The sequence below is a fragment of the Quercus robur genome, chromosome 1 (genome assembly GCF_932294415.1).
Source record: "Quercus robur chromosome 1, dhQueRobu3.1, whole genome shotgun sequence".
Classification (NCBI taxonomy): Eukaryota; Viridiplantae; Streptophyta; class Magnoliopsida; order Fagales; family Fagaceae; genus Quercus; species Quercus robur.
Window position 1 is genome coordinate 15,582,882 of NC_065534.1, and position 144,179 is coordinate 15,727,060.

Consider the following 144,179-nt stretch of genomic DNA (forward strand, 5'->3'; position numbering starts at 1 on the left):
TTTGCAACCAAAAAAAATAAAAAAGTTTAACCAAACCAAACCAGTATTATGCACATATAATTTATATATATAAAACTCTAATAACCTAACTCTCTCATTCTTTCCTCCCACTCTATTCTAATACAACCGAACATATATTTGGCATATTGAATTAACTAGTTTTTTTTTCTTTTTAAATAAAAAAATCCAAATTTATTTTGCAAAAGCCCAAAAAATTGTAAGCCCAACAATGGAACCCCAAGACTGAAACTCTGAATCAGATTGACTAGGATCGATTGGAACTAGACTGATTGAGATTGGACACTTATTCGGATAGGTTTAGTCAAGGCTTTTATGGGATCAAACGGATTGGTTTGGTCTTAAGAAATGCAAAAATTAGACTAGACAGACCATTACTCCCTTATTTTTAACTGACATTTATTAAGTGTGCATTTGGATTGACATGAAAAATTAAAATTATTTCACTATTTAGCTTATTTTTCTACTATTTATGGCCCTATTGCATTTTTTTGGCTCTATTCATGGACCCCACTGTACTATTTCAACTAACTTTTATTTTTATTTACAGTACTTTCAGCAATAATTTTTCAATTTCAGCAAAATAAATGATATCCAAACACACCCTAATTTAAGAAATAACAAAACCAAGAAAGAGAGAGAAAGGGTGCTAATTTTAATAATTTTATTTACTCCGGTTTTGCAACTAATGTGTAATAACTAATAATTCTTCTCTTCTTTCTCATCTTTTATATTTTAGTTACATATTTTTCAACTACATTATACATTACAACCTTCATTTTCCTTTATATTTAATTAAAAATACTCATTATAATTTTTTTTTGTCTTAAGAATTGAGAAAGAGGAAAGAGAAATAAAGTTCCAGGAAAATTTGTTTTCTTGGTTTAAGACATTACACATGAACCTTACGTTGTTGCCCTCAAATTGCTTACTATGTACCTACAACTCTATCTTAGGAATGTAGTGTGGGCAAATGATATGTCTCACAATGAGGGCAAAGGTGTTGGTAGAGATCAAGGGTGATGATATGAGTTGCAATTAGTGCAAAGACATAGATAGTGTTGAAGGGAGAGAGAGAATATTTTAAAATTTTAGGAAAATAAAATTTTACGATAAAATTCAACTACAAATTTGGCTATATCAATTATATCGCTCTTGCATTTTTAAACATTAAAATTTCCCATTGTCTTTACATCCACCAAAAAAATAAAAAATACCCTTATCACGGTAACAAAGAGTTAAGATCGAATTATGATTGCAAAGATAGGGAAAGGTTATCCACATTAAAGCAACTACTGTTTTTGATCAACCTAAAATTCATTTTTGTCTTTTGAAACATCCCATTAATTTTTTTTTCTTTAAAAGAGTTTCAACCTAAGGCGTCTGCTCCTGATGAGCGCTCTTTATCATCAGATTAAGACACTAATCAGTTTTTGGTGTAAGCAGAAATGTAGCTCAAATGGTAGAGTATGAGAAGGTTTACCCAAGGAACATCTCATTAATTTTGATTGAACTAATTTAAAATATGTTGACACATTTATGTGGGTAATTCTATCCGTTTGATACTGTAAATGCACTTCCAAATTGCATAAATAATTATCATTAGGAATAGATACTATATGTTGGAACTCTCTTTAAAAAAAAAAAAATTGCATAAAGAACTAAATTGAAGCTACATTTTTTTAGTAAATAATTAAAACCTAAATATTTTTAATACGGAGGCAATTATACTTCCTTTATTATGGTTGTACTAATGTGTAGTCTCATGCACATGTACATCTACAGTTAAAAAAAATTACAATTATATAGTTCAAATTATACATATGGGAGGGGTAAGATCCAAGTACGGAATAAGGCTCATGGGATGGAAGGGCCCATCCATGCTTAAGTTCTAACCCAACACACGGATGAGAATCCGGGGAAGAAGGATGAGGAGACCAACTCCCCGAGGAGTGAGCCTACCTCGAGAAGCATTAAGTAGGCCACTTGCACCAAATGACAAAATACCGAGGAAAACAGTAGAGACGTGCAAGTAAAGAAGAAAGGAAATATCAAAGTAAAGTAGCCGTCACCTCCGCATTTAATGCATTGCACCAACTTAGTTGGCCGCACTGATGAATGAATGACCCCTGAACAGTAATCTCATAGCCCACAGCACACTTGACCACCTCCAGCAAAGCCCTGATGGGACAAGCATCCAAACTAAGGCCTTTGGCTATACAAGTGGAAGGGTAGGATGCAATTTGATTGACTATATAAGGAAAGGAAACCCCTCCAAATGGGGGGACAAATAATTAAAAGATATAGATAAATTGTGCAGTATAATCCTGTATTTGAGACTTTAAACTTTTTATGAACATTTGCTCATCGAATAGACCTCGAGGTAGCGTTAATCCCAGATTTAGTTTCCCTTTTTTATGATTCATTCAGCTTTTTCTTCACTAACCTAGAAATTGGATCATAAAAGCGTATTAAAGTTGACCTTGGAAGCTTATACTCAAACAAATTAATTGCATAGGGTCTTCTAACCGTAGCTCCATTATTCTAAGTGGGCTTAGCCTTTTTTGGGCTAGTACAATACATTTTTTTGAGAAGATGTTCAAATTATATATGCTATTAGCTTACATTTTTTTATAAACCATACATTTCTAAAATATGTAATAGTTTCTCATTATTTACACTAGTGCATAATCTGTGCATATGCACGTTTCAATTAAAAATTATAAGTACACACATATATGGATTCAACTTATACTCTCTCTCTCTCTCTTTTATTTTAATTTATTTTGGATATACACATGAGTTTACTTTTTTTTTTATTGAGTTTTTTGATATTTTATTTATATTAGACTCTTCGTTTTTTGTATCTCATTAACTCACCTAAAACAAAAATTTTAAAAACTTAAATAGGACACGTGGAGCAAAATTAGACAATAATTGAAATCTAATTTAGAACCTAATTAGATTTTTTTTTTTTTTTTTTTTTTAGTTTTGCCTATATATATATATATATTGGAGACTTAGAGTCGCTTTTTTCTTGTTTCCATGCTAATAAGATTAGAAACAAATGATTTTATATTTACAAATTATTAATATGACAAGTTTTTACTAATTTGCATATGACCCACAACACAAATCTTTGTGGTCCAATTGATAAGTTGATATCACTTATCAAAGTCAAAGGCTCAGAGGCATGTAATTATTTCTATTTTGTACACCTTGTTCTTCACAATTCAATGATTGTTTTCCAACTCAAATATTTTATTTATTTAAATTTTTGATAGGAACTCACATTTATTTTGGTATTGCAACAATTGCAAGTTGGCCATAAATAATAAACAAGCTATCCTCAAATAAAATAAAATACTACTCCTTAAGGAGCAGTGGGTGGAGCACACGTGACCAAAAAACACATATTAATTTAACCTCACAGCACAAACACATCACACATCACATCACATAAGTGGGGTTCAACATGAATCTGCAATAGGCCAATCAATAGCTTCCAATTCCATCCCATTCTATAATGAGTTTCGAAAACACAGTTAACGCATTTCCCGCCCTTGGAGAGATAAAACGAATCTTTGCATAGAAAAACAAGATTAAGAAGAAAAAAAATAGTATGGTTTTACTTTATGATCATCAATTTGTCTCATATATATATTTATTTATTTATTTATTTTAATAAAATAACTACAATTTAAAATGAAAATACAAAAAGATAGACACTTGTACTACAGTTGGTAGTAGTAGAACACTTGTGGAATTTTATTTCAAAATCAAGTAATAGAAACTATAGGTATCAAAAAAAAAAAAAAGTAACAGAAAGATTTGAATTTATAACAACTATTATGAAACTCTATAAATTCAAATGCAATTGATCTATTTGAAAAATACATATTTAGATAATATATTAATATAGCATACAAAAGCAACTTATTTTGATAATATTAGCTTAGGAAATTAGAATTTAGAAGTGATAATCGTTCTTTCAAAAAAAAGAAAAAAAAAGAAAAAGAAAAGTTGGTAAACAATGAAATCAGCGCAAAGAAAAAAATGAAGACTAGTAGAAATACAATTCACCAAAAATATAGGACCTCCAAGTGGAAAACGAAAACCTCGCATTCCAAAAGAGACAAAACGTCATCTCCCAGGGCTACTTTCGGCAATGCGAAAATTACAGGTGTGCTCTCTCTCTCTCTCTCTTTCGCATTCCCCGAGTCCTCTTTCAATTTCACCAAGAAAGCCAAGCCGTACAGTCTCTTCCAATATCCCCAATCTCTCTCTCTCTTTTCTCACGAACCCTAATCTTTTTCTTCAAGAATATTCAATCCCTTCAATCCAGGCTACAGGTTTGTTCTTTAATTCAATCTTTTTCCAATTCAAGATTCTTGTATTTGTTTCTTGCTCTCCTCTATATTATTGAATTCCTCAAGTTTTTAAATTTTTTTTGAAAAATCAGATTTGAATCGATCTTTGTGTGTGTGTGTGTGTATGGCGAACGGTACGGATTCGGAGGAGTTCGTGTTGTTATCTCGGGTTCGGTCGGGTCACAAGCGCGAGTTCGCCTTCGCAATGAAGGCGCAATCAGAGATCTGCGGGTCCTTGGGTCGGACCCGGTCCAGGAAGACCCGGAATGAGGCTGTGGCGACCAATAGAAGCAAGAAATTGAAGAAGTCGGATCCGAATGACGCCGAAAACGACGAGCTTATGGATCAGAAGGCGAAGGATTTGGGAGATTTGGGCGATACGATGAGCGAGGAGGAAGCGAAAAGCGACGTGGTGGACCTAACGAGCGACGACGAGCCGAAGGGCCACGTTGGAGAATCGGAATTGGTCGGAGAAGGGGTTTCCAAGGAGGACACGTCGATGCCAGTTTTCGACGAGGAATTGAAGGGTGGAGTGGTTGAAATGGTTCAGAATCCTGTGAAAGAAGAGGAATTAGTGTGTGAAAGCAAGCCGAATATGAATGAAGAAGAGATGAAGGCGGAACCGGGAGTCGAGAAAACGAATGAGGATTTGGTTAAGGATGAGAAGATTGAGGGGGTTTTGATCAATGAAGATGTCAAACCGAAGAATGTGGTTTTAGAGACGCCTTCAAGGAGGTTTACTCGTTCGGCATTGAAGCCGAGGCAAGAGGAGAAGAGTACTGTGAAAGAGAGTGGTAAGAAAGTGGTTGCAAATGTTGATGATGGAGTAGCTAGTTCGTCCGGTATGGTTACCACGACTCCAGCTGGTATGAGAATGTTGAAATCTAAGAAGTTTCCATCCAAGTTGAAGGATTTACTCGAGATGGGTATTCTTGAGGGAATGCCAGTTAAGTATGTCCGGGGTGTCAAGGTATTAATTTTATCATTGCTTGTTTATGTGTGTGTATGAGTTAAGTGATTTTGGGTATGAAGTATTGGCTATGTGTCTTTTTGTATTGCAGGTTAGAGTAGCTGGAGAAACTGGGCTGAAAGGTGTGATTAAAGGTTCTGGGATATTGTGTTACTGTGCCAAATGCAAAGGGGTTGAAGTGAGTGTTTTGGTTATTATTTTCAAGTATGGTTTTTTGAGGACCCATTAATGTTGTTGTTCTTATGAATCATTGTGTGCTTTATTTTTATGTTGAATGTAGGTTCTTACACCCACCGTGTTTGAGCTGCATGCTGGCAGTGCAAATAAACGTCCACCGGAGTATATTTACCTGGAGAACGGGAATACTCTTCGTGATGTCATGAATGCATGCCTAAATGCTTCGTTGGACACGTTGGACGAGTTTGTCCGAAGTGCTATTGGTTGCACTGCTTTAAAGAAATCGTCCATCTGTTTGAATTGCAGAGGTTGCTTTTTCATGCCTTTGATAGGATATAGTGTTCATCTGCATGCGTGTGTTTTCCTGGAAAAAAAATGTAATGTTTTGGATGTTTAATGGATTGCAGAGCCTATTCCTAAATCTTACAATGGGAAGTCAATGCTGCTATGTGAATCATGTGTGGATTTGAAAAAGTCTCAAGTCACCCTAGCTCAAACAATTGATACCATCAATAGGTATGCATTGCTGCCATTGCACTTATATTGTTTTAGACCTTTCTGGCACTGCTGAGTTGACATTGTTTATAACATGGCTAGAGCTTGTTAGATTTGATTATCTTAAACTATAGAATTCATCATGAACATTGTGTGTTACAATTTAACACAATAAATTGACATACTTATTATTTAGTATTATAGATATAAAATTGTTAGTACACATTCCTGAGGTGAAATTAGTGTTTAGCAATTTCCAGATACATGTACACTAGGAACCTTCTGGAAGTCTTCAATCAGGAAAGATGGTGTTCAGACATGATGCTTAGGGGGCCTATTATGGAGTTGCCATTTCTTTGGTAAATTATAAGTTTCATTGTAGTGGTGATGAGATAGGTAATGAGTTTAAATGCATTACCTTATTTTTAAGACTTCTTAAATTATGAACTTTTAGGGGTTCAATGAATTGCTCGTCTTTCAAATTTCCCTGCTAATTATGGACTTTCCTTTATTAGTTTGTTGTTAATGGCTGTTAATGCTAGTAGATGGGGAGTATGATAAAGAAACAGAAATAGCTCTTATAAAAAAAATGAAGAAACACAAATAGGCTATATTATCAGGAAGGTGCTTTAGAGGCAAGCTTAAACTTACTAGGTAAGTTTATGATGCTACTTTGTTGTGCCCTGCAAGACCTAATCCGAGTCTAGGATTTTATACTTTGCCTTCATCATGGTTTTAAAACTTAGCATTTTTTATACAGTTAGACTCACATTATATGATTAAATAAGGTAGCTGTAGGTAGATTAGAATGGTGACACATAGATTGTGTTTATATTGGTGTTTATTTTCTTATTATAAGACATGGGTGACTGTTACTTGCTTGTGGCGTATAAAATTATTGTTGTACCAATAGTTTTAGGATATGATCAAATGAGGTTGTTGTAGGCTGCTATAATGCTTTTTTTTTTTTTTTTTTTTTTTTTTTTTCATTCCTAGATTTTCTTACCCTTTTAAATTTAGATTGTATTATAGGCACAATTTTTGTACACCTGCTGATTACTTGAATTTTCCCTCCCACATTCTTCAATAAAGTATCATCACTATAATAAAAAGCAACATTTTTCTTTTATTGATTTATTTTATGAACTCTGATATTTAAAAATTGATTTTTTTTTTTTGAATTATTTCAGATCACCAAAACCAGTTTTGGTTCCAAAGTCTTCTGAAAATGTTTCAAAGTCATCTGAAAATGTTTCAAAGTCATTTGACAATGTTTCAAAGTCATTTGACAATGTTTCAAAGTGTAACTCATCTCGAAGTAAGAGCCAGGGAAGAATTACTAGAAAGTAAGTATCTTTCTAATTTATTATTCTGTTCAATTTGATACATGTCGAGTAATTTGCTGTTTTGTAGTGATTCCAATTAGAAAATGTTAAACATTGTCCTTTTCTTCTTATTCTTTTGAAAGGGATCTACGCTTGCATAAGTTGGTTTTTGAAGAAGATGTTCTGCCAGATGGGACAGAAGTGGCATATTATTCTCGTGGACAGGTTGTAGCAATGAATAGAATATCAACGAACCACATATATATACACACACACGTACACATACATAAATTTATTAGATTTCTTTTCTGAGTAGTGATTTGTTGGCAGAAATTGTTGGTCGGTTACAAAAAGGGAAATGGAATCTATTGTACTTGCTGCAACTCTGAGGTAAATTGGTTTCTTCTGATTATCATGTATGCCAGAAATGTTCTCTTTCTTTTGGAATCTTTTCTGAGCGGTTATATGTTCTATTGAATATTGTGCGTGCCAGAGATTAATCTTATTGGCATATTTTGAACAGGTCAGCCCCTCACAGTTTGAAGCTCATGCTGGTTGGGCATCACGTCGCAAGCCGTGAGTATTTGTTCTACTCATTTGTGTGGTTGAGGTCAAATCATGTGGTTTTGTCTCCTCAGTGGTCCTGTAGTTGGTGTATATCTGAGTCCAAATCAATTGTTTCCTTATTTGCCAATTGACATGATTCTGCAAGACTTCCGTGGGCTGGGTCCATGCATGTTTTGGAGACAGGGATTTTTAGAAATTGACAAGGAATAAGCTGTATTAGTTTTCTTTATTTATTTATTTATTATATCTTCATTTGACTGGTGCTTGTTTGTTTGGCAGTTACCTACACATTTACACATCTAATGGAGTGTCTCTGCATGAATTGTCTATATCGCTTTCAAAAGATCGGAAATTCTCTACCCATGAAAATGATGATCTCTGCACCATCTGTGCGGATGGAGGGGATCTCCTGTGCTGTGATGGATGCCCGCGGGCCTTTCACATAGGTGAGATTGGAACCTTTTACCTGGTAGTAAAGATCCAATTTCTCATACATTATAGTTGTGCTGAAATTCCTATGGATTATATTGAGAGAGAGAGAGAGAGAGAGAGATGTGCGTATTGTGTTTTGAGTTGCAGATATAGATTTCTGTAACTTATTTGTTGCCTAATTCTTTGGAAAAAAAAATTGTGAAACCGTGGACATCATAATTTAGCACCTATATATGTATATATATATGTGTGTGTGTGTATAAGGTTCGCGTTCTTGAGTTTCTTGTAACTGTTTGTGTGAATGGCCAATCTCTCTTATTTATTAATCACTGTTTAGCATGCACAATTTGGAATAATTGTGGTTCTTCTTCCTCCAATCCGCTTGAGTTGCATTTGTGATGTTGGTTAATTTGGCTAATTGCAGAGTGCGTCCCTCTACCAAGAATTCCGAGTGGTACTTGGTACTGTAGGTATTGCCAGAACGTGTTCCAGAAAGAAAAATTTGTGGAGCGTAATGCTAATGCTGTAGCTGCTGGAAGGGTTGCTGGAGTTGATCCTATAGAACAGATAACCATGCGATGCATTCGTATTGTCAAAACTCCAGAGGTTGACTTTGGTGGATGCGCATTATGCAGGTTCTTTTTTCACTGTTCCTGCTATAAGAAGTTTCTATATTAGATGCTTCAGTATTTTCTTCTGCCTTTAATTTCTTTGCATGCATGAATCCCGGAAAAATAATGGTGCAGTACATATAGTATGAAATTTTAGATATACCTGATGAGATATACCTGATGATTTAATGGCATATCAGCAATCTGTAAGTGAAACTTGAAGGGCCTTCAATGATTACTCATCTGTTTTTGTTGATTGACTAATTTCTTGTGATTTAATCGAGACCAGATTTGTTTGTTGTTGTGTGTAATGATGAGGCGTTTTTCTTCTACCCATTTTTTGGGAAATGATTTTAAACTTAAGGTTAATTTCTTCTGCCTTCCCTGTACTTGGTAAAAAATACACAGCACTTGTACTTCTGAAAATTATTCATACTAGCAGTGTGCCTGTGTGATGCACAGATTAATTAAAATTCATATGTAAAGTAAGGAAATATCCCAAATATTGGTAGAGTCAAACTATGAATTAATTAAGACAAATGAAAAATTATTTATTTTTTAAAATCAAACTAAAATTTATGGTAGATGATATAATAATGTAAAATAAAATAATGAAATTTAATTTCTTTTAAGAATTTCCAAACTTTTTATAATAGAATTTAAATTGAACTAGTTGGAATGTGGGTAATGGAGTTTATTTAGAGTAGAGTTAGCTTAGTAAAAGTGTTTTATCTAGAGTTGAATTAGCTTAATAATGTTAATGTATTTACGTGCGATGTGGACTCTTATTATTCAGTGCAATAAGGAGAGGGGTACATTATCACAACTATGGCTTCTATGACCTAACCTTGTTATGTAGTATATGATTTGCATTATTCTTGTCTAGTTTTCTGGTTAATTGCAATAAACTAAATGGAAAAGCCAATATCATATAACCAGCAAACTAGCCAAGAGTATTTCACTGTGAATAAGAAAAGAGGTTGTAGACTACGGTACTCACGAAAATTTAAATCAGATAGGAAGATCCAAAATATCAAGTAAAGTGGATGGACTACTTCCATCTGACAGTGAATAAGAAAAGAGAGTTTGGACGAAGGACAACTTGATTCTATCGATTGAAATCTCTTGAACCTCAAATGCCTTCTATTTCCTTCACTCCAAATAGTCCACATGAGATAGAATGGCATCACATTCCAAGATCTTATCCTAAACAACACAGGTTTTCTTCAGTTACATTTTGAGCAAAGCAGACACTGGTTTAGGCATAACCCATCTCATACCAATGCGTTAAACAGTAAATTCCAAACTTTTTAGCCACAAAGCATTGAAATAGCTGATGGTTTGTAGACTCTCCATTTCTTTTACGCATAAAACATCAAACCTCAATAACCCTCTTCCATTTTGTAAGATTATTAATTGTAAGAAATTTCCCTTAAGTTGCAATCCAAAAAATAAAATAAAAATGCAACCTTCTAGGTGCTTTTACCATCCAAATAGCCTTTCAAGGGAGACATAAATTGATGACCTCTCTTAAAGACTCATAATAAGATCGGACTTTAAAATTACCATTTCAAAAAAACTTCCAACACGTTTTATCATCTACTCCAACATTTTTCTTGATAGAGCAGAGTAAATAAAAAAGTGTTAGGTGATTACAACCCTCAGTCTTGAACCTCTTTCACGAAGATAGGATTCCAATGTTCCATATTGTCTGCTAGCTCTATATACTCATTCATAGTAGATTTATTTGCAGCAAGCATAAATAGCTATGGAAATAAGGCCTTCAGTTGTTGATCAGCACACTATATATCATTCCAAAAACCGACTCTTCTAGCATTATAGATGTGCGTTTTTTGTTAATGAGTGAGAGTGCCAACCAGCTGTATTGCTTTTCCAAACTCCCCCTTCATGCTTACTGCTTGCTGAATTCGATGTCTAACTCCCCATTCTTCCCTATATTTGATTGCCACAAGCTATTTCACAATGAGGAACCTCTTTTTAAGTTTTTTATTTTTTATTTTTATAGAAGATAAAGGTAAATTAGTCAATTTACATTTTCTATTGATGGATTTCTTTGACATGGATTGAAGTGCTAATTTACCTGTTAACTTTATATATATGGAGTTAATCATTGTTCATTTAGCATTATCATCATCAAACTTACACCTTCAACTTAACAACTTTTGATATGTTTGATTGGATTCTTGCAGAGGCCATGATTTCAGCAAAAGTTTTGGTCCTCGCACGGTTATTTTCTGTGACCAGGTATCTTATTTTCAGATCATGTCTGGACTTGTCAAGTCTTAGTTTTGAAGTGCTTTTGCATTTATAGTTTGTTTATTTACATCGCTAATATTGTGCACTCTTCCGTCAGTGTGAAAGGGAATATCATGTTGGCTGTTTGAAGGATAACAATATGGAGAATCTTGAGGTGTGAATTTTTATTAGTCAAGATTTGCAGCTTATTGTGACCATAATTACTTATTTAATATTTGCAAATGTTGACATTACTTTTCCACCAGGAACTGCCAAAAGGGAAGTGGTTCTGTTGCATAGAGTGCAACAAGATTCATTCTGCTTTAGAAAATTTGGTTGTTGAAGGAGAACAGATGCTTCCAGACTCACTTCTGAATGCTATAAGGATGAAGCATGAAGAGAAAGGTTCAGACAGTGATGCTAATTTTGATATAAGATGGAGGGTTCTTAATTGGAAATTGGTTTCTTCTGATGAAACTAGACAGTTGCTATCTAAGGCTGTATCCATTTTCCATGTGAGTAATAATGTGTATATATATATATATATATATATATTTGTGATTTTTTTCCATTACTTAAAAAAATTTGTGAGGTTCTATTATAGTACGCATCTGGTAGATCAAATTGTTACATCTTTTGTTGTGTGGGGTACAACATATGCAAATTCTCACATAATATTAATGCATTGGTCATGCCTCATTTGCTTTTAGCTTTTGTAATGCATGTTGATATTTTGTCTTGACTTGAGGGGAAAGATTTTGCTTTAAAGTACTTATCGGGTTTTTTTTGGACACGCTCTAGGAACGTTTTGATCCTATAGTTGATTCCGCTTCAGGTCGTGACTTTATTCCATCAATGATATATGGGTGAGCATTAATATTCTCCCTCTTCAACACGTGTGTGTGTTTATTTATTCTACCTTCTTGCTTTCTTTCTTTTTTTTTATATAACACCCAATTGAATCTAATATTAAATGGTTTTGCAGAAGGAATATCCGTGGCCAAGACTTTGGGGGGGTTTACTGTGCTGTACTAACAGTCAAGTAAGAATCATGTCTCCCAAGTGTTTTACTAGATAATTTTGTAGAGCAGAAATATTGTTCTGATAATTATTCCTTATTATGCAGCAAATCAGTTGTGTCAGCTGGAATGTTTCGTATATTTGGGCAGGAAGTGGCGGAGCTTCCTTTAGTAGCAACAGATACTGATTATCAAGGACAGGTAATTTTAATCTACTGCTGGGATGATTTTTTTTCTTTGGACGGTGGAACCTATTCTGACTTGATGAACATTGTTTTGGTAGGGTTACTTCCAGTCCTTGTTTTCTTGCATTGAGAGGCTGCTTAGCTCTTTAAATGTGAGAAACCTTGTGCTACCAGCTGCTGATGAAGCAGAATCAATATGGACAAATAAATTTGGTTTTAATAAAGTAACCCAAGATGAGGTGCGTGTTTTTTCCCATGTTCTGTTTTGGAGCATAACAAATGTAGGATTGAGTTTGATGTGTTCATTTTTCATGTTGCAGCTCAACAAGTTCAAGAAACATTACCATACTGTTATATTCCAAGGGACATCAGTGCTGCAGAAGTCAGTCCCTGAATTTGCTGAATTATTGGTATGAAGGTGTTGGATTGTCTGGATTTTTTTTTTTTTTTTTGGTGAAATGGAGAAGGCATTATTTTGCGGAGGCTTTTCCTTTAAGATGTATAGGATCTTTTTGTCTTTTGGTGTACAGAAAAGTAGACATTACACCTCTATTTACAAGCTGATATATTTTTTGTAGCACAGATATGAGAGGAGAGATCTTAGTCAGTGGAAATTGTAGAAAACTAGAGCAGGTTGTTGGGAACTTGCAAAATTTTGAAATGTGAAGTGTTCTAACTGTTGGTTTTGGCAATGAACTTCAGAAATTTTCCATTTCAGATTTGGGCTTGCAATAGTATACAAATATGGAGAAGAAAACAAGGCTGCTTGTCCTTGAATGCTTATGTAAATTATATATGTCTTGGGTTAACTTGTACTATAATCCATTTGGTTGCAGTAGTGTTATTTCTCACCATCCTAACACCCACCTTCCCAAGAAAAATCCCCAAGGAAAACACTGCTCAGCCATTATCTCAATCTGATGAAGACTTTCTAGTTAAGCATCATTTTATGAGAACCACCAGTTTCTCGACCAGTAACCGGAATTCTATCAGGCAAACCCATCTATTGGTCTTTGGCGTAGGTGTGGTTTGAACTTTAGAATTCTTATTTAATAATTAGAGATTTTATCAGTTAAGTTAACGAGAATATATGTATTATTAAAGTTAATTACTTTTTAATAAAAGTTTCACTTTAGTATAAAACGATATTTTTTTATAAAATGCATCTTTTTGCGCAAGGGATGGAGGAGCTCACTAAATCGATTTTTATGGAATGCATCTTTTTGCACTTGGGATGGATGAACTTACTATATCAATTCGTGGAAATCTTTTGGTCTAGGATTTCTGCATATGATATTTGTTTAGTTGATGAAATGAAACTAGAAGCGAAGTTAATGCCAAGTTGGAAACTTGGAGAGAAGCTATAGAATTAAAGACTGATTAAGTTGGACTAAAATAGATTAATAGAGTACATAGAATATAAGTTTAGTAAAAGTAGAAATAAAAACTAAAGGGTGATAATTCAAAAAAAATACCAAAGGTTGATAAGACTTGATGACCAAGGGATGCTAAAGAGTAAAAGCTCTTGATATTTTGGATCAATAATTCATAAAAATGGAAATATTGGAAAGGATGTGAATCATTGGATTAGAGTAAGGTGGATGAAATGGAGATGTACATCAAAAGTATTATATGATCATAAAATGCCTATAATGTGAGAATTGAGTAGTATAATTATATATATATACTTATAGAAAATTTTACATTTCTTTTAAAAATAAAAAATATTAGCTTAATCAAACAGGATCCAAGACAGCATAAAACTTGGTGACAAAAGCTGTGGGATAAACTTTTTTATTTTAAATTTTAAAAAAACAAAAAGTTCTTGTTACCGTTGAGAAAGCTCAAAGCAGTTTCGGAAGCAAATTCTAGACCCATTGATCAATCAGCAAAAGCTTAAAAGCGGGAAAAATTGAAAAAAATTTGAAATTCAAAACTCACGAGAAAGCCGTTTAACTTAATTTCCAAATATAAAAATATTCCACTAATAATAACTCAAATTATAGGAAAGCAAATTTACATTGTGCTCCCCCACTCCCCTTTGTTTACATTGAAATACCCTTTTCACCGCATTTCTCTCTCTCTCTCTCTCTCTAACCCTCTTTTGCGCTCCTCTGTCTCTCACTCACTCTCTCTAAGGTTATACTCTTCTCTTTATCCTTCGATTTCCGAAAATTTTGAATCGATTTTCATTACCAATATTTGAACTGTTAAAATCGTGTCAATTTCTTCACAGATCGGAAATCCTCAGTGATCTAATCGTCGCGAAAAGCTTCAGTGAGCGAGAAAAATGGGTCAGATCCAGTACTCCGATAAGTACTTCGATGACACTTACGAGTATCGGTAACCACCATATCTTACTCTCTCTCTTTTATTTTATTTAAATAATTTTAATGAAAATTTGTTTTTGGTGAAAGAGTGTGTGTTTTTCTAATCTGTGATCGTCCGTACAGTCATGTGGTGCTGCCTCCTGAAGTGGCCAAATTGCTTCCCAAGAATCGTCTTCTCTCTGAAGTAAGCAATTTAGGGTTTTCATAATTTTCAGCGCTTTTTTTATTTTTATTTTTATTTATTTTTTTAAATTACTCGAAACGTTTCGTTTTGATTTGTTTTGTTGCGTTAATGATAAAGTAGAATCGGCACTGGAAATTTGATCCTGAGATATTTAAAACGTTTTTTTTTTTTCTGTGCGTTTGTATAAACTGTTGTGAATCAGTGTATTGAGTTTAAAATGAGCGTTTGTAAATGAGAAGTAGTTGTTGGATTTTAAAAATGCGCTTTACTAGTTTTACTAGAGTGGATTAAATATTTGGTTTTAGTTGTTTCAGATTGGTTGAAAAAAAAAGGGTTTTAATTTTTGGAATTTAATTAATCTGGTTTAGTTCTTATTTAAAGTACTAAATAAGCATGGACGATAAGGTTCTAGTTGTGTAATAGTTGCTACACTTGGGTTGATGAACAAATACAAGGGTGTGAAACTTTGACCTTATTTTCTCTGCTATTTGATTTATCAAGTACTGAACGCGAATAGATTTTCAGTTTGTCTATCCCTAAAACTGAATGTATCAATATGCTCTTCCAATGACTTTATGATGGACTTTTATCGATTTTTTTTTCTCATATTAGTTATTGCAAATCAAGACTATTGGTTTTCTTGTTTTCCTTTAGTTAGAGAACCATAAATATTAAAAATATTATGTAAATAGCTGAAGGTGAGAATCTGGGTTAAAATCCCCCCTTGCTGTGTATTGTGAAGAACGAAAACGAAATGCAAATGTTGTTTATTTTTAGAGGGCTTATTTTGTGTTTTGTTTTTATTTTTTGACATTACTTTCAGAACGAGTGGCGTGCAATTGGGGTTCAGCAGAGCCGTGGATGGGTCCACTATGCAATTCACCGTCCCGAGCCACACATCATGCTCTTCAGGAGGCCTCTGAACTATCAGCAGCAGCAGGAGAATCAGGCCCAGCAGAACATGCTTGCCAAGTGATCTTTTTCACTTAGTTCGCTTTTAATCTCTAGAAGTGAAATGAATGGTTTGTAGGGTTTCTGTTTGGATAAAAGAAAAATAGTTTGGATGTTTGGAACTTGGCTATGTAATGTTAATTCTCCTGTTTGGGGAATTTTATACTTGTCTTTGGTACTGCATAGAGATATGTTAGTTTTACCTCTGGTGTACTGTGCTTTACCTAAGGTGTTCTTTTGGATGTGGATTTTAGCTTTTAATGGTGGATTTCGATTGATGGTGTTGCTTTTATGGTTCTGTTTTTCCTGTGGTACTGGTTTTTCTGTTGTTAGCGATCACAAAAGTAGGATAATGTTTGTGTGTTCTCACTGTTTTTGCATTTTTTATTTTATTTAATCTCTAAATAATGGATTAATTTATGGTCCTAATTGTGTAAAGGATGCTTGTTCCTGAATTGACATTCAAGATTTTGGACAATAATTAATAGAGAAAATTGTGGTGGTTGGCAGGCCCTTTTTCTTGTATTACTAATTATTTTCTACATTATTTTTTTGAAAGTACTAAGGAAAACTATGGTGCAGCTGGGCATCACATGGAAGTTGTTCCATTCCTTTTTATTTCTAAATATGATTTAGACTCACTATTGAAATAATAATCTAGTGTCTTGTCCGAAAAATTGAGAGAAAAAAAGAAAAGGAAAAGAAGAGGAGCAATTCTTGACTCTGTCCAAACTCTAAGATTTTCTAATCTGCTACTAAACAGACATTCTAGAAGAGCATATTACCTGCAACAGGTTAGTATGGATTTTGGGGTCCATAACTGGTTATGGATTTTGGGTTTGGCTATGGGAGAGGAGAAAGTTTAGTTTGTGAGGTTGGTTTGGACGCATTGCAGGGATTGTATATTCACCCTTTGTGGGTGATATGCTCCCAGTTGGTGCATAGTGTGAACAAAAATTTCTGAAAATTGCTAAATGTATTACAAGTTTTATTACATAAGTCAATGATGTGGAAATGAATGTGATTGGTGGGAGATTTAACTACCTTCTAAATGAAAATTTGAAATTTTTTTTTTTGGGTAACTGGTGACACTCTAATATGTAAGTGTAGTAAAATTTGTAATGGTCTTAGCATTACTTAAAATTTCCAATAAACCATGTTGAAATGATATGTTGTAATTGTTACAATTTATGAAATCATTTAAGTGTGTTTATTACATAGTTCATTAAAGAACAAAGTTGGTCTCCCATTCAATAGGTAGCGATTTATAAAACTATTCATGAAATAAGCCACATAACGCATTAAAAAGATCATGTGACTAAAACTAGACATGGATGATATTTCAAATCAATAATATTAGCAATATTTGGATTTTGGAAGACCAATTTTCATCATAATCACCAAACATCATTAAATATAATGTAAGTATCATCTCAAAAAAAAAGAAAAAAAGAAAAAAAAAAAGGGAACTGACCAAATAAAACCTTTGCATCAAAGGGATTACTAGAATAAAATTGTTTCAAAAAATCATTATATAACCCTAGCAAAACAACATCAACACACTTGCAGTCTCCACGGTTGATTGACATAAACAACCTTGACAATCTAATCTAGTGATCAATCCCACATCAAGAACACAAATAATTGAAAAAATTTGCTAAATAGCATATGTGGGGGACTAAAACTAGCCTGTGGTGAGGCCCACGGATTGGAAGCATAATCTCTATCACAATCTATTTATAAGTGAGCAATAGGGAAAAAAAACTCCACAATGGGAAACTCAAACAGTTGATTTCCTTAATAACATATTTTTCAGATCAAGTTATAGTATTACAATAGGGAATCCTATTGTTCCCGTGGTATTACACACTCTAACTTTCTTAGACAGCACATGTTTTTGATTTCTCTCTCTATTTTTCCTCCTTACAATCCCCTTTTTCTTGCCTCTCTTCCCCTTTTTATAAGCACATCTCTTGCTCTTATCTTTACAACTATCATGTTATAAGCTACACAATCAGAGATATTTTTCCTTACTTTATCGGTTCCCTCCCTTGCCTTATCTTGGAAATCTGAATTTTTGGGGGTGTTGGTACTGTTCAGGCTGTCTTATATGCATTAAATGTGGCAAATGTTAGACGAGAATCCCTTCATTAATGCAGAGGTAAAAATCTTCAATCTTCTTGTGCGTTCTGGAAGTTTCTCGTGGTTCTAAGCATCTTCTAGAAGACATACATGGATTATCCATGCACCATACCTCGGGTAAGTTAACTTCTTACCTTTTCCATGGGAACTGATTTCCCATGTCGCTCTTCTCTTCCGAAATAATCGGGATGATCCAACTCCCCTTGTTTCACAGTTTATTACCCTCTGAGCCTTCCTCCCAATATACAGGCCAGGTCCAATTCGTTCCCCATGACCCAATTACTTTTTGGGCTTAAGGCCCGGGTGGGGACTCTTCCACTCCCCACATAATAATTTTAAGAAAAATTTGCTAAATAGCACATGACCAAACTTATTTACTTATGTAGCAATTTGTTTGACATATTATTTGTCAAACTCAAGCTCCAAGCATTATGTTTGATCAAAAAAATAATGTGTACAAGTTAGACGTGACTTCACATTGAGTTTGGAGGTCAAAGGACTACCACTTGGAAAAAAATTTATTATATATAAATTTTAAAAATTTTAAGATTTTTATCTTTAAACAAAATTTGTGACCACCCTAAATTCTTTTAGGCCCAATATAATTACACTTTGGACAAAGTTTGTCAACAAACTTAATTGTAGACAAATGCTACAACTTCACTTAATAATTTTTTTATTGGGTGTGAATTTTGACAAATATTATATATCTTATTATATTTTTTATACTTGCAAAATTTCAAGAAAATCAAATATTAATAGCTATGTCCTCAGTCAAATGTTTGAATTTTGAGTTTTTATAGTCTAAAATTATACATAAAAAATATGTTTATGGATTGAATAGTAAACAACACTTGATTGACATGAAATTTGACAGGTGTTTTAAGAACATAATGAACATGCAATTTAGTGGTTATATTTTCAAAATATGTAGCCATGTAAATTTGTTTAGTGAGAATTGTAACCTTAGGCTGCTACATAGTTTGTAGCCAACATTTGTTCTTAAACTTTGGTCCCTCAACAATATATTAGGTCCTTACAAACAAAAGAAAAAACTCAAGAAAATTTGTATTTAACTAAAATTTTGAAAGAAATGTAGTTTGGTGTATTGATATTAAGACTATCATACAAATATTTTAAAAAAATAAAATTCATAGAAGAAAATTGTAAAACTTTTACGTATTTGTGTTTTTTTTTCTTGTCAATATATGAAATTCTATTTTTATTAGATTTTAAATAATTTAAATTTTTTAATAACAACATTAAATTTTTTTTTTTGAAACCGCCACTAATAAAAGTATAAATAACATGTAAAGCATCATTCTATTAACTCGGGAACAACTTTCATAAATGGTTAAAAATTTTCTTAAAAAAAAAAAAAACATAAATGGTTAAATTTGAACTCCTTGATTTCCTTTTTTTTTTTTTTTTAATAGTAAACCAGAAAATATTATCATTTCAAATCATATAATTCTAAAAAAAAAAAAAAAAAAAACATTATTATTACCATTCTTTTTTAAGTAATCAAATTACCGAACAATGGGCCGTGAGACCCGTCCGATTCAGAGCCCACCGTGAACCAGTGATGCCTCTAGCAAGCCTGGGGCGTGAGTCTGTGACAACTTTTTTTTTCCAATTTATTTTTGTAAAATTAACGATTTTGTTTTGTTTTTTTTTTAATTCTTCCCCTGTCGGCCAATCCGAGTCAGAAACAGAAGTACCCAAAAAAAAAAAAAAAAAAAAAAAAAAAAGCTCATACGAGGTAAGTTGTAATTTGATGATTCAATATGCTCTCCACTTTACTCTTCTTCTTCTTAGGGTTTGTTAGATTTCTTCATTTCCCAATTAATGATTATGATGATGGAAGACACGATTCACTATAATTAATGTTTGTTCAGGATTTTAGGCCGACCCATTTTCTTAACCTCGTTTTAAACATTGATTAGAAAGATTAAGGTTTGTAAATTTGAAACTACTTTTGGTGATTGTTTCAGCAGACCACTTTGAAGCAAAAACAAAGTCTTTTTTTTTCGCCAACTTATTGTTGTAATTGTAAATTTGGTCTAATATTTTGATGGAGTTGTAAATTTGTAATTGTTGTGAAGAGGGGAGTAATTCATTTTCATGAACTTATTTCTTGGATGGTTATAATCTGTGATGTTTTTAGGAATTTTTTTTTTTTTTTTTTTTTGATTCACATGGTATGTTGAAATGTAGACGAATACTAGGATCATTTATTTAGCTCGTATAGTTTAAACAACCATATGTTATAGCTATGCTTAGATCTTTTTATCATTTTGATTGTATATTAGTCTTCTTGCAGTAATGTGATCTTGGTTATGTTTGTTTTGTCTTTAGATTAGATGGGTTTTCTATTGTGTATGTATTTGTTTTTGCTAAGAACTATACAATTAGTGTGTTGTTTTGGAACGATTGAGATCTCGTTAGGCATTCTGGTGCTATGAATCGAAGCAACTGAATGCCATTATTAGGAATGTCTTAAGTTTTTCCCGTCTTCTCAGCCTATGGATTTGGTTGTGATCGTATTTTGAATGCTAACATTTATATACATGTTTATTCCTCAGAAGTTAAAATCTTGAAAGGTGTGTTGTTTGTGGGTTGCATTTTAGAGAGGAGCCAATAAGCAATAACTTATATGTTATATATTATGCCTTTTCTAGCAATTATATGCGATCTAATTTAAGACCTAATTATGTTTATCTGTTGCATTATTTTGTTCTTATTTAATTGTTTGTAACTTTGATTAGTGGTTACATTAGTTGGTAGATGATTTTGGTCATTCATTCTCTCCACAGATTACTGGCTGTAGGTTAATTGGCAATATTGAATCAAGTTTAAAAACATTTGATTGTGTGTGTTTCTCTGGCATATGCAGGCATGGTATTTAGATAAATTGTTCTAAAATAACTTATCAGTGATATTTTCTTGTCCGTTTTTTCAGGTCATACTTTAATTTGCTTTGGTGGCCTCAATGACAAAAGCACGCAATGCCATTGTTGCTACTGGTTTAGTAGTTTTTACAGCTGCAGGCTTGGCATTTCCCTTTTACATGGGGTATGTAAATTTATCTCTATGATGTGTATTCTGCAGATGGTTGTATTTGATTGCAAGAGTTAGAATAACATGGTTTGTATTATCCAGGTCCTCAAGAAAGCCTGTTATTGACTCAACAAAGCCACTGCCACCACAGGCAACTTTCCGAGGGCCTTACATAAATACTGGGTCACGTGACGTTGGACCTGACCATCGAACTTACCCAAAGAATTGATTAATTTTGTGAAGGACCTTCTCTTGGTGTACGTAAACTATGTGCTCATTTATGTGTATTTTGTGTGAATTGATCTTTTTGAATCAGTTAGGCTTTCAGACTGATGTTCATGTTTGGATTCTGGAGTCTGCTTGATATAACAGTTAAATGAGTGGGCTTAAGATTTATTCTCATGACCCAGCATTCTATTTGAACATGCACGGACTGGGATTATGAGATATCCTTTTGCCTTGGGACTGAGAGGTGAAAAGTGACAAGACCATCACAGATTTTACTGCTTCAGTTAGACACAAAATAAATTCCAATGAATCTTATTCATAATTCTTCTAAAGAGGGATAAATACAAGTCTGAGCACTCAATTTTGTAATGTTGCTCTGTCTTCCTGCTAGAAAGAAAAGTTGGGCTTCTGGTGTATAAATAAATATCTGTCTTATGTGTGATTTAATCACCATAGTTAGCAGCATATGCACTCTCTCGCTCTCTCTGTATGTGTGTGTGTGTGTGTGTGTGTGTGGGGCTGTGAAATTGAGACTAACTTGGAAAACTGAAGGGAATTATGTAAACAGTTCATCAATGGTTTCTAGTGGATATTTTTACTTAACCTGTGGGAATGAGGATAACAATCTAATCATACAAATTTAGCAAATCTAAAAGTCGGTTGGGACGTGACTTTCTCAAATGGGTTATTCTTATTAAAATTATTTCAATTCTGCCTCCATATAGTATGTACGACTTTTTGCCATACCTGAACTTTGGTACCCTCGGGTTTTGATTAAATTATGTTCTATGAACCTTGATTTTGTGGCATGCAACACTCTGAAGTCTAGAGAATGCTACAAATCAAAATGGTTTTTGTTTTTGCTAAAGCTCCCAATCGAAGTTGGTTTTGTTTCTGATGTCAAGGGGAGCACTGAGCACACTATTTGGTTTGGTCCATGGTTGGTGTTGTAGTTGAGCTCTCCGTGGACATTGGGTTCCATTAGCCCCTAGTCAAATTTGTGTGTGGAGTTTAGTTTCTTTATAGCAAGGGTCTGTTCGGGATCCACTTATTTTGTTGAAATTGAATTTTTTTTGCTAATAGTACTGTAGATAAAGGTAAAAATTAGTTAAAATAGTATAGTGAAACTCATGAATAGTACTAAAAAGTGCAATGGGCTTATTTTTAGTACTATTCACAGGTCTCACTGCATTTTTTGGTACTATTCATGAATCTCATTGTACTATTTCTACAGTACTTTTAACAAAAAAATTTCAATTTCAGCAAAATAAGTGGATCTCAAATAGACCCTAAGTGTGCGTTTGGCTCCAAATTAAAAAGTCATCTTATTTTACTATTAAGATTATTTTTGCTATTATTTATGGGTCCCATGTATTTTTTGGTACTATTTATGGGTCTTATTGTATTATTTCAATTAACTTTTACTTTTATTTACAATATTTTCAGTAAAAAGTTTTCAATTTTAGCAAAATAAGCGGATTCTAAAGGTTTGAATTGAATTAACCTTTAAATTTAATTTCTCAGCGGCCCCACGATGCAAATCACCATTTGAGATGGTGTTGAGAACTGAGAAGGTAGAAAAATGCTGTCCATTAGGCTAAAGTTTGGCTTGAAGACAATCGTGGAGTTGACTGTTGAAATGCCACATTTTTAAGCACAGGACAGTATGAAATTGCTTTTAAGTTAGCCAAGAGATAGCTTGCTCTAGTACCAATGATATGTCAAACATGGAATTGGCTACAAGCCAATCTTGGCCAAGAATCCGATATTCAATTTTGTTCTCTCTCGTTTTTTCTTTGGTACATAACATAGATTTTCCATCCTTCCTCGATAAAATCGACAAAATTCTACCAGCTAATTAAACTTACTTATCACGCTAACTTAATTTGTCATTTACTTGATCTTCCTGCTCCTTTCTAGTCTCTCGGTCCCTCAAAATTGTGGACGTGGATATTTCTGCCAAAACCAATTTCTCAATTCTCTCTCACAATAGCACCATCCTACCTATACTTGCAAAGACTATTTAACTACTCTATAAGAAAATTGGCCCTTTTTTGTAATTTGTGCTCCACACGACTTTCCCTCCCGGTATTACCGTTAAGCTGGTGGTTCATGCTGTGGCCACGTGTTACTAACTATTGAGATTAATCAACGGAGAAACAAACAAGCCAAAACCAGAGAAGAAAATCTTAACACTCAAAAAAAAACATTCCACAATGTGAAATGTGTGAGGTGATGATATCAGTTCTCAGTTCTCACAAACAAAACTCACTTTCACTTCCAGTTCTGGAAAGTAAAGAGCCGCAAGCAGACACAGCCCACAGTTACACAGCCATTTCAAACTTGCACGCAAGGCTCTAGACCCCCCTAGAGAAGAAGCAAACCAACCGTCTCTCTCTCTCTCTCGTTAAAGCTTTAAGAAAAAGCATCCTTGGAATGAACTAGTGCTAATAGACACAACCCAATAATGGCACTGCTACTCTCAACCTCTGCTTCAGCTACAATTGTTGCAGTATCATCACCTTCACCAACCAATAAAGCACTAAAGACCCTTCCTTTTGTATCCACCAATACCCCACGACTCAACTTTTCAAGAAAATCACAAAATAGTAGAGCCACACATCTTTCTCTTCTACGTGTTGCTACTCCAACTACCCCACCACTAACCACACCAGCGGATCAGAATCCAGAAGATGTACAAGATTATGGAGTTGAGGATGAGGATGGTGAGGAAAGCTCATCTTCCAAGTTCTCTTGGAGGGATCACTGGTACCCAGTTTCTTTGATTGAAGATTTGGACCCTCAGCTCCCAACCCCATTTCAGCTTCTGGGTCGAGATATCGTGCTCTGGTTTGACAATTCTTCCAGTCAATGGGTCGCTTTTGATGACAAATGCCCCCACCGTCTCGCCCCCTTATCTGTAACTTTCTCACACCCTTCTTTTCATGCCCCAATTCTTGTGCTAATTGTACTTATCCTCTGTTTCCTTGCTAAGAAAATGGAAAAGGAAAGTTAACAAAAAAAAACAAAAAACAAAAACAAAAGATAGGGACTTTTTGAAGCTCACCCTTTATTGGGTTTTGGATGTTGATAATTGAGAACATTTTTTACTTAAGATATATGTTGTTAGTGTCTCACAAGTTCAGAACTTTATTATTTCTGTTGTTTTGGTTTCTATAGGAAATCTTGCTTTTTCCGGTCTGGAAGTAATAGAATATTTTAAAATCAATACAAGGATTTCTTTAATTCTTCTGAATTGTCTACAACTGAGTGAGGAATTTGATTCTTGGAGGGTTGTCATGATCCTGATTAGTTAACATGGTTTGTAGGAAGGGCGGATTGATGAAGCTGGCAACTTGCAGTGTTCTTACCATGGTTGGTCATTTGATGGATGTGGATCTTGTGTTAAGATTCCTCAGGCTTCATCTGAAGGTCCTGAAGCTCGTGCTCTTCGGTCCCCGAGAGCATGCGCTACCAGGTTTCCCACAATGCAGTCTCAAGGTCTGCTCTTCGTTTGGCCGGATGAGAATGGCTGGGAAAGAGCTCGTGCTACCAAGCCTCCCATGTAATTGATGAGTTGATTCACTTTATATCTATAATTGTTTATAATTTTTTTATGCTGATTTAATCATTGAAGTTAATGATAGGGGGCCATAATGAAATGTGTACACGTTGTGGGATGCAATTCATTGCAATGTAATAAATAATTTAATAAAAAACTTGTGATGTTTTATAGGCTGCCTGATGACTTTGATAAACCTGAGTTTTCATCGGTGACAATTCAGCGTGATCTGTTCTATGGCTATGATACCCTCATGGAGAATGTCTCTGATCCTTCCCACATTGATTTTGCTCATCACAAGGTATATAGTTGAACCTGTTAACAATCAATTTTTAGTTCAATAAACTACTAGTTGGTAGCTTTGTGTATAAATCAGTTATTAATTTATGTAGCTTGGGAAATGTTAGATTGCAATTTTTCCTTGTGAAATGAAATGTTGTATGTGTATTGCCAACAGCTTTGTTATTTTTTCAGTAGCTGACTAAGGTGATACATATTTTCTCAAATAGTATAAACAATAATATTTAACAAGCTGTTGCTGTTGGGGAAAAAAAGTATTGATGAATGTATTGGGACAGAAACACACTGTACTTTTTTCAAGCTTGAAGCTTACAACGAAATTGGCTTAGTGTTTTTAACTGTCTGTGACTTCTCCTGGGAAGTCCATAATGTGGAACCCCTGAATCAAGAAAAAAATGACAAATGGTGATTCTCATCCTGCATATTTGCTTTTGATGAGCTAACCAGTTTCTTATTTATGAAAACCTCAACCATGAAACAAATGTAACAGCTTGACTGGATTTAAAAGGGTGGTTATGGTTGAGGATCAACCAATTTCTTATTTCTGAAACCTCTGAATCTGTATATATGTTGCCTTGTTGCTTTTGTTACTAGATCACTCTTTTTTGAACATTCGGTTCATGAGTTTTTAGAAATACAAGCACTTAGTTAGCCATGTAGTTTACTGGAATATTGTAGTGTTAGATAAGGAATAATGTTAAATGTTTACACTAGTTATAATAGTAAATGTTTTCGTTCTTCACCTTTCTTTCTTTTTTCACTTGGTAAATTTACTCACTGTCACACACCCAAGTGGAGTCAGACACCCTGTCATTACCCACCACCTCAAACTTATGGGTGGAGATTCCATTTGGCCCAAAGACCATTTGATAAATGGATAACTTTTCACATTGCTTATAAGATTAATCAACCTACAGGTTACAGGAAGGAGAGATAGAGCCAAGCCTTTGCCTTTCAAGTTAGAGTCTCGTGGTCCTTGGGGTTTTGCTGGAGCAAATGATGGGAACCCACAGATCAGTTCCAAGTTTATTGCACCATGCTATTATATTAATAAGTAAGTTCATCACTCCCACTTAAGTAGTTAAAGCAGCATACATCTTGGATGTGACTACATACATCTTACATTTAGTTTATTACTTATATTATTTATTGGTGGCATGATACAAATGAAATCCCATGTCTAAGATTCTGGTTTCTGATTGCTCAGGATTAGCACAGCTTCTTAGTTGCAGTGTATGTGTTTTAAGCATTGCTAACACACATATTTGAGAAAAGAATATGTGAGGCTTAAGCAACAAGGCTCCCTTCGACACATTAATTTCAATACCTCAAGACTATCCATAGAGGCATCCTTTTAAAGTTTGAGATAAATATGTTTCTTAGATGCATTTAGGACCATTAATGACCATTGTGACCTGTAGGCTACATAGAAGGAGATAGCCAGGGAGTTGATTTTAGATCCTGTGTAAAGTGTCATGAGGCTATTAAAATTTGAGATAATTATGTTTCTTAGACACATTTAGGACCTAAAAGGCTACACAATAGCAGATAGCCATTGAGTTGATCTTAGGCCTTGTGTAAGACATCAAGAGACTAGGTGGCCAAGGAAACTGGCACCTTCAGTTTGAGATCCAGATAAGATGCAGTTCAGGCATTCCTTTACTCTGTTGTTTATCCCTGCATTCATAACCCTGTGAAAAGTCTATCTAGAGAACTATGTATTTCTGATACCTTTTCAAGTTAAAAGCTATGACATAGTGTCTTGTCTTATTAAAATCAGTTCCCCAGGGTACAGTTTCCTTGCCCTAGATGCTAGAGGTTTTTTATTTTTTATTTTTTTATTATTATTATTTTTTTTAAGCACATATCTGAATCTGAATCATATTTGCAATGACTGTTTACAGAATAGAAATAGACACAAAGCTTCCAATTGTTGGTGATCAAAAATGGATAATATGGATTTGTTCCTTCAATGTGCCAATGGCACCTGGGAAGACTCGATCTATTGTTTGTAGTGCTCGAAACTTCTTCCAGTTCACAATGCCTGGTCGTGCCTGGTGGCAAGTAAGAACTCTTTGATCATTTTTCTTATGTGAATTATAATTTGATTGCAAGAACATGGGTGTCCCGATCATTTTATTCTTTTAGTTATGTTCTGACTATAGTTTGTAATTTGTCCTCTAAATTATTATACTTGCTTCTTCTTGATTCAGTAAACTTGTGTTGTCTAATCATATCCGTTGTGAAAAGTATCAAACCCGGTCTGATCTTGTATTACAGTTGTTTCGTGTGGTATGATGATTTCCTCTTAATCCTTTTTTTTTTAAAAATAAAATTAAATGACAAGATGTGTCTGACATCATCAGGGAAAAGACACAAATTAAAGGCTGCACTACCAAATTTTGAAGCTTAAGTTGATATATTCATCTTTAACTCTGTCTAAGATGCTGACAATGGATAATATTTATTATAATATGAAAAGGGTGCTGAAATTCAGCTCAAGTCCTTTATAACTAATGATTTCAGAAAGTATAAAAATCTTGGATGCATAGGAATTTACTACTCAAATGACATTTTCTCTCATAGCTGGGATCAAGATGATTGGAACTTTGGAAGATTAAATCAAAAGTGAAAAAAAGAAAAAGAAAAAAGAATAGAATAGAATAGAAGAGTCAATGAAGCACCACTGTGAATCTCAGTTTTAGATGAATCATATCTCATGTTGTGAATGTAGTTAATTATATTGAATTTATGGAAAGAGGAAGAGAAAAATACAGCAAATAATCACAGAGGGAACGCAAGATTTATGTGGTTTGGTGTTAGGCCGATGTCCACCAGCAGCATCGAGGAGAAAGTTGTACCAACAAAGTAGGGAGATTACCATAGTGGCACAGATTTTCACAAAACCCAAACCCCAAATATACCCAAAGAGTTCTCTCTCAATTTACAAAGTCCATGGTTGGAGAGTTTTACAAGGGTTAGCTACCTGAATAGGTATACAACACCAAAGTCAGCATAAACCTCACCAAGAAACGTGTTGATATAAAAAAGTTTTAGATCTGAAACATAGCCAGAGTCAGCTATGTGTTAACTGAAAAATAATTGGTTTTCAACCTAGTGTGGTATGAATGCAATCTACGTCAACATCCAACCATTGAGGTTTTTGTGAAGCTAATTTGTCTAAAGTCTCATCCTTCCCATTTACATCTTAGACCGCATAAAAGCATGGATAGAGGGAGGCAATGGTTTGTGGAGATTAGCTTCTGAGCAGACGCTCAAATTAACTACTGGGGAATCTTATTTAAGGGTGGAAGCTGGAGGGATGGGGCAAGGCGACATTCCTCATCTCTTACATGCTGATGATGCATTGATTTATTGTGGGGCCATAGATGCTCAACTTAAGATTAAAAGGGGCATTATTACTGGTTTGAAGCTTTTTTAGTGATTGGATTGATATTGGAAGAGAGTGGTCCAGGTCAGGAGGTGGGAATGTGGTGTCAACTTTGGTCTGAGGAGTCAATGCTAGGAGAGTGCAGTTTGACATGAATGACTGAAAGGGTGGAAGGCTCAATATTCACTATTTTGACTTAAATTATCTTGCCTCTCATGTCCTCTTCAGAATTAGCTACCGCGGGGGGGGTGGGTTGTGGAAATTAAATTATCAAGTGTGAATTACCGCTAACGGATTAATTTCTTTATTTCTTCAGCATTGGTTTATATACGGAACCTCAGGTGAAATATTGTGTGGTTTTCTTGAATTCTAGCTTTCTGATTGCCTCCTAAGAGTGGAAGTCAAAATGTTGCGGTTGTTTCTTGAAAAGGATGTACATGATTTCAAATATTCATGGTTACGAGATACTAATAGATGTATGGAGTCCTTATTTTCTCCATGGTCACCTGTTTCTTTTTTATGTTTGGTTGCGGCATGAAATCAGCTGTAATTAGTGTGGACCTGTGTGCTATACATATGGGGTCATATATGTGATTATATTTATAGAATTAACACACACCCACATGCACATGAGAGGAACTAAAGCATGCTCTTCTCACTTTTCTTTCATCCCCTTTTTTCTGATTGTTTATCTACTTCAAGTTATTCATTTATGTTCCTTTGATACCCTTAAAGTGAGTGTGTATATCAATAGCTGAATCTTTTCCATTTTAAGGAAATGATTATATATCCTTATAACTTGAATTACTCTCATGTATGTTGTGTTAGGTGGTTCCTAGATGGCATGAGCATTGGACTTCAAATAAGGTATATGATGGGGACATGATTGTCCTTCAGGGTCAAGAGAAGGTCTTTCTTTCAAAGACATTGGAGGGTTCTGCTGATGTTAATAAGCAGTATACAAATATCACATTTACACCCACCCAAGCAGATCGCTTTGTCTTGGCATTTCGAAATTGGCTGCGGAGGCATGGCAACAGCCAACCTGAGTGGTTTGGCACGAGCAACCAACTACCTCTGCCCTCAACAGTTTTATCAAAACGTCAGGTGTGGAAATAGTCATTTACATTTCACCAGCTCCTACTTCCCCCCCATCCCCACCCCCCCCCCCCCCCCCCCCCCCAAAAAAAAAAAATCACATTCTAGAAACAAGAATAAAATAATCCAATAAATACTCGTCTTAAATACAATGTAGATGATGACTGACCAGTTTTTTCCTTTAAGCTATTAAGAAATGTTGATATAATTATTTAATCATAATTCTAATTACCATTGGTCCCAAAAGTTTAAATTATAAGGAAATGGTGAATTAATTTAATAATAGTTCTAAGTTTCTAACAATAAATATGCTATTTAGTTGTTAAGATGAGTGTAAAATCTTAGAATTTTCCCTTTTTAATTAGATGCTAGGAATAATAAAATGGAAATTTTTTTGAAAGTATATATTATAATTTCATACACACACAAACACATATATGTATATGTATACATTAGATGTTTTAAAATGCCTCTTACTTCTTTTAATACGTCCCACGGGCATATTGATGTTGTTACTGATTTTTTCAGTTTTCTATTGTCATTGTGTTCTGTAGATGTTGGATAGATTTGAGCAGCACACTCTTAAATGTTCATCATGTAAAGAAGCATATACAGCATTCCAGGCATTGCAGAAGTTTTTGATTGGTGCAACAGTTGTTTGCAGTGCAACGGCTGGGATTCCTTCAGAAATTAATTTGCGGATTTTCTTGGCTGGGATTGCGCTTCTTAGTGCTGGCTTGGCTTTTGCTTTGCATGAGCTACAGAAAAATTTTGTGTTCGTTGATTATGTACATGCTGATATTGATTAGACTAAAACTGTCAAAACGTATAGGCACTAAAAACTACCTTCAAATCAATCTTTATCCAGATATATAGAATTTAGACCAATTATATGAAAGTTGTACAGAGTTCACATTAAATTTTTTTTTTTTTTTTGAATAAACAGTAATACTTATTAGAATACACACTTATTAAAATACATACGAAAATAGTAATAATAGTGTTTTAAATCGGGTTTATAATACATTACATAACCAGAGTACAACTACAAAAGGGCTTAACTTTTGTAGTTCACATTTAAATTTTTGTTGTGGAGATTGTGGAGTTCTATGTTGAACCTCACAGAGAGTTATAGACTTCTGAACTGTTCACGACAAATGAATGAATGATAAGATAACCAAGCGTTATGAGATTTGAAGGTAAGTAATGAATACAAGTGAATTGGGCTTTACATCAGCCAGGAAGGATCAGTGATGAAATAAATACTATAGCTAATCAAGACTTGTTTTTTTTTTTTTTTTTTTTTCTCTCGATAAAACAAAAAACTCAAATTTTTTTTTTTGGGAAATCCAGTCAAACCATTCTTATTAAATCAGCATATGCAATCTGTCATGGTTAACAAATGGAGATACATTCACAGGCATGTTCTCAATCCAAACAACAGGCGAAAACAAAACTTGAGTTTTTTGCTAACTTAACAGCAACTCTATTACAATCTCTAGGGACATGAGAGAAAAAAAAAAAAAAATAAGGCTGAAGCGCCGAGGCTATAGTCTATAGTTAATGTGATTTCATACTATTATTTACCAGGCTATAGTCGAATATATATATATATATATATTGCGAGAGCATTGAACCAGGCATGGGATCGATAATATTGTAGGAAAGTAGCTTAGTGCGTCAAAATCCCAACAAACAAAGGTACAATGACACGATTAGCTCACTAAATTTATATAATTAGACTCTTGGCCTGCCGATCTAGGTGAAGCATACAAAGAAATTGTACTAAAGTATTACAATAGTCACTGAATTCTGAAATCCTTGACCCTTTAGAAGAACCCAAAAAAAAAAAAAGCATAGCCACAAGCCTTTCGCAACCAGGCTTGAAGAGAGACAAATGAGAGGTTTTTAAATATAGGATTTTAAGGTGATCAATGTAATAGATAAAATTCTAGGGGAAGCATCCATGTATTTTATTAAAGAGAAATGATATGTTCACAACATTTTCACAAATTCACGCGATAAGTGAAAGAATATAATATAATTATTTTATAAGAATATAATGTAAAATTTTTAAGTTAAATAGTGCATGTGTTATTTAAGAATTAAGAGTATTTTCTATTTTAAATTTTTTTATGTAATAGAACATACAATGTGTTTTGCCTTCAACAACAATACATATACATATATATATATATATATATATATGAAAAATGTAATCTAATAACAAGATTTAAATTACATAATTATAATATCTTTTATTTCAATGGAGAAACTATTATTAAAATAATTTTTTTTTTAATTTACCATAATTGGTGGACTAATTTGAACATATCCAAGAATATTAAATATATATATATATATATATATATATATATATGCATCCCCATTCCATGGAACACTTGCAACATATTACATTAAGTTTAAATTATTATATAAGTTTGAAATTGTAGCATTTTTTTTCTTTCCAAATATAAGTGTAATGTCTATATTATTGACACTTGAATTTTAATATAATGTTGTTAATATTTATCATTTTTAATTCTTTTTTAGGAATCCATATATTTAATTTCTAATACCTATTTTATTTGTATTTTTTAGCTCAATACTAAAAAAGGTTGGCCAAAATAGAATAAAATTTCATACATTACAACCCAAAAATTAAGAAAAAAGAAATGAATTTTTTAGTCAAAAATTGTAAAGTTAAGCTATAAAAAGAATCAAATTAAGACCTAATTAGTAAAAAATTGACAGAATATGTCTGAAGCAGATCGAATAGACCAAAATGAACCAAATTTACCCGAATAGATATTAGTGGACCGAAATGGACTGAATTTGACAGAAAGAACCTAATGGACCAAATTTAACCGAAATGTACCTAACTGGACCGAATTTAAAAGAAGTGACCAAAATAGACCGAATTGAACCGACTAGACCAAGTTAAACCGAAATGGACCAAAATTGATTAAACTGGACTGAAATAGATCAAAATGCTAAATTTTAGATTTTAGATATTATATAGATATAGATGTTTGTGAAGCCAATGAATATGTTAAGAATTGGATTGTCATCAAGAGTGTGTAATGAAAATTTAGTCATAATCTTCGGCTTACTATTAATACGTGAGAGAGAGAGAATGAGTGGGCTATAATTCTGCTTGCATTCCTTTTGACCATTCAGCTTACATAAATAATAAATTAACAAAGATATAGGTTCACCTCTTCACAACAATTCCTAATTTTAAGCAACTAACTCTTATCTAGCTAATTTAAGTTCCAAAGCAACGATATCATTATTTGAAACAAGCCCAAAAGTAATCTTCGGCACTTTATTCTTATCAATCCAATCCTCATTAAAGTCTTATCACTTGCCAAGTTCTACTCCTTGACCTGCCAGATTGTCAAAAATAAAAAATAAAAAATAAATAGTATACTCCTTAGTCCTTAACCTGCCTGCTCCTTGCTTCTGTTTGTTGTCTGTCCTTTTCTCAGTCACAGCAGAATATTTAAAGCAGAATATTTAAAGCATTTTTAAAAAATTGAGAGCCTCCAGCCTTGAATATTAGGATAATTTCTAATTAAACTAGTTTCATTAATGGTTTAGATTAAAAATTATAAATCTAAATGTGCATTGGGTGGATTAACTCAACTCGACCCGTAATCCGATTGACTGAACTCATTTCTTACCTATTTAAGATGACCCTTTTGACACAAACCTGATTATCCCGACCCAACCCATTTGTCACATAATAGCATTCTTTGTAGTGCACACTCCAGCACCTACCCCCATCCCCACTATCTACCTATCTTAATTTTAATTTTAACCTAATTTTGAGCCAACACGATTAGGTTGAATCAAAATTTATCCACAAGCCCAACTCATTGTGTGGTTTAGGCCCAATGAATGTGTATAAGCATAGTTAGAATTGGGAATCGGGTCGTACGATCCTATTAGGTTAAAAAAACTAGAATCGTGAAATTTTCAGGATCACACATAGGATCGGTGGGATTGTATAGGATCGGACCGATACTACGATCTTAAACTATCCTACTAAAAACCCAAATTTGATTGGGGTTGGCTTAAAAAAACAAATGATCAATCAAGCTGTTGGATAGAGACGACCTAATAGGCCCTAAACAATGTTGAAGTGTAAAAAATGTGAACTAAAACTATATTTAAAAGTAAAAAATAAAAAAATAGGAACCTCAAGAAATGGATGATGATGACGATGATTATGATGGTGGCTATGATGAGAATTTTAGAGTGGATGATCAAATCTTCACTCCACTGTTATTTCCATTGTGCTTTTGGATTTTATATTATAGTTAGCAAGTTGTCATTTGTAAACTCATTTTAAAATTTGAAATTGGAACTTGGAACTTTAAAAAACATTTTCCAACTGTGGTGATACTTGATAGTTATTTTGGCACTTGGTTACTAGTTAAATATTTGGTGAACTTTTTGGATATATTGTGTAAAAATTTAAGTATTTTTGTTTGCTTAGCATAAGCCGCAACAATTGATGGTATAGAAATGACATCATATTGATGCAAATATTTGTTTTTTAATGGATAAATTCATAAGTTGTGTGATTAGTCAACATACAAAGTCCCTATTAATGTGTTTTTTAGTTTTTATTTCCCCAAAAAAGTAGGATGTTATGTTCCACAATCCGATCTTACAATCCACTGGTCTTCCACAATCCTACGTAGGATCCAAACTTCCTTGTATATAAATGAAATTGCAATAGAGTTTAAGACACCAAAAATACAGAACTTTATTCTAATCAATCCAATCCACATTAAAGTCTTATCACTTGCCAAAACTTACTCCTTAGACTTGCTAGATTATAATAAAAAAAATGCTCCTTGACTTGCATGCTCCTTGCTTTTGTTTATTGTTTGTTATGACTACTCCCTTGTGTTAATAGTTAATCCTTGTCTCAAACTCTCAATCACAACATAATATTTAAAGCATTTTCAAAAATTTGAGAGCCTCCAACCCTTAATATTAGGGTAATTTCTAATTAAAATAGATCTATTTATGGTTTACATTAAAATTTACAAATTTAAAGATGCATTGGGTATATTGACTTGATCTGACCCGTAAACTGATTGACCAGACCCGTTTCTAACTCATCTAATTAAGATGACTCATTTTTACGAAACCCAATTGACCCAATCTGACCTTTTGTCACATAATAGCATTCTTTGTGGTGCACTAAAGGTTTGTGGCTCAAACCCCACCACCTACCCATAATCCCCATTATCCACCTATCTCAATTTTAATTTAAACCTAATTTTGACCCAGCACAATTGGGTTGAATTAAAATTGGAGAAAATTTCTCTGCAATCTAAATTGAAGGAAGTCTCTCCAAATTGTGACGTGTCAATATCAGAGAGTGACACTTGTCCCACTCCACTAAAACTCAAAATCAATATATAACTCCCGTTAACTCAAACGTTAGGCACTTTTCCACATTTTTTTTATTAAAAAAATAATTAATTATTTCTCACCACCGTCACCTAAACTATCAGTCCTTTCTCTCTCTCCTTCAACGCAAATCGGTTCCCCATCTCTTTGTTTTGTTCCAGAAATACCCAAAGTAAATAAAAAAACTCAGCAAACCCCATCACCCACCGGTCCACCACTACATCGCCGACGACACTAGCAAGAGGTGGCCAACACCTTCGTTGCTGCCATTCACGGCTAACCTTTGCCTTTGACAAACCCATCTTTCTTTCACTCCATCCCTCTCAAAACCCACCCAACACCACAAAAAACGCAGCAAACCCCATCTCTCCACCAGTCCTATTCATCTCCCTTCTACCCAGTCACGACCTACTTATCGCCTCAACGAACTCATCTCCCTTCTACCCACCACCAATTTCACCCAAAAATAATTACCCAAATCGAACTTTTGGTTAAAACAACAATCCCATCAATTTTAAGCAAAACCATCAATACCATTTTGAAAATAAATGAGATTATTGTAGGTTGATATGAGTAGTCATAACAAATCCTTATTAATCCTTCAACGTAAAGATGAAAATGGTGGTGGGTGGGTGGGTTTGAGAGGAATGAAATGGAAGAGAGATGGGTTTGTCGGAGGCGGTGGTTGGTCGTGAATGGCAACGGTGAAGGCTTTGGCCACCTCTTGCTAGTGTTCCAATTAAAGGTAGGTGGTGGACCAGTGGGGCGTTGGGGTTTGCTGGGTTTTTGTGTGGTGGTGGGTGGGTTTTGAGAGGGATGAAGTGGAAGAGAGATAGGTTTGTCAGAGGTAGAGGTTAGCCGTGAATGGCAGCGATGAAAGTGTCGGTCAACTCTTGCTAGTGTCGTCGGCGATGTAGTGGTGGACTGATGGTGGTGAACGTAGGTGGTGGACCAGTGGGGTGATGGGGTTTGCTGAGTTTATTTATTTATTTTGGGTATGGGTGGAATGGTGGAGAGGGGTGGATGGGTGGGATCGTCGTAGACAAGAGACAAATCGGGGGGACCGGCGGAGGTAGCATTGGTTGGGGTTGAAAACGATCGAATATAGGGAGAAGGGTCTGGAACAAAATAGAGAAATGGGGAACCGATTTGCGTTGAAGGAGAGAGAGAGAGAAAGGACTAATAGTTTAGGTCATGGTGGTGTGAAATAATTAATTATTTTTTTAATAAAAAAATATGGAAAAGTGCCTGAGTTAACGGGAGTTATCTCTTGAGTTTGAGTTTTAGTGGAGTTGGACAGGTGTCATTCTCTGATATTGACACGTCACAGTTTGGAGAGACTTTCTCCAATTCAGATTGCAGAGAAACTTTCTCCATTAAAATTTACCCTCAGCGTATCTCATTTTGTGGTCTAGGACCAAGTGTACAAGTGAAATTGTAATAGAATTTAAGACACCAAATGTACAGAGCTCGTCCTATTTCATAGCCGTAATCTTTTAACATTGAGCTATGTACACCTTATAAGATTTTATCAGTTTTTTTTTTTTCTTTTTATAAACACAAGAGCTTAGAATTTGGTGGGATTAGGTCCGGTGTATACATACCCTATTGATTAATTAGGATGCTTTTCTAGGCAACATGTTTTAGATTTCCAGAGGCAATCCTATAATGAAAAAAAAAAATCCCTATATATATATATGTGAATTTTTTTCCGTAGGGGACTCGAATGCTTTCTCCCTAAGCTTTTTGATTGATCTTATTTTATGGGTCCTTACAATTCTACCCATAAATATTTTAATATACATTTTAAAATTGATTTTAAGTTTTATTCTATAAATAAATATCATAATTATCAAATGAATCTCATATTTATATACCAAATATATTTTTAAAAAAATTAATATTTTTTTTGAAATAAAATCATATTTTATTAAAATGCTAGGGTTGATGAATAGTAATATAAAAACCCAACCCGTGCAAGGCCAAGTATATATAAGCTCCCAAGTCCCAACCTAATTACACAACCCACTATCAACATCTGTCCACACTTCTTGCAGTTGTGAAGAACGAAGATGGCCAAGTTCTCTGCTTCCTTTTACAGTTTTACTTGCTCATGGTCTTGGTGTTCATCTCAGGTTTGTTCAAATTAACTTCTAGCAGACATGCTAAATTATTTTAGATTTAGAATGCGTGGATGTGGCTTGACTGTTCGTTAGTATAGGACTTTCCACTTTAAGCTCTCAACCCCATGCACATTGCAACTTAACACAAATGTATGCTTGCATCAGGGGAAGAATATATTAAATATATCACTTCTTAATTAACAGTTTAATTCTTTAGAACAAATATAGATGCTTGTGGAGTGTGGGAGGTAAGGGTCAGGGTTCAAGTCTTTAAGAAAGAGCTTCATTTACATATATACTTAGATTAGGTTAGAGTAGAAATTCTATCTTGTAAAAAAAAAAAAAAAATTTATCATGGTATCAAAACTAGAGGTCCAATTTAAGCTTAAGAGATTCATATACAAAGCTAATAGATTCTTTATTCTTTATTTACAAGACAATATGCCGCCTTAATTTGATTTTGCTGGTGTATGTATGTATGTATGCAGTAGAAACAATGATTCCAAAGGCGAGCGCATGTCAACTAGCTGTGACAGGTGGTGGTTGTCCTGATCCTGAAAAATGTCGAGAAACATGCCTTCCTTGTTACCGGGGTATCGGGCATATAACCACGTTCTGTCGCCCTGCCGGTGGAGGAATTCCATTTGATGAATGTGTTTGTGATTTCACAGAGGGTGCCCGTTGCGACCCAGCTTTTGGACCACCTTGTCCCAAGCCTCCTTCTCCTTCTAACTATTTCAATCTAACTAAAGTGTAAACACATCCATAGAGGGTGGATGTTCTAGTTTCTTTGTGCCAATAATAACAAGTTAGCAGTGAACATGCCTAACTTGTGTAAAAGTATTAAAGTAAAACATTCATAAAGGGTGAATGTTCTTTATATCAATAATAACAAGCAGGACTTGTGTTTGCAATATATATAATGTGTCGTTTCTTTGGCAAAGAATAGCCATAAAATTTTCGTTTTTTGGTTTTCTTTTTTACCTTAGGGATTTTTTTTCCTGTTTACTTTAGTGAGACAGAAAAATAACTTTGAAAGCAACTGATAAGAAGTGGGGTTTTTTTTTAATGAGCAAAAAGAAGTGGCTTTTGAAAGTTTTGGGAAGAGGTAAATTAAAGGAAAGCTTGGAATTATTCCAGACTTCTAGTTTTCGTACTTTTAATGACTTTCACTTTATTATGATCATGCTTAAAAGTATGATTTTATATACTTATATTCATAATATAATATTCAAAAAAGAATTTTCCTTGAAATTCTTTGCCAGCTATAACCATTTATTGGAATTTTCCTAATGCAAACCTTTTGAAAATTAAAGTTTCCTTTTCAATTATGTTTTCCCTCCATTAAACCTTGTTTCAGTTATTTTTTCCTAATGCAAAGCTTTTGAAATTAAAGTTTCCTTTTTAGTTATGTTTTCCTCCATTAAGCCTTGTTTCTAAATTTGAATCCCATTTTAAATTTGGTCATCAATGATGACAAATTAGGAATTTTGCAACATAAAAGTCAAACTTAAATTCACTAATATATTTTAAGATTTTTTTTTTTTTTTTAAGAGAGTTTCAACTTATGGTTGATGATGATTGTTTTTTATCATTAAATTAAGACATCAATATGTTTTTAGTGTAAACGGGGATTGAACCTCAGATCTCTTATTCAACTATCAGAGATTTTAACAATTGAGTTAACTGGAATCCACTTCTAAAAATTTAGATGAAAGAACTTAGAGAGGTTAGCCGTAAAGGATATATGGCTAAGACTTCTAATGGACTAGTGAATAGTGATGGCTTTGGTAAGTTGGGTGTGAGTTGGTTGTGGCCATTTTAGTTCATTGTTTTGTGGTTGGGTCTTTCTGCTATTTTGTGTTTAAAATTTAAAACTTAAAAACAAAGAGGATCCGAGGCAGAAAATGATGCTGTCACATGGCAGCATGCATTGGACCCGAAATTTCACAGTTAAAAAAAGATAAAATTTAAACCGAAATAGGGATGTAATTGTATATGATAATTCTAGCTTTTTTTTTTTTTTTTTTTTTTTTTGCTTTCACCGAATTTTCTTTTTTTGAAATTTTCCTAATGCAAATTTGTCATTTTGAAAAGTGAAGTTTCCTTTTGAGTCATGTCTTCATGTGTGACACATCTAATTTAGTCAAATTATCATCTAATTAAGTTTCATTTTGAATTATGGACATAATTTATGGAGCTCAAAATAACATGCGCTCAATTGCAAATCAATCTCAATTGCTTGTATGATACATGTATATTTGTTGGAGACAATAGTGGGATTTGGCTAGCTATATATATATAGAGAGAGAGAGAGAGAGAGAGAAAGCCTATTCTGTTTAATTCATTTTATTTAATGAAAATTTAACTATTACCATAAACGTTTAATTTATTTTGACTATTCTTAGAAATCAATTATAGAAAGTATCCAATATATAATATTAAAAAATATATAGCATATTCTATTGATTTCATTTTATTTAATGAAAATTTAACTATTACCATAAATGTCTAATTTATTTTGACTATTCCTAAGAATCAATTATAGAAAGTATCTTAAAATTTATCTTTGTTTTGTTCTTAGTTGATTTTTTTTTTCAGTGACAGGAACGAGAAGAGGACAAAAAAAAGAAGCCTGCCCGAGACCAACCCAAAACCCTACCCAAATATGGGCCAAAATCTTCAGGTTGGGTCGGGTTCCCCTGGAAATTTCGGGTCAGGTTGTAGGTGGCTGGAAACCGACCCGAACCGACAAAAACTCAGCCCTACCAAAAAAACAAAAAAAAAAAATTTTAGAGAGTTTCAACCTATGGCGTTCGCTCCTAATGATAACTCTTTATCATTAGACTAAAACACCAATCAATTTTTTGGTGTAGGCGGAAATTGAACCCTAGATCTCTTATATAACCATCAGAGACTTGGTAAAGATACTTCCTAAGTAAAAAGGCTAGTAAAGAAACTAATTAATATGAGATATACACAATTACATATAACATACTTGTATTGTAAGACTTTTACTTACCTAGAGTTACATCCTTAATCCAAAAAACAAACTTTCATATTCACACATCACCTAGCAGTTGCTTGTTTCTCAAAAAATATAAAATAACAATAATAAAACAATCATACACCTTTGTGTGTGCATTTCTCAAAAAAAAAAAAAAAACAAAAAAAACAAAAAACAAAAAACAAAAAGCAACTGTATATTGTGCTTAGAATTCTTCTAATTTCTGTTTTTATTTTTGAGCATAGAGTTGAGACATAAAATTGGGCATGTTAATACAAGTTACAAATTACCTTTAGCATAATTGAGAGCACCACCCCCAAAACAATCTTTTATGAGATTGAGCTTCTTAGTGCTGCCTTGGCTTTTGCCTTGCATGAACTACAGAAAAATTGTGTGCTTGTTGATTATGTACAGGCTGAATGAAATTGATTAGAGAGTTATAGATGTTGGAACTTGTTCATGAAAAATGATAACCAAGCGTTATGAGATTTGAAGGTAACTAATGAATACTAGTGAATTGCGCTTATCCTTCTGCCAGGATCAGTGAAGAAGTAAAATAGTACAGCTAATAATAAAAAAAACAAGCAATCTAGTTCTTAATTAAGAAGAGATTAATTGGTTTCGTTCTTGATAAAACAAAAACTCAAAATATTGGTTCTTCTAAGTTAATGTGATTTCATACTATTATTCACCCGGCTATAGTAATATATATATATATATATATATTCCGAGAGCTTTGAACACCCACATCAGCCAAAAGAGAATACACATATTCCAAGAGTTTTTTTTGCTCATGACCAGGCCCCAGGGCCACCATGCATGGGATGAACGACGTTGTTAGAACCATGGTTTTAAAAATTGATATGGTCAATGAATCGTTTTTTATCTCGATTCCCATTTTTTCCAGTTCTTACCGATTTTGACGGGTTTTAGGAATGTATTTTTATTTTTATTAGTTTTACGTAATAAAACATATAATATTTTTTGTATTCAACACCAATACATAGTTATACATATTTATCAATGTATGTGTGTGTGTTTAGTAAACATATTTAAATTACATAATTATAATATTAAAATGACTTTTTTTAAATATTCCATAATCAGTTGACTAATTTGAACATATCCAAGAATTAAAAAAAAAAAAAAAATATATATATATATATATATAGAGAGAGAGAGAGAGAGAGAGAGAGAGAGAGAGAGAGAGAGGTTCAAGTTACACTTGGAGTAACTCTAAGTAATGTAATCCAATCGTTGAATTACATGTTCTATATATTCTTAACATGCATGCCAAATTTCATGCCAATTAGATGTAATTTATCATTCAATTCATAAATTAATCTTTTATGCATTATTTTAAATTACAAAAACTTGAAATAAACAATTGATTGATGATATGGCTATTGATCTTCAATCACTTTGAAATTTTGCAAACATAGAGAATATATGAAGATAATGTAATCTAATAGTGGATTTGTCAAAATTTGTATCCAATTAAAACTATTGGTTGGTGTAACTCTAAGCAATGTTACATCACTTAATAACTTATTATTAAATTCATATTTTGAAAATCCAACCGTTGAATTATATATTCTATATATTCTTAACATGCATGCCAAATTTCACGCCAATCAGATGTAATTTACCATTCAATTCATAAACTAATATTTTATACATTATCTCAAACTACAAAAACTTGAAATAAACAATTGATTGATGACATAGTTATTGATCTTTGATCACTTTAAAATTTTGCAAGTATAAAGAATATACAAAGATAATGTAATCTAACGGTGGATTTGTCAATAACTTATTATTGAATTCATATTTTGAAAATTCAACCGTTGAATTACATGTTCTATATGTTCTTAACATGCATGCCAAATATATGTGCACCATCATTCCATAGAACACTTGTAACATATTAAATTAAAGTTTAAATTATTATATAAATTTACAATTGTAGCATTTTTTTTCCTTTCCAAATATAAGTACAATGTCTATATTATTGAAACTTGAATTTTAAAGTAATCTTGTAAATATTTATCATATTTATTGTTTTTTTAGGACCCATATATCTAATTTGTAATGCCTACTTAATTTGTATTTTTTAACCCAAAACTAAAGATTTTGGCCCAAATAGAATAAAATTTCATACATTTCAACCCAAAAATTAAGAAAAAGAAATGAATTTTTGTGGTCTAGGCCCTATGCATGTATATATGTGCAATTGCAATAGAATTTAAGACACCAAAAATACAGAAAGTGTGCTACTTCAAAGCTTGGATTTTTTCCAATATTGAGATATGTACATTGTAGGGGTTTCAATTCATGTGGGTGTGATGTGTTGAGATATGAGTATTCGGTTAAATAACTAAACCCAAACACGGCCCATATTTAATAATCATGTCATAACCTTTCTACCCTAACACAACCCGTTAATGAAGTGAGTTAACACGACATGACCCACTTGAGAAGCTTAATAAACAAATCATGTTGGGTTGACACAAATGTGACTCAAATACAACCCATTTAACCTGCATTGTTTTAAATTATATACAAACCCATAGTATCAAAATACTTATTAAGCATGCAATTTGAAAGTTAATAATAACATCAAATACTTAAATCCTATCATCGTCCAAAAGTTCAAAATAACATAAAATTACTTCAAAAATATTCAATCCATAATGTAGTATCATCCACCTAGAAAGAAGTTCTTAATAAAAATGATACATCCTTGACAAAGTCCATACATTTATATTTTGTAAAAGTCTTTGCAATTACTCACCTTTCTTTTTAATTTTAAAAAACAAGTAGATATAAAAGTTATTTGACAAATCTAAAATAAAATGAATATTTATTTGTTATATGAGTTAAGTGGGTCATTCCATCTTAACACGAATAAATTAGCTTCTCCAACAAGTCAATTGTAGGTCAACCCGCTTTTGACATGTTTCTTATCGTACTGTTCTCGAGTTGACTTAATTATGACCCAAACCTGCTAAGATTCAACCCTTACTTGTAAAATCTTGTATTGTGTTCGCTAGTCGTGTCAAACATTAAAACCTCTAATTAAACATTTTATAAGAGTATGTCTATTCCTTTTTTTTTTTTTTCTTTTTTCTTTTTTCTTTTTTTAACTCAAGAGTTTGGAATTTGGTGGGGTTAGGTAATGTGTTTACATACCTGATTGAGTAGGATGCTTTTTTCGTCAACATGTTTTAGATTTCCAAGGGCAATCCCATAAGGAAACTTTTGATTGATCTCATTATATCGTATCATTTAAACTTGAGTCTTCACAAATTTACACATAAATATTATAATATTCATTATTAAATTGATTTTAAATTTTATTCTACATATAATCAAAATAAATTTCTATAAGCAAGTATCATAATTATCTAATCTCGTATTTACACACCAAAAAAAAAAAAAAAAAAAAACCTTTCTTGAGATAAAATCATATTTTATTAAAGATAGAAAAACTTTTTCTTGTTTAGTGTTTTCTTTAGGGCACGTTTAGTAGACTGTAATAAACACTATAATGTAATAGATATTATTATGACATAATTATTCGGTTGTTTGGTTATGTTTTTATTATAATGAATAGTTATTCCTTATGAATAGCTATTCTTTAAAATGAGGAATAACTATTCCTTATCAAAAGTACTAAATATCTATTCCTTCATCTTATGTAATAATTTTTTTTTTAATTTCCTAAAAAGCCATTAGTTGCCACATCTTCAAAAAGAAAGAAAATAAATTTTCCTTGTTGTTAATTATTAGCTCTATTTTGAACACCCTAAAATAAGTGTATTTTAGAAAATTTGAGTTAAAAATGATTTAATTACACATTTTTTTATATTCTACTAAATTATGTATATATATTCAAGATTCTATTTCTAAATAGTCACCAAACTAATGAATAGTAATATTTATTACATTCCTACTTAATGTATTCCTTGTAATACTTATTCCTATTCCCATGTAATAATCATTACAGTGTATCAAACCTGCCCTTAGTAAGACAGAAATATAGCTTTGAATGTAACCAATCCAAAAAAAAAATTGGCATAGATACTTCCTAAGGGTACATTTGGTACACTGTAATGATTATTACATGGGAATAAGAATAAGTATTACAAGGAATACATTAAGTTGGAATGTAATAAGTATTACTATTCATTAGTTTGGTGACCATTTAGGAATAGAATCTTGAATGTGCATCCACAATTTAGTAGAATATAAAAAGAATGTGTAATTAAATCATTTTAAAGTCAAATTTACTAAAATACACTTATTCTAGGGTGTTCAAAATAGAGCTAATAATTAACAACAATGAAAATTTATTTTCTTTCCTTTTGAAGATGTGGCAATTAATGGCTTTTTAGGAAATTTAAAAAAAAAGTTATTACATAAGGTGAAGGAATAAATATTCAGTACTTTTGATAAGGAATAGTTATTCCTCATTTTGAAGAATAATTATTCATAAGGAATAACTATCCATTGTAATAAAAATATAACCAAATAGTCGAATAGTTATGCCATAGGAATATCTATTACATTACAGTGTCTATTACAGTCTACCAAACGTGCCCTAAGTAAAAAACTAAAAATGTTATTAAAGAAACTAATCTAATTTACTATAGTCGTTTCTCCTTCTAAGAAAAGAAGCTTCTTTTTCTCTTAGACTGTAGAACTAGTCGTTTCCTTCTTGTAAGGTTATTTAGTCCCTCAAGTAACACTATTGCTTGTAGGTTTGTTGGGAATCCTTTCTAGGGCTGTGGGAAACACTATTTGTTTGAATCCTTTTTGAGAAAAATGGATACTCTTACAAAATGTTGGGAGAATATGTCCTTGAAGGATAGAGAGGGTGGAGAATTTCAATTTGATAAGACAACGGAACTGCCAAACTGCACTATTGCAGCAAAATTCCTTACTAAATGGATGTTGAATACTGAGGCTATCATTAGAACCTTCAATCCTATTTGGAGGCCACATATTACTATTTGTGTTCAATAATGAAGAAGAAGTTGAGAAAATTTTCGAAGGGGAACCATGGAGTTTTGACAAACACCTGGTGTTGATTCAGTGCTATGATCATACCATACATGCTAAGGAGCTAGTCTTTGATCAAGTTTCTATGTGGGTACAAGTCCATGATATCCCAATCAAATTTTTGAGCAGGGAGATTATGGAGAAACCATGCGAAGCTGTGGGAGAGGTAAAGAGGGATGTGAGTCAAATGGACGTTGAAAGGGGTGAAATCATGAGAATTAGGGTTCGGGTAAACACAAACCTACCACTATGTCGTGGAAGGGTTTTCACATAGAAAAATGGATCGAAGGGATGGGTTTCTTTCAAATACGAACGCCTACCTAACGTGTGTTACTGGTGTGGCTACTTGAATCATTTTGATAAGGATTGTGAACGCTGGATACAAAGCAACGGATCCTTAGAACAGAAAGACCAAGAATACGGTTCGTGGCTACGTGCATCCCTATTACCCATGCACAAAAACTCAGTGATCGTAGTACTAGGGTATTATGAGACAACAAGAAAGGAACTTGAGACTACCGGCGGGAAGCAAGAGAGATCGGGGTTGAAAACAGCGGCAGTAGCGACGCATGGCAAAACCCAGGGAGGAGAAATTAATGAGTTTCAATTTCAAAACATAAAGTCATAGGAAAAAACAATTACGACTGATATTGAAATTAATAAGGGAATGAAAGCCAACTTGGTCGTGCATGCAATCAAGGGGGAAACCGTGAATCATGGGGAGTATTTTATGGAGAAAATAAATGAGATTGATCGGGAGTTAAGCAAATTTGATTTGGAAAAGGATTCTCATTATGGAAGAGCTGTTACTGCTGAAATACTAATTGATCCTGAGGGTATGGTAGATGAGTTGGCAAAAACGAAAGAAACTGAGCAACTTGCAATAGAGGCACGTGAGCTGTTAAGTGAGCACACGCTTAAGGCAAGTGCTAATCACGTGCCAATTACTCAAACAAACCCTAATTTTGGAACTGATGGGGGTGCCACGAACTATGCACCAACGTGGAAAAGAATTCCATGGCCAAAACACTCTGAACTCCATGAAAGCTTCTCACCACCAACACTGAAACGCTCAAGCTTAGACATTGATGATCATGAGTTACCGAAGAAGAAGAAGCAGGTTTCACATGATGATCGGAAAACCACTATTTCATTGGCGGAGGCTGATATTCAGCCCTGCCAGTAACAATGAATCTCCTATGTCGGAACTGTCGTGGGCTTGGGAACCCACAGACAGAACAAGAGCTTGGAGATATGATTCGGGCACAAGATCCCTTAGTCGTGTTCCTAGCCGAAACATGGCTCGATAAAGCAAGGCTAGAAGCAATCAAGGTGCGATATAAATTTGGAGGTATGATTGAAGTATCATGGGACAATAGAGGAGGAGGAGTGGCTGTTTTTTGGAAGGCAGAATGCGACTTTACAGTTGATACATATTCCCTTAATCACATTGATGCTATTGTGAATAAGGGGAAGGAAGAAGAGTGGAGGTTTACAGGATTCTACGGCGAGCCAGATACTAATCTTCGTTATGAATCGTGGGATAAGCTGAGAAGATTGAAAAACAAATATTCGATCCCGTGGGTATGTGCGGGGGACTTCAACGAAATTACCAAGGCGCATGAGAAACTTGGAGGAAGGCCAAGACCGGTCAAACAAATGGAAGCATTTAGAGAGGTGTTGGATGAATGTGATTTCAAAGACCTGGGATTTGTAGGGAGTAAATATACTTGGTGGAGCGGAATGGAGGGAATAATACAATATGGGAAAGGCTGGATAGAGCAGTGGCTACTACGGATTGGATTGAACTTTTCTCGGCTACAAAAGTTGTTCACTTGGAGTGTGGGTCATCCGATCATAAACCCATAATTATTCTGCCTAAAGGTATTACAAAGAGACGGAAGAAGCCTTGGAGATTTGAGCAGATGTAGCTAGAGGATCCGAGGTGTAGAGAGATTGTTGTTTCGGCTTGGGGCAGATTCTTTTTAGGAGGTCCAATGGATCAAGTGGAAGGAAAAATTCAGGAGTGCCAACAAAAGCTTAGTTATTGGAGTCGGCATAACTTTGGGAACATTACCAGGTCCTTGAAAGAAAAAAAGGAGCAACTGAGAAAAGCTGAAGAGTTAGCAATCAGGGGAGGGTCGAAGGATAGGGTGTGCAAATTGAAATAGGAGATTAATGGACTATTGATCAAAGAGGAGAAAATGTGGAAGCAAAGATCAAGGGCTTTGTGGCTGCATGAGGGAGACCAAAATACATGATTCTTCCATAATCGTGCTTCACACAGGTATGGGAGGAATCGGATTGATGAGCTGCAAAATGTTGAGGGAGAGGTGTGCTCAGATGAAGAGGAGAGTGCTCAGATTTTAATTAATCATTATCAAGAGCTATTCCATTCGGCCAACCCAGCAAATATTGAACAGGTTCTTGCAACAATTCCAACTGTAATCGCCTCGGACCTAAACAACATGCTAATGGCGGAATTTATGAGGGAAGAGGTTGATGAAGCTTTGAAGCAAATGGATCCTTTAAAAGCACCGAGACCAGATGGACTACCTCCACTTTTCTTCCAGAAATTCTGGCCGACTATTGGAGAGGATGTATCACAAGCGGTCCTTACTTGTCTAAATTCAGGTTCTATCCCATCCACTATAAATTGCACCTTTACAACTCTTATTCCAAAAGTTAAGAATCCAGTTAGAGTTTCAGATTTTCACCCCATTGCTCTTTGTAATATTATTTACAAATCGATGTCTAAAGTTATTGCAAACAGACTTAAAAAAGTTTTACCTTACATTATTTCTGAATCACAAAGTGCGTTTCAATCAAATAAAGTTATTTCAGATAATATATTGGTGGCCTTTAAGATGCTACATCAGATGAAGACTCAGAAATCAAAAAAGGTAGACTTTATGACCCTCAAGCTGGATATGAGCAAGGCATATGACAGAGTTGAATGGAGGTTCTTGACAGAGGTTATGAGAAAGATTGGCTTTTGTGAATCCTAGATAGCCATTATCTATGAATGTGTTAGCACAGTCTCCTATTCTATCTTGGTTAATGGTGAGCCAAAAGGAAACATCTATCCTACACGGGGAATCAGACAAAGGGATCCTCTCTCCCCATACCTCTTTTTATTGTGCTCAAAAGGATTGAATAGAATGCTTCAGCAGGTTGCAACAAATAAATCCATAAATGGGTATTCATTATGTAAAAATGGACCTCGAATTACTCACCTTTTTTTTGCAGATGACAGTTTGCTATTTTGCTGAGCAAGAATGGAAGATTTACAAGTCATCCAACACATTCTATCTGTGTATGAGCAAGCTTCGAGACAAACTGTTTTTTAGCAAAGCTGTAGCAGAAGACAAGAAAAGAGAAATTCTAAATTTCCTAGGTGTGCCGGAGATTAAAGAGTATGAAAAATACCTAGGTTTGCCAGCAATGGTGGGAAGGAAAAAAAAGGCGAACCTAAATTACATCAAGGAAAGAGTGTGGAGTAAATTACAAGGATGGAAGGAGAAGCTCTTATCTCAAGCCAAAAGAGAGGTGCTGCTTAAAGCGGTAGTTCAAGCTATTCCAACCTTTGCCATGAGTTGTTTCAAGTTGCCGGTGGGGCTTTGCAAGGACATTGAGATGCAAATCAAAAAATTTTGGTGGGGTGAGCGTGGTGGGCAAAGAAAAATTCATTGGAAAAATTAGGAAACTCTATGCAAGCCAAAGTCCGATGGCGAAATGGGATTCAAAGATTTGGTAAAGTTCAATGAAGCAATGTTGGCAAAACAAGTGTGGCAGTTGTTAACAGATAGAACATCTTTGTTCTATAAGGTGTTTAGTGCCAAGTATTTTCCATCAGGTTCAATCTTTGATGCAAAGAATGCCAAGGGCTCCTATGCTTGGCAAAGTATCCTCAAAGCAAGAACGGTGGTGGAAAAAGGGATGATTTGGAGATGGCAATAGAATCAGGGTATTCTATGACAACTGGATCCCAAGTGCTTTTCCTTTGAAGGCAGCAGCTAGAACTCAGGAGTTCATAGACGATAGCATGGTCTCCAGCCTCATAGATAATGATACAGGAGAGTGGAATGGGCAGATGATTGATCACCTAATTTCACCTTTTTTGGTGCAAAGAATAAAGGCTATACCACTGTGTAAGAGAAGGCAAGAGGACTGTATAGTGTGGCCACGAAGCAGAGATGGGAATTATACGGTGAAAACAGGCTACCAGCTACTTGGCGAAATTGAAAATAGAGAAGTTGCATCGGGTTCCAGCCAGGCAACGCAGAGACAGTTCTGGAATAGCTTGTGGAAATTAAATATTCCAAACAAGATAGAAAAAATTTTGCTGGCGTGCTTGCACCGAGTCACTACCAACAGCAAAGAACCTATACCGCAGAAAAATACTGGACTCCGCCTTATGCTCCTTATGTGGTAAGTCAGATGAGACAATGATGCATGCTCTATGGGAATGCGAAAAGATTCAGACTAGCTGGGGAGCTGATTTCAACAAGCTACGACAGTTGCCCCACAGGCCCACCACAGTCACGGACCTGATCTGCAGAATTGGTCACGAAGGAAGAAGTGTGGAACTCGCCGTGGTGCTAGCATGGTTTATCTGGTGTAGGAGGAATAAGTGCCACTTTAGTGAGCCTAACCTTCCAACAGATAAGCTCCTCAAGGCTGCTTCAAAATTGCTAGCTGAATTCCAGATCAAAAAAATAGTATGGACTATCATATCATAGTCCCAATCAATCTCAAATGCACAAAATTCCACAAAAGCTAAATTTCATTTCTAGAACAGAGAATTACAGAAAAACCCTACCAAATCTAACTCCAAACACAGAGAAGCCAGACTATACATCACAAAAAAACAAAAATTACAACCCCTAAATTCAAAAACACCCAAACAAGCCCTAAGAGCTTGTAAACTTCGTAACAGCCTTAGTGCCCTCAGAAACAGCGTGCTTCGCGAGTTCCCCAGGAAGAACGAGACGAACAGCAGTCTGAATCTCGCGAGAAGTTATGGTGGGCTTCTTGTTGTATCGCGCGAGACGAGACGCTTCCTGTGCAAGCTTCTCGAAAATGTCGTTGATGAAGCTGTTCATGATTCCCATGGCTTTGCTCGAGATTCCGATATCTGGGTGCACTTGCTTCAGCACTTTGAAGATGTAGATCTTGTAAGTCTCGACGCTCTTCTTCGACCGCTTCTTCTTCTTCTCCGACGAGTCCTTGGGCAGCTTCTTCTCCGCTCGTGGCTTCTTCTCCGCTGGCGCTTTCTCGGCTTTCTTCTCCTCCGCTGGCTTCTTCTCCGCCGGCTTCTTCTCTGCCTTTGGTGCCATTGCTATTCAAAGCTTCGAACACTGAAACTGAATTTGATTTGAGAACTTGAGAGTGATTGTTTTGATAAAACTGTGAAGAGAATAGTGTGGGTTGTGTTATGTTTATATACAGAGTGGAGTTGGATTGTGATTGGTTGGTTTCGTGAGGTGCGGATCGATGACGTGGAGTGTTTGGTCTTCGTTCGTTGTTAATGGACGGTGAGGATTGGTTTTGGGATAACCTAGGTGACCCGCGGTTTTCTTAAATTAAATTTTTTTTTTTTTTGTGTTTCTTTGAATTTTCGAGTTTTTTAGCGGATGTTCGAGATTCGCGGGTTGGTTTGGGAGCGCGCTGGTCGAAAATTTGAAGTGTTTCGTTTTTTCAAATTTTAAATAGAAAATGTTAAAATTACTGTAAGTTTTAATGTTTTGCTGTACAAAGTTTACAAATTGAAGTGTCAATGTACGGATATATTTTAAGATTCAACCACTTTGTTTTCAAAAAAAAAAAAGTTTCAACCACCTTATAATTGAATTTTAAATTGTCTCTTCTTAATTAATAATGAATCAATTTGCAAGATGAATGTAGAAAAATTTATAGTACCTAATGCAATACTCTTTTAAAATATATTTTGATTAAATTTAATACGTGTTAAATAAAATCTTATTTTTACACTAATAATGCAATATGCTATAGGCTATAGCCACAAACTTTTTATTGTTCTAAATTTTTATTGGTTTTCATTATCTATATTACTTTTTACTTACCAATAATTACTAATTACATTCAAGGGTGGCTCCACTTAGAGTCCAAGTGGTTCATATAAACCCCTTGGACTAACCCAAAATAAAATTATATATATATTGTAGGAGTGTGGTTTTATGGAACCCAAGGTAGAGCCAGAAATTTATTTTTGGGAGGACCATATATAATTTTTTTTTTTTAAATGAAATGTAAAATAATAATGTACAATACTTTATAACTCAATATGTGCTATAAACAAAAGTGTATTTAATTAAAATTAAACAATCACGAGACAAGATTAACAAAACGATTTAACATCTTTAATCAACTATGAAATGTTAATATAGTAGTATATACTATATATTTTAATCAACTAATCAAGTACATTTATAATATATAATACCATTGGGTATATAATGTATTGATTATTATAATAATAAATAATATATTATAAGGAATATAAAAAAGAAAGCAAATAAAAAGTAAAGTAAAAATCAAAACAAAGCAAATGCAAAGTACTAGGGAAAGAGTTAAAAACAAGGGGTCAACCGGTCAACTAGGAGCATAGAGCACTACACAGTCAGGGGATGAGAGGCCCACAGAGGTGAAAATAGCCAAATACCATGTTTTGGCAAAATTTGTGGCAAATTAGCACCATTTCAGAAATATTTAGCAATCTATCACTTTTTTAATACTCAAGTTTCACAAAATCGAGTTATAAATAGTACTCGAGTTCAGTGAACTCGAGTTCCTAGTGAGTTGCTAGCGTGGCATTGCTGACTTGGAATTTGTGTGATTAAAAAAATAATGTGATACTCAATATTATTGAAATTGAGTTTCTTTATAGTACTCAAGCTTCATACAGTCGAGTACCTTATTTTTCTTTTCTTTTCTTCCTTTTCTACTTTTTGTTTCTGTTGGAATGACTTGAATAGACAAACTTAGTGGCTTGACATTAGCCAACAAACCATTAAATGGCTTGCATGCCCATGTCAGGAAGATGCATGATATTCAAGAAGTTTCATACGTGAAGAAATGCAAGAGCTTGCATTAAATGTTCTTCATGAATTGTCAAAGAAGATGGCCAAAAACAACACCTGACATGCAAACCAAATTCATGCTTCTTTTCTTTTGGCCAACATGGATGAGACTTTGGCCATAAATGCTTGCCATTTTCTTTGACTTGACAAGTTTCATGAAAGTGCCGAAGCTTTGGAGAAAAAGGAAAAAAAACCAAGGTACTCGACTGTATGAAGCTCGAGTACCATAAAGAAACTCAATTTCAAGTAATATCGAGTATCACATCATTTTTTTAATTACACAAATTCTAGGTCAGTAGTGCCACTCTAGCGACTCACTAGGAACTCGAGTTCATTGAACTCGTGTACTATTTAGAACTCAATTTTGTGAAATTCAAGTACTATAAATGTGGTAGATTGCTAAATATTTCCGAAACAATGCTAGTTTGCCACAAATTTTGCCAAAACGTGGTATTTGGCTATTTTGGCCGGCCTACGGAAGCTTCAATCTTTCACCTTTTCTTGTCTAGTTTAGTCACATAGTACAAAACTATTACATTTTATATTGTAAACAAACTACAGCAACAGTGGAAGGGAAAAGAAAAAAAAGAAAGAAAAAGAAGGCAAATGCCAAGTCGCCAACGGAGAGAGAGAGAGAGAGAGAGAGAGAGAGAGAGAGTCACCTATGTGAGACAAGATGTTTCTGCAATTGTATGGGGGACTTGGTGGTATAACACATCTACAAAACTTATGACTTTTCAATTTTTATACTGTTGTGGTGCAAGTAAGCCCTAGATGTGTTGGGATGAAAATTAGAAATTTTTTTCCCTTTTATTTGTTGAGGTAATTGTTACAATACCTATGTGTTCATTTTAAAGATGTTGAAGGTTTAATTATTGTAATTTGTTGACATATGTATATATGGATTGTATTTTATTTAAATGAAAATTATGTTTATTTCTAGACTTTCTTAAATATGTATATTATCAAACATGGGGGGTCAAAATGATAAGGTTATTTAAAAATTTTCAAATTATTTAGGATATTTCCAAAAAAAAAAATTAATTTCTTTCAAAATTTGGGTGGTGGGGGGGGGGGGGGGCTTAAGTGGCTTTGCTACTGCCGAGCCCAAGTAATATTGAGCCATGGATAAAGATAAGCCCACTAAAGCTTGGCCCTCTTTAAGAGTGAGCCACCTTAGAAGAATCAAACCTCAAACTACAGACTAAGCTTAGGGCTACCCATGATCTGAGGATGATCTAACCAAGGACTACATTTGAAGTCAATATCCACATTGAGCTAATAATGATAAATCACATTTTGATTTCCTGAGGAAAAATTCTAGAAGGTGTGAGATTGTTGGAGGAAGATTTATGAAACTTCATGATGATTCTATAATAACCTTCGCATTTAATGAAGATCACTTGCTTGGCACAGTCGCATTTAATGTTAGAGGACGGGCCTAAACAATAAAAGAAGCCCCAAAATCTCCATTCATGATGAAAATGAGGAAGAACGGGCTCGATGGGACATGAAGTTATCCATCTGTATAGGGACACCACATCCTATAGAAGAAAGAAGGGCAAATATAAGGGAAGATAAGGGCAAAACGAAGGGACATGGCAAAAAGAAGCCAAAACACACTAGAGAGAGAATGGTAGAGAACAAGTGAGAACTCTTGTAATATTTCAGTAGCTCTTGTTCTTAAGTGGAACCTTGTAATATAAACCTATGAATCAAATGATATATCTTTTTTTTTTTTTTTTTTTTTTACGTAGCTCTTATGCATATACTTGTTGTTCTTGATCAAATCTCCCACTATGGATTATTATCAACCCATAATATAAATTAATTGTGATTCCTACTTAATCCTTAGTTAAGTTTTGGCACGAGCGCACACGCACACACACACACACATATATATATATATATATATATATATATATATATATATATTCTTTTGGCCTCCCTAAAATAAAAATTTGAACACCCTGACTCGTTTTAAGGTCTACTGAAATAAGTTTGTATATGATCCTCTAAACAATATATTGGCTTTTTTGAACATATATATATATATATATATATATATATATATATATATATAAAAGCTCATTTAGATATTTTAACAAATTTGAAATAAACAAATCAAATGGGAGATCAATGGATGAATGATTGTTTGGTTATGTACATTAAAAGAGATGCACCTTATAGGATTAATAATGAAGATATCATGCAGCGATTTCAAAATATGAAATATCGTAAAAAACAATTGTAAAACATTATATATTTCGGTTTTGTTTTTTGTTTTGTTTTTTTTTTGGTGATGTTGATATATTCAAATTTTATTTTAGGGTAAATTACATATTTGATCCTTAACCTTTATGTTAAATCTCAATTTGGTCCATAACCTTTCAATTGTGTTAATTTAATCCCTAATAATTTAGTATTGTGTCTAAATAGTCCCTACTGTTAAGTAATGGATTAAAAATATTGACGTAGCTAATGACAAAAAAAAAAAGAAAAAAAAAAAAATATATATATATATATATATTTGTCACATAGACGGCCATGTGAACTGCCATATGGTTTACATTAAAAAAAAAACTAAAGTGACATGTCAGCTATTTTAAAACCTATGGCCATGTCTTTTTTTTTAGAAATAAAAAAAAGGAAAAATAATGCTATGTTTTAAATTTAAATACTTAAATATATATCATAATAAAAAAATAGAAAAATAAGAAACCACTTTAACAACTGAAAATCAATTATTCAAAAATTCCCAATTAGCACAATCTTACGCACACCATCTCCAGATTTTCTCTCATCGTCAGCACCAATTCTTTAGATCTGGGTGGTGGGCATTAGTTCCAGTCACTTGATTGAGCCTGGGGAGAATGATGAGCCATTTGGAGTAGAAAGAAGGTTGTTGTTGGTGTTGTCTGTTACGGTTAGTTGTTTGAGAGAAGAGGAAAACAATAAAGAAGGTTGTTGTTGGTGTTGTCTGTTAAGGGTTTGTTGTTTGTAAGGGTGGAGTTGACTGTGGTGGGATGAAGGCAGTGGAGGAGGAAGAAGAAGAAGACCATTTGGGACAAAGCCATATTTTTTTTTCCTGCTTATGTTTTTGGATTTTATATATTTTGGTTGTGGTAATAATTTTGTAATGTTAATGTTTACATACTTTGGATTTTGGAATTCAGACTTTGAAGTGATGATTGATGATTCCTTCGTGAGGTGCTATGTGGGTGATGAATTGATGATTTCTTCGTGAATTCTTAGGGTTATTGTTTCAGAGATGCAAAGTGGGAGTTTTTTTTAATTTCTTTTTTAATTCTGATTTTTGTTTAAGTTTTTAACACTAAAATGAAATAATAGAATTTAAAACTAAAATGAAATAGGTCATATGGTAGTCTACATGACAGTTTATATGCCATAAAAATAAGTGTAAAACTTGGATACAGTACTTTAGGTACAATACCTTATGTTCCCCTCTTGAAATTATGCCACCTGTAAGTAAAAATGAAAAAGCAAACAGCGTTAAAATTGCACACGTCTTCTTTCTTCTTCTTCCTTTTTGCTTGACTAATGAGAAAACCCAATGGCTTCACAGTAGATCTCTCAAACTTGGTTAATAAACAAGGTTAGCTCTTGCTATTGTCAGCCATCAACTGGTATTGCTTTCAAGAAACTGTAATACGATTCAAGCCCTCATACACTAGGATTTATGGAAACTATTTGCATAGAAGATTTTGTTGTTCATGTGGTTATGTCTAGCTTTAATTCTCTTCAATCCATATCTATTAAAATATAAAAATTAATCCTAAACCAACACTCTATTAAGATTTGGAGTTTTCTAAGAGAGGTTATTCATCTATAGGCAGAGGCACAGAGCATTGATATGTCTTTTAAAGAAACAATGAAGATCAATAGAGCCACTTAAAGGGAAGGAGCAATCCTAAAAGGTTGTTTCCTGGTATAAAGCTCCAAATCCCATTTGAAGCCATTGGGTTCTTATGAGATTTTTCTGAGAGATCTAAAGCCATCAATGCTTCTGAGATTGAGGGTGAGAAGTTTAAGAGATCTGAATGAGAGATCTAAAACCATCGATGCTTTTGAGATTGAGAGTGAGCAGTTTGAGAGATCTGAAGCGTAAGCCATTGGGTTTGTCACGGGTTAAAGGAGAAAAAAGAAAGAGTATTTTTAATGCCGTTTACTTATTTTTTTTTAACTTGACAGGTGGCTTAATTTCAAGAGGGAAACTTAAGGTACTGTATCTAAGTTTTTCCTTAAAAATAATATCTTATTTTTGCTGTTAGTCATGTTAGCATTTTTCATCTATCACTCAAAAGCCAGAACTATTTTGACACAATACTTAAATATTAGGAACCAAATTGACACATTTAAAAGGTCAGAGACCAAATCGAGATTCAACGTAAACGTTAAGGACCAAATATGTAGTTTATCCTTTATTTTTATTTTAAATCATGTATAATTTATGTTTCTTAATTCTTATTGACCACCCTTAAAAAACAATCATGGAACCCGTCATTGACTATATCAGCAATTTATAATATAAAAAAATTTGTAAAAAAGTTTTTAACTCTTGACATTTTCCCTTTTACACACTTCAATAAAATTTATTAAAAAAAAAAAAAAAACGTTACATCAAATTATCAAACTGATACAGATGATCACAATTTCATTTGTGTTCATTTTTTTAAGCGGTTTCTCGGTTTTTTGTCTTTCTAATTTCTAATTTTCTATACATATCCTACAAATTTAGAAGAATCAACAATAAAAAGTCCAGATGAACAAATCTAAGAAAGGTAATGCATGTTCTCTTATAATGAATTAAAATCTGCCATTGATGGCTCCCATTATAGAACAAGGATAGAAGGGGAGGCTTTGACTGTGTCTCCAAGGTTCATATTTCCTTCACAAAAAATTTGAATACAAAATAAAATTTAGCGTAGAGTTAGATTCTAAAAGACCATTTAGTCTGACTTTGAATGCCAACTTCAAGATGGCAAACTAAGATGAAGTAATTGGTTTTCATTCAATTTACAATATTGTGTAACTAAGAATGATTAGCTAATCAAATCTTTCAAACCCAATAAAATCAACACACTCAGATGCTTATTTTCCCATAAAAATAAAAAAAAAATTAAAAAAAAAAACCCTTCAAATATGTAAAAATTTGACATGATATCATTGAATAATAACGACCTCATATCAAAGAAGAAGAAGAAAAAAAAAATGCATAATTACCATCAAATTTCTCAACCTCCTAAAATATATCCATAGCTCTTACTCTTTCATTTGCTTCTCGAAAATATTATTTTTAACCTTTCAATTTATCAACTTGCTATAAGACTAAATTTTATTCAATCTCTTTAATATTACCTTCATCATTTGACTTTAGATTGTCAACCCATAAAATAAATATATGTCTTCTCTTGATGTTGGAAATTGGAGTGATTAAAATAATTTCTCGAGTAATAATCGTGGCGTGGCAGTTGTCTATTAAAATTTTCATCATATGTCTATAATTCTTACGTGCATAACATAATGAATTTATCATAATATCCATAAGGAGAAAATAAGTCCTTGTTTGTTTGGTGTAGAACATGTGCTAAAAACCTTCAAAATATACTTGAATTCTCTAAATTGACAAAAATATATCATAAAAGCTCTTACCCACGGCATAAAACTCCCATTTTCATGAGATTTGGAAAAAGTCATGGTAAGCAACTATATCCTTAATTTACGGAATTTGAACCCACAACATGTCACTTTTACCCTTAATTTATGGAATTTGAACCCACAACATGTCGCTTTTGATGAAAGATACTAGGTTTTACCTTTAAAATCTCGGCAATTACATATAATACTCCAAAAATCTCAAAAATACCCAAAATACTCTCATAACCTCCAAAATGCCCATGAAACCTTCAGAGTGACTAAAATACCCTTGAAGCCCCTAACATGACCAAAATACCATAAAAGCTCTAAAATAATGCAAATAGTCCTAAAATTTCCACAATGACTAAAATGTCATTGAAACCATTTAAGTAATTGAAATACACCCGAACCTACAAGCATACCAAAAATAGTGATATACATTCAAAGCCTTCCGAATATAAAATATTCCTAAAACCACCACACACACACACATAAAAATAAAATAAAAAATAAAAAATTAAATAAATAAAAACACTACTCACTGAAACCATTGAAAAGTCTGAAATACCTCCAAATAATCACAATATGGTTTAAAATTCCATGAATAGAGGCCAGTCCTTTTAAAATTTGCGTGCGCGCGCGCACACACACAAAGTGTCCATTTAGATGTTTGAAGTGTTTGTAATTTATGCATGTGAATACACACAAAATGTACCATTTAGATGGTTCAAATTGTAATTTATGCGTGTGAATGTGTAAGTTTTAGTCGATAATTTCTGGTAATTGTTTCAAATCAGCCATCATTGTTTTTAAAAAATTCTTTGTCAAGAAAAGAACTCCATCCATACCTTGACATATTCTATCGTCTTTTATGTCATCCTATATTCGACAACATCACTCTTAGTCTTGGACTTATTTGATTCAAATCTTACTTTTTCCCATAGATCTTCTAGTAATTAAAATAATAGAATTAATGAAATCGTACTCATACATTATTATGAAATCAGAGACTTTTAAAAAAAAAAAAAAAAATCTAAGAACATGCTTAATCGAAGCCCAAATGGCCTACACATCGTCAACAAACATAATTAGTTAATTACCATTAGGTTTGTTGATTGTTCTCAATGCTAGACTAGTCAAAAGAGTTTTTTTTTTTTTTTTTTTTTTTTTTTTTTTTTTTTGTTTTTTGCGTGATAGTCAAAAGAGTTTTTATACAACCTGAGCAGTGTGGTAGTGGGAGAAGAGTTAATGCATGACTAATACCTAAAGACACTTTGAATCAACACGATAACACTATGGAATGGAATCCATCTAAAGAATTAAAAATAATATACTGAAGTTTTATATTGATAATTAGCTTATAAATTTTCGTTTCACAACTCAGTAGCCAATTATTTAAAGGCTCCACAAAAATATAAATAAAAACCTAATTTCCTATATTAAGAATATTTCAAATATATTGTAGACATTAAAATTTTTATGATGTACCCACAACCGTCCAATTGATCATGATCGAATATCTTTGATCAAGTTAACTTTCAATTGATGATGCAGACAATCAGCAAATGAAATCAAGCCATATGACAACATTAAATGAAGAAAGCCATGTGGCAACGTCAAAAGAAAAAGACTCATATGGAAGGTTTTTATTAATGGAAAACCAAAATTAATTCATAATTCATAATGAAATTTTAATAAATGCTAAGAGAAAATTCCAAATCAAATACTATTGAATTGCTTATAAATAAAGACTTCTCATATGAGAAAATGAGATACAAACAAAGAAAGAAAAACCCTACTGACATTCTTCCAAAATAAAGAGTCATCTCTAAGTTCAAAAGAGCACCCTTGTCCCCTCAAAATCAAGCTAATCCCTACTTCTTCCAATCAAAGTAGATAGGGATTTTCCTTCAATTTTGTTCGAGATCAAGCCAATGGCCCTCGACTTCAAATCAAATACATCCAACTACACATCCAACTTGGAGACATCAAGGCACGATTCAAAATCAACTTCATAGCCATTCGGATAGTAAAATTTCTTGGAGATTGAATCAGAGGAGTTTTATTGTATTCTTTCATTGTTAAGAGTCATAAAGAGGATTGTGCTCACATATATACAAATCAATATAAATTGATAATTTGTTATACTATTTTGTCATGATTCATCTTTTACGAATTTTGTGTGTACATATATTATAATAATATATCATAAAAATTGAGTTAAGGGCTTCCTTTGTTTGGGATTCTCATTTTTTTGGTTTCAAAAATACCCCTACACCCCTATGTTTAAGTAGAGACAAAATTAAAGGACAATCCGGTAAAAATACAACTCTAAGTCCTACTAAAACATTACCTACAAAATTGGATCACTTTCCTCTTAATTTTCAAATTGATTTATCCACATATAAATTAGATTCTCAAAAAAAAAAAAAAAAATTACATATAAAAAATTAAAACATAGGTTTTTTTTTTTTTCCTACAAAAATTTGAACCATGATTTAATGTAGTTTTTATTTATATTTTTTATATTTCCATTTATTTTTGAAACTTTAATGGCAATGCATCTACCAAAAATTATGACACTAAACAAAAAAAAGCCTCATTGCACATGCAAAGTGCATGTGATGAGGCTATTTAGTTTAACTATGAACAAGTTTACTCGGGGCAGCTTTGTGTGTAAGCTAGGGTGGTCACAGAACACCCTAACTTGCAAAAAAAATGTATATATATATATATATCTCGCTTGCAAGTATACACACACACACACACACACTAAACTAACTTATTTTGACCATCCTGATTTAATAATCATAAGAATTTAGATTCAACAAAAATAAGAGTAATATTACATTCACAACATTTTCATAATAATTTCACAACAAATCTTACGTGATAAATTGTTACTACTTCTAATTTTGGCACAATAGACATTACTTTTTAACCCACTAATAATAGATTGTCAAATATGATTTGTTGTGAAAATATTATAAACATAGTAGCATTACTCCAAAAATAATTATGATGACTCAAATATAATTCTTAACCCCTTAAGTGGATAATTATGATGTGGTCTCTATATAAATTTAGACACATGACACAAAATTGGATTTTAATTTCAAATTCTAATTGAACTTTCTCTGAGTTTTACCTATTGATATATATGTGTGTGTGTGTATTTGGCTTTGTAATCACAATAATTTTGCTTTCCGTATCAACTTAGCTCTTAGTTGTAGCAAATATCATATGTTTCTACTCTCCCCCCCCCCCCCCCCCCCCCCCCAAGTTTTTCTCTTCTTTAGTATCATTTCAACTCTCTCACTTAATTACTCACATCTTAAAATTTTCAATTCCTACTTTATCTCTTATCAGTTTTTTTTTTTTTCTCTCTCTCTCTCTCTTTGTTGGTAGAAAGAAATCGTAATACTTCATGTATTTGTGTGTTTTTTTGGTGACGTTGATATATTCAAATTTTCTTTTTATTAAATTTTGTATAATTTAAGTTTCTTAGTAACCACTCTAAAAAAAATTTCTAGAGCTACTACTAAAGTTTACAACACTTAATTATATTTATTGGTTTTTTTTTTAACAAATCAGTCATTGGATTATGTTGATTCTTACATCCTTTATGTTTGCAAAATTTCCAAATGATAAAAATAAATAACTATCTCATCTATATAAATTTTTATATTTAAAATTTTTGTACTTTCAAACTATACATAAGTCATGAGTGTTATAGCTTAGATAATAAATACAGTAATATCCAATTAATACAAAATTTGACATTTATCTTTAAAAAATAAAAATAAATAAATAATATGAGATTTTCAAAATATTAATCCAATAAAAAAATTAATAAATAGTGTTAAATTAACAAAGAGTCACATAAGATATAACCTAATCCTGAAGTACAAAATGTACTTAATTTGTTTTTGAACCCTCTAAAAATAATCAAAACAATAAAATACAATCCTATTCTAGAAAATTCTAAAAATAGTAAGAAAGTAATTCTGTTAAAAGAATAGTTAAATGATTATGCTTACAATTTTTTAGGAGATAAGTGATAATTTATCTTGTTATCAAAATAATTGATCCTAAATTTAAACTATTAATTTCTCTACTTCACCTCCCAGTAATTTAATTATCAGCTTCAAATGACCATCAATGACGTTCTATGTCAGACAAAAAGTCACCACAATACCGATTAACTTATTATTTTTCTTTTTAACCATTGAATTTAGAACCATACTAATTTCTCAACTTCACCTCCTAGTAATTTAATTATTAGCTTCAAATGACCATGAATGACTTTCTATGTAGGGATGGCAATGGGGTGGGACGGGGTTGAAGGATGGGATATTCGTCCCCACCCCACGTGGTTTTGTCTTCCCCTATCCTTGCCTCGCCCCGCCCTGCATGATAGGGAAAACTTTCTCACCCCATCCCCATCCCTCCCGCATGACAGGGAAAACTTTCTCACTCCATCCTCACCCCTTGAAGCCCCTGCGAAACATGACCCCACCTCGTACAACTCTACTTTTTGTTAATTTTCCTTACAGCTAGTACAATTTTTTTAATGAAACCTATTTCATTAATAAAAATATACTTGAAATTACAATTAAATTTATCTCATCAAATCAAATAATTTTTTAGAAAAAATTGAATAATATATCCAAGTGTCTAACAAGACAATCACCAAAAAAAAAAAAAAAAAAAAAAAATCTCATAGTATAACACATAACAAAATAAAGGCAAAGAACTATATTGGGTAGAATAAAATAAGCTAATATTGATATATTTGTTTAAATAGTAGGGTTTTAGGGTATGAAAAATTTACAGTTATAACCCCTTAGCAACACAGGGTGGGGTGGGTCTAAAAAGTCTAAACTCATTCCCGCCCCGTCTCGCCCCATGGTGCGAGGCTAAAATCTTACCCCAACCCCGCCCCACTACCTTTGCGGGGTGGGGAAAACCCGCGTGGGGCGAAGCGAGGTGAGGCAAAATCACCATCCCTAGTTCTATGTAAGACAAAATGTCAAAACAATACCGATCGAGAGTAACGTATTATTTTTCTTTTTAACCATGGAGTTTAGAACTATACATTATTTAGAAAATTAACTCCTTCAAATAGAGACCTTTCACACATAGGAATACATTATTTTATTTTATTTTATTTTTGAGAAACACATTATTTTTCTTTTGATGTGGCTTATATAGTTTTTTATTAGATATACTAATAGGGACTCGGTTGATGGTGAAGCCAAGCATCTTTTCCACATTAAATATTGTACTTCCATATTTTATATTTGATAAAAATGGTATAATATTCAATGAACCCTTATTGCTGGTGGATATTTTAGTAACCTCAAAAAATTCTTAAGTAGTTCTAAAATATAGTGAAATGATGCTCCCTCTTTTAACATGGTAAACTCTACCATAAATTTAATAAGTGGGTCATACTATGAATGTAAGAGGAAGGAACGTCATTTTTCATGCTCCCGGGGTACCTAAGAATTACTCAGCACCTCTCTAACATAATTTAACATAAAATATAACAATAAGTCAATGATAACAACTCAAACACATATATGTTTGGAAAAATAAATTGTTATATATACATAACAATTATATATAAGTTGTGACAGAAGATTTGGACCCTTTTAGAATATGATTTATATTTCTAACTTTTAAAATCTCATTAATATATATACATAACAATTATATATAAATTGAGACAGAAAATTTGGACTATTTTAGGATATGATTTATATTTCCAACTTTTAAAATATCATTAATTACATATTCCATTCTTTAGGCGTGTTTGGATGAAGCAATTGTCAAATACACACAAATTTTACATTTCCATCATTTAAAATCCCATCACTTATAAATTCCGTTATTTGACTGTAATTTTGGTAGAAAATATAAAATACGGGGCTTTAAACTTTGTTGTGTGTGTATATACACATATTTTGAAGGAGACCAAAAATAGAAAGAATTAGATTCACTTTTTTTATTGGTGCACCCATCAAATTGCAAATCCTTCATGGCCTTCAATTGTGAAATTCCATCTAATTAGATGGGATTGAAGTTGGAATTTAATTTATCAAAAAAAATTTGGAATTTGGGATCCCAAAATTCAGGCAATAAATATAAAATTTCCTCTTTTATCATTTTATAACGCAAATAGGAATCGATTAAATTTCTCTCTTGAATCCTCCCCAAAACTTTTTCTCTAAATGATTTACCAAAACACATCTGTGACCCCAAAATTCTGGCTCTAATTCAATGATAATATGTGATTTCGAGTTGATGTTGAGTCTGCTTTTATTATTTAATGTAACAGGTTGGTTGGGTTTGGCAACCCCGCATAGTTTGCATTAGAGTTTATAGAGGAACGGATTAAATGTGATATAATATAATGGAATTAAGCTTTTTCTTTTTTGAGAAAAAGGAATTAAGCTATTTTATAGATCTAGATTTTTTTTTTAATAAAAAATTAATGAAATGCAAGTAACGTTATTTGCGAGGGGTTTGGCTTACTTCCATTACTTTTTTAATTGTAATCTCATTTTGTTTTAATGAAAAACTGTCATATCACACATTAACTAAATAAAATGTAGAAATTAAAACCTACTACTACTTGCCATTATATATTTAAAATAATTATTGGAGATGTCCATTTAGAAAGTACTGGAGGTAAGTCAAATCCATTTGCGAGTATCAGGAGAAGAGATAAAAAGAAATAATTCAATAACAACATTACTATTATAACACTTCTTCTTCTTCTTCTTTTCTTCTTCTTCTTCTTCTTCTTCTTTTTTTTTTTTTTTTTAAGAAGCTATCATTAGTGTTTTTATTATTTTCATAAAATTATAAGTAATAATAATAAGGACAAAATTTAGTTACAAAATTGGGACTACAACCTTACTCAATAAAATAAAAATTACTCTATATTTTGAAAATTCAACCGTTGAATTGCATGTTCTTTATACTCTTAATGTGCATGTCAAATTTTGTGTTAATAAGATATTATTTATTATATGATTTATAAGATTATATTTTATTTATTATTTGAAACTATAAAAACTTACAATTTAAACAATTTATTGATGATATAACTATTAATCTTTACTTTTCTAGAAATTTTGCAAGCATGAATGATATAAGAAGAAGATGTAATCCAATGATGAATTTGTAAAAATTCACCTCCAATAAAAATATATCGAGTAAGGTTGTAACTTAAGGCTATAAACAAATTTGTAACTAAATTTTGTCCTAATAGTAATTCTAAAATCATGTTTTATTGAAATAATATTACTAGCTTATATCTCACTGTAGCATACAAGGACGGAACCAGAATTCGAAGTTTGGGGGGGGGGGGGGGAGTATAAACACAAAAAAATTTATGAAAATCAAAACTAACATCTACTCAAGCTTTGTCGAATTCCATCCCATTTATTAACATTATAATCTCATATTTTCACAATTTGAATTGATACTGATTTAATTGGTGGTAATTTTTTGGAATTTTGTTTGAAAATTTTCATGAATTAGGACATCAACACTAGAGGCAATGCTGCATTATCAACTTCAAATTATTTGTAATTTTTTCTCTTTTAAAAAATCAAATATTATAGATAATTTTCCCATCATCAACCATTCAAATAAAAGTTTCATTATTTCCATATTATATAGCTCTATAGTTTCAAAATTTAGTCCAAAAAATAAACCAAACAAACATACCCCGCTACAACATCATTAATGTTAATAAATTATTACTAACCACTGCACACATTTGATTCATAGTTCCCAGTCCCACAGGCTTTACTTTTTGATTGCCAATTTCTAGTTTTTTTATTCTTTTTATTTTTTTATCTCATTTGTCCTTATCTGACCATCTCTTTTTTCAAATTCAAGAGTCAAGGCTCCATCATTATTACATAGGATGACTTCTTAAAGTACAGAGTGCTGTATTTTTTTCAAAATGGGGGGGGGGGGGGGGGTGGGGGCATGGCCCCCCTCTGCCCTAACGTGGGTCCGTCCCTGGTAGCATATGCAATGGTGCAATATATATGGGATCAAAATTACTTTTCTACCATAAACTATAACTTATTTTGCACTTGCCTTTTGAACTATCAAAATGCGTGATCCAACCTACTAAATCGAAAACTTTGTTGTCTATTTGTTGTTAAGTTTAACAAAATTTAGAATTAAAAAAAATACCAATTTACTCCTCATATTTGTGTTGGAGAAATATTAGCATTTTAATACTTAATTTTGCCATACTTAACTCCAAAACATATGACAATGGAAACATTGAAACTCAAAGTTATAACTTTGGGGAGTCAATCATACATATCAATAGTTCATAGGACAAAGTCAAAAATGGGGTATAATTTATGGTGGAACAAAATGTAATTTCCCGTACATATATATGAAAAATTATATACATGAAAATTCATGTATCTATATACATATAAAATATTTCTACCTAATAAATAATAGACTGTACATATTCATAGTATTAAATAGAAGTATAATAAATTTGAATTGAATCCTTTTATATTTTATAATTACAAATACATTAATTTTAATATAATATAATTAACACATAATTAAAGTATAATTTAAATGACTCTCTTGGCTTGAAATCGAAGTGTATTTAAAATATAGAGACACTTGGTATCAAATAAAGATAAATCTTAACACAAAGTTAACTTGTATGTAATTAGAATCAAATTAATTTTTTTTATTGTACTTTCTCTCAATTTATGCTTTTGTGTATTATATTATATTATATATTTGGAAAAAAAAAGGGAAAAAAAAGAAGAAGAAGAAGATAAAAGTACTATAAGCAAATTGATCATGATGATGGCTTAAAAAGCAATACAACAATATTCATTCACTTCACAAAAACTAAAGAGCAAAAAAAAACAATGAAATATCGTTAAAATTAGGTAATTAAAGTGAGGCAAAAAAAATAAAATAAGAGAGGTGAATTACAAGAAATTTGTAAAATATAAATGGATATTATGAACATTTTGGTCTAAATGTTATTAATCTCCATGCTATTTCCTCTAATTCTTTCTAATTTGGTGAAAGGAAAATTTAAACTTTTGACGAAAAAGAATGAGCACTCCTAGCTAACCACTCCATTCATTTCTACTTAAACTTTTAAATAAGAGAATGATTTTTTCAATTTCTTTTACTTAAACTTTCAAATAAGTGAATAGAAAAAATATTCTTAAAAGATCATTTACATTTTTTTCATTTCCATCTCTTTCCCTATTTTCAAATGGGTAGTTAGAAAGAGTTTTGAATTTTATGAATAAAGTAATATGTATCTTTTGATTTGTAAAATAAAATCTAAAACACAAAATAGATAAAATTTGAAATGGGGAGGATCCTTTTTCCATTGAAGCTCAATAATCAAAGTTTTCCATCCATAAAAACCACAAAATTTTAAAAGAAAATTTATTGGGATAATCAGATTTGTGTCTAATAATATTTATTCATCCCAAAATAAGCGGGGAGGCTTCGTTTTTATAAGTTCCTCCTTGCTGGGGTTGAATGACCAAAGAGTAGCTTAACTACTTATCATGGAGTTCCTCCAAGATACTTTAAGCCGCCAGGTGATTCCAAAATAAGGTTCTAGCCTAGGACTTCTAGGTACGACTCTAATGTTGAATTGGGACAGGTAAATGTGAAAACTTGAAGTGCAACTATAAATTGTCCTTTTTGGGCCACGTATCTCAATTTCTTTGTTTCTTTCTGGAATTTGTTGATAACCTCACTAAGAGGGCAAAGAATGAAAACATTGAAAAGAAAAGAAAACAATGACAGCACAACTAGCTTATGAGTTATGACGACACAATGCCACCACAAGTCAAAGTAGCTAGTTTATTTTCTTTTCCTCATCAACAAAAAAATTCTTCCAAGAACTTTACATTCCTTACGAAACTAACTCTTGCAGAGCGAGATCTTCACGCATTGGATTTAGGAATAAGCATAATATTGTCTACTGCTTAGTTAACATAGCATCAAACAGGAGAAATTAATACAACGTTTAACCAAAAAAAGAAGAAATTAATACAACCATAATATATAAAATATATATATGAACTATATGAAGCAAGTTACTTCATGTTGTATTCGTCCGCAGCAACTAGGTATATCTAGTCTAGGCTTTATACTAGTACATTAATTAAAATTAAAACGTATTAGTACATTATTTTCTATATAGAAAATAACAAGATTTAGAGAAAAACAGCTCTTGATGATTTACCACATGATCATCTGTGCCTATCATCAATTTGCATTTGCAACGTTTGTTGCTCAACTTTTGCTAGCTTTGACAGAGAGATTGTAGCTGGGGTGTGCCCAATAAACAAAGCAACGTGGCCCATAAGCTTGTCTTTCCTAGAAAATGTGGTACCGCATGAGCATTGCCACTTCTGATCCCCACAGTGCTTCTCATGTGTCCTCAAATCAGAAAGCACTGAGAATTGCTTCTGATTGCAACGCTTGCAAACATACATCTTAGGACAATGGCTCCTCTTGTAGTGATTCTTCACACAAATCATGGATTTCAGAGGCTGAAACTTGGCATGCTTTCGATTCCACCTACACCCTTCTTGTGGACACGAATATTTCCTAGGCAATTTCAGCAAACCGTCTCGATTACCTGAGGCGCCTCCATTATTATTCTTCATGGGGTTGCTTAGAGCGGCACTAGTCTTGTATTCATCTCCATGAGCCCTCATGTGCATTCTCAAATTCGCGTCACGCTTGAACCCTTTCCCACAAACTTGGCAATAATGTGTGTACTTAGCCAACAAATCTGCAGCATCTAATTCAATGATATCATAATCCTTTGATGTAATCCTTTCTAATATCGCTTCACTAGTATCACCCCCTTGAGCCACTTGATCTCTCCTTTCGACCCTATTAACGTTGTTGCCAACAGCACCACTTCGAGTTTCATCCTTACTAGTACCATAATTATTAAAGGTTTCACCACCATACCAGCAATCAGCAAGGGTTTCACTAGAAAAGAAACCTTGCCCTCTTTCTTGGCCTATGTTACCAGCACGATTGCCACCAAAGTTTGGTTGAGAAAACCGAGTTTGATGACGCTGGCCTTGATGGCCATGGTGCAATTCATCGGTGCTAGTGCTACCAGCTGCAGTAGGACCAAGCCCCATTTGTTGGCAAATGAACATCATTGAAGTCGCGGACGAGATAATTTCTTGAATCACAGTACTCATGCTGGCCACAGCAAAAGATGTTGCTGGTTCAGGTTGGCTATGATCCGTGCTGATAAGGATGCTAACCAAAGATTGTACCTGATGAACCTTGTCCTTGAGAACTGAAAAGTTATAGAGGAAAGAGTTTGGATGAGGTTCTGAGGCCGAGTTTCCTTCAAGAGAGGAGGCTGAAACAACATCTTCTTCATTCACAGAATAGATCTGCAGTGGGACATTTTGGAAGCAAGAAGTAGTATTAGCCCCAGATAGCATTTTTGTGATGCTTTGATTTCCAACCTGCCTCTCTAAGTATTATATGTTCCTTTTCTTTAGATTGCTTTTGGATTTTTGGTTCACTTGTGTAGAAATGACTGCTGGTGATTATATAGGGTAAGCTTAAGCCGTCCTATCCTTTTTGGTTTTGCAATAACTTATCATGGTAGTTTGAGAGAGAGAAAGAGAGAGAGAGAGAGAGAAATGCAAGTCAACGTTCAGGTATAGCTAGGTTCAAACTCCCCCACATAAAACCTCCCTAAGATCTCACCTATCTAACATTGGGACAACCCTTTGTAAAGAAAGAGGTTTTAAATTGTAATACACTAAACAATTAGGACTTAAAGCAAAATTTTACTCATAATAAATAGTCAACTAAACAATTTTCTTCTCCCCGTTGGACATTTTAGATTGCATCATGCCCAACAAAATAAAAAATGGAATTTTTTATGGTGTAACTTTCAATCTCTGCGCATGAGTTGAAGAGTTCAAATACGTAATATCTTACGCATAAGATGACAACAACCTTTTCAAGCTATCCGTCAGCGTGAAAATCTAGCAGCTCGAGTGTGACACGATTCTCACCAATGACAATCATAAACTCATGCCTTCTGGTCCATGCCACCCATGTATGAGCACCTCTTGCCTCTTGGATGAGCCATGCGCACAGCTTTAAAATATATTTTCTCATCTGTATTTTATTTTTATTTTTAATTATTCTAAATTTGTCGTTTTATATATCTTCTTGACTATTTCTTGTAGCCATGCAAGAAGCAGAACTGAATTGGTTGCCATTATCATGATCAGTTGGTGGCTTGCTAAGATTTCAGGGATCTTGTTATTAATGAGAGGGTGTGTATGAGTGTGTGAGATGTAGACTTTGATTTTGATCTTTGTCATAAAATAATGCTGATAAAAATATTCTATTTGTACTTTGATACCCTGGCCTCAACAGAAATTAAAAACATTGATACTATGTTTGAGAGTTTATAATAAAATAGAATAAAATGAGACACTTTTTTTCCTCTTTTTTAGTGTATTCCGAAGTGTATAAAAGAAGGAAATTAAAAAAAAAAAAAAAAACATTTCCTATTATATCGGATATTTTATTTGTTTATATTCAATAATTGAGGATGAAAAATTAATTTCTTCTAAATTAATGAGAGAGGAATGGATCATTGCGCTCACTTTTGATTTTTGGGAACACATACAATGGAAGGAAATTTAATGGACATTCTCTCTATTTTATATAGGGGTGGTAAAATTGGACACAACCCACGAACTTGACACGACATGAAATGAAATTAGCAGGTTATGGATTGAGACTTAAAGGGCTCGTGTCATATTTGAGTTGACACGGCTGATCCGTTTAATAAACGGATTGGGTTAGTGTTAAACACATAGAACCCGTTTGACTCGTCTAACTTGTTTAATTAAATAACATTTTACCAATATACCCTTCAAACTTTAGGTATATAAATTTATTAGTTGTTGTGGTTTATTTTCTTTGATATATTGTGATTGATTATTTGTGATATTGGGATATGCTTCAGTTTTGAATGATTATTTGTAATGCAGTTACTCGTTACGTTAGTTCTGAATTTTATATTAAAAATATTTATTTGTTTGTTTTTTAATATATTTTTCTTTCATTTTGATAAAATCCGATAAATAGGTCGACATGATTGACCCATTTAATAAATGGGTCGTGTTAGGGTTAAGAAATCTTGACCCGTTTAATAAACATGTCGGGTTAGTGTTAACCTATATAGTCGAATACTCATGAGTTGACACAATACGAATTTAACACGCGAACACGAATTGCCACCCCTAATATAATTACTTCTCACAAAATTGCTAAATAGAGAAATATATGGATTTTATCCCGTAAAAATCCAATTTTCTCTTCTCCTCCCAAACAAAAGAAAATAAGAAAATTATGCATTATTTTTAAGATAAAGTTTAACTACAAAATTGGTTGTAACCTAAGACTACAACTTCCTTTAAAAAAATTAACATTACTACATATTTTTAAAACCTAATCAATATATTGCATGTTTTTTACACTCTTAACAAAATATATCAAATTTTGTGCCAATTAGATGTTATTTGCTATATAATTCAGAAATTTAATTTTTATGCATAATTTTAAACTACAAAATTTTACAATTTAAACAATTGATTGATGACATAGTTATTGATTTTTAATCTTCTAGAAATTTTGCAAGTACAAAGGATATAAGAAGAAAATATAATCTTTTTTGAGAAAGAGAATAAAATATAATCTAGTTGATTTGTCAAAATTCACATCCAAGCAAAAAATATTGAGTGAAGTTGTAGTTATACCTTTAGGTTACAACCAATTTTGTAGCTAAATTTTATCTTTATTTTTATGCCAAATCTAGTATTATGCTATTTGGGGGAGGGGATTGTGTTATGATAGTATCAATATGCTAAGTTAGCTCAATTTGGTAAAGATTTTTGTCGTGAAATGAGGAATGAGATCGAATCCACACACACATATATATACCAAAACGAAATCAATTGGTGTTTTGACTTGTTAATAAAGAAAAAATATTATGAGTGGTTGACATATAAGTTTAAATCCTTTGGCATCATAAAATAAAGTTTAAAGACCTTGTTAATGAGTGTTTTAAATGCACAAATTAAGAAACATCAGATGTTTAATTTTCAATGCACATTTAAAAGACACACATGTAAATGATGAAGAGTTAGAACATTCTCAATGAGCTTAAAAAATCTTCCCCCACCCCACCCAAAATTTTGGTGAGTCAAACCCACTTTTTGGTCTCCAACAAACTCACTAGCAACTCAACACAATTTTCAAAAGTTATAATAACCATCAACATTGTTGGATATCAATATCATTGTCCCTGTTTTTCTTCTCATTGGATCTCCTAAAATATAGGTTTCGGAGTTGCGAGTTGATTGAGGTAAATGGGTATGGATATCACTATGTGTAGCTCATAAACGAAGGCAAAAGGTTTTGTTCAAATTTTCGTGATTTCTTTCTTCAAATATTGTTGCAAAATAAGTTGTGACTATAGAATTAGGTAAGTTGTGACTGTAGAACTAGGTAAGGTTGATGGAGTGGAGGAGATCATGCGACTTTGATGGTCTGAATTAGGCTATGGGTTTAGGAGCTGACCTGATTGAGATAGAAAATTAATATTTAAATATTATAGAGAAATAAATAGAGAGTTTTGCTAGAAAATTTATTTTAAAAAGTAGGTATATTAAAAAAAAAAGACTTTCTAACAAAAATTAAGTAAGAACTTTGTTGAGATCAGTGTGAATGCTCGTATATATGCATACACGTATAAATTCATAGCAGTTGTAAATACTTTTATTGATATTTTATATAGTTTAACTTCATTTCTTTCTTTCTTTTCAAATCAAATAATAAACTAATTGAAACACGTTAACTTGTGTTCTTAAAACATGTTTTAGTTGGAAGCAACACTGAATAAAGCATGCTATAATTGTCAACTTTCAAATGGTTTCTGTGGGCTTAAATGGGCTAGTTTTGCAAAGGAAACTTAACTACTTAACTATACCACTTCAAAATACTAGTACTCTACAAGAAGTGCATTTCAACTTTGCTTTTTTTTCTTTTTTTTTTCAACCCTAATCTCAAGCAAATGACACAATGTATATAACATTGTAGCTTTGAGAGAATCTCCCAGAAGTTCTTTTCATGAAATATATATATATATATATATTTCCCATTTTATATTTGAGTCTTCTTTAATTTTTTAAATTAATAGAAGATTTTATATTTGATTCTTTAATATATAATAAATCCCTCCTAATAATACTCGCGCACGGGCGAGGAGGACCACAATAAGGACCACCCTCACTTATTTAAAAAGTTTAGAGTAAGAGCCAAATACCAAAGAATTTAATATTAGTCGATGTCCGTGATTCATCCTAAAAACAATCAAAAACAATCATGGTTTGTAAAGGTTCTTTATATATAAATTTAAATATCTTATTGGGTTTGGTTTCGATGACTTGTAAAATACTGTATCATAGTTTAAAAGAAAAGCATCAAATAGCTTTGGATATGATTTTTTGTGGGTAGGTTTCAATTATTCATTTGGAAAAAAGAGACATTAGACATAAAATTATTTGCTCCCCTTTATATTGTGAGAGTAAAATATGAGTCAAACATCTTCTTAGGTCCTACACTAATCTTATAAAATTACAATGGTCATGGCAGGCACACGCCGTTTTGTTTTAATTTTAATTAATTTTTTTTTTTGTATAATGTATAATCAAGCATGGAATGGTCCCAATGAAAATGTTACGTTTCATTTATTGTTTTTGTTGTTTTTATTAATTTAAACTCTATACACAAATCAAAAGGCATGTCTTCCCCAACCACATTCCATACGTACGCCAATACGTGAACTTTCTTGTCCCTATTCAATGTATGCTTTCTAAGCAAATGCGGGGTTTTTTTTTTTTTTTTTTGTTGATCTTATTAATCACTCTTTTTTGTTTTTGAGTAAGCACGCGTGTTCCCTCCATCTAATTATCTATACATTAATCACTTTTTTTACTTGATTACAGCTCTGTTTTTTATATAAAATAAAGTGAGATTCACCATTTATATGAAAGAGAGATGGGGTTCCCCATTCACTAAAAAAATCATCGATTAAATTAATCTCGATATACTTATTATTATATGCTAATACAATATTCTATTTCACAATAGATTGCTTCGCGTGTGCCCAGGGGCACAGAGCCAGGGAGGGCGGCGAGAGGGGACAAGTGCCCCCCTAGCTCCTCTTAAAAATGCTTATAAGTGTGTATATAGAATCCTCTTAAATGCTCTGCCCCTCCTCACCTAAGAAAAAGAACAAAAAGCAGTTCCTACTTGCAAGAAAATAGCTGTATCACCAACAAAATGAGGAAAAGTTATAGGAGATATTCACGGCACTTTTTAACCACATTATTGTAACTTTTGTTTAAAAAATAAAAAATTTATCTCCCATTTTTTTATAAATAAAACTTTTATACCCCATTTCTTTTTAAACAAAAAAGAACTTTTATATTGTCCCTCCGTTTCAGCATTTCATTTTCACGGCATTTTGAATGTTTATCCTTTTTATTTATTTTTGTTTATTTGATGTATTTCAATTGATTTGTATGTCTTATATTTTAACTAATGTCCCTGTACTCAAACTCTAAAGCCTGTATTATTTTTTCTATTATTATTATTATTTTTTTTTTAATCTTCTATCAATTCACCTTTCAATTTCGAACTCTTGATTTTGCTATGAACCTAAATTTAAATCCTTTGAAGAATATATAACAAAAATGTTGAATTCTACATATTATTTACAATATTTATTTCCTTCATTATTAATATTGATTATTTTTTTGAGGTTTTATATTTTAATATTGTCTTTAAATCTTGCCCCTCTAGACTGAAATCCTGACTCCACCATTGCGTGTGGCTACTTCTAATAAATACACATAATATGAGAGAGAGAGAGAGAGAGAGAGAGAGAGATAATTTTGAAAAATTCATGTTAATCTTTACCATTTCAATTCATTTTCGATTTTTTCTTGTATGATTATTTAATTATTTTTTTTACCTATTTATATATTTTATTTGTGAATAATTCAATTTTTTCATATAAAATATCTGGCAGCTAGTTAAATTGAAATGTGGCATCAAACCATTAGACACCATAGCCTCCTGAGTCACACCATAATTTCGTTAAGTCATCCACGACGCGACAATGTCATAATTTTTTATTTTAGTTTTTCTCTTCTATTAAACAGCCAATTTAGTCCAAACTACACGGCAGCTATGAAAGCTAACACAAGCATTGACACAAAACTAAATGCACAAGAATGTAGCATGGGTCACTTTACTCTTTTTTTTTTTAATTGCAAGAAGGTAATTTACCCATATTTAATGGGCTTTGATTTATTTATCAAAAAAGAAAAAGAAAAAAAAAAAGGTCTTTGATTCATTTGAAGTTTGAGAGTTGTTACGTCTATAACATTTTCACAATATTTTTACAAAAAATCCTAAATGGAAGGTTGTTATTGTTGGGGCAAAAAAGTAATCTTAATGTTAGGTTCAAATTTGAACCAATAGCAACTAACCACCTATAATTTGTTATGAAAATATTGTAAAAATGTTGTGGACGTAGCACCTCTCATTTATTTAAGTTATAAGGTATTGGCACTTCATTCACTTAATTAGTTGTTTAAAACTCATTTTAATTTATGGCCTAAACAACTAAAAATAGCAACTAAGATCTCATCATTAGAGGAATTATAGAGTCCTCTAGTGGATCATGTCACTTATCCACTATTCCACTAAAAAACTTCCACTTATTTAAAATTATTGAGTCAATAATTAATTTTTGTTTAAAAATTTTTTTTAACTAATAATTTTAAACAAGTATAAGTTTTTTAGTGGAATAATGGGTCCGTTTGGATTGAGCTTATTTTTGCTGAAATTGAAAACTGAAACTAAAAACACTGTAGCGAAATATTTTTTAAATATGTGAATAGTACTGTGGAACCCATTTTTAATAAAAAAATTTGTGAAAAGTGGAATATGTGGGTCCGTGAACAGTGCACAAATGCACTGTCCACACTGGAAAAGTCCACATATACGGCTGCACAGTACTGATCACTCTTGAAACGCGAGAAAACAAAAAAAAAAAAAAAAAAAAAAAAAAAAAGGGAGGTGTTTGCTGTGTTACTGTAGCATGGGTCTCACGTGAAAAACGCAAACGCGCATCAACAAGAAAACGTCCAGCCCAAACACCCTCAATGTACCATATAACTTATCTACCATATAGATCTTATAATTGATTAATTTCCCCTTTCTTGCTAATTTCTTTGCACCATCCTCTCATGCGACTAGTCACGTACTCTACAGTCTCCTAGCCTTTATTTATGATCAACTAAAGAAGCCTATAATTAATGCACGCTCATATCTTTCTCACCCTTTACTTTTCTTGTTCTTCCTAATTTTTCTCTTACCTATTTCCTAGATTTTGACATAGAAAGTTAGGCCTGCCTCAGTCCTCTAATCAAAACGAATAAGACACGTACGACCTTTTCTAACCCACCAGTAATACCAAACTTGAGGGGTTTGATACCTGTCAAGAATATTATACAAAGTAATAATGAAAAAATAAAACTAATATAAAATATAAATAAAAAATAGATAATTTGATGGTATAATATTATTTTTCTTAGATAATATTTGTCACCCATACTATTGTTGCTAAAGGGTTATTGCAAATTTGTTTTTAGGATACAACTAAGATATTAGGTTCGACAGATAGCAATTATGGAGAATGACCACAGGATTTCTTGTGTTTCTCTTTAACTTACTATTTTTTGTGGAGTTAAAGCTATTTTTCAAGTGAACATAAGTCTCTAATTATATCCATAGGATTATGTTTCATCAAAAGGCACATATGGAGAGTTAAAATGTTTCATAAAACTGTTCACTAGGCTTAAAACCTCATCAAATTCTTTGAACAGTTATCTGAAAATTCTGCAAAAAATCTCAATTCACGATTTTCGATTGGCCGAAAATTACTTTCAATCGATTGAGTGCTCTTTTCGATCAGTTGAATAGGAATCGAGCAGCGATTGAGTCATCCAGGGACTCTAGGATTTTTTCTTTTCCATTTCGATTGATTTAGCCAAAACTTCGACTGATCGAAAATGTTTAACTTCGAATTTTCACTTAGAAAATTCCAGTTATTGAATTTTCACTTTAACAACTTATGAAACAATATTCTCCAAATTCAAAGAGCATTATTATAACCTATCCATGTATATACCTATATATACAACAATAACTAGTGATGCATGCGAAAATATGAAAAATATAACAATTAACATATAACAATTTAAGATTCTTTACAACTTTCCATTCACACCAAGAAAAAAAAAAAAAAAAAAAGCAACCAAGTCCAAATAAGAATTAAAGAGAATTTCCAATAAATAATGTAAGATCTTTCAATTGAACAGCCTCGTGCAATCCACAACATGAATCTAAATCCTATTATTTGCTTGTTAAGAAACCACCAATTTTATATTTGCTAATTATGTTGTAGTTTATTGATGTAGAACGTCAAGTTTGTCATAAAAAAGACTTAAGCTTAAATTTTGTATTATTTGGAATTTTTCAAAATAAGTGTTTGGGTTTTAGGCCCCGATTATCACAAAATTAATCAACTTTTAACCAATTAATTAATTAATTATGCTTTTGATTAAATTGATTAACATATCACACAAACACATTATTACATAGACACTAGAAATGATGTCCCAAGAAAACCAATGAGAAAAACTTGGGGTTGATTTAACCTAAACAATCTTCAAGAAAACATATTTATTAATAAAATTGAAGTTTGTACAATAGACTTAACTCTAAATCTACTATTACCTCACGCAGTACTTATTGGCATGACCGCACGTAATTTTGAATCCATGGATTCTTCTATTATGGATTGTTGCATACGAACTCCCCTGTTCATGACTCCGAATTCTTTGCTTAAAGATTTGATCAATAACTATGGTTAACTAACTACAATTACTTTACTTTATAAGTGGATATGATGTTTGCACATAGTCTCTAGTTGTAGCTTCAAAAGGATTTGAAAAACTTAAGATCTACGTACAGAACACTACCCTATTGTATCTTCAAAAAGGTGCTCTAGGGTTTGTACTTATTTCCACTTAAGAATTAAAATCCATCAAAACCCTAGATCAAACAACTGAAAAAATAAGCTAAGAATCCATTATGCCTAAGTCTTAATCAGTCGAGACATGCACTTCGACCGTTTGAGTTAAGTGGAATTCAACCAATCGAGCTCTAGTACTTGAAATGCAATCTTCCAGCTATCTCTTTTCTACAATATTGAGTCTTCAATTGTTCTGAACTTGGATTGTCTTGATTCCAGTATTAATTCAACACTAATTAACTAAACAAACTAAGTTCTGAACGGTTACATTTGTTTATGGTTGTCAACCTAAAATTATAAACTCTATAATAAGATTTAATTTTTCTGTTTAAAGTGTTTTTAAGAGTATCTCGATCCATATTCTAGAACATTTAAATAAGCATCTCTTATAATCTCTAAAAAATATAGCAATCAATCAACGAAAATTGAAGTATATTATCAATCAACTCTTTGTTTTTTGTTTTTTTTTTCCTTTTTTGTTTGTTTTGCCTAGCAGATTGCAAACTTTTGTGAATTTAAGATATAGTTTATAGTTAGGGTTTAACCATGTTTCTCTCTGCTTTTCACCCTGTGTAGATTTGAACTAAAACCTTGATTAACTTGATCTGATAGTTAAATGATGAGGCTAGCTCATGCCAACAACCCTATTGGCAACGATTAAGGGTGGTAGGTCTCTTGAGTCTTGAGTTAAGATGAAGATTCAAAAGGAATCATTACGATCAATATGAGTGGTAGTTCAAAGATTTATTTTTTTATTATTTTATATATTGATAGTTGGAGGTAGGGACGGAGCCAAGATTTTATGTTTGGGGGGGGGGGATAGTATGAACAAAAAAAAAAAATTTCACAAGTTAATAATAAGAATTTATATATAAACAAAAAATTCAATACTAAATTAATACATGGAAAATTAAAATAGTACTTATTTTATGTTTAAAAAATTAATGCATTTCAACTTAATCATCTATCAATATGAAATTCAATATTTCTTGACTCTAAAGCCAGAGACTATCCTAAATTATTGTATATAAACAACATTATGTTATAATATCCTCTCTAGCACCTAATTCCATACACCAATATATGTGTGTGTGTAATTAAAAAAAAAAAAAAAAAAAACATTGAGAATAAAAAATAAATAAATAAAGGCAAAAATGCAGAAGACCCCCTAAACTTAGGGTTGAAATCATTGTTCTTTAAGAATAAGACCTTGTACTTTAATAAATTTCTAAATTGATTTTTTGTCATTATTTTGTTAACAAATTCAAATAAATTTTACATTAAATGAATATATTATTAAATTGAATCCTTACTGCTTTTCACGTGAGGGTAATTATTGGATACTTGTTGAGGGCCATTTGTGGAAGCCTAGGCAGACAGAAAGAAAGCCCAATAATAAGGGCAACAAAGAATTGATAAAATAGATAGCAAAAAAAAACCATTAGGCTCAAGTGGCAGGAATAATGGAGCACAGGCCCAACAAATAAACAAATGGGTCTTGAAGAGGCAAACAGGCTTAAAGAAGCCAGGAAAGAAAGAAATAGCATCCCATGGGCAGTGTATGAGGTAGAAAAGCGAGAAAGGGCTGCCGCAGACCCAAGGCAATGCAAACTAAGAGAGTAAGGGGTTTATGGCAGGCCCATGAACCCCAAGGATGAGAATAAAGTTATTGGGCCGGGGAAGCCCAATGAAGTTAGTAAAAAGCCCATAGGAGTGTGGAATTAAGCAAACGAGCCGAGGAAGCCCAAAGAAAGCGATCGGGTCGTGGATGCCCAAAGGGACATAGGAGCCCATAAGTAAAAGCAAAACAGTGGCCATGACAAGCCACTGAGAGAAGGAATAAACGGCTGGCCCAAAAGAGGTCCAGTAGGATTAAATTATTACGGTAGGAATAACAGTTCAACGTTGCAAGAAATAAAGAAAATCAAGAGTGGACCAAAGAAATGTAAGGTCCATCATCAGACAAAGCCCAGCTCTTGAATGGAGCGGGAAACCAAAGAAAAGCCCACATAAAAGGTCAAAAAACACAGACGGAGAGTCTCCAGATCACGGCAAACGCATGAGCAGCAGGCAGACTCTTTAACATATCTGAAAGAAAAGCACACGCAAGGCCCAGGCACCACCAGCCTGTACCCAACCAATATAGGACGTGGTGGGGCCATGGGCCAGACGTAAGAGGTAAAGGGGGTATGGTTTGGTGGTGGGGAGAGGAGAAAAGATCTATTTTGCGGCTCTTGCCCAAGCCCTTTTGGGTGGTACGTCCTGCTGGGATGACAGATGACCCAAAAGAGGTAAGGTTGAGGGGGGAACCGTTGGGTGCATGCCTTGAGGGAAAGAGAGAGAAAGCATTTATGTCGTGGCAGGTAAGAGTGCTACGATGAACTGAGAAACGAAACAAACCTGCCTTTGTCTGGCAAGGGTGAATGTCGCACAGACCTAGTGGTCGGTAAGTACTCTCAGACCAGACAAAGGTGGTTAAGGGGCAAAGTGGTAAAAACTGGCCACGGCAGGCAGTATAAAAGGGCCCTTGCCGTGCCCTGAAAAGGGGACCGAAAAACAGAGTATTCACGGAGTAAAAAAGAAAAGCAGAGTAAAAGGAAAAGAAAAAAGAGAAGAAAAGAGAGGAAATTGAGGAAAAAAGAAAGATAATTCAATGGGCATGCACCAGTAGGTCGGTTTCCCTCTCTCCCCCTTTAAATCCTGCTCTCTTCCAAAACGTAACAAGGACTCCTTTTGGGCAATAACCATTCAGGTCCGACTCCCTCAAAACCATTAATCCCCACGGCAAGATCTTTTCCTGGGAGATTATTTGCATTGAGAAGAGGCGTTCTCCCCTCTTTGGCTTTGCTTCAGCAGACCAAACTTAAAACTTGATTTATGCCCATTCTTGATTAGTTCATATTATTTTCTTTCTCCTTTACTTTCTCTGTGAATGACATTATCACGACTGTAATCATGCTTTATAAGTAGGGATTACATAGCCATTTATTTCAATAGTCAGAATACTCTGTTTTGATTATTATTATTATTATATTTGTCTGCCGTAACTCATCTGAAACAGTTCTGCTTGCCGTAAATCTACTCCTGGCAGACAAGGCATAAGTTCGTGCACAAACCGGCCCAAGTTGAGTTACAATTGGACTGGCCCAACTCCCTTACTCAGAAACATTCGGGCCCATTACTGTAGGAGGCAGCCCAGCCCAACGCACAATACGCACAAAAGGCCCCTACAATACTCATGGAGTAACATAAATGCATACTACTCTATCTCATATAATTGTGGGTTCCATTAATTAAATTCATAGTAGAACCCACAATTTATGTGAGAGAGGGAGTACACTTTTATTGTACTTTTGAAGTATTCAATAATTTTTTCTCATGTGATGTATTTTCCATTTAATCCCGTTATCAAAATAGCAACTGAATGATTAATTTAGACATTTTTCAAAATTCAAGGACTTCTTGAATTTTTCATGCACGAGTTGGAGACACTTCTTGAAGTGGTTAATGCCTTCAGTATGGAGACGCCATTCAGTTTAAGCATTTATTAACTATAGGATTTTTTGTTTAGAACCAGCGTAAGCGTGGATTAGTTGACTATTTCTTTTTTTTTTCTTTTTTTTCCTTCGTGGGACAACTTAATTGCTAAGAGATAATTAGGTATATCAATCAAATCTAAAGAGACTAAACTCTATATATTCATTTTTTTTAATTTTTTTTATATATATATATATATATATATTTATATATAAAGAAACTACTTGTTAGCTAGGGTCAAGGCTCCCTGGTTGGAGGTTGGAGAATTTAAATTTTGGATGCCTTCGTCGAAAACATCAGGTGATGTAAGTTGAACTGCGAGGTTATTGATTCACTTGCCGCATCTCATGTGATGTATTTTCCATCCAATCCCATTAATAAAATAGCAACAGAACGATTAATTTATACATTTCTCAAAATTCAAGGACTTCTTGAAATTTCCATGCATGGGTTGGAGACCTTTCTTGGAGTGGTTAATGCCTTCAATATGGAGACACCATTAAGTTTAAGCATTTATTAACTATAGGATTTTTTGTTTAAAACGAGCGTAAGTGTGGATTAGTTGACTATTTCTATTTTTTTTTTAAACTTTTTTGAGCCAACTTAATTGGTAAGAGATAATTAAGTATAATTATTGAAAATTTCAACTTCAAATATAAACTCTATATATCTTTTTTTTTTTTTTTAGTTGTATATATAAAGGAACTACTGGGCCGAGGCCCCAACGGTCCACAAGTAACTCCATCCCTAGTTGGAGGTTGGAGAATTTAAATTATAAGTGTCTCCGTTGAAAACATCAAGTAATATGTGTTGAACTACAAGGCTATTGACGGTAGTTCAATAATTTATGCTAATAGGTATTTGTGGAAGCAATAGCGATCATCATATCAAAGATTTTCCTCCAGTCAATTTATTGGTTGGCGCATTTTTACAAACAATAAAAATTTCATTCTTCTCTCATAATGTATAAATGGGATTTCGTTGATAATTTTAGAAGACTATTTTGATTTGTAGAAGATCCTTGAAAATGGAAAAGTAGGGCTTATGTCAAATAAACTATTAAGTAATGAAGTCAAATAGTATACTAATGGGTGACATAGAAGACGCGCGATGGAGCATATCAAAGAGTCGATTTTGTTCTAGGCGTGCAAAGAATGAGGGGAAAAATAAAAAGATAATATTTGACTTTTTTTTTTTTCCTTGTGATTGTTACGACATGATGTTATGAAAGGGATAATTTTTATTTTTTATAGTAATAGAAGTGATATTATAAACACATAAACTCATGTAGGAGAGGTTGGAGAATTTAAATTATAGATGTCTCCGTTGAAAACATCAAGTAATATATGTTAAACTACAAGGCTATTGACGGCAGTTCAATAATTTATGCTAATAGGTATTTGTGGAAGCAATAGCGATCATCATATCAAAGATTTTCTTCCAGTCAATTTATTGGTTGGCACATTTTTACAAACAATAAAAATTTCATTCTTCTCTCTCATAATGTATAAATGGGATTTCGTTGATAATTTTAGAAGACTATTTTGATTTGTAGAAGATCTTTGAAAATGGAAAAGTAGGGCTTATGTCAAATAAACTATTAAGTATTGAAGTCAAATAGTATACTAATGGGTGACATAGAAGACGATGGAGCATATCAAAGAGTCGATTTTGTTCTAGGCGTGCGAAGAATGAGGGGAAAAATAAAAAGATAATATTTGACTTTTTTTTTTCCTTGTGATTGTTACGACATGATGTTATGAAAGGGATAATTTTTATTTTTTTATTTTTATTTTAAATAGTAATAGAAGTGATATTATAAACACATAAACTCATGTAGGAGGTTGTGCCATCAACCAGCAAATTAAGCATGTCCTATTTTGAAATATGAAACTTTGATATACAAAAATTCTAATTCAAGTGAAAATCCTCTTTAATGTACAACCTTGACCATCTCATGTTCAAACGTGTAATTAGATACTTGAATTTCATATAGGAAGTAGGAACCTTGAATTCAACATCAAAGCGCTCAAATCTTTGAAAGCCACATATAGCACAAAATATCCAATCCCTAAATATTTCATTTTATTAAATCACCTCAACACAATCATAATTTGATTAAGTTATGAATTCATATCTCTAATAATTCAATTTAACAGCTAACAGCCGTTACACAAAATCCCCAATTTATGCATAAAACTATTTCCTTTATATTGTAATTATTCAATAAATCATTCCAAAATATTAATATGATTGAATTAAGGGTTTAAGTCAATAATTAGGGCTTCCAATTACATGTTTGGCAGAGGGGGGGAAAGTGAAACAAGGACTCTCTTTTGGTATTGCCCTAGTTTTTTGTATTTTTATTTGCTACGAGAACGTGAAGAGGGATAAGTGGAAATACATGGGAAGATAGAATTTGAAATGAGGAATTCCTTTTGAAGGTATTGATGAAAGAAAGCAGAAGAGTCGCTTGAGATGGTTTGGTCATGTTTAGAGAACAGTGACTCATGCATTAGAGAGAAAGAACAAGTTGATTCATGTTTAGGGAATGGAGAAATGACAAAAAAAAAAAAAAAATTTATTAGAAGTAGTAAAGAACATGCCAATTAATGATGTGCTAAAGAATATGAGTTATGATAGTGTAGGAAAAGAATACAAGTAACCAACTTGATTAATTGGTTCAAATTCAAAACCGACCCAAACAAAACTTGAGATTAAGGGTCCGTTTAGATACAGCTGAAAACTAAAAACTGAAAATACTGTAACAAAATAATTTTTAAATGTGTGAATAGTACTGTGGGACCCATTTTTAATGAAAAAGTGCTGAAAAATGATGTTTGTGGATCCCGTGAACAGTGCACGGGTGTATTGTTCACACAGAAAAGTCAACAATCACAGCTAAAAAAAAGAAAAAAAGAAGAAGAAGAGAAAAACGTAGACGCAAAATGCCATTTCATCCGGATTCAAACGCCACCTAAACCTATTTTTTTTATTGTTGTTGATGATTTGCTATGGGATATTTCCCAATTGATCAACCCTTGTATAATAATACTATAATAGTACAGTAGTAAGGATGCGATCAGTGATCAGGTCACTAGGGTGCAAGGTGCAAATATGAAAGAAAAATAATTTAAGCCTTAAAATAAAGTTATGATAAGGTTAGAGTAGTTGTGAACTTGTCGTTTGTGAAAGATATGGATAAAATTGGAGAAAGCAGGCCTATAAGGCGTATGAGACTTTTTTTAAAGGCTAGTTGCTACAGAGTCCACATCGCTACGTAATATAGTCTGTAAGAGCAGTTTTGCTTTTTAGGCTTGTTGACAAGCCCAAGTCTAAAAAAGCCTTCGTAACTTTGAAGTTATAGGCTTTTTTTTTTTGCTCCAAAGCCTGGAGAGACTTATTTAACTCTCTAGGGCCTAGGCTTCTTGCTCCACGGTCCGCGTCGCTATTAAATTCCGTGCCAATTAGATCCGGGTAGATAGGATAAAGAAAGACTTTTTCTTTTTTCTTTTTTTCATGTGGAAAACTATCTTACTCAACTTATTATTTGGCAAGTAAAAACTAAAAAATTCATTCACGTTTAGTTTTAGTTACATGAATTTCTTGATAAATCATATGACTTGTTTAAATAATACAAATGATTATCTTATAATTTCCTATGTAATGAATTAAAAAATATAGGTATAAACATATTTTGAGCCAAAGTTTATCCGATTTTTTTTTTAATGTTTTTTTTTAAGATTATGGTTTTTTTTTATTTGAAAAAAATACTATTGTACTTGAGAAATTTTAAAATTAAAAGAAAATTATACATAAACAAACAAATTAATAAACTAAAAAGAAAAAAAGGACTAATCCAAAAAGAATTGTCTAATCTTTCTTGTTCCAGAGTCCACATCACTTCAAAAATATGTGCCATTTGAATGGGCTCATTGTTGTAAGATTAATCTAAAGGAAGGAAGTTTGGCTGCCACCACGAAGGAACTAGTATCAATTCAATGATTTGGCTTGGGTTTAGTGTATTGGACTTGTTAAAATAGTGACACATGTTCAATTTTATGCATGTATTACTATCTTGACGAGTCTAGTGCAATAGAACACTTGACCAAAACTTTTCCCATTGCCCAAATTAGGCCAAACCAATAGAATTCTATATGATTTTTAGGTATCTAATTACACTTTTAATTCAAATGAAATATCTTATCATTTTCTTTTCATATTTAGATAGAAAAGAGGGGAAGAAAAATATCTCATGATTACTAGACTATCACTTTAACCTCCGGTATCTTAGCACTTTGATGTAATGAATTTTTTGATGCACTAATACAAAGGGTAAGTAATGAAGTTAACTAGAAGGAGTGAAATTGCACTAAATAAATCATAACAAAACTCCATATTTTAAGAAAAACCCACTTAAGAGACCAATGTAATTTTAATTTTTAATTTTTTTTCCTTTTGGTTTGTTCTGCATTTAGATGAACTTATTCTTTTTATTGTGTAAAAAGAAAGAGTTATATCTTAATTTTTTTTTTTTTTTTGGGGTTAAGAGGGTACTGTATTAATATTAACTAAACATAAAAGACGATGTTCTGGCTGAAAGCCTTAAAGTATACAAATCATCAACATCCGCATTTAAAATATTACATGAGCCATCATTGGACGGTGCATCAAGTACAACAAAATTTCCAGAAAAAGAATAGCCCGCTCTAGCAAGGTTATCGGCGCATCTATTCGCCTCCCTAAACACATGGGTGACCTTGACATGCTAGAACTGCTCTAGGAGGTACCTGCAGTCATTAAGCAGAGCAGCACATGAGTTATTAACAGCTTTCTTAGACAACACAAGATTTACAACAACTTGGGCATCTAATTCAACATGCAGGTGATTAATGCCAAGTTGGGCCGCAAGCATCAGCCCATCTCTCAAGGCCCAAAATTCAGCAGCCACACTTGTAGCCTGCTGTTATATCTTAAATTAGATAATGCTTCAAAAAATTGTGCATTTTTTTTAAAGGTGTAAACAACCCCATTCAAAGGAAGGATGGTTTAGTTAATAAGTTAGGCCCAAAGCTAACATATAAACTTGGGCTATGCTAGAGTGATAATGATCCGAAAACATTGGGTTTATCTTTAAGTATAACTTGAGCCCTAAAAGCCTCTAATCCAAGTCCAACCCAAATTCAATTTGCATAAAGAGCGCACCAACAAGAGGGCAATAGTGCAATTCAAAACTTGCCAGTGGGAAACATTATAGTTTCTCTATTGTATGGAGGTCAAAATGATAAAACAAACAAAAATGTTAAACTCTGTAACAAAAACGAAGACATACCAATAAAGAGATAAGATCATTAAACAGACCAAAATCAGAGACACAAAAAGAGACAGTCAGTGAGTGTGAGTGGCTTTTGGTGTGGCGATGGCATCTACAGCTTCGGCTCTGTCATGGAGTTCTTCTTCGTGGCTCAAGAGCTTCGGTGGAAACTCAAACGAAGCTTCTAAACTATCGGATAGAAGAACAGCCTTGGTCATTTTGGCTCAGAAGAAAGCCAAGAAGACCCGAAAGGTAGATATATAGATTAACATAATCATCAAAAAACGAAATGGGTTTCACTTTTTGTTGCTGTTCTCTTATATAAAGTCTTTCTGTGCTCGACTTTGTGCCAGCATTATAATGGGGTGGTTGTTGTTGTTAATGTTGTGGTCAGGTAATTTTGAAGGAGGACGTGGAATACCTGGGAAAGATGGGGCAGCTACTTGATGTTAAAGCTGGGTTTTATAGGAATTTTTTGCTGCCTACGGGAAAGGCCCAGATTGTCACTCCCATTCTGCTCAAGTAATGTATAATTGAAACCATTTTATCTTTGGATTGTGTTAGCTTTGTTGTCCCTCAAATTTCTAGTTCAGAATTTAAGATATTTGATAAAAGTATGGAACAATGTAACAATGTAAGGTAGCGTCAGTTGGGAAATTTATCAAACAGATAAGATAGTGCAAACTATTTGGAAATGTTGTTTGAGTCAGAATTAGTAAAGTTGGGCACATATGTGGTACTTTGGGTCATATTAGATGCAATGATAGGCATCCATACAATCTTCTGTGCAAAATAGGAACTGCAGTGAATCTTGAAAATCACATATCACTGTTGTTCTGAGGGGGCCAAAATGCTACCAAATGATAAGAGTTTTAGGACATTAATATAAGTAGTTATTTAATGGACAAGGTTGCCTACACCCCAGCAACCTCGTCCACTGCGTTCCTCTTCATCGCTACTACCAACCTCCGTGGTTATTGACAACCATCCACCGTGTAAAACACATTAGTACATCTTTCATGATCCCCAAGATTGACCTACTAATGAGCTGCCTGTGTACCAAGTCCATCTAGCATTCCTACAATTACCATAAGCACCTATAGCTACATTATCTCCTGTGTCATTGACTTTAGCACCTTAATTTATGGCCAAAGTTCACCTTTTATGCCACCTAGAGTTACTGTGACACACTACTGCTTACATTTTCCATCTCCACAGGACACCATCATCGATGTTATCTCCTTCACATTTTTCTTTACTGACTCTTCACCAGTCTGTATCTATCTCAACCTACCGAAACCACCACCAAAACTACTACCCTTATCAGCCTTAATTACATATGCCATCCTCGATACTCCATCACCCCCCAACCTAAAAGTTATAAACGCTTTTTTCCTTTTTCTCTTCCTTTATTATTATTATAATTATTTTACTTATGGCCATTCAACCACATTGGTCTGCATCATCCCAAAATATAGACAATCACGCCCTAAGCCTCAGATACCTAAGGATTGCTCCACCACTTTTGGGTGGTGTTCATGGTGAATGAAGGCATAATGTTAGTTAAGGAGGATATGCTGGTGGCTTAAGGTGTTAATGGTGGTCTTGGTATTTCCCTGAAAATAGCTTATCATGATGTTGACATAGGACAGATTGGGAAATCTGTCTATGTGTGCTTGTGGTAGGTTTAGCTGTTTAGGGTTAGGAGAATTTTTGGATTTGGTTTTAGAAAGAATATTGGGGTTATAGCGGTTTTAGTAGGAAAGGGGAGATATTTAATTTATGGTTGTAAACGAGGTGAGAAGATATCAAATTTGTCCACAAGCTGTGAAAAGTTCATGTGAACAGTGGCTGAACAGTGTGCATGACAGTATACGTGAAGTCAAAAAGAAAAGGAAAGAATAGGATGAAAGACATAGAGAACTTTGTATTTAGGTAATTCTCTTGGAGTCATGCTTAATCTGCTATTAACGGATTCTATTTCTACAACAATTCCCTCAGAGACTTGGAAAGTAATAACGAAAAGGCTAACCCAATGGAAAATTCTGCAGCTGCCACCATTGGAACCAATGAAGCAAATGATTGACCCATGAAATCATCAGAAGAAATGGAAAATTTTTAACTAGTAAGCAACTCCTAACCAGACCAGTAAAATAAAAACCTAATATAATAATAAAAGACAACTTGGACTCAAACGAAATAAACCAAAAATACTTGAAATCTATTAGAAAATTATGGACCCAATTAATTTTTCAAAATACCCATAATTCGCAGGAGTTGCATAAATTGAAGGTCCTGCCCTAACACATTGACTATAACTTGTAAAATAAAAACCCAAATTAAAAATTGTTTTAACCTTATATCACTTATCACTAGACCTTTAAAACTATATGACTTGCTTCAATTGGACTTCACACATTGACCTAATAAAGCAAATCTTGAAATGGACAAAATTCCAATGTAGCAACAACTCAGTCTTCCAAGGCTGCATCAAATTTTCACCCAAAAGGTCAAAACTCTTGTTCATGTGTACATAAGCTTTAAAATTGAATTTCATGATCTTGCATAGCGCTAAAAACTTTGGCCCTTAAACACCAAGGTACTTCTGTGCTTTTTAAAAAAGAGTGGGTTCATATGTTAGGGGACAGAGAGTTGGTTTAGGTTCCAGATCATAGAATTTAGTATCATATTCTTGGTAGAAAATGAATCTATCCTTATACTTTTTTTTTTTTTTAATGAAACTATCCTCACTTTTTTAATATGAAATTTTATTTCATTTTCTTCATTCTTTGTATAGGGAAATGCGAATGGAAGAGGAGAGAATTGAGGCTGAGAAAAAACGGGTAATTCAGTAAAAACTATATTGATTGAAAAAATGGATAAAATTTTATTGCATTTTATGGTTGTAATATTATTTTCTTCATGTATGGTTGAATTGTTTTTAGGTTAGTTCCATTTACACGTTTTGATCTAAGGCCAGAAGCAGTTTGTAGTTAAACCATTTGAAGTCTTTAAACATTGGGGTACTCGTATAATAGTTTTGTGATGAAAATTGGCCTAATTTATTTCAGTTTCTCATAAGTTGTGATCCTGTTTTCTGTCCTTTTGAGGATCATAGCAACTTGAGATTGTTCATATTCCATTATAATGGTGAAAAAGAAAAACTTGCCATTAGTAGGATTAAGAGCATTGTCTTACTTTCATTTTCATATTAAAGGATCTATTTTTTCTTAGACCCTGGCAGTACTCTTATGAACTCACTATGACTCCAAATGCCAAATAACAGGATTATTTCAATTGACTGCCAAAATGCCCCATATCTTCAATTACATTATTATACCCCACCCCCCCCCCCCCCCCTCCCCACCCCTTTTTTTTGCTAATTTACATTTCTATACTTAAACAATTAAAAAAAAAACTTCAATTACATTCTCTGCCCTTCAATTGCTAGTAAAACCTCTACTATAGCCCCACCTTCCCTGCCCTTCAATAAATTTTTTTTTTTTGGTAAGATTAATGAGCCTTATATCATTTTATTAGATAATAACATCTTTCTTCAGGTAAAAGAAGAGGCACAGCAACTTGCTCTGATCTTTGAAACTGTTGGAGCTTTTAAGGTGAAGCGCAAAGGTGGGAAAGGGAAACAAATTTTTGGAAGGTGAGTTGGAACTTGGATTTTGTGCATTATGAAGTCATAAAATCTATTGTTTAGATATTGACTGATACAAAATTGTTTTGGCAGTGTAACTGCTCAAGATCTTGTTGACATAATCAAGGCACAACTTCAGAGGTACCGCCTTTATTGACATTACTATCTTTATATTTCACCAATTCTGACGATATATGCGATTTTATTCCTCGCACAAGTTTCAGTGATTTGCTATTAATATGTAAATAGTGACATATTTGAAAATCTCTGAAACCTTTATAATTCCAGGACAGTGTTCTCTTTTTTCTTATCAGTTCTTTGTTCTCCTAATTACAATTGTAATCTTTTCATATTTGTAGACAATATTTTTCTTTAAATTCATTCATGAATTTTATAGTAGCCTCTACCTTCCTAGCTTTTCTCCGTGTTATTTTGCCGGTTGTGTCTTGATTTCTAAATCTTTCTTCATGCCAAATAAAATCCTAGATTTTGTGTTCACATTTACAGGTTTCAAAACTTGCTGACAGAAGTTGACCTGATGAATCAATATACCTACACAGCATCATTTTATTCTATTAAGCAATAGATACTTGCTACAATATTTTCATTTTGGTTAAAATCAGCATCTCATGAACTTTAAATTTAGTAGCATATAATTTTTTTAAGGCTTGTGTTTGTTGAACTGCTATCTTTCATATATCTATAGGGATGTGGACAAGAGAATTGTTTCTCTTCCAGAAATCCGGGAAACGGGAGAATATATTGCAGAGCTGAAGCTTCACCCAGAAGTTACCGCTCGAGTGAGGTTAAATGTGTTTGCCAACTAAGAGCCAGCACCTTGTGGTGCCCCAAGCTCTGGTTGGAACATTTGTGCTACTAGCTTGCACATCTAAGGTAAACGGGCTTTGGTAAATTGTAAATTTCAAGAGGTGATTATATATACAAACACACACACACGCGCGTGCGCACACACACACTTATCAGAAAACCATCTAGCCATCCAAATTACCAGAAAAGAAATCACTGGGAATTCTTGCTTTTACATTTTGGTGCAAATTTTCTGCAAAATATCATGGCTTGCTGCTTTATCATCTTTCATGTTGTTTTCCTATATGATTTTTGAAAAGTATTAGCATATCCTATGGGTACTTCATACTCTGCAATAATTTTTTTTTATTTTCATTGTTTTAATATTATTATTTTGTGATAATGATAAAGAAGTTCTTGGGGGACTAGAGTTGTCCCTAACTAAGGCTATTATGCTATTCTGTGCTGGCGACAAAAGAGTGCTCTAGGGATGCTGGACCAGATATGAAATGAGTGATTAACTTATTAAATGCTTTACTTGAGGAATCTGGAATTGATTATTAAATTAAATGAAGTATGTCCACAGTCGGCACGTTGGCATAATAAGTGAAGCTAGAGTTGACCAGAATTTCATTTCTACAATACTTGTTCCACTTCCACATAATTACTGCACTTTCTGTAATTACTGAAACATAAAATCCATTTCATATCACTTAAATAAGATTAGCCTGTAGTTCTATTTTCCTTTTGTTTGAAAGTATAATTATATTGAACCAAAAGTGAGAGTACATGCATCAAAAGCCAGAGCTCTGGCCAGGGACTGCAGTTCTAATCATTTTCATTGTCAACAAAATCCGCAAATGCAAATGTTAAAATATGTTTCTTTCTTTTTTTATTTTTTGCAGGAGGAGCACGATTGATGTAATATCGGAGTAATGTGGATGCCTAATGGGGATTGACATATGTGTAATTATGCTTGTGTGTAATTATATTAATCCAATTTGCTTACAGCTTTGCCATTTTTACTGTTGTTAGTTCAACCTCCATCTCCTGTATGTTAGGCTCTAAAGAACCAAGCCGTTTGTTTTGTTTCAAATTTGCACATTCTTTTTTTAGGTATTTAGTTGGTTCTCTTTTTATGGCTCTAATATAGTGGGATATCCTCAACAAACTTCTTATCAGTTTTTAATGAATCAATCACACATGATTCTCTTTTTGGTTCTTGGGAGAGGTGTAGAACTATGGTTTTGAGTTTGGTTGTGACTCTCTTTGGCGTATATGGCATGAACCATTTTCACATTCTTTGGTGTCTAGGTTTCTGGTTGCCATGTCTTGGATATGTCATATTTACACCATTGGCAGGAGCCCGTGAAAGTTTAAAGAAGCATTCAAAAAATAGGATAATTTTATATTTGTGACACATTAAACCCCTCATTTTTAAATGTGACTTTTAAAATCCCACTTTCATAAATTGGATACATACTTTAAACCCCAGATTGGGTATTTGTTTTGGGTATATTTGTGAAAGTACATGGTTTAAAGTGTCCCATTTAAAAATTTGGGTTTTAATGTGTGCCAAGAATAAAACCATAGGGTTTTTCTTTTATGTACTTTCCCCAACAAAATAAGCGACAAGAATTTTAACGTGGTTCCATCAATGGAAGCCTACATCGATGGGCTAAGATGCCAGAAATTCTTTTTTATATACTTTCCCCAACAAAATTAGAGAAAGAATTTAACGGGGCTCCACACCTCCACGAATGAAAGCCTACACTAATGGGCTAATTGCCAAATTGTCAAATGGGCCCAAATGAAATTAGAGGCCAAAAATGAAAAACTACGGGCTCTCACGAATGAAAGCCTGCACTAATGGGCTAATTGCCAAATTGTCAAATGGGCCCAAATAAAATAAGAGGCCAAAAATGAAAAATTACGGGCTTTTGTTGCTGCCCAGGATCGAACTGGGGACCTTTAGTGTGTAAGACTAACGTGATAACCACTACACCACAGCAACAACCTTTGTGTTTGAAGTATTTAAAAGTATAATATCTATGGAATCATGTATACTTTAGGTTGACTAGACCTTCAGTTTCTGTATCTATTAATGGTGCATGGACCTAATATATGCAGAAAGAACTAGTGCAAGTATTTGAAAGTTGAAGCTAGCTATACCTTATCCAGAGTGAACCATTGTAATGAAAAGGAGGCTCGAATAATTAATATTGGTTACTTTATGGAGCAAAAATCAACTCTTAATTACATCTCTAAAGAAAAGAAAAATAGAATTGACCACTTTTTGTTTGATTTTATTTTTAAAGTATTCAAAAAAAAAAAAAAAAAAAAAAACAATTTTACACCAGTTACGTGTTAGAATTTTGATATGTTTCAAACAATATAAATAATTTTTTACTTGCACCATCTCTTATACATTGTACTTGTACACATACTTTTCATTGCGTATCTACTATCTACCATGACCGTGAAAAACCTAACAAACCAAATTTGTGAACCAGATTAATTAAACTTTGGCCATAAAGATAATAATGAAAAAAAAAAAATCCAAATTTGGTCCAAATGATGATTTGGTATCATGTGGAAACTAAACCCCATTAATAGGCTTATTCATTTGAGGCTTTTTGTTTTTGGTCTGGAGTGGTTTGTTCATGACCTTATGACCTAATGGAGAAGACAATTCATAGTTGTTTTACTTTGCGGAAAACTCGAGGCTTTGTCTCTATGGGCAAAAAGAAAAACCACCCCATTAAAACACAGTGAAGCAAAGAGGTTATGATACAAGAAATTTTGGAGTTTTCCCTACAGAAAAAGGAAAAGAAAGTTTAGATTTTTGGGATTTTAATTTCCCACGTAATAGGAAAAACCCAAGAATTTATGGTAGCCATACAGCTGTGAATTTGGAGACCACGCCTAGCGACTTCAATATAGAAAGAAATATCCACATGTCAACTTTTTATGAGAAGTCAAACTAAATTACTAAGATAGAACCTTTAATTTTTTTTGGACAAACTGACATGACAGCTCTGCATATTCTTCGCATTGTCGCGTCTTGATTAGTAGTTGATTTTTTTTTTTTTTTGAGAGAGAGTTAGTAGTTGATTGATTGTAGCCAATTTGTAGGATTTTAATTTTAGACGAATCAAATCCTTTCTTTATTGGGAAAGATAAAAACCAATTTGGTTTTGGATTTTACCATAAAATACGAACCCATAAAAGTAGGCTGAAAATTGGTAAAGAAGATTAATAAGGCTATAATTGATGTTGAGTAAGTAACACCTAATTATGCCAAGAAATCGATATATTATTTTTGTGTTTGTATGTTTTAATAAGTGTTATTGTTTCTTCAAAAAAAATTATGCAAAAATGATTTTTTTCTAATCACAATTTACGTTTATAATAAAAAAAATTATGAAGAATTTTATGTTTCAAACAAAAGGGCATATTATCTACATTAACCATCCTGTGTTTTTCTGAAAATTATATGCAAAGTAAATAAATATACTTTTATTAACGAAGCGGTTCTATAAAAAAAGAACGAAAAAAAATGACGGTAGGCATAATTATATTCATCTTTATTAGTGTACACAAATAACTAGTTTTAAGTAATTTTTTTTTTTTTTTTTTGAGAGAGTTTCAACCTAACACAAAGGCACATTATAATTCCACTCAAAAGCCATGGTAACTTTTAGGGGAGGGTGAGGCAAGTTATACTATACACAACACACTCAACCTATGTCGTTCACTTCTGATAATAACTCTTTTATTATTAGACCAAGATACCAGTCAGTTTTTTGTGTAAACGGGAATTAAACCCTAGATCTCTTATTCAGCCATTTGAAACTTTACCTATTGAACTAACTAAAACCCGACCTGTCAAAACTTATTCAATTGACACTTCATAGTGTTTTTACCAAATAAATATAGAGTGTAAATTCTCTTTGTCTCGTAACTATTGAATTAAAAAAAATGAATTAAATTTATAAAAGGAACTGATACTATTTTTGTTTTGAATCAGAAAAAATAAAAACATTTTGTGTTGGCTCCTTTATTGCATAGAATAATGTAGAGGAGAATATTTGATTGTTTTTAAATAATAAGGCAACCCCCCCACTAGATGGCCAAATGTCAATGATGATCTTCACGGTTCACTCTCTCTCTCTCTCTCTCACTCACTCACCATGAATTTGGACATCTCACGCAATGTATCCACATGCTTCGCTTACCAGTTACCATTATTCACCAAAACGTGCACATTACAAACTCTTGCACAATTGATTAGTGTAAGCCACTTGGTCTCCCAAATATCTCTCTCTCTCTCTCTCTCTCTAAAAGATACCTATTAATTTGTGCAACACATGATTAGTACACGAATCAATCACTGATGTCCATTTAGGAAGGAACATCTTATATAGCTTTTTGTTGAAAATATGTTAAAATATACTTATACTTAAAAAAAAAAAAATTAAAAAACTATACATCAAAACTAAAAAACAAAAAGGTGGCTTACAAGCTAATGCCAAACACACTCTAAATCTCATAGCAATAACAAAGAGGAAATTAAATGTGAATAATTCTTTTAGTAATGTTATAAATACAACAATTTTTTGCATTTTTTTTTTTGTAAATTATTGAAATGTTCCCAATGGGTGTATCTAATCTAAACTTATTGTAATTCTTAACATTGTCATAAAAAAAGGTACAAGGATAACCTAAAAAAAATAAGTATGTAATTGATGAAGAAAGAATTTGATTCCAGTGTTTAAGTGATCAAGCTACCAAAACAAAATGGATAGTGGGGCCAAATAATCATGTGGACCGTAATAAGTAAGTTATAACCAAATGTATGTTTGTGGTATGATTTAGGAGTATCTTTCTTGGGAGAATATTACTGTGGCAAACAAGGTCAGGACCCCATGAGAGAGACGATCTCAAATTTAGCAAAAGTGACTTGCAAAGTAAGGAATGAGATAGTTGGTTAATTAGGTGTAACTGTTAGGCTTAGGGCTAAAAGTATGGTGGACCATAGAAATAGAAAAACAAAAAGAGAAAGCAATAGTAATATATAATATCTATATAGTAATAACAAAAAACAAAATAATTATAAGAGAAACAGGTGGATACGTATGGCAATGGCAGTTACCAACTCAGCTTTCTATCCATTTATTCTTTGTCTTCTAATGAAACTGATCTGTGCCACTGTGTGTGTTTGTGTGTCTGTGTGAAAGAGAGAGAGAAAGAGTGTGTGTGTGTGTTTAACTTTATTGTAATCAAAGAAACACACAAAAATGGAACCTAATCCACGACTTTTGGTTGTGGTGGTGGTGGTGCTGCCAAACCGTAGCCACGCCATCTCTCTCTCTCTCTCTCTCTTAAGTGTTACACATCGCTCTCCCACTTAAAAAAGAACATACAAAATTAAAGAAGAAGAAAAAAAAAAAAAAAAAAAGATGCCCCATCACTCACTTTTCGTGAATGAAAGGCAACCATGAACACTAACCACTTACTTACTCAAAGTATTCAAGCACTCTAACTTCAACAAGTAGATCATCAATATAGCAAACAACAATAAAAAAAAAAAATATGAATTCAAAGAATTGACAAGTATGAATTATAATAATAAAAATAGTAACTTAAAATAATGATAATAATTCACATTGATCGAGAATAACCAATAAATTTTTTTTTTTTTGTTTCCGTCACATCCTAGTAATGGCAATCCACCAAGGCTGAGGCGGAGAACACAAGACTTTGTTGTGCTGCTGCTGATGTGAATTGGAACTTAGAATCATCTTCTGGTGCTGGAAGATTTAGATCCAAAGATAGAATATTTCTTCTTGGCTTGATCTCAACGTGCTTGGATTCCAAAGTGGTACTTATTGTTGTTTCAACGCCCATCGTCACCATTTGGCTTGGTGATGCTGCTACTGCTGATCTATGCCGTCTCATGTGTCCACCAAGGGCTTGACCAGACATAAATTCCAAACCACATATGGAACACTCATGGATTTTGGTCTTGTTGTTGTTGGTATTGACCAAACCTTTGTTGGGTGCTGCACCAATTTGGACAAGTTTTGGAGGAGCACTAGTAGTACAATTGTTTCTAACATTGATTTGCGCTTCTTCAACATATTCTGTGGATGGTGGTGTTGCTGTTGGTGCTGCTTTTTTCTCTTCTATCATCGGCTTAGGCTTTTTGTGACTTGCTCTGTGACCACCAAGGGCTTGAAATGAAGGGAAAGCCCGGTTACAAGTCTTGCACTCGTAAATATAGAACCCGGACTTGGTAGTAGCAGTAGCAGTAGTTGCTGTTGTTGTGGTTGTGGCTAATTCTGGTGATTGCCTTGTACCAACACCTTTGGCTAAGAGAATCAAACAATTAGCCATGTCTTCCTCTTCTTCAGTGCTCTCATATACATCCACTTCGCAATTAGTTCCTGCTGATGGTGATGAAATCGAAGCATAATCACTAGTGTTACCACTACCAGCAAGCCCAACACTTGATGAGCTAGAAGTGAGAGCAAGATCAAAGGGAGACAAGGGCCTCTGGCGCTTGGTACGCTTGCCTTTGACGATTTGGGTGTGACCATTAGACCCCATGACAGCTACTTCTTCTTGACCTTCCATAAGAAAAAAAAAAAAAAAAAAGAGCAATAGCTAGCTAGAGAGAGAGAGAGAGAGAGAGAGAGAGAGAGAGAGCTTACTCACACAAAGAAAGAAAGAAAGAAAGAAAGTAGGAATATGATGAAAAGTATTGAGAGAATGCAAAGAAGTATAGTGATAGAAGAGAGGAATGAAGTAAGCAAGGTTGGGAGAGTGGGTGTTGATATATATAGTGAATGGTAAGGAATAGCTTTGTGGTTGATGTGTATATATATATATTTATATAGTGAATATGGTAACAATATTAAGAGAGTTTTGTTGGGAGTCAATGCAAATGTAATGCCGTCCCCAGTGAGCAGTTACCTTAAAATTAGTCTGCCACCAAAATCTTCCTTGCGTTTCCAACCTTTGAAGTGTTACTAACAAGAAAAGTTTTACTTTCAACGCGCTTTAAATGCACGTAAGGGTACGCTTCCATATTCGGAGAATCCTATTCTGTCTGCAAGATTTTTTTTTTTTTTTTATTAAAATTTAAACCCAATTTTTTCTGCAGAATTAGCAATATATAATAATTATTTCTAAAAAAAAAAATTAATACGGTTCTCATGGTCATTAATTTTGCGCGTGCTTAGCTTGAAGTGTGATGTACATATATATTTTGTTTCTATAATTAACCAGCTAGATTAATATTTTAGTTACTTCACTAAGCAGGTTTTAGTGATACATATTTAGAGAGAGAGTATAGAGTTAGGTGAAAATTAGAGGTGAGAATTTGGTTAGAAAGAGAAAGCATAACTGAAAAAAGGCATATTTAGAGGTAAAGACAGTTCAAGAAGGGTGGGTGTATGTTAACGTTTAGGTCCGTTTCTCACTCTCTTTCAGCTCACACTATGCCGACTAAGTCACACGAATATACACAAACCCCATTAAAGCAAAGGGCAAAGGGCAAAGGGCAAAGGGGAAGGGCTTGCACGTTAAAAGCATGCCACTCTCTCATTATTCACTCCATGTCTTCTTAAAGAAAAGTACTGATACATATTATACATACACACACATATATATATATATATATATATATATATCTGAGTAATGAGAGATTCGGGTGGCTTTCAAGCAAGCCATTTCCTATTACTTTTTCTCTTAGCTAACTACTACTCTATTTCTCTCTCATCTAAAGCTTGTGAGAATAGGGTTGTAGTTTGGGGCACCCTGTACCAAGCCCAACAGGAAAGGAAAGGGACATAACTGTGTACTTATCTCAAGTGATTGAGCTTCTAGTTAAGGTGGGAGAGTGTGTAAAAATTGTGTACCACACACGTCTATGACATGGGTCATTTTTTGGCATTGTTCAATTAAGGAGTGCCTAATTTCGTGCTCTTGGAGGCATCATGATGAATTTGCAGCTACCTCACCTCATGGCTCATGACATATTTTATTACTTAATAGAAACCATTATGATTAAGGTTTTTTAAAAGAGAAGAACGTCTTTACCATTTAATTGTTTTAATAATTCACCTACTGATGCACCCTTTTCACACTCGATTTGTTTATATATGATTAGATTTTAACACTTTCACATGAATCCATTACGGATACTTAAGCATATCATGTCAACTTATGCACCAATCACCTAATACTATTTTTGTTTTTAAAATGCAAATAATCAATTTCACGATTAAGATATATGTTATATAACATTTCATCATATAAAATTTTATTTTACTATATAATAAATGATTATTGATTTTAAATGATGTTATTTTATGTTCACCTTTTTAAGTTTATGAAATATTAAATATATACTGTAAAATTAACCCTCTCCAATTTAAACCAAATGTGAGCTGCTTCTCCGCTTTAAAAAGTTGGTTCCAATTATCAAACAAATAATTCTTAAGCTTAAGTTTCAATTTAATTTTTTATTAAGCCAAGTTAGCACAACCGTTGGGCTCAAGCATTGATAATAATATCATGATTTATTAACTTCTGTGCAGAAGATTAAGACTTTAAAATGTGCCTAATATTAGTATAATACTACTTAATTTATTTATTCTTTGATGGGTGGACTATTACTTAATTTACTTCATCTTAAGATGGCTTAAATTAATTGGAAAGCTGTTACATTGCCTTTTATTCAAATACTTTAATTGAGCCACACTGGTTCTCTGATCAGAGCTATATATATTTTTAGTGATACCATTACAGTGTAAGCCTTTTTTTAATCTTCAATGGCAAGGAAGAAGACATGCATGAAATTATTTCAGTTTCATGGGAGGTTCTAAGTTGACAAAAATAAACTAATTGGGGGACTAAACATTCGGCTTGTCTCCAATACAGTCAGGTCCACTTAGTTGAGGCATTCACTGTAATATTCATCAGCATTTTGTACCATTGCTGATGGTTCCAATTAGTCAACTCAGCTCACAGTGAGAAACTCTGATAAAAAGGATATTTTTAACCTTTGTAAAAGCACTGATTCTTTTTCTTAATCCTTCTATACTATATATATTTTTTTGGTGGGTATTGGAAGCTTAAAATCATTGAATCTGGCCGGATAATATTTTGTAAATTACATCATTTCAAAGAAAAATGTTGAAAGTATACCACTGAGTAGTACTTGCTGTTGGCATCTAATTCAACTATAGGAGCCAAGTCCTGCCTAACTAGGGCTGCTCACAAAATTGGAAGACCCAAATATCTGTTGGATTTGACTCAACCTATCTATTCTAGATTGGTCGATACAGGGACGAAACCAAAATTCCGACTTAAGGGATCATAGCATGAATCAACAAATTTTAATAAAAATTCAAGTTAAAATTTATTTGGTATTAAAAAAATATTAATAGAAGAAAAATAAATGTTTCTGAATTATATGCATTATCAAATATTATAACTAACTTTTCTATATATAACTTACTAGTCAAACAAAAGTCATATCTATCATCTAATTTTGAATCCAATATTTTTCAAATTAAAAAACTAAACAGTGTTTTCAAGTAAAAAGAAAAAGAAAAATTACACAAACAAGTCATTTATGTGAACCAAATAATATCGCAGTGGTACCCAAATCCCAAGTCCCAAATATTTAACCTATTTTGATGTCCCACAAAACACACACCACACAAGTACACAAGGTCACAATGCGCACAATATATATATATATACACACATACACACAAAAGTAAAGTTTAGAGAAAGTTCAATTAAAATTTGAAACTAGAATATAATTTTGTATCATGTATCTAAATTTATGTGGGAACTACACTATAATTAGGGGTGGCAATTTGTGTTCGCGTGTCAAGTTTGTGTCGTGTCAACTCATTAGTATTCGACTATATAGGTCAACACTAACCCGACATGTTTATTAAACGGGTTAAGATTCCTCAATCCTAACATGACTCATTTATTAAACGAGTCAGTCGTGTTAACCTATTTATCAGATTTTATCAAAATGAAAAAAAAATATATGGAAAAACAAACAAATAAATATTTTTAATATAAAATTCAGAATTAACGAGTAACTGCATCACTAATAATCATTCAAAACTAGATTCTAAATTGGATTCCAAATGTTGTCTAATTTTACGCCACGTGTCCTATTTAAGTTTTTTTTTTTTAAAAAAAATTTTTGTTCTAGGTGAGTTAATGAAGTACAAAAGATGAAGAGTCTAATATAAATAAATCATCAAAAACCCAATAAAAGAAAAAAAAAAGTAAAATCATGTGTATATCCAAAAGAAATTAAAATAAAAAAATAAAAGAGAGAGAGAGAGAGTATAATTAATTTGAATCAATATATGTTTGTAATTGTAATTTTTTATATAATTGTACCGTGTATATGCACGGGTTATACACTAGTATATGTTAATAGGCAAAACTGAGAGGAAGTCCAATTAAATTCTAAATTTGAGTCTAATTTTGCACCACGTGTCTCATCTAATTTTTAAATTTGTGTGTCAAGTGAATTATTAGGTGCAACTATCAAAGAGTCTAAATTCAATTAAAGTCTAAATTGAATTTTAATTGAAATTCAATTTTGCACCATTTGTCTCATCTAATTTTTTAACTTTGTGGCAAGTGAATTATCAAGTGCAAAAACCAAAAAGTCTAGATCCAATTAGATTTTAAATCATATATATAATGAGAAATCATTACATATTTTAGAGAGAGGGACAGTATAATTTGAATCCATATATGTGTGTAATTGTAATTTTTTTTAATTGTATTGTGCATATGCATTGGTTATACACTAGTCAGTATATATTAATAGGTAAACTGAGAGAAAATCCTATTAGATTCTAAATTGGATTCCAAATGTTGTCTAATTTTATGCCATGTGTTCTATTTAAGTTTTTTTTTTTTAATTTATTTTTGTTCTAGGTGATTTAATGAAGTACAAAAGACGAAGAGTCTAATATAAATAAATCATCAAAAAATGTACATAATAAGAAACCATTACATATTTTAGAAATTCATGACTTAAAAAAAGTAATTGTGAACTCATATATATATATGTGTGTGTGTGTGTGTGTGTGTGTAATTGTGATTGTATTTAAATGTACCCGTATATATGCACGAAGTTACACACTAATTGCAATAATATATAGGTCAAATGACCAATTTGTTTTTAGGTTTATTTAATCAATTTTTAATTTTTGAGGGTCAAGCATAGTTAATTTGAGGCTAATTTTTAAATATTTAAAAATTAGGATCCTCTTTTATATTTTTTACTTTCATTATTAATTGAGAACCTGGAGATATGGTGGTTTGTTCACAAGTTGACAACCTTCTTAGCACTAGTTGAACTTAGCCTATATAGGTATTTATTAGGAGTAATTTTTATTTTAGGAGGGGGTATAGGTGTGGGTTAGTTGTTGATTTTCATTTTTCTAGTTAATTTATTTGGGCCAACTTAATTCTTAAGAGGGAGCTTGGTGTAATCTTTGAAAATCTAACTTTCAAATTTTAACTACATTTACTTTAAAAGAAAATCACAATATATAGATTAAAAAAATAACAATATATATAAAATAATTAGAAATATATTATAGGGTTAAGATTGTATCCAGTGCATCACGAGTCCAGTTTTGGACACATTAGAATGCGGACATAAGTCCAATTTTGGACACATGTCTATATCCCAATATACCTAATCACCAGTGCACTAATGCATTTGACACAAGTTGTGTATGTATATATATATATATATAGAGCCGGGGGGCCATGGACCATGGTCCCCTCCATTCTATCTCTAGGTCCGATATGGTTAGATCAAGTGGCAGATTTACTCTCCCCACCCAACTTTGACCTTATAATAAATGGAATAGATTACTGCATTGATAATTTTATTTAATTCTTGAGGAGCCATGTCCTTGAAATTGAATGATATGATAAATCTTTTATTATAGGATATCTCTCCTGATCTTTTTTACACTCCTTTTTCCTTTTTTTTTTTGCTAAAACTTGTGAAAAATGTCCTTGATGTCTTTAAATTCATCAACTGGGTTCATGAACCGTTGACCAACTTCATTTGATACAATGCTTCTTTGGAGTATATAGTAGCCCAAAGATAATGCCAACTAAAAAGGTCTGCTAGCTAATTCATAAAAATAATAAGAATAATAATTAGTCTGCTTACTCCTTCTTTTCTTTTCTTTTTTTGGTGGAATAATGGTCTGTCAACTCTTTTTAAGTTATAACCATGGTTATTTAAATCTTTTCTCACAATGATTAGACTACACATTATTGCGTAGATGCTTGGTTACATTACATTAATTCAACTAATATGCCTTTTGATTTACGGGATCCATTAGTTAAAGAAAAACTAAAAAAATTTACCAAATACGTAGTATCATTTCTTGTACCTAACATCACTGAATTCAGTCTCTCTCTTTTTTTTTTTTTTTTTTTGTTTTTTTTTTTTAAGGTATTGTGGATTGAGTTATTTAGTGGGAGCGGTGACTCTCTAGAAAGTATAGTCTATACCTTACTTCGCAAGTAATTATCACCCTATATCCGTACGAATCTATCACCTTTCTTCTTTTTTTTTTTTTTTTTAATGAATGAATCTACTGTTATTTATAAGTATTTGATTTTATTAGGTGGAATCTATTAATTAAAGAATGTAACTTCAATTATTAGAGTATTCCTACACTTACCAAAGAGGATCTAACCGTGATGGATACCACGGTTCATTTTTCAATTATTCTATTGGGAATAATAAATTAATTAAAAAGCCAAAATATACTGTGTGCCATTATTGTGATACTATTATCCCAGTTTATGCCAATAAGTTATCGGCATAACTATTCTAAAAAATAAAATAAAAAATAATTAAAAAAAAAAGAAGAAGAAAAAGTTATTGGCATAACGAATCTATCTCTTGTCTACCAAAAATTTGTGGAGTATATGTTATTATTTCCTCTAGTGAAGCATGAATCTACGTGCATTGTCCTTATGAAAATGGTGATAGCACGATTTAAGCTAAAAATTATTTGTATTCTTTGTCCCTAGCCTAGTGGATAAATTGTGAATTATTGTGATTAGCGACCACACATGTAAAGAAAACAGCCAAGACAATAATGAGAATGCCTAATCGAAAAAGGTTATGCATGAACCATGTAAACAAAAAATAATAATAATAATAATAATAATAATTGGAACTTACTCTTTGTCACGTTGGTATTTCTTTATACCTTTCTAGATAACTAGATTACACTGGCCCTCATATATTCCTTTTCGAGGAACAGTAGATATTTTGAGAAAAGTGGCTTCCTATCTGATTAGGATATTCATTATATAACTTTTGTTAGGGATTGAACTTTCAACTCAATAGATAGTATTAATTCAATTGTTATAAACTCAATAAATAGTATAAATTCAATTGTTATAACAAGGAGGATATGAGAATTTTTACCCTGATTCTACTTGTAAAGAAGACTAATCAATACAACTGACTTATAGAGCTTTTTGCTATTAGATAGTAATTCAGACGATTATCTATGGGTATTTCTAATTTTATAACCTGATTGATAATCATATGACTTGTTTAAATAACTTCTTTCTTGTAATTGAAATCAAAGTAAATGATTATTGAATCGTCGTGTTATAAATTGGCGGTGGAGGTTTGAAGGAAAATTCTTTCACTTAAAAGTAGATAAATTGAAAGGTAGAAAAGGTGTATATTGGATAGGCAAACTTCTTTACCTAAAAGAAGATATGATTTGTTAGACAAGTAGATTATCTTTGCACCAATCAATAGAGGAATATACTTCTAGGAAATGGCCAGATGGGCCAATTAATTTTGGAAGCCATAAAAACAATTAACCAAAAATTCAATCCTTTAAGAGGAAGTAATTAATTAAACTCATCCACTCAATCAAGACCTTAAATTGTTCAAGATGCCCCTTTTTTTCTCTCTCTCTTTGAGATGGGTAAATTCTAATTAGTGAATTTAAGACTTAATTAGTGTAGTGGTAGGATTGGCCATTCAAAACCTAAAGTGTACTTGGGAGTTGGGATATATTCTTTGAGTGGATTAGAATTTGAAAATTAATGGTCTCAGATGATGGATAGGTTGGCCTAGTAACAGCAATTAGGTTTGCTACCTAAAGCATAGATTTGGGAAATATATTGAAGTTATCAACAAAAGCATTAAGCGATATATAATTCCATTCCTTTTCGTATAGACTTGTTAGGATAATTAAATGGGGTAATTAGCACTGATCCAAATTAGGTCCACTAACCATATGACCTTTTTCAGTCCAGAACAGTATAGAGAAGTATATTTGAAGGAAATGAATATTTCATGCTAAAAAGGTTCAATGAATAGTGAAGTTTTGGAGTGGGAAAAAAAAGAGGGCGATTCTTAGCGTAACGTTGATTTTGGTTGTAAAGTTGTGTGAGGCACGTAAGGTGAGAGGTGTGTGTGTGTACGGTTTGATACTGCTAATTGCTCCCACTGTTTTTTTTATAAAGTTGGTGGAAGCAAGTAAAGCATTCTTCTTTCTCTCATTTATACTCAAACTTATATAAGATTATACTATAAACATATTTTTCAAGAAAAATATATATATACTTTGTTTCCTATCTTCAGGCCACACAACGTTACATCTTTCGTTACCACATACTTTTTCTCTTTAAAAAAAATTATATATATATATATATATAGAGAGAGAGAGATACCATAGTATTTAGAACTTATAATAATTCATAATTCTGAGAAGTGTTACATCCACAATATTTTCATAATACTTTCACAACAAATTATAGGTAGTAAATTGTTATTGGTTTTAATTTGAATATACAACTTAGTGTCCGTTTGGCAATGATTATTTTTGTCAACTTATTTTACTATTCAGCTTATTTTTGCTACTATTCATGGATCCCACTGCATTTTTTGGTACTATTCATGGATCTCACTATACTATTTCAGAATTTTTACCTTTATCTACAGTACTTTTAGCAAAAAGTTTTCAGTTTCAGCAAAATAAACGGATCCCAAATGGACCCTTAAATTACTTTTTTACTCACCCATAACAACCAATAACGACCTATCATCTATGATTTATTATGAAAATATTATGAACATAGCATTTCTTCATAATTATTATTTTTTATCATCAAATCAATACATTAATTATGGTATGATGGCTATCCATGAGTTTTGTAGAGTTTCTTGTTTTGTAACGTTGTTCTAGTAACGTTGTTTGTATTTTTTGAAAATCTATGTATGTGAAAAAGTGTGCGAAAATACGTGTAATGTTATTTAAAAACTGAAAATTATTGCTTAAAATCTCATACCAAACGGCACTTCCCATATACATTAGTAAGATCTATACTAGCAAAATATACCCTCGGCATTTCTGATTTCTTTACTCGGGTTTCGAAACAAAAATGTTCTTGTTACTTTTCAGTCTTAATAAAGTTCTTTGTCCTCCCATTAAAAAAAATCAAGACATTAATAAATTTTCTTTTTAGTGTAGGTGAGAGATCATTTATAACTTATAAATGTTCATTACACACACACACGCATGGGTGGCGTGATTTTTAGTATTATGTTAATTGGATTGATTTCTTTCACGCGTCTTCCTCACGCTAAAGTAGTGCAAAGAGTGGGGCTACCTCATATTTAAATAAAGTTTTGATGTGCCCAATAGAGTTCATGACACATTACTGTCAAACTCTTGCACCATCAACTATATTTGATCCATAACTTTCTTGCCCATATAAACACTTGCTGTTATTGGACTAGTTTTAGTTAGCATAATTGCCTACACATGTGAACCCAAGATACAATTTTAATAAGTTCCAGCTTGTTATTAATCTAATCATAGCGCCAAAATGCTGTTGGAGAAGAAACAACTATTTTTTTATATTATATTGAGATCTCTTAGTGCTAATCATTTTAGCTATCATGATTTCTTCGTGATAAATTAAGAAAGAAGTCTTCAGTAAAAGCATCCTCATATAGTAGCCTTACAGATTTAATGTCATCTCTGTTGATGTTGATTTTATGGAGCTTGTTTTACATAATCATAAAACAAATGAGAGAGAGAGAGTTAAAGATTCAGTAATATAAACTAAACAAACTTCATGCCCCCCACACACTCCCGAACAAAAAAAAAAAAAAAAACACACCCCATTTAATTTGTTTCAACCAGTAAAAACCCCAATTTCTGGTGCCAATTACCAGTCCCAAAATTTTGAAAATATTCATTTTAGATAACTCGAGCCAATAATATAAATATACTAAAGAATACGGCTTTTGACTAATATATATGTATACTGGACACGATATGATGCAAATAAGTGTTCAAAATGCATTGAGCAAGTTTCACCGCACTTATAAATCTATATATCATATAAATATCTCCTTAACAGTAGTGTTTACATGCATTAAAAATAGACTAAAAAAAATTCTTTTGTTAATTAATTGAATAAATTATAATTTATCTCCTTATAATTTGATTTATGACAATTTAATTCACAAAAAATTTAAATTTTACATTTAAACCCCCTCAAATTTGACCTAAAATAGTTATTTGGATTTCATCCAAAAGAAGAGTCATCTCACTTGTGTTACACGTGTGGAATTTTATGAGAGACACTATACAAAAATATTAAGGAAAATGCTAACGAGTGCCCTTAGGGCACTTGTTAATAATCCATATAAAGAAAATTTTTATGGGAAATGAAAAAAAAGTAATTAATATTTTGACAGCTTTTTTCATTTCCCATAAAAGTGATATCAAAACTTTCCTAAAGTGAATTATTAATGAGTGCCCTAAGGGCACTCGTTAGCAAAACCCAAATATTAAATACCCTTATATCTTTAATTTGCCAAGAGCCTTGTATTTGTAAATTAATTTCTTAACACTCAATGACGAAGTCAAAAATTTATCTTTGGAGGGGTCATGTATAAAAAAAAATTGTGTGTATGAAATCTAAAATACTAGTAATGTACAATACTTCATAACTCAACATATATTATAAACAACTAAATACATATTAATATAGTAGTATATACGGTATATATATATATTTTTGAGAATTTTATACGGTATATTTTAATCAAACTAATCAAGTACATTTATAAATTATAATGTCATACAGTATATAATATATTGATTATTATAATAACAAATAATATATTATAAGGAAATCAAAACAAAGCAAATGAAAAATAAAGTAACACAAGAGTACTGCATAGGGGTGAGGGGTTTACGGAAGTTTTAAGCTTGTCTTTCACTCTTTCTTGTCTAGTCTAGTCACACAAAACTTCTACTTTTTATATTGTAAACACAAAACTGTAGTAGCAGAACTGGGAAAAGGAAAAGAACTAAAAGGACAAAAGAAAAAGAAGGCAAACGCCAACGTAGACAGAGAGAGAGAGTCACCTATGAGAGCACTAAGAGCAAAATGTTCTGAAATTGTGTAGGGGACTTGGTGGTGCGACGAATCAACAAAACTTGACCTTTCAATTTTTCTATTGTTGTGGTACAAGTAAGCCCTAGATGTGTGGGGATGAAAATTAGAATTTTTTTCCCCTTTTATTTGCTGATGTAATTGTTAAAATACTTATGTGTTTATTTTAAAAATGCTAAATGTTTAATTATTGTAATTTTTTGACATATATATATGAATTGTATTCTATTTAAATGAAAGTTATGTTTATTTTTAGACTTTTTTAAATATATGTGTGTGTGTGTGTGTGTGTGTGTATTATCGGGTATGGGGGGCCAAAATGATAAGGTTCATTTAAAAATTTTCAAATTATTTAAGATAATTCCAACAAAACAAAATTTGGGGGGGGGGGGGGGGGGGGAAGGCCCCCCTTGGTCCTGCTGATCATCCACCGCTATTAACACTTCTTAATGCTTCCAAGGAAAACATTCATGGTTCAAATGCATCATTCTCATTGTAATTATCAAATTATCAACAATAAAAAAATAACAATAATAAAAATCAAGTCAAGTGTGAGATTCTTGATTTTTTTTGGGTTATTTAAATACCACTAATTATTTAAATTGCATTGCATATTTGGGTTCATAGAAAAAGAAGAGGAATAAGAAAGTAGAAGATATCATGGGTAATATGTTCAAAAAATATATAATTTGTTAATTCATATGAAACTTTGACTATTTCATTTTAGTAAAAATTTAAGGGATTCAAAAATAAAAATAAAAATAAAAATCTTAAAGATTAAATTGTGATACCACCAAACAAAACAAAAGGAAGTAAATGGTAATTTAATTTATTAATCTAATTAATGTTATTAAAAGATATCAAAAAACACACATTTGAGTAGTGAACTTAGTACTCACTCCACTTCAACAGTTCACACGTCACTGACTGAGGGAACGAAGCTTGTGAGCCACTCATGACAAGAGGACAGGTTCATTTGCAACTAAGCACATCCTTATATTATTATTATTATTTTTTTGGTAAATTGGATATTGCATTAAACTTAAGTGGCTAAGACCACTTCATTACAAATACTATCCTGGGTCGTGCCCAGTTTGTCCAAAAATAAAAGGGGGGTAATCACAGAGGGAGGGGCTTCAAAAACAACAAAATAATAATAATGATAATTTAACAAAAGAAATGACTAAAGAGTAAAGACATGTTCTTTTCATTTATATTTAATGTGTGTTGGTTGTTACTGCACAAACAAACATATTCATATTCTCCTATTACTATTTTTCTTGGCTGTCAATGAACCACCCATCTTTGACATTTCAATATTGTTAAAATATAGTACACAGGAAACAACTGAAGTCCACGTGATAATTTATTACAGCATGACAAACATTGAACCTAAAAATAAGAAGAAGAAAAAAATTGAGAGTAACTTTTAATTTATGACGTCCGTTTTTAATGATCGTTCTTAAAACACAAAATGATTTTTAGTGTAAGTGGGGATTTAATCCTATATCTTGTATTTAGCGACAACAAAATTTTATCAGTTGATCTAACTGAAACCTACGAGTGAATTATTCTAATTATTGCTTTCCATTCTTTTGTTTTTCTTTACCTATTGCCTATTGGCAGACAAGTTGCATATCTAAATCATAGACAAATGGATAAAATAGTATATATACCGGTTAACATTTCCAAATTACTTTTGAACTTTTAAAAAAAATTAACCAAATTTCAATATATTTTCTTCTCAAAAAAAAAAATCAAGATATTTGGCTAAACAGCATTTTCCCAATTATAAATCTCAAATTAATTTGCGCACGTGTTTGATATAATTTCAGCCCACCATATTTTTACGATAAATAATTAGGTTAAAGGAATAGTAGTAATAATTCGAAGGTCAACAGGGGTGGAGCTAATCAAGGAGGGCATTCTTATTGGCGTGACAAAACTAACGTGGTTAGTTGTGTGAAGGCATGAAAAATTAAAGATGAAATGTCATTTTGTTGAAGCTATTATTTGACTAAAGCGTTCTTTCTTTCTTTAATCAACATTTTTTTTCCTTGCAGGTTTCAATTCATAACCCCATTCCCACAATTGGACCACTAATGAGGAAGGAATCTACTTTCTTTTCTTTTCTTTTCATCTTTTTTTTTTTTTTTTTTTTAGTTTCAATTTATAGCGTCCACTTCTGACGATTGCGTATTTTATTATCAAACCAAAATATCAATTGGTTTTTTATATACGCGGAGATTAAATCTCAGATCTCTTATTTAACTATCAGAGACTTTATCAGTTGAACAAACCTAAACACCCCTATTAACACACATCAGAACATTTGCAACTTTCATTTTAGCCTCGCATAAAATGTTAAGCCAAGAAAAAGCTTGATACGCATGGTTGAGCTTGAGCATGAGAGAATGCTAGACTGCTAGTCAAAGCGAAGAAAAAGTAGTATGATATTTTATCTAAGTGCGTCACTATGATCTAAGTACTTTGAATTTTAAGTTATTGTAATTAGGTAGATCTTTATACCAATCGGTTCTGTCTAGACTGGGGCTCATCCTAAGTTCCTAATCCAATTTGTTAATCAAGAATTGAATGAAAACTTATGTGCTCACAAAATCCAGAAACCAATAATGAAACTTTTTATATAAATAAATAAATAAATAAAGTTTATACTATAATTGAAGTTAAATTACAAAAAAAAAAAAAAAAAAAGTCCTAAATTATTAATTTATTATGTATTCCCTAAAGTTTAAAATCAGTAATCAATTCCCCAGCTTCAGTTAAAATTGCATATGGTTCTTTTCCCTTATTAAATTCAGTTAAATTGAAGAAATTTAGAATCAAATGGATTAATAGTTTGAATGAAACTAGAGGATTGATTGCTCAATTTCGAAAGATTTTTGTGGGCTCATTACAAATAATGTGATAGTTTAGGATAATTTATTGTAATTTATCCTAAAATTAAAAAGTAAACAGTGGCAGTAGCAGTAGCAGTAGCAGTATGAGTTACAAAGCCTTCAAAATTCGAAGCTAGATAATATGAAGATATAGTTCAGGTATCAAAAATTGGGGTACAGCATTGGCTTCGCCCTCAACATACTTGGTTGAAATACTCACTACAAACTACATAATTGCCTCCTAAGGAAAATGTTAAAAATATTATCAATTTTATTTCAAGATGATTTACAAGCTCATATAGCAATGAATGTGAATAGTACCATAACAATAACATAACAAACAAATCTTTTAATTACTTTTTTTTAAGTGATGGCAGGGATCCATACTACAAATTATATCATACATGTATGAAATACTTTTATAATAAAATTTGCAGTAATAAATTGTAAAATTTTTTATTTAAAAATTAACATATTAATTTACAAAATTTATGTAATAAAATTTATAATATATCACTGTAAAGCTGTAACAAAACTATTTGAAGTTAGACTCTCTAGTTAAAGGCAATAATTAGAAGATAAGCTGAGGTGCGGATTGGCATTTGGCAAAACTTTTCTTGCCAAAAGACATGCACTAGTTCATAGAGTTGATCCCCAATAGCATAGCAACTTACCAATGTTGGGCATGATTAGTGCTTAGCTAGTGCATGTCTCTTTCTTTAACTAGTAACTAGTTAAGAATACTTAGCCCCCTCAATAAATAAAAAAATAGAGAAAACCAAAGTATAAGAAATTAAGAATTAAGAATAATTTCTAATCTCATTGCTTTTCTCTTGGCTGCACACAGCTCCTACAGTTGTCATCATTCAACCAAAATATTATACTAATTGAATTAACAAAGAGTTATTCAAGTATAGTTTATTTCCAAATTAACAAATCATTATCAGATAGCATTATTCAATTTGTGCTTAAGAGATGGACAAAGAAAAAGTCATCAAGTTCATACTTGGAACTTTGTTTTATATGACAGGCTCTTTACAGAGATAAAGACTGGGAATAACACAGTTTTTTTTTTTTTTAAGGAGTAAAATACTACTTGCAGTGGACTAGTGAACTTAGTACTCACTCCACTTAATGGGTTTAAAGTCTAAACGTCACTGATTAGAGAGAGAGAGAGAGAGAGAGAGAAGTTTTTTTGAGCCACTCATAAATAAAGATTAGGTTGTTTGCAATTAAGAACCCTTAGAACATGACAAACAAACAGACAATTATCTTGTTTGTACACAAGCTTGCCACTAGACGCACAAACAAGTGAACAAGCACGAGTCTATCACAATGTTTCTTGGCTGTTACTAAACAAGCTAACATGCCTTGACAACGTGATTGTTAAGGTGACTCATAATACAAAGATATCCAAGTTTAATTACATGTAAAAAAAAGTGTATAGATCACGAAGTCCCCACTTAGAAGGAGGCAAAGGAAAGTAGAGCAGTTGTGTACGTATATGCATGTGATGATGGGTCATGGGTGTGATATACGAAATATCAATTTAAGGTGAAAAGTCCTAGTTATTTTTTATTCAAAATTTGTTAGGAAGAGTTATGATTTCCACATATTCATTATTTCACATCTTTCTTTATATATATATATATATATATATATATATTTAGTGGTGTTAAAATATAAACATTCTCACATCAATTGTGAATGTGTGTGAAATAGTAGATGTAAACTAGTGTAAACAAATATTTTTTCTTGTATGGATTAAAGTTAAAAAATATCTAAATTTTTTTTTCTCAATTTGTTAAATATATCAACAAAAGGGTTCTATTATATTATCCTAAAAAAAAATGACACTATTCTATAAAAGACTATCTACCATCCGTTAAGGATTCCCTCTATTTTAAGTGAATGTGAAATAGAGAAAATCCATTTTTTACCATTAAAATTTTATTGATTTTATTTTTTTAATTCTAACAATATACAGAATGTCACTTCATTTAAAATTTAAATAACACGATACTAAATACACCTTTACATTTGAAATCTATTGTTGTAAAAGACTAAAAATACTTGCAAATGATATTTATTAATTTGAGTCTGAGACTTGCTATCTAATATTCAAAGTAATGGGCCAATGAGATTACGTTATCTAATTGATTAATGCTTTATGATTTGTAGTAGGAAGATTCTAAAAGTACTACAACAGTACAAATTTTACTGTGTAAAACTTACTAATTAAAATAATTATTTTTTTATAGAGTTTCAACTTATGGCGTCAGTTTTTGATGATACCTCCTTATCATCAAATTAAGACACCAATAGATTTTTACAAATTTATGTGATAATGAATGTAATTGATGAGATTCAACCATTTTATAAGTGAATATTTGAATTGTCTTTTTATAATCGGTGATACACTCAATATAGTCAACCGTGTAACTTTCATGGCAGTGCACTACTCTTTGTAATAATATTGTGAGCTTATTAATTTGGCTGTTATTGATGAGTGGACTCAAATCATCCTTGAGCACTGCAACAAACTAATTAATGCAAGTTAAGAGTGTTTTACTTTAAGAAAAAAAAAAAAAAAAAAAAAAAAAAAAAAAAAAAAAAAAAAAACCTATTTGTATTTTTATCACTAACTCATACATCTACAAACTCTTGAAATCAGAAATGAAGTCGATGGCCTAGCTAGCAAGTGATAATTTGTGTAATCTCAATTTAAAAGAGAATTAATTACATCTTTATAATTGGCTGCATTTAACAGAAAAGAAAATTGCTGAATGCTTTCTTCAAACTGAATTTTTATCATTTTTTGTTTTCTCATCAACTGCACAATCCTGTGTGGCTTGGTTTATGCTTTACTCAAAAGCATGTCACATCTTTTTCAGTTAGAGCCTAAGGGGTACTCTCCAAGTCACTTCTTCTAAACTATCTCTAAGCTCTTTTTCTTCCATCTAACTGTCATTTGACTTCTGTGGCCTTTGCAAACCCACCGACTACAAATCTACAATCAATTGGTTGAAATTATCAGTCAAGTAAACTTTCAATATATTAATACAAACAATAAATTAACTTTCAATTTGGTAACTTCCAATATTTCATGAAAATAATAAGGGGCAGTAATTGATTAATAGCTAAAAAAGTGATGATAGTAATAGACTGGTAGGTTCAAACGTCCACTAGTTTCAATAAATGGTAAAAAAAATAGTAAAATATGAAAGATGGATTTGATAACTAAGAGGGCCCATAGTACTTATTAACATTGATTTTTCTATTACTTGCTACCAAATAAATAATGTTCAGCTACTTAATCGAACATGCCTTATTAATTTGTTTGCAATCACTTTGGGGGTATAACTTAGCTGTTTTCTTGAGTCAAAAAAGCTGTAAATTTTATCATGCCATTAAAAGTTCTAAATGTAAATCACATTTCTTGATAGTGAAAGCTCTTGCAGAAGATCCAACGCTTACAGTTAGTTCATTGACACACACACCAAAGCCAAAGATAAGACGCTGACTTCTTGTGAATACCATTGGAGCCTTTAATGATATCAAACTAACTTTCTTGTCTGTAAGCATCAGCTAGAAGTGGTTACACCATACTACAAGAGTGAGAGAGAACCAAACAAGAAATAGGAAGAAAAATAAGCTTCACGAAATGAATAACGGAAAGTACTATTCTATCTGATCTCTCTCTCTCAGTCACACAGTGGTTTAGTACTAGCTAGCATGGGTAGTAGAAGTGGCAGTGGTAGTGATGTCTTTGTTGTTAGCTAGTAGTACTGATGCGTTGGAAAACCACTTTCGGAAGTTGCAACCAGTGCACATAGAAGAAAGAAATTCAACAAAATTGAAGACTAGGGTAGCTATCACTTTAGCTCCATTCTCCTTCAATGACAATGACACTATGCCAACTACACTACCCTGATGAATTAGGTTTACAAACAGTCAAACACCTATACATATATTTTTTTTGTTTCACTTCTTTCACTCTCACACTTGTCTCGTGAACTAACTTAACATCATACATTGAAGACTAAATGTTGATGTTAGTAACTTAACATTTCACATCCATTGAAATGAGATTAAATGTTATTGGAGCAACATATATTTTAGGAACGAGGTGAGGTTCAAACTACTGATATAAGACACCGCAGCATCATTTTCACCTAAATCCATCGTTGCTACCGCTTTTATTATAAAAACTATAGTTCGCATAAACATTATTGTATATTGAAACAAGCCAATTATGCATATTAGTATATTAATTACTAACTCATTCCCATATACTTAGTAGCTTCTTTATGCAAGTGTATACATGCGCTGGCAGAATCAGAAACCAAAACTTAAGGTTTACTTTTAGCATTTGATGATGCATTTTAAAGGAGAAATAATCCGATAGTCATATTCATAGTAGAGGCCACCAAATTAAAGACCACGTTGCAGGCTAATGCTTCTAAAATGCACATGGGTCATTCTTAAAATATTGAACATGTGTTAGGTTCTGCATTACATTATACATTTATGTCAAAGAGAATACAGAGTCTATATATTTGTAGTTCTAAGCATGAAGTTTAAAATGGTGGTTCACTTACCTTCAATTTGTGCTGCTCTTACTCACTTGTACAGTACTGTGAGGGCCTTTTTGGTGTTCTAGAAATGCAGAGAAATGAGAAAATAGTTTACCTAATTAGTTTGCTTGTTCTAGCAACTAGGGTTGGTCGGCTATTCTAATCAGAATGATAGCATGGCCAACATAACCACGTGTACTTGATGTAAAAATTTCTTTTATTACGTATGAATTTAGGAGACAAATGAAATAGAAATCACGACCAACCACTTTTTCTATTTAGTGGCTCTTGACTCATTAAAAATGAGGTATATTTTAGAATAAAAAGGAAGAAATGAAAGACATTTTGCTAATAACTTAATAAGAGTAACATATATATTTTTGTGTAATATTGCTTTTCTAGAAAAGTAAAACAGATCCCAACCTAAATTCATAGACCCAATTGATTAGACTTTGATGTAAGTGTTAAGTTAGTTATTGGACTATTTATTTGAACTATTAACCCCTTAAAGCTTTAGCTTTGTTACAAATCAACATTCTTTTTAGTATTTTCTATTAGAGCTTAATGGATTTTAATCGTGTGTTGTGCAAATGTTTTTTTTTTTTTTTTTAATAGAAATACTAACAAAGGATTAGATTTGTCACAAACTATATGTCTAACAGTCTAAAGAGATTTACTTGTTCCAAACTTCAAGTTAGAAGTCCAAAAATAAAGTCAAAATTCAAAAGTTTTAAACCTTTGAACAAAAGGTTGTACTTCTGTGGTATCACAATCGTCTTTATTATTATTATTATTATTATTATTATTATTTTCCAGACTTGTGAGTCGTGACTGGCCATGCAAAGAAATATAACATTAAAGAATGACATAAACCAATTTCGTATCCAATCAAAATTGCTAAAGAGAAATCATGAACTAAAGTTAGTAAGAAACTAAAAGGCCATTTAAAAATTGATGTGCGTTTTAAGTTTGTTTGTTTGTTTTTTTTTTTTTTTTTTTTTAAATTTTGTCTTATTTCTTTTACTTTTTTTGGTAAATCCAGTGGAAATTGCTATGGCTTCTGTTAAGAGCTACTTTTCGGCATTTGCTAAGAAAGCATCAATTGGGTTCCACTCTTATTGGGAAAGAGCAAAAGTTAACTAAGATTTGGATTTTTTTATATATTAAAAGTGACTGTCTTTCTCTATCCATAAAAAGAACTAATTTGTAGTACATTTATCATTTTTCATAAAATTTACTCAATTACTATGCATTGAATTTTTTATCCTTGGGGAATTCGTTAACCAGATAATACAACGTCCATGATATAAAGAGATGGAAAAAAGCATAAAAATCCTTGATCATGGTCTTAATTGTCTCATGTGGTGTGATAAATGTGGATCAATTGGACGGCCCAGACAATTCTACCAGCAGAATTTTGGAATGAAACTTCAACTCATTTCAAAAGAACTATTTTCCATTGCCATTCTAATTCTATCATGTGATTGGCACTTGCTAGGTAGCCTCCACAAATTTTCTTAGTTATCTTTTCCATGATGCACTACGGGGTCTGGCAGAAAAATAAACGATCTAGAAAGAATAAACGGCCCAAAATGTAAATTCTGGGCCTTGTTAACTATGTTTTCACTGTGGGGAACACAAATCTATCTTAAAAATCAATAGAAGACAGCAAAAACATTGTGAACACAGCTCTAATGCACATTCAAACATCAGCAATAAGTTCTCCACATTCACTAGGCAAACAAAACAACTCGAGTTTATTGGGTAGGGAATATTTTTTAACACAGTGAATCTCTGGGATTATTAGGACTAATACTGGCTGTCTCCATAATTTATATAGTACACCCTCAGCTTTGAAATAACATTGTGCTCTATAAGAGAAACTGATGCAAGCAAGCATGCAATGCCACACAACAAACTGCTTTCAAAGCAAGAGTTGCCATTACACTGGTACAGTCAAACCAACAACGCCTGCATAGACATTATCACAATGAGTACGGACAAGAAAGTTGAGCAATTATGAAACACAGACCAAGAAATTGTTTATATATAGTGCAGATGTCACATAGAGGATATATATCTTATGATACATACATATTGGGACTCAGATTTAAATGACGCCCTTATGGTAGTCCAAATGGAAAGTCCAAGAAATAATGGCATTGTATTCGTTAAGTGTTCAAAAGACTAAAGTACCAGAGGTGATTTTGTTTGACAATTATTTCTAAGATATAAGCAGGATAGCATCCCAGAAGAAATCTCACAAGATTTACCCAGCTTCCACCTCAAGTTAAAATCTCCCTTTCCTAACCGCATCACATGAATTCAGGAATGAGTCAGATGTGGGGGTTGTGTATACTGTATAGGCATTAGATCTTGTATAATCTAAGGATACAAAGAAAGGCAGACTTATTTAATTATCTGATCTTCATCCAAATCAAGTTTACAATGAGTAGTCCTACTATTCCTCTATCGCCAAATGGTCAACACACACAACGGAGTAGATTCCAAATCTTCAGACGCCTACGAAATGAAACATTCCTTGCCATCATTCCAACAACTAAATCATTGTCTAAGTATTACCCAGACAAACCCCAAATAGACTAACACAAATGACTACAACTCCCTTTCCAATGAGTGATTTAAAAGAATTTTTTATTTTTTACTATAAGAAGGTGATCAACAGATTCTCCATTACTGTTGCACATGCAATAACAATCAACAATCATAAGGGAGCATTTCCGAAGATTATCCAATGCCGATATTGTACTCAATGCTGCTGTTAAAGCAAACAAAGCAATTTTACAAGGAACCTTTTCACTCCAAATACTCCTCCATGGAAAGTGAACTCCTATAGATCCTCAAAGACTCTCATAGAAAGAACGTACCTCGAACTTCCCACTCTCAGCTAACCTCCATGAAGGTTAGACTTCAACTTGGCCTTGAGGAAGGTGAGAGTACAACAAATTGAAGAAACTATCCACAACTTCCAATTCCCAATCTTGGGAAGACTGACAAAAGTGAGGATTATAAGTACGTCCACCACTTGAAATGAGGCAGCAGAAGCATCTTTATCTACCACCACTCTATACAACTTGGGGAACATATCCTTAAGACAAGAATCACTGAACCAAAGATTGTGCCAAAACCTGAGTTACCTAACCTAGAGCCATCCCCAACACTCACGAAAACCACAAAAAACATCTCAGCCTCATCTATGTGTTTGTGACTATATATATATGTTCAACATGCTCAAAGAATTCATGGAGTTGATTAATAGAAAAATTAAGGTTTTGATTATTGAGGCATGTTGCCCCTGGTGTGTTCTCTTTCCCTCTATCTATTCTCCTTAGCATTCTGTCATTATCACATTAGTGTTCACATGCACTTTTCATGCTACAACTTGTGGATACATTTATCTTATTTTCTTCTCACCTATTTTGCAACTCTAAATGAAATATTTCCACTTCCTTACCAAAACCCTAATCATTCTCAAGCCCCAATGGCCCAATCCTTTTCGTAAAGTTTTAAACACTAGACCTAAATCCACAAATTCTTCTAACCCAAAGCCTAACACAAGCACACAGACACAAATTTCCCAACTTTAATTCATAATTTTACTGAAGATTATGTAAGACACTAATAGCCTAACCTCTTTTCTTAAGTAACCCACCCACTCCATTTTTCACTCCTATGTCTTCCCCAACTCTCAGTGTATGTATGGGTGGGGAGGGGGGGATAAGAAAAGACTTGCACCAACAATCCTCAAAGGAATTTAAAATCTTTCATGCTATCATTTGGTTGCATGATAGTACAAAATTCATGGAATTGAGTAAAAAGGAATATAGACCTATGCCTACGTTGTATATAGGATGTTGTGCCTAAATGATTTAAATACCCAATATGTCAAAACTCAAAAGAAGATTCTTGATAAGATTGTTATCAATATACTCCTAACTTGAAACTATTAATTGGAGGGATAGTCAAAGAAGAGATGATCGTTGATTTGAAGTTCTACATGCAAGAAAACCAGGTGTGAGTCTGAAAATGAAATAAAAACCAAATTTTTGCATACCACAAGCCAATCTTCCACCTGCGTTTCCAGTGGTCAGACTTAGTTCATGTCCACCTGCAGATGCAGAATCAAATAAGAGTGAGGGGTCAAAAAACAATACATTTACAGCAACATGAGGGAATCCAAGAAAGTAATAAAAATTTACAATAACCATTTAAGAGAATAGATACTCCTACCATTTAGGGACCTAAAACCTATCTGGTCCACTCATTTTTTCCTTGACAATGCCTTTAATTTATACTGCTATATACCACTGGTGATGTCAGTTAAGAAGATCCTATGGATAAAAAGTAAATTTCCTCTCTAATGGCCTGCCCCCCCCTTTCCCCAAACCCAAACCATACACATTGTTGCAAGTTCAGTCTTTAGTTATAACGAATATAAGACTCAAGCTTGCAAGAACAAATTCCTCTGCAAGCACAGGTGCAGACTGCAAGCTAATTGCTTGATAATGAATAAATACTTACCCTTTCCAAGGTCATCCTCGAGCTCATGAACCACGAGGGCTCTCCCAACAACTGCATTAGGACCAGTTAATGGTATCTGCACATTTTAGCCAAACAGAGTAAACACTCTAATATGAACTACAGTCCCATATAAAAAACAGAGTAAAATGATTCAAAAGCCATACCAACATGACCACATGCGAAATAATAAATAAACAAAAGACAAACACACATTATCAATTAATCAATATAAGGATGTAAGCAGTACCTGCTTATCTATAATTGTTGCCTCTGCCACCCCTGTATTACCAAAAGATATGAGACAATATATTACTTGGTTCAAGTAGAATACAAGTGAATCAAAGAACATCCACATAGGCATTACCATCGACATTGGCAATTATGTTTCCCAGGTCACCCGCATGACGGACTTCATCCTCAGGAGCACCATGTGTCAAATTTTTAGGATTGAAATGTGCCCCTATTGTTTAAAAGTTAAACAGGACAGATTATCATAAAAGCACCATCCAAGAACCAAACTTTTCACTCTTCCATTGCAAGATTATAATAACCTACATTTTAATAGTTTGAACTCAAAACACTATCAAGACCTACCTGTAGAGATGCACCCATTTGTTGTGTCACCAAACTCATGCTGCACAAGAAAAGAATTAAAAGTAAAAAACAATTCAGAAAATTTTGAACATACAAAACCATGGATTATGGAAGGTAATGATGAAAAACCACTTACTAGGTGGAACCCATGAGGCCCCGGAGTAAGCCCAGTAACACGAACCTTCACAGTTGTGGGACCTAGATGCATACCATTACAATTTTCATCCATTAAGATGGTTTCTAATTACAATTTTTTGAAAACTATAACATTATTAGAAGTAGTAAAAAATGACATGTTAATTAAGAAGAAAACCATAAGTTTGATTTCGGATAGAATAGAATGACGGAAAAGAATACATGTGATGTGACATACCCTGACTAGTCCATTGAGGTTATTGTTGTAACTCAAAATGTATTTTCTTTTCTTTTCAAATGTTTTCCCCCTTTGAACAACAAAATGGTGCTTCCTGAAACTATTTTCAGTCTTCAGTTTAGGAGAAACAAAAACCATTCAAAACATCTCATTTGTGTGATTATTCTGTTCTCTGAAAACATCTTTTAAAAAGTATTACCAGGCATATTGTTCTGGTTGATAGCAATTACAACTTAGAAACAATAGAAAACACTAAAATCTGAGTTAAAATCTGCATTACTTCCATATCAGGTAAACATCAAAACTGTCCCAACCAAACCTAATATCACCATTCCAGTAAGTACAAATAATCCCATTTTTCAACATACAATAAACAATAATAATCCCATTTTTAATACAACTAGTCCCAGCAAAACTCATTTATTTTCAGAAATGTAGGTTCAAACTTGTGTTATTAAATATAAGCTTTCCTTGAACAACACATAGTAATCCAAATTTTCCATTTTTTCATTCAAAATGCCAATAAATAAACCAAAAACCCAGAAAGCCTTAAAACTAACAGAAACAATTACAACCTTAACACTCACAATCCCTCGTATCTATTTGATAAAAGAACTTATATAAAAGAGGAGAGTTAAAGAAGAGAGAGACCATCGTCTTCTTGGGTCAACGTGACGACGCCTTCGACAGCGGAGGTGCCCTTGAGGACGGCAACGGCTTTCTTGGTGGCGGCGACGACGGTGAGAGGTTTGGGAGCTGTGGCGGCGGAGACAGAGAGGGTGAGGGATTGGCGAGTGAGCTTAAGGGAGGAGCCATGGAAGGTGGAGGAGCTGAGGAAAGGAGGTGGGTGGTGAAGGCTTGAGGGGAACTGGGAAAGAGGAGAAGGAGAGAGAAGGATGGTTTGGGCAGCCATGGCTGCCAGTGCGGCTTGCATTTTTGGGATTGTGGTTGAGATGAAGAATGAAGAAGATGATGATAATGCCACAGAGAATGGAATGGAACAAAGCTTCTAGTGAAGTGAGTGGTAGCTCACAACTGTGTTTGTCTGTGTATGTACTACGGGGGTTTATCTGTTGTTGGGCCTAAGGTTGTTTGTTTTTTTTTTTTTTGTTTTCTTTAGTTTTTGGATGGGCTTGAAAATTGACATTTTTAAAAAGTGAAGAATTGGGAATATGCCGACAATGAACTTGGGGGCTTTTTCTTTTTTTCTTTTTTTCTTTTTTGGGGGAATGTAAAGAGATATTTTTAATGCTTAAACACTCTGGTATTTTTTTTAATGACTTTCTAAATCTATAATTGAAAGGATAATATAGATTTCTAGGATTTTCGACACCGCCCTCAATTTTTGGACTTTAAAACTCTTGTTTCTTGGGTTATGCAACAAAACAAAAATCCAAAGTTATTTGTTATGACAACTTGGTCGATATGGACTTAGAGAAATCAAATCAGTCTTAGTACCTGTTTGTATACTAATGAAAAGGCTAGTGTCTGCTTTTTTTTCTTTTTTAGCAATGCGTTTCTGTGGCTTTTATGCTTTTTCAGTGGGTCCCTTGCACTGTTCACGAAACCCACCTCTTTTTTCAGCAAAACTTTCATTAAAAATGAGTCTTACGGCACTATTGCATTTTTGGGATTGTGGTTGAGATGAAGAATGAAGAAGATGATGATGATGCCACAGAGAATGGAATGGAACAAAGCTTCTGGTGAAGTGAGTGGTAGCTCACAATTGTGTTTGTGTGTGTGTATGTACTGCGGGGGTTTATCTGTTGTTGGGCCTAAGGTTGTTTGGTTTTTTTTTTTGTTTTCTTTAGTTTTTGGATGGGCTTGAAAATTGACATGTTTAAGTGAAGAATTGGGAATATGCCAACATTGAATATGGACCCTTTTTTTTTTTTTTGGGGGGGGGGGGGGGGGGGGGAATGTAAAGAGATATTTTTAATGCTTAAACACTATAGTATTTTTTTTTAATGACTTTCTAAATCTATAATTGAAAGGATAATATAGATTTCTAGGATTTCCGACACCGCCCTCAATTTTTGGACTTTAAAACTCTTGTTTCTTGGGTTATGCAACAAAACAAAAATCCAAAGTTATTTGCTATGACAACTTGGTCGATATGGACTTAGAGAAATCAAAACAGTCTTAGTACCTGTTTGGATACTAATGAAAAGGCTAGCGTCTGCGTTTTTTTTTTTTTTTTTTTAGCAGTGCGTTTCTGTAGCTTTTATGCTTTTCCAGTGGGTCCCTTGCACTGTTCACGAGACCCACCTCTTTTTTCAGCAAAACTTTCATTAAAAATGGGTCTTACGGCACTATTGCATTTTTGGGATTGTGGTTGAGATGAAGAATGAAGAAGATGATGATAATGCCACAGAGAATGGAATGGAACAAAGCTTCTGGTGAAGTGAGTGGTAGCTCACAACTGTGTCTGTGTGTGTGTGTGTACTGTGGGGGTTTATCTGTTGTTGGGCCTAAGGTTGTTTGTTTTTTTTTTTTTTTTTTCTTTAGTTTTTGGATGGGCTTGAAAATTGACATTTTTAAGTGAAGAATTGGGAATATGCCGACAATGAATATGGGCCCTTTTTTTTTTTTTTTTTTTTTTTTTGGGGGAATGTAAAGAGATATTTTTAATGCTTAAACACTATGGTATTTTTTTTTTAATGACTTTCTAAATCTATAATTGAAAGGATAACATAGATTTCTAGGATTTCCAACACCGCCCTCAATTTTTGGACTTTAAAACTCTTGTTTCTTGGGTTATGCAACAAAACAAAAATCCAAAGTTATTTGCTATGACAACTTGGTCGATATGGACTTAGAGAAATCAAATCAGTCTTAGTACCTGTTTGGATACTAATGAAAAGGCTAGCGTCTGCGTTTTTTTTTTTTTTTTTTTTTTTTAGCAGTGCGTTTCTGTAGCTTTTATGCTTTTCTAGTGGGTCCCTTGCACTGTTCATGAGACCCACCTCTTTTTTCAGCAAAACTTTCATTAAAAATGGGTCTTACGGCACTATTGCATTTTTGGGATTGTGGTTGAGATGAAGAATGAAGAAGATGATGATAATGCCACAGAGAATGGAATGGAACAAAGCTTCTGTTGAAGTGAGTGGTAGCTCACAACTATGTTTGTGTGTGTGTATGTACTGCGGGGGTTTATCTGTTGTTAGGCCTAAGGTTGTTTGTTTTTTTTTGTTTTCTTTAGTTTTTGGATGGGCTTGAAAATTGACATTTTTAAGTGAAGAATTGGGAATATGCCGACAATGAATATGGGCCCTTTTTTTTTTTTTTTTTTTTTTGGGAATGTAAAGAGATATTTTTAATGCTTAAACACTATGGTATTTTTTTTTTTAATGGCTTTCTTTATCTATAATTGAAAGGATAATATAGATTTCTAGGATTTCCAACACCGCCCTCAATTTTTGGACTTTAAAACTCTTGTTTCTTGGGTTATGCAACAAAACAAAAATCCAAAGTTATTTGCTATGACAACTTGGTCGATATGGACTCAGAGAAATCAAATCAGTCTTAGTACCTGTTTGGATACTAATGAAAAGGCTAGCGTCTACGTTTTTTTTTTTTTTTTTAGTAGTGCGTTTCTGTGGCTTTTATGCTTTTCTAGTGGGTCCCTTGCACTGTTCACGAGACCCACCTCTTTTTTCAGCAAAAATTTCATTAAAAATGGGTCTTACGGCACTATTCACAGATTTAAAATTTATTTTGCCATAGTGTTTTTAGTTTTTAGCAAAACCCTAAATCAACCAAGTTGCACCATCAACCAAATTGTCCAGGTGTCCAAACACACCCTAAATCAACCAAGTTGCACCATCAACCAAATTGTCCAGGTGTCCAAGGATCAACATGAGGAATTCAAAGTAGTATTGCCTCCATTGAGACCACAACAACCCACTACCCGTGTTTCCTAGTACCCTCCCTCGTCAGATTTATTTAGTGTGCGTTTGTCTAAGGATTATTAGGTGTTTTGCGTTTTTTGGTTAGGTCCCTCAGTATTGTTTACAACCCAACCAAACTTCAAAAAACGTGCATAAGCAAGTTAGCCATGGGTCCCATGACACTGTTCATAGTTTAAAAATTATTTTATTACAGTATTTTCAGTAATAAGTTTTCAATTTTTAGCAAAATAAGCGGTATCCAAACAGACCCTTAAGATCAATTTTGATGGAGAAATCTTTGTAGATGTCAATTAATCTAGGATTGGTGTGGTCATTCGAAATAACCGTGATTTAGTCGTAGCATCTCTATCCCAACAACTCCCCTGAGCTTATCAAGTCGTAGAGATCAAAGCAATAGCTACATCTGGAGCCCTTGAGTTTGGTTTAGAGATTGGTATAGACCGAGCCATTGTGGAGGAAGACTCTGAGGTGGTTATGAAAGCTTTGGTCAATGAGAATGGGGAAATGGCCTCTTATGGTTTGCTAATCGAGGATGCAAGATTCTACTCTAGGTCTTTTACTAAATTGCTCTACTCTCACACTAAGAGAGATGGCAATTAAATTGCTCATAGTCTACCTAGATTTGCAATTAATATACCAAATTGTGCAAAGTGGATGGAGGATGTTCCATCACATGTTTGCTCTATACTCCAAGCTGATATAGTCGTTTTGTTTTCATAAAGTTTTCCAATCTTTTCCCTTAAAAAAAATGTTACATGTGTAACATTTTTCACAACAAATTTTAGATAATAAGTTATTATTACTAGTTCTAATTTGAACTCATCACTAAAATTACATTTTTGTCCATTAGTAACAGCCTATCATTTAGGATTTGTTGTGAAAGTTTTGTGGATATAGCATTTTTCTAATGTTAATTAATCTTTTTTATCAACATTTCAAGGGTGACCTTGAGTTTAACTTATAAGTTGTCATAACTACCTTATAATCCTTGTGTATGTACGGGTGCAATTAAAAATGGTCACAATTAGATACATACATATAACACTGAAGCATCATATATTTGAATTGAGTCATTTTATATTTTCTAATTAGATATGTGAATTTGCATTTAAATATAACTTACACAACTCTAGAGTCAATTAAAATAACACTTAGCATAAAATTAGAATTGATTTAAAATATTCAGACACTTTGCTTCAAAGTATATGGCAATTAGAAGGACACGTTACATCGAAAATATTGGAAATTGAAAGGATACTTGTGATAAAATTGGATTGAACTTAAAATCTAATTTGAATTATTAATTGAGCTCCTAGCCTCCCACTTTAATATATTATATATGATATATGATTTCAAATATTAAAAGCATTCAACTCATAGTTTTAAAATATTCAATGTTTTCATAAATTTTTGGAAAATTAATATTCTAATAATTCAAGAATTCTTTTATTAAATATAATTTTTAACTAAAGAAAAGAAAACAAGAAAGGTTTAAGTGGTTTGCCCTATTTGTGATTGTCTAAAAGGCCTTTAGTAATTACATTTTTTTTACAATTATAAATTGTGTATGGAAGGACACGTTTTGGATCTTAAACCCAAAAGATAAAAGGATAAAGGCCCAAAAAGTCTAACACAATAAATTTGTAGAGAGTGGACTTGAAACTATACTGCAATGAGTTGGACAACAATCATAATAGGTTAAAGATGACAAGAGAACAAAGATAAATAAGTTTCGTGCATAGAAAATCTTCCTCGGCAAAGTTCGAGAAGAGTAGTTCTTGTATATATTTCTCTTAAACTTGATTACAATTACAGTTCTTATTGCTACAGTGTTTTTTCTACAAATTCTCAGATGATCCTCTTGTAATAGGGTATTTCTTCTTTATATTCTCTTGTTTTGCTTCATCTCCACCCTCCACGTGTAGGTCAAGTTGCTTGCTTTGATCCATGTCCCATCAGCACTCTCCTGAAGTCTTTAGGGGTAGCTGAAAGGCTGAATATCACCGTTCAGGTATCAGCTCCATATTAATACGGTCAGAGAGTTAATTGCAGAGCATTTAATGCAGTGGTAGCAGCTTTCTCTTAGATATTTCTTAGTTTCCCTTTGTCTTATTCTTTCATGATGTTTATCCTTACTAATAGAATCGTCCGAAGTGTTGCTCTTGATGGCAGATCAAACCTTCTGACCTTTGCTCTGCTTAGTCGTGGTGGCATTTCTCCTCGGACTACCTTCCCAAACCTTCATGGCCAAAATCCTTCCATACCCTACCAATTTGTATGTCTTAGCTAATGTCTAACTGTCCTTGGACTACTAAACGTCCTCGGACAAGGCCTAAGGCTCAATATACACCCCTGGGCCTTCCATCCCCACGGTGTATTACAATCAATAACCCAATATAGGATATATGTACACACAATGGTTTACTTATATGGGCCACTAATTACCTAAATTAAGGATAATTGATATGTCTTGATTCAAAGCTTAATAGAGGGCTATGACTAGGAAACGTACATAATAAAACATAGAAAGCAGATATATTAAGTCATATAAAACACATGTGTATTCTAACATTCCCCCTTAACACACAAAGGTGAAATCTTAGTTTTGGAATTTTAATCCCCTGAAGAAGACAATGACCATGAATAACCGAATTTGATGTAAAATGTACCAAGAACAACGAGGCATTTTATCGTGCAAAATGTTAATGGTGGCAACACACAACAATGATAGGTGATTGGAGAATGATTGGCTAATGACCAAAAAGTGGCTACTATGGTCCAAGGATGGCTATACTAATGGCTTGAGGAATATATATAGAAAATGACATTATGGTAAAGCATGTGAGCAAGTTGATGGATGTAGATTGAACCCAAAATAAATGAGGATGCACTAATTAGTGTGACTAGGGAACCTCAAATGGGAAAACAAAGCCCCAAATCATAATATACATGAAAAAAAGAGAGTAAGGAAGTGCATTCATGGAGAGAACTAGTTATGAAATGTAACCTAATATACATACAATGGTTAAATACATAATCAATTGATTATTTATATATAGTTTTACTCACATAAAATCACATAAATTGTTTAAATTTTTAAATAATAAACTTAAATATTTTTTTTTTTGAAAGCAAACTTAAATAGTTTTATAAATTAGCAAGTTGGAAGAAATTCCTCTAAATTAATATAGAGCTAATCTCTCTCCAAAATTCAGGGCGGTCCAGTACAACGGCTTTATGAAATTTGAGTAACACGAAATCATAAAAAAAAACGACGCGGCGTTTTCCTTTGTAAACTCATAACAACAACAGTCACAGACTCACAGCGGAGTCCTTCGCTCCTCTCTCCCTCTCTCTTCTTATTCAATGGACCCTCCGAACCCGAGTCCAAACCCGAAACCGAACCAGTCTTCGATGCGGGTCTTAATTCGACCACCCCCACCGCCACCACCACCAGCACCTCCGACTTCCTCTCCTTCAGCCTCCCCCAAAGGCCAAACCCCTCTCCCTCCGCCAGATCCTCCACCACCACTACCAGACGGCGTCGTTGTCGTCGGCTTCATTTCGCGAAGACCCGAACCCTCGTCCCGGATCATCAACCGGGTCATCGACGCCAACGTATTCGGGTCCGGCAACCTGGACAAGCCCTTGTTCGAGATAGACAGCGAGAGCGAGAAGGAGAAGGAGAAAGAGGAGGTCAAGGACTGGTTCAAATGGAGAAGCATCAGCTACTACCTCCAGGAAGATAAGGGGATTTTGTACTTGCGGTTTTGTTCAACCCGGTGCCCCGCCATGACCGGGGTTTCGGATCCCGGGTCGGGTTTCGAGGACCACGAGTCCCGGGATCTCCAGGGTTTGCTCTTCATGTTCACTGTGAGTGCTACTGTTTCTTTTTTCAATTTTCTTAAAATGCAATGCTTAAAATTGTAGCATATTTTATTCTGGGAGCAAAATTGAGCTGAACTCAAATTATATGTAAAATGCTTCACTTTTTGAAAAGTAGTGATTGCCTTATTGTCTATTGCAATGTTAAAGTTTAGTGCACGAGCAATTTTAGTCCCTGAAGTTTAAAATAATCTCGTTTAGTATAGACTAAAAATTGACATGTCATTACTCCATAAGTACTAGAAGCGATCACTTTAAGTTTGTTAGGATTAAAAACATCACTTTTAAAGCTTTTTAGGGACTAAAAGTGATCACTTTAAACTTTAGGGGCTAAAATTGCTCACGAGTTAAAGTTTAGGGACTAACCGTGTATGATTAGTATTGGTAAATTAATAGGTTGAAACTTGAGATAGGTTGGGTTTTAGTAGTTCTATAGATTCAAAATATTGCATGTCATGAATTTTATAGGTTTTGTCCATAAACCACCCTTTATTGGTAAGTTATAATGCAGCCTGTACTTATGGGGGTGCGGGAGTGCCGAGTGCCATCTCAGAATAGCTCATTGGCAACAAAGAGTTTGTGAGAGCATTGATTCTTGTTTGGAGCTTCCATGTTCAAAAGTTTTGTAGTATTTCTAGTTTTGATGAAAATGCAGTCTTCTTAAATTGTTATATCTGATGTTCAGCTCAATTAGCAATGCAGGTTTGCCATGTAATAATATATATTCAGGAGGGGTCACGCTTTGACACTCAAATTTTGAAAAAATTTCGAGTTTTACAATCAGCCAAGCATGCTTTGGCACCATTTGTAAAATCCCGAACCAATCCACCATTGCCTAGGCCACATTCTTTGTCATCGTCACGACCTACATCATCAACCACCTCCTCCAACAACCCTTCTCCAGGAAGAGCTGGTGGCACCTCAAGTCGTAATGCTTCAGCTATTTCTCTCATGTCAGGATTGGGTTCATACACCTCTTTGTTTCCAGGACAGTGTACTCCAGTTATACTTTTTGTTTTTGTCGATGATTTCTCTGATGTGTCAAATCCCTGTTCGAATTTGGAGGAGTCATCAGATACCTCCTCACTTAATCAGTCTTCTAGTTTGAGCAGTATAGCTAGACCAAGCATGCCTGTTAAAGGTTCTGGTTCTGTTATGGTGCTTGCCCGTCCTGTGAGTAAATCTGAAGGCAGTTTTAGGAAGAAACTGCAGGCATCTCTTGAAGCACAGATTCGCTTTTTAATTAAGAAATGCCGTACACTTTCAGGTTCTGAAACAAGTCATCATGGGTCAAGAAGTGGGGTTGCTTCAAATTCTGCACCGTTGTTTTCACTTGATGCATCAAGGGCTGTTGTACTGTTAGATTGGTCTACAAGTCAGAGATGTGAGTCTCTTGAATTTGCCATTGGCCTTGTGGAAGATGTCTTGAGTGGAAAAGCAACCTCTGATTCTCTTTTGCTTGAAAGCCATGTTCAGAATGTGATCAAAGAGGATATATTATCTGTAAGGGAGTTCATTTACAGGCAGTCTGATATTTTAAGAGGGAGAGGAGGCATGGTCACTAATACCAACAGTGGCTCAGCTGCTGGTGTTGGTATGGTTGCTGTTGCTGCAGCTGCTGCTGCCGCCTCAGCTGCTTCTGGCAAGACATTTAACACTCCCGAACTTCCAAATCTGGAAATTTGGTTATCTTCCAGTCAACTAATTTTGCATGGAGTGCTCTCTGCAAAAGGTGGATGTATAGATGAAACTGAAATTAATAAAAGGAAACCTCGTCTTCGGAGTACTGCTTCACCACAGGTTGAAGGATCTGCATCAAAAAATATGGATCCTCTAGATGTGGCAGTATCTTGGTTGGAATGTGGGAGAGGACTGAACACAAAATTTTCCACGCTGTGGTGCGAAAGAACCCTTCCAGTAGCCAAGGAAGTTTACTTAAAGAACTTGCCTGCTTGTTATCCAACTTCGCAGCATGAAGCTCATATGGAGAAAGCTTTGCATGCTTTCCGCTCAATGGTCAAGGGACCTGCGGTGCAAAATTTTGCAAAAAAGTTGGAGGATGAATGTACATCCATCTGGAAATCTGGGAGGCAACTCTGTGATGCTGTTAGTTTGACTGGAAAACCATGTATGCACCAGAGACATGAGGTCCAAACTGATCAGTCACTTTTAAGAGATGGGGTCAAGCCACATTCTAGTGGATATGTTTTCCTCCATGCTTGTGCATGTGGCCGTTCACGGCGACTACGAGCTGATCCTTTCGATTTTGAAACTGCAAACATTACTTCCAACTGCTCTCCAGACTGTGACAGGCTTCTTCCTGCTCTTCACCTTCCAGAATTAAGCAATGCAGGACCTATTCAGCCATCCTCATGGAGTTTGATACGTGTTGGGGGTGCAAGGTACTATGACCCTTCTAAGGGCTTGCTTCAGAGTGGGTTCTCTGCTACTCAGAAGTTTCTTTTGAAATGGACTATATTTCTAGAGACATGCAAAAGCCCAAATGGCTTAACAGAAGGTGTTTTGCAACATGGTTCTGTAACTAGGTCACGTACAAACTCCAAGGTTGAACTTATTGCGGATACAGATATAAAGAAAACTAGTTCTGTACGGTTGTACTCAGGAGATTTGCAGATTGGGGGTGAACATCAAAGCAAACCTTCAGAAAACATCAAGTCATCTGACGACACTAAAATCAGTTTTGGTAGAGGTCTTCCCAATTTTACATTGAGAAAACCATTTTCTGCAGTTGTTGCTGGATCAGCAGCTGCAGATTCAGGATTCCCTCCTCTCCAGCAGAGGAAGCAAGCTTCTTCTGTGTCAGATAAGGTTAAGCAAGGTAGGGCAAGAGATCGAAGTGTCGAACAGGTTCATGCAGCTGATGAACATCAGGGATCTCAAAAGTCTGAAGATATTTTAAATGATACCAATACTAATGGCTGCACAGATGGTGACCCCTTCTTACAGATAGGCAGTAATGTAATTCCTGTAAATGTGAATGGTGGGGGAAAGATCAAATTGAACCCGTCATTGAAGCATGTAATGGTTTATGTTGGATTTGAGCATGAGTGCCCCAATGGCCATCGTTTCCTATTGAATACAGAGCATCTCAATGAACTTGGATCTTCTTATTCATTTCTTGAAGAATCTCATATAACTTCATTGACCAACATTTCAGACCGTAATGTGATGAATCCTTCAAAATTGGGTAAAAATGGTGTCCGTGGTAAAGTTCATCGAAACTCAAATCTGATGAATGCTAGTGCTGTAAATAAGGAGAAAAATATGTATCAGTCGAAAGAGATAGTGGCTAATGGTAATCTAAATTTAGGTCGCTTGATACAGTTTCCTGGGTCAGGGGAGGAACAGAATCAGGCATCCCTCAGCATTTCAACACTTCCCAAAATTGTAAAAGGGCTTGAGGGGGGACTTCAGTCTATTAGCCTCGATGATGGTGGAAGTGCTTTCTCCATGGTGAATAGAAATTTACCAATTTACATGAACTGCCCACACTGCAGGCTCTCAAAGAATAAAAGGGATCCACCAAAGATTAAGTTTGCTGGCACAATATCACAGCTTCAAAGGATTTTTCTGGTACAAAATGTTGCTTATATGATTTTTTCTTACTTTGCCTTTAATTCTTTCGTAGTCAATATAACTTATCAAAAAAAAAAAATTTCGTAGTCAATATAATTCCTTGGCATGAAGAATATATCTACTGTAGTTGTTCATACAGTGTCAAATTGTTAAAAATATAAGAGGCAGAGTATTTACCATTCTCAGCATCCTGTAACCATACTAGCTAAAATTATATGCATGGGTAATTGGTCACCAAAATGATTCAAGTGGTTTCACATTGTTTAGTGCAAAAGATGGTGACACATATCTTCTAAGATTATTTCCAGCTAAAAATATGTAGTTGGGCCACCAAGATACAGCTGGAGAAGCCTTATGAAAAATTTACCGGCATTACTTAAGATTATGTCAGGGATGCTGTCTGTTTTCTATGTCTTGCTCCAATGAAGTTATTCAATTTTGGACATCTATCTCATAATAAACTTCACCAGATGGTTCCAAATTATTTGAAGTCCATATTTCTACCATCTTTTTCCTGGTGCATTAACTATGTTGAGAATTATATCATACAACACAGTGACAGACTTTTTGAGAAGAAACGCCTGCCTTCTGTATATTCTATGAACAAACTGTACTTGAAAGCAGGGACGGACCTAAGGGGGGCCCAAGGGGGCCTGGGCACCTCCTGGTCCGAAGAATTTTTTTTTGTGCATATATTTTTTTTTATTTTTGTTATTGGGCCCCCCTCCTCTCCAATCAGCCCAGCCCAACTGGCAACTGCCCAACCCAAAACTTTACAAAAACAAAGCCTAAAAAAAAATAAATAAAAAAAAATAAAAAACCTATTAGCTTGATAGTTACAAACCAAACACAGGGAAAAAGAAAAGAAAAGAAAAGAAAAAAGAGTGTCGAATTCTCTTTTCATAGATGATTGCATTGTAATGTATTATGAAACAATAGTATTTTGTATCTTTTGTCTTTGTTGGTAGATGATTTCATCTTAATGTATTAAGAAACAATGATTTTGTGTATTTTTCTTGGTTGATAGTTTGTTAATAATAAATGGATGTATATTTGGATTTTTTTTGCTTATACTCTGGCCCGCCCACGAAACAACTTAAAATCCTGGGTTCATCCCTGCTTGAAAAGTTATAGACAATGTGTTTTTGTCCAATTAGAAATCAGCTTAGAGTACTAGGGTTTACGTGTGCATTTATATCTGAAAGATTGAAAATGAAGGACATCACAGAGTACTCGTATACATTATGTTATGGAGAGTAAAGGGAGGAGGGGGTTGGGTAAAAACTTGAACTGAAATTTGCTGCTCTTTAGTGCTGTGCTTTTTTTTTGTTGATATTCTGTTGTCTTTATTGCTAAATATGTAATATATGGTATTTGCTTGTAGGTCACTCCTCCATATCCAATCATATTAGCAACATGCCCCACCATACAATTTGAGGTATGTCTCATTTGCTCATTATAACATGCATGAATTCACTTTATATATGTTAAATACACCTTAAAGTATTTCTTCATTGTTTCTAGAAGTTTCCACAGTACCGCATATATTGGAAATATAGCTTTCCTTTGTTTCCCCACATTATTTGTAAAGTTATGGATGATGTATTTTGCATTATGCCAGAATTTACTGAAGCTCTCTTGGAGGTTGTGGATTATTATCTATACTTTCTCATTATATCCATTTGTATGGCATTATCTCACCTTGACTAATGAGAATCCTTACAAGGGATTATTTAATAACACCAATGGCTTGTATTACTAATTGAGATTTTTTCGGAAATAAAGATCCTCAAGGTTGATTAAGTTCATCTTGGGTCTGAACAGTCTGTTATAAGCACTTGTCCAGTGTTTCAGTTTGAAAATTTTCTGGGAATAGTCTTGTTGGTACACACTTCAAAAAATTTTTTTTTTTGAACCTAAAATTGTGACTTAGATCTTTGTTGGAATTCTAGGTCTAGTTTTCCTCACGTTATGGCCTTCATTTACTTGCAGGCATCATGCCTTCCTTTATCAATTCCAGACAGTGAGCGAAAATTGCAGTTCAGCCTTGGATGCCGAGTGATCTTACCACCAGAGAGTTTCCTTACGCTAAGACTCCCCTTTGTGTATGGTGTGCAACTGGATGATGGAAGTCTACATCCTCTTAACCCTTTTGAACATCAACCAGAGTTAACTGCCTGGATTACCAAGGGCACAACATTGCAGGTTTTGTCCAAGGGCAGCGGTCTTGATGAGGGATTTCACACATAGTCAGATTTGCTGAATGTTAGAATATGGCCGCTACAATAACCAGCATCTGTGCTGATTTTGCAGTTTGCACAGGCAGATTGTGTGACCAGCTCATCTGAGCTCAGGTGAGGTAGTACTTTTTTAAAAAATTATTTATTATTCTGTGTGTGCGTGTGTCCTTGATTTTTTGCGTATCTTTCCTGTGCTCATCCTAGAAGTAGGGTTTTGGCTAAGTTTTCCTATTTTACTAAGTTTTCATGGGGAAAACATGCTTTGCTACCATAGAAAGATAATAGTGTAAGTTTAATAATTGATGACTGAGATATAGCATAAACCATTGATATGAATATGATATGCAAATATGACAAATCTTGAGAAAGTCAGACACAGTATGGCAGGATACAATATTACTTGGTGAAGTTGAAGTTCTTATTTTTGAAGACCCTTTATGAGTGGACTTACTTCCAGTATGTTCTCTACTGGGACTGACTAGAGTTCTAGGATACATTGAGCTTTCGATATTTTTCTTCTTTTTCGTTTCTTTATTTGGGCATTTCCTTTATGCTATTTAATTAAATTTTATTACTCATCAAACATATTATATGCACGTATGTATTTATATGCTAATTTATAATAAATCTTCAAGGATTTTCGTAGTTTTAACAATTTAATTACACAAGCATCCTATTTTTTTGGAGGGGAGGTTGGGGTGGGGGGGTTGTCCAACACCTTCTCCAATAAGCATTGGACATGTATAAATTTTTTAAATATTATTCTTAATATGGATTTTCTTATAGGATGGGTATAAGGAATTAAGGAATCCTTTTCATTGGCTTTTGAAATTGATAGAAGCCATTTCACAGTGAAGATTTAATTTTGACAAATCTAAAGGTGTACATAGTGCTAACTATTAAGTCATTTAATATACGTTATGATTAATAATCACTCCCTAATTGGTAGGGTAAGATTTTAAATAAGAGCAATGCTAGTACCACAATAAATTACACAAATTTTGCCACAACTTGCCATGCGGTGAGTTGTGAATGGTGAAAAAAATGATAGTCCATGTCAGTCCACAACTACACCACTCACAACTCGCCATGTGGCAAGTTGTGACAAAAGTTGTGTAATTTACTGTGGTATTAGCATTTTTCTTTAAATATTGTGGCACTATATACACCTTTAGATTAGTCAAAATTATTTCTTAACCTTAAAATGGCCTCTATCTATGTCAAAGCAAATAGAAAAAAACCCTAATCTATAATGTGGAATATTTATTGCGAGTATTGGAGAAGTAATGGTACCCTATAATGTGGAATTTCTATAATGTGGAATCTTTTGTGCTTCTGCTTCAGGGATTGCTGATAATGATGATGATGTTTTCTTGTCACAAAGAAACTTATGATTGGACATGTGGGAGGATATGGATTTTCATTGATTGTCATAATGTTTCATTTGGTGATTGGTGAACCAGAACCAGAAGACAGAAAATTTGAGAAATTCTAAGTTGTTGCCTGGTATTTTGCTTACCTAACTTCATTGCATTACGCATTGTTGTTGATTTCTCTATTAATTGTGCTACCTGTTAATCAGGTATATGACCACTAAATTGCTGGTGCCTCTGAAGGAAGCTTCCTAGCATCATGGTATGTACTCTACATCTTTCGTTTTCCCTTTTTGTAATAGCATGTGCTTGGTGCAGTACAAAGGTTGGGAAATAGGAATAAGGGAAAAGAAAAGAAGAAATGGAAAAATCCTAACTTCACCGCCTAAGGGTGTTTGGAATCACCACCAAGCTTAGAGACATTCTCTAATCATAACATTTTTATTCAAATTGCATTGCTTCAAACTATTTCTGCAGCCTCTTTTTAATAGGCATCAGGGATTACATTAAGGCACAATTACATCCCATAAAATCCTCTACAAGATTAAAGCTAAATTCACACTTAAATAAATAAATAAATTCTAGTTTAAAATTTTAAAAATGAAATCTGGAAGAAAATCTGAAGCAGTAAATTCTGAAATAATTTGGGTTGTGCTCCCTCCATCATCTGGATTTGGTAGACACTCAACATTTGAATTGATGCTCCTTGGAATGACTTGGCAGAGTTTGCCTTGTGATGTGCTCCGATGGGTCTGAGATAGACATGTATTGAAAATCTGGTGATAAAATGATCTGTAATTTTGAGTCAGTGGAATTAATTATGAATAATCATACTATATATGTTTATCATGCACGTGTTTTCTATTTTTTGTACTACAACTAAGCCCCAAGCCCTGTTGTTAATGGGGTTATTTTTAAATCTTTTTTGGATCTTTCTTCTTTTCTTAGTGGTTTTCAGCCACCAACAAATGCTTGTTCTCCAGAAAAGTTGTTTGGGCTGTGCCTTTTTTTAAGGTTGCTCGAAACATGCTTTTTAAAATACTGATTAACTATAGACTATGCTTTCTTTTACCAAAGCCATATCTTGTGGAATTGATTAACTATGCTTTTCATCTTTCTGATACTCTCTCTTTTGTGACAGTGCACATCTTCATTCATAGTCGCATATGAGGCTAAATTATGCACAGAAGTACACGAGAGTTGTGTTCCAAAATTCTTTACAATATAGAGGTATGGCAAAGCCATTTTATATTGGAGCAGGCTCACAAAATTCAAGTGGATGATTAGTATGGGCTGGCATCAATTTGGGAGAGATCCTAGTCTAATATCAAGCTGGTTGTGGAAAGCTGATCCTTATTTCGCTAATTCGGTAATTCCTAAGTTATTTTTGTAGTGATGTAAACCGAAATAATAGATGAAAAGCTGATGATTTCAGCAATTCAATGTAATGCCATACATATATTTGAGAGGAAACTAAAATAGACAGATGTAGTTCTAAATTTTAGTCACTGAAATGGCTCCTTCCATCACTTTTCATAATTATAGGGTTTTAGTATCAATGGAACATAAATCAACATTATGGATTTTGGGCTTTGGACTGGTTTCCTAGTTAGGACGTATCCGTGGAAATAATTACATGGCCTTATGAACTTTACAGTGTATTTTGGACTGCAATGGAGCTGAAACATAACTTCAATTTATGTTACATAATCAAGTCATGCCATTGTCATGTGCGACACACCATTCTTTTTTTTTTTGGTTAAGAGGAATTATATTAACAAAAACTAAAGCTCAAGCAGAGAAACAGGGCAAAGCCTGTTCATGTACAAGCCATTGGAATCAAAATCCAACAAAATTGATATGTCCACAGGAGGACTTTCAAAAACAGTAAACTCATCTTCTTGAAGACCTCCCATCCTAGCTAAAGCATCCACACAGCAGTTTGCTTCTCGAAAACAATGCTTGAAACGAATTTGAGGAATTTGCTGTATCAAGTGTCTACAATCATCCAAGAGATCAGAAGCAAAGATATTAGAATATTTGGTGTTCACAACAGCATCCACAATAGACTTTGCATCCAACTCTACCTCTACTGCTAATATGCTGCGATTAACACATAGATTAAGACAGTCTCTAAGAGCCCATAGTTTAGCAAGAAAACTTGTTGTAATTCCTATTTTTCAAGTAAACCCAGCTACCCATCCACCCTCTTCATTGCGAATCAAACCCCCTCCCCCATGTGCGACCCACCATTCAAAGCTATATATAGCATTAATGTGGAGAGTAGCCGGTCTACTCACGTGAATTTGTTGTGGCCATCTTTTTCATATGAACATGCCCTGCTGTTTCGAAGGCTGTGTAGACTGTTCCCCTCATGTTGTCTCTTCTCTCCTTCAATAATCACGTCTGTACTTTGTAGTGTATGGGCCCAGACTCCATTAGCCTCCAATGGACAAAAAAGAGACTCTCTGTAAGACGAGTCTTGATTAGCTTGTTGGGTTTAGAAGGTGATGAAAAACTTTAAATACGGAGAAGGGCTAGAATGGCCAAAGCCGCTAATTAAATTGATACTATTATATCCAATGTTTCATATTAGTTAAAATTCTAGTTTGCAATTTGGCTACTATGTAATTATTACATATTGACTAATTTCTGCTGATAGTAGAGGTTATTTTCGTGATAAGATTTGGTTTTTTGGTAAGGTAATGAGATTTATTGACACTTTCTTAATGGTGATCTCTCTCTCTCTCTCTGTATTAAATATTGGTATATAAAGAATGTCAATTATATAATTTTGCAAATGAAATGGCATAAGTCTATTTTATTATGTAACGAAAAGTTATATAAATCTATATAGACTTCGTGTGTGTTTGGATACCGCTTATTTTGCTGAAAACTGAAAACAATAAAAAAAAATAATAAAAAAGTTACTGTTCACGCTTGGGTTATTGTTCATTTGCCTACTTGCATTGTTCATGGCATGAACAGTGCAAGCGTCGCTGGTCCTTAAAAAAAAAAAAAAAAGGGCCAAAAACACATACACATTTGATGCAAACCAAATGAACCTAAATTCGTTTGGGAGCTGATGAAAGTTTCAGCTTATTTTAGTTTTTAGCTTTTTTTTTTGTATTATTTATGAGTTTCACTTCACTTTTTGGTATTATTCATGAGTTTTATTGTACTATTTAGTTAATTTTTGACTTTTATTTTATTTTATTTTTTTTATACACTTTTAGCAAAAAATTTTCAGTTTCAACTAAATAAAATTCAGAAACTGTATGCTGGAATATTTTGATATTATAATTTTTTGTTCTAATAGCTTAAAGTGCTAAACTGAAATGATCACTAGAACGGAATTAATAAATTTAGTTAGAAACTAATTAGACTTTGTTTGGTATTTTGGAAATTGGAGGGAATAGTGGTAAGAGGGAGAATTGAGTGGAGGGAATAGTCGTAAGAGGATGAAGCAACTAAAGGAATATGTTAATTTTTTAATATTTTTTATAATCTTTCTATTAGGAGTTTGGTTGCTAGGCTGGCTTAATCGTATCTCGTAAAATAGAGGACAAATTTGTTAAGAATGTCCAACGGTTGAGATAAAATACAACTGCACATCTTCCCCAGATCGATCTTGCAGGGAGCTCTTTTGGTAACACGGTGCACTAATCGTAGCACAATAATTACTAGTACTTTTTGTTAATCTTTCCAAGTTTTATATCATTTTCAACTGATTTATGTATCCTTCCTAATTGGCCACACTTATCTTTGTTCAAAGTTCAACCACTCCATTATGGTAAAGAAACCAGATTGGACCTAGCTACTAAAGTTAGGAGAGAGACGTTTGAAAAGCCTGTATCATCTAGTATGGTTGTAAAGGTTGTTGAGTTCTTAATGCTCTGAAGGAGGATAGGAATAGCCTTGCTCCCCCATATTAAGGTTATAAAAAAAGTAGGTTAAAAGGGAGTTCATGAAAAATAAATAAAAAGGACACCAAAAAAATTTCACCAATCCCCTTCTAGCTCTCACATTTGTATTGCAGTACGAGAAATGATATGAGCACAATATTTTCATTACGATTTTGCAATAAATCTTATGTGATAGGTTGTTACTTGATTTTACTGGTGGACAAAAAGGTAATTTCGATAGCCGGTTCAGATTAAAAACAATAACAACCTGCCACATAAAATTTGTTATAAAAATATTGTAAAAATGTTATGGATATAACACTTCTTTTACCATAACACGCCAATTATGTAAATACTGATAAGAGGGGAGTGAAAAATTTAGTGGAATTTTGGGTGCTCATGGCACTGGTCAAAATTAAAAATGGCATTACAAAGGGTAAAAGACTCTTGTCAGTTGTCACCAAGTTTTAGTGTTTTACTGATTTTTTTTACACGTGTTTTTGTGCTATGGTGAACCTAGTCGAGCAATATCTCAAGTGTTATGTGTAAGATGTGAAGAATTCAGTGATTTTTTTAGTGTATGTGACAACTGACAAGACTGTTACAACTTACAAAGGACAATGAATGGTAATTACATTCAATCTTGGAAGTATTGAATATTTGAGCCAACGGCAAAGTACAAGCTCTCTTTTTGTGCTTTCAAAACACAATATATACTTAATTTCTCATTTAAAATATACAATAAGCTTAGGAATACACTTTCTTTCATTTTTTTAAGAAATGCTGTCATAATTTATTATGATTGTTGTATAATAGAGGTAGTATTAGTAGTCAACCTATATAAAAATGATGTTACTTCAATCATAACTAATTATCATTATAACAAATTTTTGAATTTTTTTTTGTGTCTATATTACTCATTAAAATATCTAAGAAAATTTTCTTGAAATCGAACTTTACTTAATAGGATATACTACACTAAACCGCAATATAAAAGAGTTGTTCCTGCAACATTGACGGGCCCGTAAATAATTGTGAAATGATGTATGGATTGAATATGTACAAAAAAGTATTAATCACAAATATAGCAATTTTTTTTTTTCCAGTTAGTCAAGCCAAATAATTTATTACTTAGAATTTAAATGTTAGATAGCAGCATAGAGATGCATTTTTATTTGAAAAAGTTTGTAATTTATATATGTCACTTTATTATCTTTTTCTTTTTTACGCTAATATTGTTGAAAAGGGCAAAACTTAGGTACAGTATTTAGGTGTTGTTCCTTAAGTTCTCCTTTTAAGATTATGTCATGTGGATTTTTCTTCATGGGATAGAAGTGTATTTTTTAGTTAAATAGCCACATGACTAAATCTTACGAAGGGAATCTAAGGAATAACACCTAAGATACTGTACCTAAGTTTTGTCCTGTTGAAAATGATTGAGCCTCGATCAAAATTGCCTGTCACAATAATACCAATATAGATGCCGTCCTTGTACCCTTTATGTTTCAAAATATGAAAATAATTAGAGATCATTAATAATCGAGGGTTCAAGTGATAGCTTAGTGGTAATTGTATCTTTTGTGATGTTCCATATTTGTGGTTTGAATCCCAATTCTTCCTTCCCCACTATTAACCTATCTAAAAAAATATTATCACTAATAATCTTATCCATAAATTGTATAATTACTTTTTTTTTTCAAAATTTAAAATTATACACCATGAGTTCATGAATTGGATAGTAATAAAATCTAATTAACATGAAACTAGCTATGTGTGTTAAGAACAAAAAGAGCATATTATTAACAATGTCATTTTCAAAATATTAATCCAATAAAAAGTCATTGAGTGATATAATATTAAGAAAGAGTTATAATATGTATAATTTGATTCTAATTTTGTATGTATTTTCAATATTAAAATTTTTTATTGCCTATAAAAGAATGATTGGATCTATCTTTCAACAAATCATTATTGAATTACATTGTCTCCTTATATTCTTCATATTTGCAAAATATCAAAATTATTAAAGCTTAATAACTATCTCATCTATATAAATTTCAATTTTTTTTTATTTTTTATTTTTTATTTTTATTTTTATTATTATATATAATTTAAAATTATACAAAAATATGAGTTTGTGGATCACTTTGTCAATACAACCGATTAATACAAAATTTGGTGTCCTATTAAGAACAAAGAGAATGTGTACTCCAATAGTGGGATTTTGAATTATTAATACAATAAAAAAATTAAGTAGTGTAAATGTGAAACATTAACAAATAATTTTAGCACATGAAGTTTTCATGCACAGTATCAAGTTAGTTTTATTATAAAAAGGTTTACAAGCTCACTAAATAGTTTACAAAGCTAATACCACATCAGCCTACGTAATAATTATTTTGCCAGCTCATTTACTATTACTAAGTCAATCGATCCTCTCCACTCATTTCACCTTTGGTGTGACTCACTCACTATGAATAGAGCTCTGATGGTTTCTGTCTCGTCTTTGGTTTCAATGAAGAAACTCTACCATGTATCGGGTGCATATATCTATAGAGCTCACCTTTATGTGAAATGATAAATACATGCACCCGATGCGCATTTTAGTGACTGCATATATGTGTGAAAGGAGGCACATGTCACATTGTAAACTTCATGTGCTAAAACCCACAATAGCCCTAACAAGTAAAGGTTATGCTAACAGATACCTTTAGGACAATAGTTAATAATTCATTTTAGAAAAATTTTGATACTACTTTTATGATAAATGGAAAAAATTGTCAAAACATTAATTTTTTTTTTAAATGAATTGTTAATCATTACCTTAAGAACATCCGTTAACATTATCCAATAACTAATATGGCATCCATTAACATTATCCAATAACTAATAGCATTGGAAGAAGCACAGTCTTATTTGAAATTTAATAGTCTTCCTCTTCGCTTTATTTAAAAGTCTTAAAAGCTGTTAAACTCATCCAAGCGTGTCACATGCATTTGGGCTCCACAAATCCCGTGGTGATATCCCACCACTGATTTTATAGCTATAGCCGCTCATGTAAATTCTTAAACCAGTAAATCAGTTTAAGAGTGGAGACAAA

The 144,179-nt window shown here is 33.1% G+C and overlaps 10 protein-coding genes and 1 non-coding gene across 15 annotated transcripts; 6 read left to right on the forward strand and 5 right to left on the reverse strand.

The window, feature by feature from the left end:
• The first annotated feature begins 4,205 nt into the window (after nucleotides 1–4,205).
• Nucleotides 4,206–13,117, forward strand: LOC126722858 (uncharacterized). Its single transcript, XM_050426007.1, has 20 exons — nucleotides 4,206–4,370; nucleotides 4,481–5,358; nucleotides 5,450–5,536; nucleotides 5,639–5,843; nucleotides 5,943–6,051; nucleotides 7,221–7,376; nucleotides 7,499–7,580; nucleotides 7,686–7,745; nucleotides 7,879–7,931; nucleotides 8,202–8,368; nucleotides 8,779–8,989; nucleotides 11,176–11,230; nucleotides 11,340–11,396; nucleotides 11,488–11,736; nucleotides 12,023–12,087; nucleotides 12,207–12,263; nucleotides 12,348–12,441; nucleotides 12,524–12,664; nucleotides 12,746–12,835; nucleotides 13,009–13,117. The coding sequence occupies exons 2-20, from the start codon at nucleotides 4,513–4,515 to the stop codon at nucleotides 13,012–13,014; spliced, it is 2,790 nt and encodes a 929-aa protein (XP_050281964.1). The 5' UTR covers nucleotides 4,206–4,370; nucleotides 4,481–4,512; the 3' UTR covers nucleotides 13,015–13,117.
• Nucleotides 13,118–14,397: 1,280 nt separating this feature from the next.
• On the forward strand, nucleotides 14,398–16,182 carry LOC126722870 (cyclin-dependent kinases regulatory subunit 1). Its single transcript, XM_050426013.1, has 4 exons — nucleotides 14,398–14,564; nucleotides 14,662–14,768; nucleotides 14,879–14,939; nucleotides 15,763–16,182. The coding sequence occupies exons 2-4, from the start codon at nucleotides 14,716–14,718 to the stop codon at nucleotides 15,913–15,915; spliced, it is 267 nt and encodes an 88-aa protein (XP_050281970.1). The 5' UTR covers nucleotides 14,398–14,564; nucleotides 14,662–14,715; the 3' UTR covers nucleotides 15,916–16,182.
• A 3,494-nt stretch (nucleotides 16,183–19,676) lies between these two features.
• LOC126722878 (uncharacterized) lies at nucleotides 19,677–21,785 on the forward strand. 2 transcript variants are annotated; one of them, XM_050426022.1, is made up of 3 exons: nucleotides 19,677–19,794; nucleotides 20,995–21,107; nucleotides 21,195–21,785. In XM_050426022.1, the coding sequence occupies exons 2-3, from the start codon at nucleotides 21,025–21,027 to the stop codon at nucleotides 21,319–21,321; spliced, it is 210 nt and encodes a 69-aa protein (XP_050281979.1). In that variant the 5' UTR covers nucleotides 19,677–19,794; nucleotides 20,995–21,024; the 3' UTR covers nucleotides 21,322–21,785. The 2 variants fall into 2 exon arrangements, with proteins under 2 accessions (XP_050281979.1, XP_050281986.1); XM_050426029.1 differs by lacking the exon at nucleotides 19,677–19,794 and adding an exon at nucleotides 19,813–19,988.
• A 1,735-nt stretch (nucleotides 21,786–23,520) lies between these two features.
• Nucleotides 23,521–30,569, forward strand: LOC126722893 (pheophorbide a oxygenase, chloroplastic). The gene is made up of 7 exons (XM_050426042.1): nucleotides 23,521–24,240; nucleotides 24,650–24,885; nucleotides 25,057–25,183; nucleotides 26,100–26,236; nucleotides 27,087–27,246; nucleotides 29,402–29,680; nucleotides 30,226–30,569. The coding sequence occupies exons 1-7, from the start codon at nucleotides 23,788–23,790 to the stop codon at nucleotides 30,478–30,480; spliced, it is 1,647 nt and encodes a 548-aa protein (XP_050281999.1). The 5' UTR covers nucleotides 23,521–23,787; the 3' UTR covers nucleotides 30,481–30,569.
• A 19,497-nt stretch (nucleotides 30,570–50,066) lies between these two features.
• LOC126722898 (probable histone H2B.1) lies at nucleotides 50,067–50,719 on the reverse strand. Its single transcript, XM_050426052.1, has one exon. The coding sequence runs from the start codon at nucleotides 50,635–50,637 to the stop codon at nucleotides 50,212–50,214; it is 426 nt and encodes a 141-aa protein (XP_050282009.1). The 5' UTR covers nucleotides 50,638–50,719; the 3' UTR covers nucleotides 50,067–50,211.
• A 17,426-nt stretch (nucleotides 50,720–68,145) lies between these two features.
• LOC126722904 (protein SENSITIVE TO PROTON RHIZOTOXICITY 2) lies at nucleotides 68,146–69,732 on the reverse strand. The gene has a single exon (XM_050426063.1). The coding sequence runs from the start codon at nucleotides 69,576–69,578 to the stop codon at nucleotides 68,352–68,354; it is 1,227 nt and encodes a 408-aa protein (XP_050282020.1). The 5' UTR covers nucleotides 69,579–69,732; the 3' UTR covers nucleotides 68,146–68,351.
• A 17,476-nt stretch (nucleotides 69,733–87,208) lies between these two features.
• Nucleotides 87,209–92,867, forward strand: LOC126722915 (50S ribosomal protein L9, chloroplastic). Of its 2 annotated transcripts, XR_007654067.1 has the most exons (7): nucleotides 87,210–87,440; nucleotides 87,583–87,710; nucleotides 89,986–90,031; nucleotides 90,749–90,846; nucleotides 90,931–90,978; nucleotides 91,544–91,731; nucleotides 92,550–92,867. XR_007654067.1 is itself a non-coding variant. In XM_050426079.1 (6 exons), the coding sequence occupies exons 1-6, from the start codon at nucleotides 87,294–87,296 to the stop codon at nucleotides 91,662–91,664; spliced, it is 588 nt and encodes a 195-aa protein (XP_050282036.1). In that variant the 5' UTR covers nucleotides 87,209–87,293; the 3' UTR covers nucleotides 91,665–91,732. The 2 variants fall into 2 exon arrangements, 1 of the variants encoding a protein (XP_050282036.1); XM_050426079.1 differs by lacking the exon at nucleotides 92,550–92,867 and having other exon boundaries at nucleotides 87,209–87,440; nucleotides 91,544–91,732.
• Nucleotides 92,868–93,585: 718 nt separating this feature from the next.
• Nucleotides 93,586–93,658, reverse strand: TRNAV-UAC (transfer RNA valine (anticodon UAC)). Its single transcript has one exon. It is a non-coding gene; the product is annotated as a tRNA-Val (tRNA).
• A 3,586-nt stretch (nucleotides 93,659–97,244) lies between these two features.
• On the reverse strand, nucleotides 97,245–98,507 carry LOC126722926 (zinc finger protein ZAT5-like). The gene has a single exon (XM_050426089.1). It carries the CDS (start codon nucleotides 98,281–98,283, stop codon nucleotides 97,363–97,365), a length of 921 nt encoding a protein of 306 aa, XP_050282046.1. The 5' UTR covers nucleotides 98,284–98,507; the 3' UTR covers nucleotides 97,245–97,362.
• A 19,829-nt stretch (nucleotides 98,508–118,336) lies between these two features.
• Nucleotides 118,337–123,220, reverse strand: LOC126722935 (superoxide dismutase [Cu-Zn], chloroplastic). Its single transcript, XM_050426100.1, has 8 exons — nucleotides 122,820–123,220; nucleotides 121,932–121,993; nucleotides 121,796–121,835; nucleotides 121,566–121,661; nucleotides 121,449–121,480; nucleotides 121,202–121,277; nucleotides 120,735–120,788; nucleotides 118,337–118,630 (listed from the first exon to the last, which is right to left on the reverse strand). Exons 1-8 carry the CDS (start codon nucleotides 123,100–123,102, stop codon nucleotides 118,602–118,604), a joined length of 672 nt encoding a protein of 223 aa, XP_050282057.1. The 5' UTR covers nucleotides 123,103–123,220; the 3' UTR covers nucleotides 118,337–118,601.
• Nucleotides 123,221–129,290: 6,070 nt separating this feature from the next.
• Nucleotides 129,291–138,713, forward strand: LOC126722942 (uncharacterized). 3 transcript variants are annotated; one of them, XM_050426116.1, is made up of 7 exons: nucleotides 129,291–129,952; nucleotides 130,667–133,558; nucleotides 134,946–134,999; nucleotides 135,554–135,920; nucleotides 137,146–137,307; nucleotides 137,384–137,436; nucleotides 138,316–138,713. In XM_050426116.1, the coding sequence occupies exons 1-4, from the start codon at nucleotides 129,446–129,448 to the stop codon at nucleotides 135,809–135,811; spliced, it is 3,711 nt and encodes a 1,236-aa protein (XP_050282073.1). In that variant the 5' UTR covers nucleotides 129,291–129,445; the 3' UTR covers nucleotides 135,812–135,920; nucleotides 137,146–137,307; nucleotides 137,384–137,436; nucleotides 138,316–138,713. The 3 variants fall into 3 exon arrangements, with proteins under 3 accessions (XP_050282073.1, XP_050282066.1, XP_050282078.1); XM_050426109.1 differs by having other exon boundaries at nucleotides 135,554–135,915; XM_050426121.1 differs by having other exon boundaries at nucleotides 129,812–129,952; nucleotides 130,659–133,558; nucleotides 135,554–135,915.
• The last annotated feature ends 5,466 nt before the right edge of the window (nucleotides 138,714–144,179 follow it).

Excerpts from the sequence above, each read along its gene's own strand:
- LOC126722935 (XM_050426100.1), bottom strand. The coding sequence starts at position 123,102 with ATGCAAGCCGCACTGGCAGCCATGGCTGCCCAAACCATCCTTCTCTCT. Across the intron at positions 121,278-121,448 it reads CAACAATTATAGATAAGCAG|ATACCATTAACTGGTCCTAA; the intron begins GTACTGCTTACA and ends TAAAATGTGCAG. Across the intron at positions 120,789-121,201 it reads CGAGGATGACCTTGGAAAGG|GTGGACATGAACTAAGTCTG; the intron begins GTAAGTATTTAT and ends CTGCATCTGCAG.
- LOC126722915 (XM_050426079.1), top strand. The coding sequence starts at position 87,294 with ATGGCATCTACAGCTTCGGCTCTGTCATGGAGTTCTTCTTCGTGGCTC. Across the intron at positions 87,441-87,582 it reads AAGCCAAGAAGACCCGAAAG|GTAATTTTGAAGGAGGACGT; the intron begins GTAGATATATAG and ends TGTTGTGGTCAG. Across the intron at positions 90,847-90,930 it reads GGGAAACAAATTTTTGGAAG|TGTAACTGCTCAAGATCTTG; the intron begins GTGAGTTGGAAC and ends TTGTTTTGGCAG.
- LOC126722904 (XM_050426063.1), bottom strand. The coding sequence starts at position 69,578 with ATGCTATCTGGGGCTAATACTACTTCTTGCTTCCAAAATGTCCCACTG.
- LOC126722858 (XM_050426007.1), top strand. The coding sequence starts at position 4,513 with ATGGCGAACGGTACGGATTCGGAGGAGTTCGTGTTGTTATCTCGGGTT. Across the intron at positions 5,844-5,942 it reads CATCTGTTTGAATTGCAGAG|AGCCTATTCCTAAATCTTAC; the intron begins GTTGCTTTTTCA and ends AATGGATTGCAG. Across the intron at positions 11,397-11,487 it reads ACAATATGGAGAATCTTGAG|GAACTGCCAAAAGGGAAGTG; the intron begins GTGTGAATTTTT and ends CTTTTCCACCAG.
- LOC126722942 (XM_050426116.1), top strand. The coding sequence starts at position 129,446 with ATGGACCCTCCGAACCCGAGTCCAAACCCGAAACCGAACCAGTCTTCG. Across the intron at positions 129,953-130,666 it reads GTTTGCTCTTCATGTTCACT|GTTTGCCATGTAATAATATA; the intron begins GTGAGTGCTACT and ends TTAGCAATGCAG. Across the intron at positions 135,000-135,553 it reads GCCCCACCATACAATTTGAG|GCATCATGCCTTCCTTTATC; the intron begins GTATGTCTCATT and ends ATTTACTTGCAG.
- LOC126722926 (XM_050426089.1), bottom strand. The coding sequence starts at position 98,283 with ATGGAAGGTCAAGAAGAAGTAGCTGTCATGGGGTCTAATGGTCACACC.
- LOC126722893 (XM_050426042.1), top strand. The coding sequence starts at position 23,788 with ATGGCACTGCTACTCTCAACCTCTGCTTCAGCTACAATTGTTGCAGTA. Across the intron at positions 24,886-25,056 it reads CGTGCTACCAAGCCTCCCAT|GCTGCCTGATGACTTTGATA; the intron begins GTAATTGATGAG and ends GATGTTTTATAG. Across the intron at positions 25,184-26,099 it reads TTGATTTTGCTCATCACAAG|GTTACAGGAAGGAGAGATAG; the intron begins GTATATAGTTGA and ends ATCAACCTACAG.
- LOC126722878 (XM_050426022.1), top strand. The coding sequence starts at position 21,025 with ATGACAAAAGCACGCAATGCCATTGTTGCTACTGGTTTAGTAGTTTTT. Across the intron at positions 21,108-21,194 it reads GCATTTCCCTTTTACATGGG|GTCCTCAAGAAAGCCTGTTA; the intron begins GTATGTAAATTT and ends TGTATTATCCAG.
- LOC126722870 (XM_050426013.1), top strand. The coding sequence starts at position 14,716 with ATGGGTCAGATCCAGTACTCCGATAAGTACTTCGATGACACTTACGAG. Across the intron at positions 14,769-14,878 it reads GATGACACTTACGAGTATCG|TCATGTGGTGCTGCCTCCTG; the intron begins GTAACCACCATA and ends TCGTCCGTACAG. Across the intron at positions 14,940-15,762 it reads AGAATCGTCTTCTCTCTGAA|AACGAGTGGCGTGCAATTGG; the intron begins GTAAGCAATTTA and ends CATTACTTTCAG.
- LOC126722898 (XM_050426052.1), bottom strand. The coding sequence starts at position 50,637 with ATGGCACCAAAGGCAGAGAAGAAGCCGGCGGAGAAGAAGCCAGCGGAG.